General features: G+C 36.9%; 8 protein-coding genes and 3 pseudogenes across 22 annotated transcripts in view; 6 read left to right on the forward strand and 5 right to left on the reverse strand.

Moving 5' to 3' along the window:
- The window catches only part of LOC113362373 (cyclin-dependent kinase F-4-like), a 1,290-nt gene extending 53 nt beyond the window's left edge, over positions 1-1,237 (forward strand). The window contains exon 1 of the mRNA XM_026605201.1: positions 1-1,237. This exon is cut by the window's left edge and continues 53 nt beyond it. Coding sequence (XP_026460986.1) covers positions 1-1,237 — 1,237 coding nt within the window.
- Positions 1,238-9,176: 7,939 nt separating this feature from the next.
- LOC113362389 (cyclin-dependent kinase F-4-like) lies at positions 9,177-10,463 on the forward strand. Its single transcript, XM_026605202.1, has one exon. The coding sequence runs from the start codon at positions 9,177-9,179 to the stop codon at positions 10,461-10,463; it is 1,287 nt and encodes a 428-aa protein (XP_026460987.1).
- A 7,861-nt stretch (positions 10,464-18,324) lies between these two features.
- LOC113362405 lies at positions 18,325-19,609 on the forward strand (annotated as a pseudogene).
- Positions 19,610-27,484: 7,875 nt separating this feature from the next.
- Positions 27,485-28,770, forward strand: LOC113362421 (annotated as a pseudogene).
- A 7,884-nt stretch (positions 28,771-36,654) lies between these two features.
- Positions 36,655-104,868, forward strand: LOC113362437 (annotated as a pseudogene).
- Positions 42,660-46,128, reverse strand: LOC113317722 (pentatricopeptide repeat-containing protein At1g62590-like). Of its 2 annotated transcripts, XM_026565868.1 has the most exons (3): positions 44,332-46,128; positions 44,072-44,184; positions 42,660-42,820 (listed from the first exon to the last, which is right to left on the reverse strand). In XM_026565868.1, the coding sequence occupies exons 1-2, from the start codon at positions 45,587-45,589 to the stop codon at positions 44,105-44,107; spliced, it is 1,338 nt and encodes a 445-aa protein (XP_026421653.1). In that variant the 5' UTR covers positions 45,590-46,128; the 3' UTR covers positions 42,660-42,820; positions 44,072-44,104. The 2 variants fall into 2 exon arrangements, with proteins under 2 accessions (XP_026421653.1, XP_026421650.1); XM_026565865.1 differs by lacking the exon at positions 42,660-42,820 and having other exon boundaries at positions 43,882-44,184.
- Positions 46,368-51,165, reverse strand: LOC113317737 (putative RNA-binding protein Luc7-like 2). Of its 6 annotated transcripts, none has more exons than XM_026565881.1 (13): positions 50,827-51,165; positions 50,528-50,580; positions 49,819-49,987; positions 49,665-49,728; positions 49,353-49,432; positions 49,056-49,212; positions 48,779-48,840; positions 48,546-48,608; positions 48,333-48,391; positions 47,880-47,961; positions 47,189-47,241; positions 46,845-47,090; positions 46,368-46,717 (listed from the first exon to the last, which is right to left on the reverse strand). In XM_026565881.1, exons 1-13 carry the CDS (start codon positions 50,971-50,973, stop codon positions 46,696-46,698), a joined length of 1,257 nt encoding a protein of 418 aa, XP_026421666.1. In that variant the 5' UTR covers positions 50,974-51,165; the 3' UTR covers positions 46,368-46,695. The 6 variants fall into 6 exon arrangements, 4 of the variants coding, with proteins under 4 accessions (XP_026421666.1, XP_026421665.1, XP_026421674.1 ...); XM_026565880.1 differs by having other exon boundaries at positions 46,411-46,720; XR_003343973.1 differs by lacking the exons at positions 46,368-46,717; positions 46,845-47,090 and adding an exon at positions 48,117-48,162.
- LOC113317755 (RHOMBOID-like protein 13) lies at positions 77,977-79,522 on the forward strand. The gene has a single exon (XM_026565896.1). It carries the CDS (start codon positions 78,318-78,320, stop codon positions 79,131-79,133), a length of 816 nt encoding a protein of 271 aa, XP_026421681.1. The 5' UTR covers positions 77,977-78,317; the 3' UTR covers positions 79,134-79,522.
- On the reverse strand, positions 83,503-90,082 carry LOC113317685 (protein ENHANCED DISEASE RESISTANCE 2-like). Of its 7 annotated transcripts, XR_003343848.1 has the most exons (7): positions 89,930-90,082; positions 88,004-88,991; positions 87,747-87,896; positions 87,078-87,593; positions 86,858-86,977; positions 86,574-86,706; positions 85,248-85,273 (listed from the first exon to the last, which is right to left on the reverse strand). XR_003343848.1 is itself a non-coding variant. In XM_026565826.1 (4 exons), the coding sequence occupies exons 2-4, from the start codon at positions 88,976-88,978 to the stop codon at positions 87,294-87,296; spliced, it is 1,425 nt and encodes a 474-aa protein (XP_026421611.1). In that variant the 5' UTR covers positions 88,979-88,991; positions 89,930-90,082; the 3' UTR covers positions 86,740-87,293. The 7 variants fall into 7 exon arrangements, 3 of the variants coding, with proteins under 3 accessions (XP_026421631.1, XP_026421626.1, XP_026421611.1); XR_003343847.1 differs by lacking the exon at positions 86,858-86,977; XR_003343841.1 differs by having other exon boundaries at positions 86,858-87,593.
- Positions 104,869-114,239: 9,371 nt separating the features above from the next.
- On the reverse strand, positions 114,240-117,321 carry LOC113317705 (F-box/LRR-repeat protein At3g59190-like). Of its 3 annotated transcripts, none has more exons than XM_026565858.1 (5): positions 117,186-117,314; positions 116,659-116,708; positions 115,218-116,187; positions 114,973-115,122; positions 114,240-114,879 (listed from the first exon to the last, which is right to left on the reverse strand). In XM_026565858.1, exons 3-5 carry the CDS (start codon positions 116,172-116,174, stop codon positions 114,598-114,600), a joined length of 1,389 nt encoding a protein of 462 aa, XP_026421643.1. In that variant the 5' UTR covers positions 116,175-116,187; positions 116,659-116,708; positions 117,186-117,314; the 3' UTR covers positions 114,240-114,597. The 3 variants fall into 3 exon arrangements, with proteins under 3 accessions (XP_026421643.1, XP_026421641.1, XP_026421639.1); XM_026565856.1 differs by having other exon boundaries at positions 116,638-116,708; positions 117,186-117,313; XM_026565854.1 differs by lacking the exon at positions 116,659-116,708 and having other exon boundaries at positions 117,186-117,321.
- Positions 117,322-136,919: 19,598 nt separating this feature from the next.
- Positions 136,920-137,735, reverse strand: LOC113362468. The gene has a single exon (XM_026605203.1). It carries the CDS (start codon positions 137,733-137,735, stop codon positions 136,920-136,922), a length of 816 nt encoding a protein of 271 aa, XP_026460988.1.
- Between the last annotated feature and the right edge of the window lie 6,444 nt (positions 137,736-144,179).

Raw genomic sequence — 144,179 nt, forward strand, 5'->3', positions numbered from 1 at the left:
ATACGTATGGAAAGCTATAGATAATCTAAGTGCTGATGGTTCTGAAATTGTAGCAATAAAGGAGATGAAGAAATTATATTCGTCCTTGGAAGAATGCCTTGAACTTCCAGAAGTCAAGGCATTGGTTAAACTCTATGGGGATCCGAATATCGTCGGACTCAGAAAACTCATCTTTGACAATCAGGTGTTATATTTGGTCTTTGATTACGAAGAATCTACTCTGTATCGCCTTATGCATGATAAGATCAATCTTTGTACGGATGCTGAGTTACTAAACGGGTTATTGGAGAACAGGATAGGCCTTTTTTCGGAGTCTCAGATACGACGCTGGTCTCGTCAAATCTTGCTAGCTCTTGCACAGATGCATCGTCCTGGTGGATATATGCATCGAGATCTAAAACCAGATAACTTGCTGGTCGCTAGAGATGGAGATTCAATAAAGATCGCGGATTTTGGTCAAGCTAGGGAAATTGATTCTAAATCACCGTGTTCAGATTATGTTACTACACGGATGTACCGCGCACCTGAAGTGCTGTTAAACTCGGTTTCGTATACCTCTGCTGTTGATATGTGGGCAGTTGGGGCTATAATGGCCGAACTGTATTCGTTTCGTCCTCTTTTTCCTGGTAAGAATCGAGCAGATCAGCTGTATAAGATTTGCAGTGTAATCAGAAGTCCAACTTATGAGTCGTGGGCAGAAGGAATACAACTTGCCAATTGGTGTGGTTACAAGTTTCCTCAAGTACATCCATATGGTATTTCTACAATGATACCATCTGCTAGTCATGAGGCTATAGATCTGATTAAATCCCTTTGTTCTTGGGATCCAAAAAACAGACCAACAGCTATGGAGGATCTGAAGCATCCTTACTTTGCGCCCGATATGCGTGAATTGCCAGAAGCGACAACAAATGCAAAATTGGAGCAGAGAATATATCCTAGTCAGACTTGCTTTGGTGAAAAACTTCTTGTCCCTTTCTCCCCTGTTAGAGATATTACAATTGAAGATATGTTAAAGAGGGTTTGGGCAGAGGATACAAGTGCAAAGTTCGCGCAGAGAATATATCCTAATCAGACTTGCTTTGGTGTAGAACTTTTTGGCCCTTTCTCCCCTGTAGGAAACATGACAAGCCAAGATCTGTTTGAGAGTGTTTGGGGTTGCAGTTTAGATGCCTCTTTCAGAGAGATAACTCATCAGGAGAAGCAGACAGCAGCAGCAGCAGCGCATGCTTTCTAAAGTTGGGGATCGGCAAAGATGATGCAACAAAAGTTTATGAAGATTCTTTGATTTGTTTAATAATTAACTTCCCCTTATTTTCTTCGGAAAGTGGGTCATTTGTCCAAATATATTTAAAACATGGTTTAAATGGACGAGTAAAAATTTGTATGGGTGAAATGGACACCAAAAAAATAGTAAGGATGAATCCAGTTTCATCCTGACTTAAACTTAAAAAATAGCAAGGATGAAACTGGATGCGTCCTAATGTAAATTAAAAATAAGAAAAAGTATTTGAAAATGGATAGGATGAAACTGTTTATATCCTGACTATTTTTAAATTTTTGTCCATTTAAACAATATTAAAATCTAAATGTCCTTTTCACCCAAGAATTGTTGATTTTGGTCTTTTTAACCAATTTTGTGTATATTTTTGTCTTCGTTTTTCTTTTAAAGCTTTCATGCATGGCTTATGTTCATGCTTTTTTAACTTAGAGTGAGCAAGAATTTGAAAAAAAGTGTACGAAACTTAATGCTGATATTTTGATACTCTTTCTTCGACTCTCGATTGTGCTTTTAAGTAAAACTAAAAGATACTGAAATAAAATAAAATAATAACAATAAAAAAAACTAAGTTTCTAACAAGAAAGATTGTTCCCTGGTTCCACACTAAGTTGAGTACAATAGGTATGAGTCGTATGACCCTAGATTGAACCACTTCCGAGTTTCCACCATTGCACTCCATACAGTGATTGCACGGATAGTTGGACTAAACCCTTGGTTAGAAGCGATAAGCGGGTGAGTATTATGGGTGAGTATTATTCATACAAAACCAAATTGTTGTCTTAACTGAGATTACAAGCATCATTAATTACTGTGTCTGGATCATTTATACCATCATGATATTAGTTACTGTTTCCATGACCATAGTATCCCTTGCCAGAAGCTCGTGGAAATTGTTTCTTTCCCTAGTCACAGTGGTCATGATTTCATTTATTTGAGAGAAAAAGTGAGTGTTCCGGCAATGTGTAAGGCCCAGTGCTAAGCTTCAATATGAACGATGGAGTCATGGGAGTTGGGATTTCCAACAGCATTTTAAATTTGAGTGGTCGTTTATGTAGTTGATTCGCTAATTGATTGAAAGAAAAGGAAGATAGAATTTTATCCTGGAAAACGAAAAGTAAAAACTCAGTTTCTAACACAAAAAAAAAAAATTGTTCCCTGATTCCGCACTAAGTTGAGTACAGTAGATATGACCTGAAAATTGAAAATATAAAGAATTCTGACAAAAGAGGGCCTGGAAACATAAAGGAGGTAACAACTAGAGATTCTCCTTAGCCCAACGTTTAATATTTTCACTCTGAAGATGGCTCCTTTTTGATTTTGACGCAACAACACATGAATATATCTTCTCAAGTGAACAAATAAAACCTCGATACCTACAAAATACATACAATCTTTATTATTATTAGGCATGATTTTCAGCTCGTCATTTCCCATTGATGTGCCTCTTCTTAACTTTTGCCATTTATTTCCAACAAAAAGAAGGAGGAAAACCAACTCATGCAAAATAAATAAATGAATTCAGTTCTGATAACTTCACATTGATCTGCATATAACCCAAATAAAGCTTTCACCTAATATGATCAGCCAAACCGCGGTCATTAAAAAAATAGATGCAACATCAAATTAGCAGCTCGTCAAAGAAAATGCATATTTGTTTAGAAGAATATGTTGGAAAGTGGGTACTCAGAGGATGAAATTCAGAGAACAGAAAAGAATGTTGTGTCACTAAGCTTCAAAGCCTTTTGATTCTTTTTAGAAAATATTTCGACCATTCCCAAATAATTGGCGAGTGCAATTAGTCAATGAATAATGCTTTTAGGATATGATGAAGCCCTAACAACGTTGTTGGATTCAAGAGTTGTACTCCCTTGATCCAATCAAAAACACACGGTATTTAGAGTCTGATGATGCTTATATAGAGAACATAGATTTTTGATGTGTTGAAATGGGAGAAGGCCTTCGCTATTTAAAGAGGAATTCATGTCTTTCGGAGATGTCTTTCTATCTTCAATAGACGCTTTCAACAGGTATCCATTAATGGTATCTCTTGAAACAAACCCTATGGGAAGCTACACATCGATAAAACGTTTTGGTAACCGATACAGGTCGAATACATCCGGGAGTTACCACCCCCTACCCCCGGATAGCGGCAAACATTTATGAAAATATTCAACAGAATAGAGCATTTCGAATGTAGATACGACCTATTAGTTTTTAACATCGACAAGATCTACAAGCAAGAAACTGCAAATGTTATTGACAGATCTATAGAGGTTATTGTTCTATATAAAGAAACAACAAGAGTAAAAATAACAAATACCCCTAACCTAGAAGTTGTAAAACAAAGAAAGTAAATAAAGATAAAGACGAGTTACAAATAGCACATTTTTTACACGGAATAAATAAGAAAACAGACTTATACTGCTAACACTCCCCCTCAATCTGATGGAGGGTGAAAACAATGCATCATTTGACAAGACAAGTTGTAAAAGGTAGTAGAAGCAAGTCCTTCGGTGGAGAGGTCAGCTAGCTGTCGAGAAGAAGGTATGACTGAACTACAACAATTCCATCATCTATCAAATCCGAAAAAAAAGTGATAATCAACTTCAATGTCTTTTTTCATAGTTTGAGAGTATCTTTTCCTAGACATAAACGCTCACCGTACACCATCTTCCCTAACTTCATACATACTAGCCACCACGACTTCCTTGGTCCTTGAAGCTTCATAATCCAAAGGAAACATATCACATAACCATCCTGCACCAAGCCAAGAGTCATCCCAAAATCTAGTTTTCTTACCCGCTCCAATCTTGAATCTAATACTTTTATTGAAATCTTCAAGATATGATCTTCCTCCATAAAGCATCTTTCTCCACGCCAAAGCGCCACCACCATTTTTTTAGCAAAGCCGAGTTCACTTGCTTAGCTCTTCTTATACCACCACCTTTTTCTTTTGGTTTTGAAGACAATTCCCAACCAATATTGTGAATTCTTTTCTTATTGTCATAATCCATAAGAAATTTCTCACAATTCTATCAATTTTCTTAGTTATGGATCAAGGAGCAAGAAAAATAGAGAGATAATAAATGGGTAGACTAGCTAAAACACTTTTGATGAGAGTGAACTTACCTCCTGTTTCTATTGGTTTTCCATTCCAAGAAGTAACTCTTTTCCCACAAATTTCAAGTGTTTTTCCCCATTTTTGAGTGCCTCCTACCTTGTCTCCCTAAGGTAAGCCAAGATATATGCTAGGAAAACTCGCATATTTGCATCCTAGCATGTTAGCATAATTTTCAACATCCTCCTCGACCGCGACTCCAAATAAGCTACTTTGAAAGAAATTTATCTTCAAACCAGAAGTTAACTCGAAACAAAGAAGAAGGTAGCGAAGGTTATCAACTTGTTCTCTCTTAGCATCAAGAAAAATGATAGTGTCATCGGCAAATTTCAAGTGATTTATTTTTGTTCCCCCCTCCTTGACGGAAAAACCCGAGATTTGATCATGTTCTTGTGCTTTACTCAACATACAACTTAAGACTACACAAACAATATTAAAAAGAAAAGGAGAAAGAGGGTCTCCTTGACGAAGTCCCTTTTCACTACCGAATAACCGAAAGACGATCCATTAACAAGAACAGAGAACTTTGAGAATGTTAAACAATTTCTAATCCAACCCTCCAAACACCACCAAACCCCATTTTGCACAAAAATTCATTTAAAAAATTCCAATTCACTTTATCAAACGCCTTTTCAAAATCAAGCTTGCAAACCAACCCCGATAATTTTTGACGAAGTCTAGAATCCACACATTCATTTGCTATCAAAATTCCATCAAGAATTTGTCTTCCTTTAATAAAACTAGATTGAGTTGTTGAGATTAGAGTAGGAAGGTATACCTTTAAATGCTCACTTTTGAAATGATTTTGTACACATTCCCAATAAGACTAATAGGCCGAAAATCTTTTACTTCTTCTACACCCGTCTTCTTAGGGATAAGCGCAATAAAATTATTTTTCAATGACGAATGAAGAATTATTTGGTCGTGAAATTCTTCGAAAACCTTCATCAAATCTTCTTTTAGAAAATCCCAACAAACAAGAAAGAACTTCATAGGAAATCCATCCGGACCCGGAGCACGAACAATTCATAAATCTTTAATTTCATTCTTAATTTCTTCTTCACAAAAAGTCTCTCCAACCATATGCTTGCATTCTCATCAATACTCTTTAGACACATATTTTTGATTCTTGGACGCTTGTTTGAAATTTCTTTAAATGCTAACTCAAAATGATTTGCGATACCCAACTCGATTTCTTCTTTGTTTTCGGTCTATCGACCATTGATATGAAGGTTATTGATGTTGTTAAAAGCTCTATGACCCCTAACTACTAGATAAAAATGTTTGGTGTTTCTATCTCCATCTCGAAAGTATCTAATTCTTGACTTTGCCGCATCATTATGCTTTGACGACGATGAGCCACATCAAACTCCATTTTAGTCGTCACAAGCATGTCTTCTTCACCTTCGGTAAGACCCCTTTCATCATGTTGTTCATCTAACTCTCTCATCTTGGTAAGTTCCAAGTCTTTGTTTCCAGTCTATCGACCATTAATACGAAGGTTATTGATGTTGTTAAAAGCTTTATGACCCCTCACTACTCGATGAAAATGTTTGGTGTTTCTATCTCCATCTCGAAAATATCTAATTATTGACTTTTTCCGCATCATTATGCTTTGACGACGATGAGCCACATCAAACTCCATTTTAGCCGTCAAAATCATGTCTTCTTCACCTTCGGTAAGACCCCTTTCATCATCTAGTTCATCTAACTCTCTCATCTTGGTAAGTGCCAAGTCAATTGCCCTATCAATGTTCCTAAAGACGTCTCGATTCCACACCTTCAATTTCTCCTTCAAAGCATGTAACTTCTTTGAAAAACATTCACCCGCCGTGCCTACAACAGAAAAAGATTCCCACCATTCTTTCATTAAAGAAATCATGTTAGTTCCTTCTAGCCAAGATAATTGAAATCGAAAAGGGAAAGCACCCCAATCCGAGTCCTTTGAGCATAACTCAATGGGAAAATGATCCGAAAAAGATTTTGCAAGTCGCTTGAAGTTGATATTTGAAAAATGATCTTCCCAATCCGACGAGAAAAGAAAACGGTCAATTTTTCTCTTCTTATTACGTGGCCTACTCCAATTATACTTCCACCATGTATCTTATATCGTTGAAGTCTCCACCGAAAAACAAAGGCATTCCATTCCAATAACCATGCAAGGTAGCTAGCTCCATACGAAATATTTTTTTTTTCGTTCACATTGCAAGGACCATAAACACCAATTAAGACCCAACGGAAGTTATCCTCCAAATTCGACAAGAGATATTTATAGTAAAAGTTCCTTCAAGAAAGTCATCAACCTCAATCAAATCTGAATTCCATATCAACAAAATTCCGCCCGATCTTCCATCAGAATTTAAAGCAATCCACTTGCACGGAGTCGCACCCCAATATTGACGCACAATCTTATCGTTACAAGCACTAAGCTTGGTCTCTTGAATCATAAGAATTGTAGGCTTCCACCGTTGCACAAGCTTTTTTTAACTTCTATCGTTTATTAGGGTCGTTAAAACCATTGACATTCCAAAAAATTATGTTAAACATTTAAATTTATTGCAACCCCGTACAAACCAAACCTTAAAACAAGATCAATCAAGATCCTTCCTTTTCTCCGGCCGCGAGCTCATCTTTAAAAGCATTAGCATGATCCAAAATTGTGTTTGTAACAAAATCTTTTTCTTGTTCGGTGAATACGATACCCGAAGGGTGACCGGAGTTTTTAAGTTTGCCATAGAGGGTATTAAATTTATCCGACATACCTTTAGCCACCTTTGAATAATCACCGGATGCATTAAGATTACTTCTCGCACTACCACTTGTACGTGATGCCGCATCATCAGTATCTTCATTTGAAGAGTTAATTTGCTTGCCAAACTCACTTCTTGACAAGGAGTTTGCAGCCTCCAAAGAAACTTCATTGTCAGAAACATTTTGGCTGTTATTGTTATTTTTCTTCGTAGATTGCACAATTTCATGAGCAACAATGATATTGTTCGAGATTTGTCATGAAGACAAAAAGGCAGATTACACAGGTGAAATGAACTTTTCTAACATTTTCATGAATCTGTTAGCCAAAAGTTTAGTATTACATAAACTTATCGGTCTACACTCAATCGGAGATTTATGTGTTTCCGTTTTAGGAATTAGGAATAGGAAAATTTTGTTTCCTTATCCAAGATTTATTTTGGAAAGAAAATTTTAAACTACTGCCGCCACTTGATCAACACAGTGTAGTTAAACTCATTTTGCTCAAAGCCCCTGACCACCATCGACTCAAACAGTTTAATGTTTATCTTGTCCATCAATTGAAATAGCTCCAAGCATCTTCCGCCATCCTATCTTTACAATGTGAATCTATTAAGATAGTAAAAGTTATCACATTGGGTGAAATCCCTCAATCTTTCATTTCATCAAAATGTCTTCTTGCTTCACCATGTAGGCAGTGTCCATGAATCATACAATACAATAATATGTCTTTGCATTTCCTCTAGTAACTATCTCGTCAAAGAGTATCTTTGCCTCATTCAACCGGCCTGAATTTCGAAGTCCACTTATGAATAAAAGAAGTATAAACAACTACATCCGGTACAACATTCAAATCTCTATATATCTCATTGAACAGAACCTGAGCTCCATCAATTAATTAAACCTCCTCTTGGGAGTGTATTTATGATCGCCGTTGGGGGCTCAAACATGGCCGAGAGGTAAATGGTCGCCTGTAAGGGCAAACCCTCATAGTTGACTATTCGACCATCCAAAGATGTGCAAATATAGGATTTGTGCACTCCATTAACTTTTGTTTTTACCAAGAGCAATCTTAGCTTTTATAAATACAAAGATAAGGATTTACAACGGCAGAGAAGTACGAATATGCGGTTTTAGCTATCGGACAGTGATGATAGAGTTTGTGAACCATTTTGGACCAGAACACTAGCCTCTATATGAAACATGCCATAATTAACAAGGGTTCATACACACACAAAGAAAAAAAGAAAAAGAAGAAAGTAAACTAGAGATCATTTAACTCACTTAGGGAGAGAGAGTGTTTAATAACAAAAAAAATAACGGAGTCACATAGTGAAAGATGCCATCATGATCAACGAGTAGACGCATCTGAATATCATGTTGACCATGTAGGCAGTGGCCATGAATGATACAACTATATGTGGTTACATTTCCTTTACTAATTAACCATCTCGTCCAGGAGTCTCTTTGCCGCATTCAAGCAGCCTGAATTGCAAAATATAAGTGTAAACAACTACATCCGAATCATACAACATTCAAATATCTATGTATTTCATTGACGAGAACCAGAGCTTCATCAATTAACAGAACAGCACAACCTACTCTGACCTTGGAACTAGGTTTACAGTTTACTTGAGTTTTGGGTTCGAAAAAAGTCAAAACTAGGAACCGACTATTAATTCTGGTCAAATTTCCGTATTTGTGTTTCCGTATTCTCTCCAAAATATCAAAATTTGGAATTACGCTATGTACCGCCTGGAAACATTACCCAGATAGACTCGAACACTGTTTCCTAGTAGCTCTATAAGTTTTTTTTTCCCTTATATATACATGGGCGCATGCATATAGCTCTTGTATCCCAGTTTTCATTGTTTCTTGATCCGCTTCTTGAAATAAAGAGTTTCATCAGTTTTTTCCTTTTCTTTCATGTTTCATCAGATAAGTAAATTCATTGAAGCCGTTTCAGGTAAAGAGAAGAAGAAAAATTGAAGTTCGTATTAAGTTTTTCTTCGACGATTTGGTATAAGCATGGAGTATTGTAGTTATACTCTGATTGATAAAGTTGGCGAAGGAACCTTCGGATACGTATGGAAAGCTATAGATAATCTAAGTGCTGATGGTTCTGAAATTGTAGCAATAAAGGAGATGAAGAAATTATATTCGTCCTTGGAAGAATGCCTTGAACTTCCAGAAGTCAGGGCATTGGTTAAACTCTATGGGGATCCGAATATCGTCGGACTCAGAAAACTCATCTTTGACAATCAGGTGTTATATTTGGTCTTTGATTACGAAGAATCTACTCTGTATCGCCTTATGCATGATAAGATCAATCTTTGTACGGATGCTGAGTTACTAAACGGGTTATTGGAGAACAGGATAGGCCTTTTTTCGGAGTCTCGGATACGACGCTGGTCTCGTCAAATCTTGCTAGCTCTTGCACAGATGCATCGTCCTGGTGGATATATGCATCGAGATCTAAAACCAGATAACTTGCTGGTCGCTAGAGAAGGAGATTCAATAAAGATCGCGGATTTTGGTCAAGCTAGGGAAATTGATTCTAAATCACCGTGTTCAGATTATGTTACTACACGGATGTACCGCGCACCTGAAGTGTTGTTAAACTCGGTTTCGTATACCTCTGCTGTTGATATGTGGGCAGTTGGGGCTATAATGGCCGAACTGTATTCGTTTCGTCCTCTTTTTCCTGGTAAGAATCGAGCAGATCAGCTGTATATGATTTGCAGTGTAATCGGAAGTCCAACTTATGAGTCGTGGGCAGAAGGAATACAACTTGCCAATTGGTGTGGTTACAAGTTTCCTCAAGTACATCCATATGGTATTTCTACAATGATACCATCTGCTAGTCATGAGGCTATAGATCTGATTAAATCCCTTTGTTCCTGGGATCCAAAAAACAGACCAACAGCTATGGAGGCTCTGAAGCATCCTTACTTTGCGCCCGATATGCGTGAATTGCCAGAAGCGACAACAAGTGCAAAATTGGAGCAGAGAATATATCCTAATCAGACTTGCTTTGGTGAAAAACTTCTTGGCCCTTTCTCCCCTGTTAGAGATATTACATTTGAAGATATGTTAAAGAGGGTTTGGGCAGAGGATACAAGTGCAAAGTTCGCGCAGAGAATATATCCTAATCAGACTTGCTTTGGTGTAGAACTTTTTGGCCCTTTCTCCCCTGTAGGAAACATGACAAGCCAAGATCTGTTTGAGAGTGTTTGGGGTTGCAGTTTAGATGCCTCTTTCAGAGAGATAACTCATCAGGAGAAGCAGACAGCAGCAGCAGCGCATGCTTTCTAAAGTTGGGGATCGGCAAAGATGATGCAACAAAAGTTTATGAAGATTCTTTGATTTGTTTAATAATTAACTTCCCCTTATTTTCTTCGGAAAATGGGTCATTTGTCCAAATATATTTAAAACATGGTTTAAATGGACGAGTAAAAATTTGTATGGGTGAAATGGACACCAAAAAAATAGTAAGGATGAATCCAGTTTCATCCTGACTTAAACTTAAAAAATAACAAGGATGAAACTGGATGCGTCCTAATGTAAATTAAAAATAAGAAAAAGTATTTGAAAATGGATAGGATGAAACTGTTTACATCCTGACTATTTTTAAATTTTTGTCCATTTAAACAGTATTAAAATCTAAATGTCCTTTTTACCCAAGAATTGTTGATTTTGGTCTTTTTAACCAATTTTGTGTATATTTTTGTCTTCGTTTTTCTTTTAAAGCTTTCATGCATGGCTTATGTTCATGCTTTTTTAACTTAGAGTGAGCAAGAATTTGAAAAAAAGTGTACGAAACTTAATGCTGATATTTTGATACTCTTTCTTCGACTCTCGATTGCGCTTTTAAGTAAAACTAAAAGATACTGAAATAAAATAAAATAATAATAATAAAGAAAACTAAGTTTTTAACAAGAAAGATTGTTCCCTGGTTCCACACTAAGTTGAGTACAATAGGTAGGAGTCGTATGACCCTAGATTGAACCACTTCCGAGTTTCCACCATTGCACTCCATACAGTGATTGCACGGATAGTTGGACTAAACCCTTGGTTAGAAGCGATAAGCGGGTGAGTATTATGGGTGAGTATTATTCATACAAAACCAAATTGTTGTCTTAACTGAGATTACAAGCATCATTAATTACTGTGTCTGGATCATTTATACCATCATGATATTAGTTACTGTTTCCATGACCATAGTATCCCTTGCCAGAAGCTCGTGGAAATTGTTTCTTTCCCTAGTCACAGTGGTCATTATTTCATTTATTTGAGAGAAAAAGTGAGTGTTCCGGCAATGTGTAAGGCCCAGTGCTAAGCTTCAATATGAACGATGGAGTCATGGGAGTTGGGATTTCCAACAGCATTTTAAATTTGAGTGGTCGTTTATGTAGTTGATTCGCTAATAGATTGAAAGAAAAGGAAGATAGAATTTTATCCTCGAAAACGAAAAGTAAAAACTCAGTTTCTAACACAAAAAAAAAGATTGTTCCCTGATTCCGCACTAAGTTGAGTACAGTAGATATGACCTGAAAATTGAAAATATAAAGAATTCTGACAAAAGAGGGCCTGGAAACATAAAGGAGGTAACAACTAGAGATTCTCCTTAGCCCAACGTTTAATATTTTCACTCTGAAGATGGCTCCTTTTTGATTTTGACGCAACAACACATGAATATATCTGCTCAAGTGAACAAATAAAACCTCGATACCTACAAAATACATACAATTTTTATTATTATTAGGCATGATATTCAGCTCGTCATTTCCCATTGATGTGCCTCTTCTTAACTTTTGCCATTTATTTCCAACAAAAAAAAGGAGGAAAACCAACTCATGCAAAATAAATAAATGAATCTCAGTTCTGATAACTTCACATTGATCTGCATATAACCCAAATAAAGCTTTCACCTAATATGATCAGCCAAACCGCGGTCATTAAAAAAAATAGATGCAACATCAAATCAGCAGCTCGTCAAAGAAAATGCATAATTGTTTAGAAGAATATGTTGGAAAGTGGGTACTCAGAGGATGAAATTCAGAGAACAGAAAAGAATGTTGTGTCACTAAGCTTCAAAGCCTTTTGATTCTTTTTAGAAAATATTTCGATCATTCCCAAATAATTGGCGAGTGCAATTAGTCAATGAATAATGCTTTTAGGATATGATGAAGCCCTAACAACGTTGTTGGATTCAAGAGTTGTACTCCCTTGATCCAATCAAAAACACACGGTATTTAGAGTCTGATGATGCTTATATAGAGAACATAGATTTTTGATGTGTTGAAATGGGAGAAGGCCTTCGCTATTTAAAGAGGAATTCATGTCTTTCGGAGATGTCTTTCTATCTTCAATAGACGCTTTCAACAGGTATCCATTAATGGTATCTCTTGAAACAAACCCTATGGGAAGCTACACATCGATAAAACGTTTTGGTAACCGATACAGGTCGAATACATCCGGGAGTTACCACCCCCTACCCCCGGATAGCGGCAAACATTTATGAAAATATTCAACAGAATAGAGCATTTCGAATGTAGATACGACCTATTAGTTTTTAACATCGACAAGATCTACAAGCAAGAAACTGCAAATGTTATTGACAGATCTATAGAGGTTATTGTTCTATATAAAGAAACAACAAGAGTAAAAATAACAAATACCCCTAACCTAGAAGTTGTAAAACAAAGAAAGTAAATAAAGATAAAGACGAGTTACAAATAGCACATTTTTTACACGGAATAAATAAGAAAACAGACTTATACTGCTAACACTCCCCCTCAATCTGATGGAGGGTGAAAACAATGCATCATTTGACAAGACAAGTTGTAAAAGGTAGTAGAAGCAAGTCCTTCGGTGGAGAGGTCAGCTAGCTGTCGAGAAGAAGGTATGACTGAACTACAACAATTCCATCATCCATCAAATCCGAAAAAAAGTGATAATCAAGTTCAATGTCTTTTTTCATAGTTTGAGAGTATCTTTTCCTAGACATAAACGCTCACCGTACACCATCTTCCCTAACTTCATACATACTAGCCACCACGACCTCCTTGGTCCTTGAAGCTTCATAATCCAAAGGAAACATATCACATAACCATCCTGCACCAAGCCAAGAGTCATCCCAAAATCTAGTTTTCTTACCCGCTCCAATCTTGAATCTAATACTTTTATTGAAATCTTCAAGCTATGATCTTCCTCCATAAAGCATCTTTCTCCACGCCAAAGCGCCACCACCATTTTTTTAGCAAAGCCGAGTTCACTTGCTTAGCTCTTCTTATACCACCACCTTTTTCTTTTGGTTTTGAAGACAATTCCCAACCAATATTATGAATCTTTTCTTATTGTCATAATCCATAAGAAACTTCTCACAATTCTATCAATTTTCTTAGTTATGGATCAAGGAGCAAGAAAAATAGAGAGATAAAAATGGGTAGACTAGCTAAAACTTTTGATGAGAGTAACTTACCTCCTGTTGCTATTGGTTTTCCATTCCAAGAAGTAACTATTTGCCACAAATTTCAAGTGTTTTTCCCCATTTTTGAGTGCCTCCTACCTTGTCTCCCTAAGGTAAGCCAAGATATATGCTAGGAAAACTCGCATATTTGCATCCTAGCATGTTAGCATAATTTTCAACATCCTCCTCGACCGCGACTCCAAATAAGCTACTTTGAAAGAAATTTATCTTCAAACCAGAAGTTAACTCGAAACAAAGAAGAAGGTAGCGAAGGTTATCAACTTGTTCTCTCTTAGCATCAAGAAAAATGATAGTGTCATCGGCAAATTTCAAGTGATTTATTTTTGTTCCCCCCTCCTTGACGGAGAAACCCGAGATTTGATCATGTTCTTGTGCTTTACTCAACATACAACTTAAGACTTCACAAACAATATTAAAAGAAAAGGAGAAAGAGGGTCTCCTTGACGAAGTCCCTTTTCACTACCGAAATAACCGAAAGACGATCCATTAACAAGAACCGAGAACTTTGAGAATGTTAAACAATTTCTAATCCAACCCTCCAAACACCACCAAACCCCATTTTGCAAAAATTCATTTAAAAAATTCCAATTCACTTTATCAAACGCCTTTTCAAAATCAAGCTTGCAAACCAACCCCGATAATTTTTGACGAAGTCTAGAATCCACACATTCATTTGCTATCAAAATTCCATCAAGAATTTGTCTTCCTTTAATAAAACTAGATTGAGTTGTTGAGATTAGAGTAGGAAGGTATACCTTTAAATGCTCACTTTTGAAATGATTTTGTACACATTCCCAATAAGACTAATAGGCCGAAAATCTTTTACTTCTTCTACACCCGTCTTCTTAGGGATAAGCGCAATAAAATTATTTTTCAATGACGAATGAAGAATTATTTGGTCGTGAAATTCTTCGAAAACCTTCATCAAATCTTCTTTTAGAAAATCCCAACAAACAAGAAAGAACTTCATAGGAAATCCATCCGGACCCGGAGCACGAACAATTCATAAATCTTTAATTTCATTCTTAATTTCTTCTTCACAAAAAGTCTCTCCAACCATATGCTTGCATTCTCATCAATACTCTTTAGACACATATTTTTGATTCTTGGACGCTTGTTTGAAATTTCTTTAAATGCTAACTCAAAATGATTTGCGATACCCAACTCGATTTCTTCTTTGTTTTCGGTCTATCGACCATTGATATGAAGGTTATTGATGTTGTTAAAAGCTCTATGACCCCTAACTACTAGATAAAAATGTTTGGTGTTTCTATCTCCATCTCGAAAGTATCTAATTCTTGACTTTGCCGCATCATTATGCTTTGACGACGATGAGCCACATCAAACTCCATTTTAGTCGTCACAAGCATGTCTTTTCACCTTCGGTAAGACCCCTTTCATCATGTTGTTCATCTAACTCTCTCATCTTGGTAAGTTCCAAGTCTTTGTTTCCAGTCTATCGACCATTAATACGAAGGTTATTGATGTTGTTAAAGCTTTATGACCCCTCACTACTCGATGAAAATGTTTGGTGTTTCTATCTCCATCTCGAAAATATCTAATTATTGATTTTTCCGCATCATTATGCTTTGACGACGATGAGCCACATCAAACTCCATTTTAGCCGTCAAAATCATGTCTTCTTCACCTTCGGTAAGACCCCTTTCATCATCTAGTTCATCTAACTCTCTCATCTTGGTAAGTGCCAAGTCAATTGCCCTATCAATGTTCCTAAAGACGTCTCGATTCCACACCTTCAATTTCTCCTTCAAAGCATGTAACTTCTTTGAAAAACATTCACCCGCCGTGCCTACAACAGAAAAAGATTCCCACCATTCTTTCATTAAAGAAATCATGTTAGTTCCTTCTAGCCAAGATAATTGAAATCGAAAAGGGAAAGCACCCCAATCCGAGTCCTTTGAGCATAACTCAATGGGAAAATGATCCGAAAAAGATTTTGCAAGTCGCTTGAAGTTGATATTTGAAAAATGATCTTCCCAATCCGACGAGAAAGAAAACGGTCAATTTTTCTCTTCTTATTACGTGGCCTACTCCAATTATACTTCCACCATGTATCTTATATCGTTGAAGTCTCCACCGAAAAACAAAGGCATTCCATTCCAATAACCATGCAAGGTAGCTAGCTCCATACGAAATATTTTTTTTTTCGTTCACATTGCAAGGACCAAAACAATTAAGACCCAACGGAAGTTATCCTCCAAATTCGACAAGAGATATTATAGTAAAAGTTCCTTCAAGAAAGTCATCAACCTCAATCAAATCTGAATTCCATATCAACAAAATTCCGCCCGATCTTCCATCAGAATTTAAAGCAATCCACTTGCACGGAGTCGCACCCCAATATTGACGCACAATCTTATCGTTACAAGCACTAAGCTTGGTCTCTTGAATCATAAGAATTGTAGGCTTCCACCGTTGCACAAGCTTTTTTTAACTTCTATCGTTTATTAGGGTCGTTAAAACCATTGACATTCCAAAAAATTATGTTAAACATTTAAATTTATTGCAACCCCGTACAAACCAAACCTTAAAACAAGATCAATCAAGATCCTTCCTTTTCTCCGGCCGCGAGCTCATCTTTAAAAGCATTAGCATGATCCAAAATTGTGTTTGTAACAAAATCTTTTTCTTGTTCGGTGAATACGATACCCGAAGGGTGACCGGAGTTTTAAGTTTGCCATAGAGGGTATTAATTTATCCGACATACCTTTAGCCACCTTTGAATAATCACCGGATGCATTAAGATTACTTCTCGCACTACCACTTGTACGTGATGCCGCATCATCAGTATCTTCATTTGAAGAGTTATTTGCTTGCCAAACTCACTTCTTGACAAGGAGTTTGCAGCCTCCAAAGAAACTTCATTGTCAGAAACATTTTGGCTGTTATTGTTATTTTTCTTCGTAGATTGCACAATTTCATGAGCAACAATGATATTGTTCGAGATTTGTCATGAAGACAAAAAGGCAGATTACACAGGTGAAATGAACTTTTCTAACATTTTCATGAATCTGTTAGCCAAAAGTTTAGTATTACATAAACTTATCGGTCTACACTCAATCGGAGATTTATGTGTTTCCGTTTAGGAATAGGAATAGGAAAATTTTGTTTCCTTATCCAAGATTTATTTTGGAAAGAAAATTTTAAACTACTGCCGCCACTTGATCAACACAGTGTAGTTAAACTCATTTTGCTCAAAGCCCCTGACCACCATCGACTCAAACAGTTTAATGTTTATCTTGTCCATCAATTGAAATAGCTCCAAGCATCTTCCGCCATCCTATCTTTACAATGTGAATCTATTAAGATAGTAAAAGTTATCACATTGGGTGAAATCCCTCAATCTTTCATTTCATCAAAATGTCTTCTTGCTTCACCATGTAGGCAGTGTCCATGAATCATACAATACAATAATATGTCTTTGCATTTCCTCTAGTAACTATCTCGTCAAAGAGTATCTTTGCCTCATTCAACCGGCCTGAATTTCGAAGTCCACTTATGAATAAAAGAAGTATAAACAACTACATCCGGTACAACATTCAAATCTCTATATATCTCATTGAACAGAACCTGAGCTCCATCAATTAATTAAACCTCCTCTTCGGAGTGTATTTATGATCGCCGTTGGGGGCTCAAACATGGCCGAGAGGTAAATGGTCGCCTGTAAGGGCAAACCCTCATAGTTGACTATTCGACCATCCAAAGATGTGCAAATATAGGATTTGTGCACTCCATTAACTTTTGTTTTTACCAAGAGCAATCTTAGCTTTTATAAATACAAAGATAAGGATTTACAACGGCAGAGAAGTACGAATATGCGGTTTTAGCTATCGGACAGTGATGATAGAGTTTGTGAACCATTTTGGACCAGAACACTAGCCTCTATATGAAACATGCCATAATTAACAAGGGTTCATACACACACAAAGAAAAAAAGAAAAAGAAGAAAGTAAACTAGAGATCATTTAACTCACTTAGGGAGAGAGAGTGTTTAATAACAAAAAAATAACGGAGTCACATAGTGAAAGATGCCATCATGATCAACGAGTAGACGCATCTGAATATCATGTTGACCATGTAGGCAGTGGCCATGAATGATACAACTATATGTGGTTACATTTCCTTTACTAATTAACCATCTCGTCCAGGAGTCTCTTTGCCGCATTCAAGCAGCCTGAATTGCAAAATATAAGTGTAAACAACTACATCCGAATCATACAACATTCAAATATCTATGTATTTCATTGACGAGAACCAGAGCTTCATCAATTAACAGAACAGCACAACCTACTCTGACCTTGGAACTAGGTTTACAGTTTACTTGAGTTTAGGGTTCGAAAAAAGTCAAAACTAGGAACCGACTATTAATTCTGGTCAAAACTAGGAACCGCCTGGAAACATTACCCAGATAGACTCGAACACTGTTTCCTAGTAGCTCTATAAGTTTTTTTTTCCCTTATATATACATGGGCGCATGCATATAGCTCTTGTATCCCAGTTTTCATTGTTTCTTGATCCGCTTCTTGAAATAAAGAGTTCATCAGTTTTTTCCTTTCTTTCATGTTTCATCAGATAAGTAAATTCATTGAAGCCGTTTCAGGTAAAGAGAAGAAGAAAAATTGAAGTTCGTATTAAGTTTTTCTTCGACGATTTGGTATAAGCATGGAGTATTGTAGTTATACTCTGATTGATAAAGTTGGCGAAGGAACCTTCGGATACGTATGGAAAGCTATAGATAATCTAAGTGCTGATGGTTCTGAAATTGTAGCAATAAAGGAGATGAAGAAATTATATTCGTCCTTGGAAGAATGCCTTGAACTTCCAGAAGTCAGGCATTGGTTAAACTCTATGGGGATCCGAATATCGTCGGACTCAGAAAACTCATCTTTGACAATCAGGTGTTATATTTGGTCTTTGATTACGAAGAATCTACTCTGTATCGCCTTATGCATGATAAGATCAATCTTTGTACGGATGCTGAGTTACTAAACGGGTTATTGGAGAACAGGATAGGCCTTTTTTCGGAGTCTCGGATACGACGCTGGTCTCGTCAAATCTTGCTAGCTCTTGCACAGATGCATCGTCCTGGTGGATATATGCATCGAGATCTAAAACCAGATAACTTGCTGGTCGCTAGAGAAGGAGATTCAATAAAGATCGCGGATTTTGGTCAAGCTAGGGAAATTGATTCTAAATCACCGTGTTCAGATTATGTTACTACACGGATGTACCGCGCACCTGAAGTGTTTTAAACTCGGTTTCGTATACCTCTGCTGTTGATATGTGGGCAGTTGGGGCTATAATGGCCGAACTGTATTCGTTTCGTCCTCTTTTTCCTGGTAAGAATCGAGCAGATCAGCTGTATAAGATTTGCAGTGTAATCGGAAGTCCAACTTATGAGTCGTGGGCAGAAGGAATACAACTTGCCAATTGGTGTGGTTACAAGTTTCCTCAAGTACATCCATATGGTATTTCTACAATGATACCATCTGCTAGTCATGAGGCTATAGATCTGATTAAATCCCTTTGTTCCTGGGATCCAAAAAACAGACCAACAGCTATGGAGGCTCTGAAGCATCCTTACTTTGCGCCCGATATGCGTGAATTGCCAGAAGCGACAACAAGTGCAAAATTGGAGCAGAGAATATATCCTAATCAGACTTGCTTTGGTGAAAAACTTCTTGGCCCTTTCTCCCCTGTTAGAGATATTACATTTGAAGATATGTTAAAGAGGGTTTGGGCAGAGGATACAAGTGCAAAGTTCGCGCAGAGAATATATCCTAATCAGACTTGCTTTGGTGTAGAACTTTTTGGCCCTTTCTCCCCTGTAGGAAACATGACAAGCCAAGATCTGTTTGAGAGTGTTTGGGGTTGCAGTTTAGATGCCTCTTTCAGAGAGATAACTCATCAGGAGAAGCAGACAGCAGCAGCAGCGCATGCTTTCTAAAGTTGGGGATCGGCAAAGATGATGCAACAAAAGTTTATGAAGATTCTTTGATTTGTTTAATAATTAACTTCCCCTTATTTTCTTCGGAAATGGGTCATTTGTCCAAATATATTTAAAACATGGTTTAAATGGACGAGTAAAAATTTGTATGGGTGAAATGGACACCAAAAAAATAGTAAGGATGAATCCAGTTTCATCCTGACTTAAACTTAAAAAATAACAAGGATGAAACTGGATGCGTCCTAATGTAAATTAAAAATAAGAAAAAGTATTTGAAAATGGATAGGATGAAACTGTTTACATCCTGACTATTTTTAAATTTTTGTCCATTTAAACAGTATTAAAATCTAAATGTCCTTTTTACCCAAGAATTGTTGATTTTGGTCTTTTTAACCAATTTTGTGTATATTTTTGTCTTCGTTTTTCTTTTAAAGCTTTCATGCATGGCTTATGTTCATGCTTTTTTAACTTAGAGTGAGCAAGAATTTGAAAAAAAGTGTACGAAACTTAATGCTGATATTTTGATACTCTTTCTTCGACTCTCGATTGCGCTTTTAAGTAAAACTAAAAGATACTGAAATAAAATAAAATAATATAATAAAGAAAACTAAGTTTTAACAAGAAAGATTGTTCCCTGGTTCCACACTAAGTTGAGTACAATAGGTACGAGTCGTATGACCCTAGATTGAACCACTTCCGAGTTTCCACCATTGCACTCCATACAGTGATTGCACGGATAGTTGGACTAAACCCTTGGTTAGAAGCGATAAGCGGGTGAGTATTATGGGTGAGTATTATTCATACAAAACCAAATTGTTGTCTTAACTGAGATTACAAGCATCATTAATTACTGTGTCTGGATCATTTATACCATCATGATATTAGTTACTGTTTCCATGACCATAGTATCCCTTGCCAGAAGCTCGTGGAAATTGTTTCTTTCCCTAGTCACAGTGGTCATTATTTCATTTATTTGAGAGAAAAAGTGAGTGTTCCGGCAATGTGTAAGGCCCAGTGCTAAGCTTCAATATGAACGATGGAGTCATGGGAGTTGGGATTTCCAACAGCATTTTAAATTTGAGTGGTCGTTTATGTAGTTGATTCGCTAATAGATTGAAAGAAAAGGAAGATAGAATTTTATCCTCGAAAACGAAAAGTAAAAACTCAGTTTCTAACACAAAAAAAAGATTGTTCCCTGATTCCGCACTAAGTTGAGTACAGTAGATATGACCTGAAAATTGAAAATATAAAGAATTCTGACAAAAGAGGGCCTGGAAACATAAAGGAGGTAACAACTAGAGATTCTCCTTAGCCCAACGTTTAATATTTTCACTCTGAAGATGGCTCCTTTTTGATTTTGACGCAACAACACATGAATATATCTGCTCAAGTGAACAAATAAAACCTCGATACCTACAAAATACATACAATTTTTATTATTATTAGGCATGATTTTCAGCTCGTCATTTCCCATTGATGTGCCTCTTCTTAACTTTTGCCATTTATTTCCAACAAAAAAAGGAGGAAAACCAACTCATGCAAAATAAATAAATGAATCTCAGTTCTGATAACTTCACATTGATCTGCATATAACCCAAATAAAGCTTTCACCTAATATGATCAGCCAAACCGCGGTCATTAAAAAAATAGATGCAACATCAAATCAGCAGCTCGTCAAAGAAAATGCATAATTGTTTAGAAGAATATGTTGGAAAGTGGGTACTCAGAGGATGAAATTCAGAGAACAGAAAAGAATGTTGTGTCACTAAGCTTCAAAGCCTTTTGATTCTTTTTAGAAAATATTTCGATCATTCCCAAATAATTGGCGAGTGCAATTAGTCAATGAATAATGCTTTTAGGATATGATGAAGCCCTAACAACGTTGTTGGATTCAAGAGTTGTACTCCCTTGATCCAATCAAAAACACACGGTATTTAGAGTCTGATGATGCTTATATAGAGAACATAGATTTTTGATGTGTTGAAATGGGAGAAGGCCTTCGCTATTTAAAGAGGAATTCATGTCTTTCGGAGATGTCTTTCTATCTTCAATAGACGCTTTCAACAGGTATCCATTAATGGTATCTCTTGAAACAAACCCTATGGGAAGCTACACATCGATAAAACGTTTTGGTAACCGATACAGGTCGAATACATCCGGGAGTTACCACCCCCTACCCCCGGATAGCGGCAAACATTTATGAAAATATTCAACAGAATAGAGCATTTCGAATGTAGATACGACCTATTAGTTTTTAACATCGACAAGATCTACAAGCAAGAAACTGCAAATGTTATTGACAGATCTATAGAGGTTATTGTTCTATATAAAGAAACAACAAGAGTAAAAATAACAAATACCCCTAACCTAGAAGTTGTAAAACAAAGAAAGTAAATAAAGATAAAGACGAGTTACAAATAGCACATTTTTTACACGGAATAAATAAGAAAACAGACTTATACTGCTAACACTCCCCCTCAATCTGATGGAGGGTGAAAACAATGCATCATTTGACAAGACAAGTTGTAAAAGGTAGTAGAAGCAAGTCCTTCGGTGGAGAGGTCAGCTAGCTGTCGAGAAGAAGGTATGACTGAACTACAACAATTCCATCATCCATCAAATCCGAAAAAAAGTGATAATCAAGTTCAATGTCTTTTTTCATAGTTTGAGAGTATCTTTTCCTAGACATAAACGCTCACCGTACACCATCTTCCCTAACTTCATACATACTAGCCACCACGACCTCCTTGGTCCTTGAAGCTTCATAATCCAAAGGAAACATATCACATAACCATCCTGCACCAAGCCAAGAGTCATCCCAAAATCTAGTTTTCTTACCCGCTCCAATCTTGAATCTAATACTTTTATTGAAATCTTCAAGCTATGATCTTCCTCCATAAAGCATCTTTCTCCACGCCAAAGCGCCACCACCATTTTTTTAGCAAAGCCGAGTTCACTTGCTTAGCTCTTCTTATACCACCACCTTTTTCTTTTGGTTTTGAAGACAATTCCCAACCAATATTATGAATTCTTTTCTTATTGTCATAATCCATAAGAAACTTCTCACAATTCTATCAATTTTCTTAGTTATGGATCAAGGAGCAAGAAAAATAGAGAGATAATAAATGGGTAGACTAGCTAAAACACTTTTGATGAGAGTTAACTTACCTCCTGTTGCTATTGGTTTTCCATTCCAAGAAGTAACTATTTTGCCACAAATTTCAAGTGTTTTTCCCCATTTTTGAGTGCCTCCTACCTTGTCTCCCTAAGGTAAGCCAAGATATATGCTAGGAAAACTCGCATATTTGCATCCTAGCATGTTAGCATAATTTTCAACATCCTCCTCGACCGCGACTCCAAATAAGCTACTTTGAAAGAAATTTATCTTCAAACCAGAAGTTAACTCGAAACAAAGAAGAAGGTAGCGAAGGTTATCAACTTGTTCTCTCTTAGCATCAAGAAAAATGATAGTGTCATCGGCAAATTTCAAGTGATTTATTTTTGTTCCCCCCTCCTTGACGGAGAAACCCGAGATTTGATCATGTTCTTGTGCTTTACTCAACATACAACTTAAGACTTCACAAACAATATTAAAAAGAAAGGAGAAAGAGGGTCTCCTTGACGAAGTCCCTTTTCACTACCGAAATAACCGAAAGACGATCCATTAACAAGAACCGAGAACTTTGAGAATGTTAAACAATTTCTAATCCAACCCTCCAAACACCACCAAACCCCATTTTGCACAAAAATTCATTTAAAAAATTCCAATTCACTTTATCAAACGCCTTTTCAAAATCAAGCTTGCAAACCAACCCCGATAATTTTTGACGAAGTCTAGAATCCACATTCATTTGCTATCAAAATTCCATCAAGAATTTGTCTTCCTTTAATAAAACTAGATTGAGTTGTTGAGATTAGAGTAGGAAGGTATACCTTTAAATGCTCACTTTTGAAATGATTTTGTACACATTCCCAATAAGACTAATAGGCCGAAAATCTTTTACTTCTTCTACACCCGTCTTCTTAGGGATAAGCGCAATAAAATTATTTTTCAATGACGAATGAAGAATTATTTGGTCGTGAAATTCTTCGAAAACCTTCATCAAATCTTCTTTTAGAAAATCCCAACAAACAAGAAAGAACTTCATAGGAAATCCATCCGGACCCGGAGCACGAACAATTCATAAATCTTTAATTTCATTCTTAATTTCTTCTTCACAAAAAGTCTCTCCAACCATATGCTTGCATTCTCATCAATACTCTTTAGACACATATTTTTGATTCTTGGACGCTTGTTTGAAATTTCTTTAAATGCTAACTCAAAATGATTTGCGATACCCAACTCGATTTCTTCTTTGTTTTCGGTCTATCGACCATTGATATGAAGGTTATTGATGTTGTTAAAAGCTCTATGACCCCTAACTACTAGATAAAATGTTTGGTGTTTCTATCTCCATCTCGAAAGTATCTAATTCTTGACTTTGCCGCATCATTATGCTTTGACGACGATGAGCCACATCAAACTCCATTTTAGTCGTCACAAGCATGTCTTCTTCACCTTCGGTAAGACCCCTTTCATCATGTTGTTCATCTAACTCTCTCATCTTGGTAAGTTCCAAGTCTTTGTTTCCAGTCTATCGACCATTAATACGAAGGTTATTGATGTTGTTAAAAGCTTTATGACCCCTCACTACTCGATGAAAATGTTTGGTGTTTCTATCTCCATCTCGAAAATATCTAATTATTGACTTTTTCCGCATCATTATGCTTTGACGACGATGAGCCACATCAAACTCCATTTTAGCCGTCAAAATCATGTCTTCTTCACCTTCGGTAAGACCCCTTTCATCATCTAGTTCATCTAACTCTCTCATCTTGGTAAGTGCCAAGTCAATTGCCCTATCAATGTTCCTAAAGACGTCTCGATTCCACACCTTCAATTTCTCCTTCAAAGCATGTAACTTCTTTGAAAAACATTCACCCGCCGTGCCTACAACAGAAAAAGATTCCCACCATTCTTTCATTAAAGAAATCATGTTAGTTCCTTCTAGCCAAGATAATTGAAATCGAAAAGGGAAAGCACCCCAATCCGAGTCCTTTGAGCATAACTCAATGGGAAAATGATCCGAAAAAGATTTTGCAAGTCGCTTGAAGTTGATATTTGAAAAATGATCTTCCCAATCCGACGAGAAAAGAAAACGGTCAATTTTTCTCTTCTTATTACGTGGCCTACTCCAATTATACTTCCACCATGTATCTTATATCGTTGAAGTCTCCACCGAAAAACAAAGGCATTCCATTCCAATAACCATGCAAGGTAGCTAGCTCCATACGAAATATTTTTTTTTCGTTCACATTGCAAGGACCATAAACACCAATTAAGACCCAACGGAAGTTATCCTCCAAATTCGACAAGAGATATTTATAGTAAAAGTTCCTTCAAGAAAGTCATCAACCTCAATCAAATCTGAATTCCATATCAACAAAATTCCGCCCGATCTTCCATCAGAATTTAAAGCAATCCACTTGCACGGAGTCGCACCCCAATATTGACGCACAATCTTATCGTTACAAGCACTAAGCTTGGTCTCTTGAATCATAAGAATTGTAGGCTTCCACCGTTGCACAAGCTTTTTTTAACTTCTATCGTTTATTAGGGTCGTTAAAACCATTGACATTCCAAAAAATTATGTTAAACATTTAAATTTATTGCAACCCCGTACAAACCAAACCTTAAAACAAGATCAATCAAGATCCTTCCTTTTCTCCGGCCGCGAGCTCATCTTTAAAAGCATTAGCATGATCCAAAATTGTGTTTGTAACAAAATCTTTTTCTTGTTCGGTGAATACGATACCCGAAGGGTGACCGGAGTTTTTAAGTTTGCCATAGAGGGTATTAAATTTATCCGACATACCTTTAGCCACCTTTGAATAATCACCGGATGCATTAAGATTACTTCTCGCACTACCACTTGTACGTGATGCCGCATCATCAGTATCTTCATTTGAAGAGTTAATTTGCTTGCCAAACTCACTTCTTGACAAGGAGTTTGCAGCCTCCAAAGAAACTTCATTGTCAGAAACATTTTGGCTGTTATTGTTATTTTTCTTCGTAGATTGCACAATTTCATGAGCAACAATGATATTGTTCGAGATTTGTCATGAAGACAAAAAGGCAGATTACACAGGTGAAATGAACTTTTCTAACATTTTCATGAATCTGTTAGCCAAAAGTTTAGTATTACATAAACTTATCGGTCTACACTCAATCGGAGATTTATGTGTTTCCGTTTTAGGAATTAGGAATAGGAAAATTTTGTTTCCTTATCCAAGATTTATTTTGGAAAGAAAATTTTAAACTACTGCCGCCACTTGATCAACACAGTGTAGTTAAACTCATTTTGCTCAAAGCCCCTGACCACCATCGACTCAAACAGTTTAATGTTTATCTTGTCCATCAATTGAAATAGCTCCAAGCATCTTCCGCCATCCTATCTTTACAATGTGAATCTATTAAGATAGTAAAAGTTATCACATTGGGTGAAATCCCTCAATCTTTCATTTCATCAAAATGTCTTCTTGCTTCACCATGTAGGCAGTGTCCATGAATCATACAATACAATAATATGTCTTTGCATTTCCTCTAGTAACTATCTCGTCAAAGAGTATCTTTGCCTCATTCAACCGGCCTGAATTTCGAAGTCCACTTATGAATAAAAGAAGTATAAACAACTACATCCGGTACAACATTCAAATCTCTATATATCTCATTGAACAGAACCTGAGCTCCATCAATTAATTAAACCTCCTCTTCGGAGTGTATTTATGATCGCCGTTGGGGGCTCAAACATGGCCGAGAGGTAAATGGTCGCCTGTAAGGGCAAACCCTCATAGTTGACTATTCGACCATCCAAAGATGTGCAAATATAGGATTTGTGCACTCCATTAACTTTTGTTTTTACCAAGAGCAATCTTAGCTTTTATAAATACAAAGATAAGGATTTACAACGGCAGAGAAGTACGAATATGCGGTTTTAGCTATCGGACAGTGATGATAGAGTTTGTGAACCATTTTGGACCAGAACACTAGCCTCTATATGAAACATGCCATAATTAACAAGGGTTCATACACACACAAAGAAAAAAAGAAAAAGAAGAAAGTAAACTAGAGATCATTTAACTCACTTAGGGAGAGAGAGTGTTTAATAACAAAAAAAATAACGGAGTCACATAGTGAAAGATGCCATCATGATCAACGAGTAGACGCATCTGAATATCATGTTGACCATGTAGGCAGTGGCCATGAATGATACAACTATATGTGGTTACATTTCCTTTACTAATTAACCATCTCGTCCAGGAGTCTCTTTGCCGCATTCAAGCAGCCTGAATTGCAAAATATAAGTGTAAACAACTACATCCGAATCATACAACATTCAAATATCTATGTATTTCATTGACGAGAACCAGAGCTTCATCAATTAACAGAACAGCACAACCTACTCTGACCTTGGAACTAGGTTTACAGTTTACTTGAGTTTAGGGTTCGAAAAAAGTCAAAACTAGGAACCGACTATTAATTCTGGTCAAAACTAGGAACCGCCTGGAAACATTACCCAGATAGACTCGAACACTGTTTCCTAGTAGCTCTATAAGTTTTTTTTCCCTTATATATACATGGGCGCATGCATATAGCTCTTGTATCCCAGTTTTCATTGTTTCTTGATCCGCTTCTTGAAATAAAGAGTTTCATCAGTTTTTTCCTTTTCTTTCATGTTTCATCAGATAAGTAAATTCATTGAAGCCGTTTCAGGTAAAGAGAAGAAGAAAAATTGAAGTTCGTATTAAGTTTTTCTTCGACGATTTGGTATAAGCATGGAGTATTGTAGTTATACTCTGATTGATAAAGTTGGCGAAGGAACCTTCGGATACGTATGGAAAGCTATAGATAATCTAAGTGCTGATGGTTCTGAAATTGTAGCAATAAAGGAGATGAAGAAATTATATTCGTCCTTGGAAGAATGCCTTGAACTTCCAGAAGTCAGGGCATTGGTTAAACTCTATGGGGATCCGAATATCGTCGGACTCAGAAAACTCATCTTTGACAATCAGGTGTATATTTGGTCTTTGATTACGAAGAATCTACTCTGTATCGCCTTATGCATGATAAGATCAATCTTTGTACGGATGCTGAGTTACTAAACGGGTTATTGGAGAACAGGATAGGCCTTTTTTCGGAGTCTCGGATACGACGCTGGTCTCGTCAAATCTTGCTAGCTCTTGCACAGATGCATCGTCCTGGTGGATATATGCATCGAGATCTAAAACCAGATAACTTGCTGGTCGCTAGAGAAGGAGATTCAATAAAGATCGCGGATTTTGGTCAAGCTAGGGAAATTGATTCTAAATCACCGTGTTCAGATTATGTTACTACACGGATGTACCGCGCACCTGAAGTGTTGTTAAACTCGGTTTCGTATACCTCTGCTGTTGATATGTGGGCAGTTGGGGCTATAATGGCCGAACTGTATTCGTTTCGTCCTCTTTTTCCTGGTAAGAATCGAGCAGATCAGCTGTATAAGATTTGCAGTGTAATCGGAAGTCCAACTTATGAGTCGTGGGCAGAAGGAATACAACTTGCCAATTGGTGTGGTTACAAGTTTCCTCAAGTACATCCATATGGTATTTCTACAATGATACCATCTGCTAGTCATGAGGCTATAGATCTGATTAAATCCCTTTGTTCCTGGGATCCAAAAAACAGACCAACAGCTATGGAGGCTCTGAAGCATCCTTACTTTGCGCCCGATATGCGTGAATTGCCAGAAGCGACAACAAGTGCAAAATTGGAGCAGAGAATATATCCTAATCAGACTTGCTTTGGTGAAAAACTTCTTGGCCCTTTCTCCCCTGTTAGAGATATTACATTTGAAGATATGTTAAAGAGGGTTTGGGCAGAGGATACAAGTGCAAAGTTCGCGCAGAGAATATATCCTAATCAGACTTGCTTTGGTGTAGAACTTTTTGGCCCTTTCTCCCCTGTAGGAAACATGACAAGCCAAGATCTGTTTGAGAGTGTTTGGGGTTGCAGTTTAGATGCCTCTTTCAGAGAGATAACTCATCAGGAGAAGCAGACAGCAGCAGCAGCGCATGCTTTCTAAAGTTGGGGATCGGCAAAGATGATGCAACAAAAGTTTATGAAGATTCTTTGATTTGTTTAATAATTAACTTCCCCTTATTTTCTTCGGAAAATGGGTCATTTGTCCAAATATATTTAAAACATGGTTTAAATGGACGAGTAAAAATTTGTATGGGTGAAATGGACACCAAAAAAATAGTAAGGATGAATCCAGTTTCATCCTGACTTAAACTTAAAAAATAACAAGGATGAAACTGGATGCGTCCTAATGTAAATTAAAAATAAGAAAAAGTATTTGAAAATGGATAGGATGAAACTGTTTACATCCTGACTATTTTTAAATTTTTGTCCATTTAAACAGTATTAAAATCTAAATGTCCTTTTACCCAAGAATTGTTGATTTTGGTCTTTTTAACCAATTTTGTGTATATTTTTGTCTTCGTTTTTCTTTTAAAGCTTTCATGCATGGCTTATGTTCATGCTTTTTTAACTTAGAGTGAGCAAGAATTTGAAAAAAAGTGTACGAAACTTAATGCTGATATTTTGATACTCTTTCTTCGACTCTCGATTGCGCTTTTAAGTAAAACTAAAAGATACTGAAATAAAATAAAATAATAATAATAAAGAAAACTAAGTTTTAACAAGAAAGATTGTTCCCTGGTTCCACACTAAGTTGAGTACAATAGGTACGAGTCGTATGACCCTAGATTGAACCACTTCCGAGTTTCCACCATTGCACTCCATACAGTGATTGCACGGATAGTTGGACTAAACCCTTGGTTAGAAGCGATAAGCGGGTGAGTATTATGGGTGAGTATTATTCATACAAAACCAAATTGTTGTCTTAACTGAGATTACAAGCATCATTAATTACTGTGTCTGGATCATTTATACCATCATGATATTAGTTACTGTTTCCATGACCATAGTATCCCTTGCCAGAAGCTCGTGGAAATTGTTTCTTTCCCTAGTCACAGTGGTCATTATTTCATTTATTTGAGAGAAAAAGTGAGTGTTCCGGCAATGTGTAAGGCCCAGTGCTAAGCTTCAATATGAACGATGGAGTCATGGGAGTTGGGATTTCCAACAGCATTTTAAATTTGAGTGGTCGTTTATGTAGTTGATTCGCTAATAGATTGAAAGAAAAGGAAGATAGAATTTTATCCTCGAAAACGAAAAGTAAAAACTCAGTTTCTAACACAAAAAAAAGATTGTTCCCTGATTCCGCACTAAGTTGAGTACAGTAGATATGACCTGAAAATTGAAAATATAAAGAATTCTGACAAAAGAGGGCCTGGAAACATAAAGGAGGTAACAACTAGAGATTCTCCTTAGCCCAACGTTTAATATTTTCACTCTGAAGATGGCTCCTTTTTGATTTTGACGCAACAACACATGAATATATGCTCAAGTGAACAAATAAAACCTCGATACCTACAAAATACATACAATTTTTATTATTATTAGGCATGATTTTCAGCTCGTCATTTCCCATTGATGTGCCTCTTCTTAACTTTTGCCATTTATTTCCAACAAAAAAAGGAGGAAAACCAACTCATGCAAAATAAATAAATGAATCTCAGTTCTGATAACTTCACATTGATCTGCATATAACCCAAATAAAGCTTTCACCTAATATGATCAGCCAAACCGCGGTCATTAAAAAAATAGATGCAACATCAAATCAGCAGCTCGTCAAAGAAAATGCATAATTGTTTAGAAGAATATGTTGGAAAGTGGGTACTCAGAGGATGAAATTCAGAGAACAGAAAAGAATGTTGTGTCACTAAGCTTCAAAGCCTTTTGATTCTTTTTAGAAAATATTTCGATCATTCCCAAATAATTGGCGAGTGCATTAGTCAATGAATAATGCTTTTAGGATATGATGAAGCCCTAACAACGTTGTTGGATTCAAGAGTTGTACTCCCTTGATCCAATCAAAAACACACGGTATTTAGAGTCTGATGATGCTTATATAGAGAACATAGATTTTTGATGTGTTGAAATGGGAGAAGGCCTTCGCTATTTAAAGAGGAATTCATGTCTTTCGGAGATGTCTTTCTATCTTCAATAGACGCTTTCAACAGGTATCCATTAATGGTATCTCTTGAAACAAACCCTATGGGAAGCTACACATCGATAAAACGTTTTGGTAACCGATACAGGTCGAATACATCCGGGAGTTACCACCCCCTACCCCCGGATAGCGGCAAACATTTATGAAAATATTCAACAGAATAGAGCATTTCGAATGTAGATACGACCTATTAGTTTTTAACATCGACAAGATCTACAAGCAAGAAACTGCAAATGTTATTGACAGATCTATAGAGGTTATTGTTCTATATAAAGAAACAACAAGAGTAAAAAACAATAACAAATACCCTAACCTAGAAGTTGTAAAACAAAGAAAGTAAATAAAGATAAAGACGAGTTACAAATAGCACATTTTTTACACGGAATAAATAAGAAAACAGACTTATACTGCTAACACTCCCCCTCAATCTGATGGAGGGTGAAAACAATGCATCATTTGACAAGACAAGTTGTAAAAGGTAGTAGAAGCAAGTCCTTCGGTGGAGAGGTCAGCTAGCTGTCGAGAAGAAGGTATGACTGAACTACAACAATTCCATCATCCATCAAATCCGAAAAAAAGTGATAATCAAGTTCAATGTCTTTTTTCATAGTTTGAGAGTATCTTTTCCTAGACATAAACGCTCACCGTACACCATCTTCCCTAACTTCATACATACTAGCCACCACGACCTCCTTGGTCCTTGAAGCTTCATAATCCAAAGGAACATATCACATAACCATCCTGCACCAAGCCAAGAGTCATCCCAAAATCTAGTTTTCTTACCCGCTCCAATCTTGAATCTAATACTTTTATTGAAATCTTCAAGCTATGATCTTCCTCCATAAAGCATCTTTCTCCACGCCAAAGCGCCACCACCATTTTTTTAGCAAAGCCGAGTTCACTTGCTTAGCTCTTCTTATACCACCACCTTTTTCTTTTGGTTTTGAAGACAATTCCCAACCAATATTATGAATTCTTTTCTTATTGTCATAATCCATAAGAAACTTCTCACAATTCTATCAATTTTCTTAGTTATGGATCAAGGAGCAAGAAAAATAGAGAGATAATAAATGGGTAGACTAGCTAAAACACTTTTGATGAGAGTTAACTTACCTCCTGTTGCTATTGGTTTTCCATTCCAAGAAGTAACTATTTTGCCACAAATTTCAAGTGTTTTTCCCCATTTTTGAGTGCCTCCTACCTTGTCTCCCTAAGGTAAGCCAAGATATATGCTAGGAAAACTCGCATATTTGCATCCTAGCATGTTAGCATAATTTTCAACATCCTCCTCGACCGCGACTCCAAATAAGCTACTTTGAAAGAAATTTATCTTCAAACCAGAAGTTAACTCGAAACAAAGAAGAAGGTAGCGAAGGTTATCAACTTGTTCTCTCTTAGCATCAAGAAAAATGATAGTGTCATCGGCAAATTTCAAGTGATTTATTTTTGTTCCCCCCTCCTTGACGGAGAAACCCGAGATTTGATCATGTTCTTGTGCTTTACTCAACATACAACTTAAGACTTCACAAACAATATTAAAAAGAAAAGGAGAAAGAGGGTCTCCTTGACGAAGTCCCTTTCACTACACTACCGAATAACCGAAAGACGATCCATTAACAAGAACCGAGAACTTTGAGAATGTTAAACAATTTCTAATCCAACCCTCCAAACACCACCAAACCCCATTTTGCACAAAAATTCATTTAAAAAATTCCAATTCACTTTATCAAACGCCTTTTCAAAATCAAGCTTGCAAACCAACCCCGATAATTTTTGACGAAGTCTAGAATCCACACATTCATTTGCTATCAAAATTCCATCAAGAATTTGTCTTCCTTTAATAAAACTAGATTGAGTTGTTGAGATTAGAGTAGGAAGGTATACCTTTAAATGCTCACTTTTGAAATGATTTTGTACACATTCCCAATAAGACTAATAGGCCGAAAATCTTTTACTTCTTCTACACCCGTCTTCTTAGGGATAAGCGCAATAAAATTATTTTTCAATGACGAATGAAGAATTATTTGGTCGTGAAATTCTTCGAAAACCTTCATCAAATCTTCTTTTAGAAAATCCCAACAAACAAGAAAGAACTTCATAGGAAATCCATCCGGACCCGGAGCACGAACAATTCATAAATCTTTAATTTCATTCTTAATTTCTTCTTCACAAAAAGTCTCTCCAACCATATGCTTGCATTCTCATCAATACTCTTTAGACACATATTTTTGATTCTTGGACGCTTGTTTGAAATTTCTTTAAATGCTAACTCAAAATGATTTGCGATACCCAACTCGATTTCTTCTTTGTTTTCGGTCTATCGACCATTGATATGAAGGTTATTGATGTTGTTAAAAGCTCTATGACCCCTAACTACTAGATAAAAATGTTTGGTGTTTCTATCTCCATCTCGAAAGTATCTAATTCTTGACTTTGCCGCATCATTATGCTTTGACGACGATGAGCCACATCAAACTCCATTTTAGTCGTCACAAGCATGTCTTCTCTTCACCTTCGGTAAGACCCCTTTCATCATGTTGTTCATCTCTCTCTCATCTTGGTAAGTTCCAAGTCTTTGTTTCCAGTCTATCGACCATTAATACGAAGGTTATTGATGTTGTTAAAAGCTTTATGACCCCTCACTACTCGATGAAAATGTTTGGTGTTTCTATCTCCATCTCGAAAATATCTAATTATTGACTTTTTCCGCATCATTATGCTTTGACGACGATGAGCCACATCAAACTCCATTTTAGCCGTCAAAATCATGTCTTCTTCACCTTCGGTAAGACCCCTTTCATCATCTAGTTCATCTAACTCTCTCATCTTGGTAAGTGCCAAGTCAATTGCCCTATCAATGTTCCTAAAGACGTCTCGATTCCACACCTTCAATTTCTCCTTCAAAGCATGTAACTTCTTTGAAAAACATTCACCCGCCGTGCCTACAACAGAAAAAGATTCCCACCATTCTTTCATTAAAGAAATCATGTTAGTTCCTTCTAGCCAAGATAATTGAAATCGAAAAGGGAAAGCACCCCAATCCGAGTCCTTTGAGCATAACTCAATGGGAAAATGATCCGAAAAAGATTTTGCAAGTCGCTTGAAGTTGATATTTGAAAAATGATCTTCCCAATCCGACGAGAAAAGAAAACGGTCAATTTTTCTCTTCTTATTACGTGGCCTACTCCAATTATACTTCCACCATGTATCTTATATCGTTGAAGTCTCCACCGAAAAACAAAGGCATTCCATTCCAATAACCATGCAAGGTAGCTAGCTCCATACGAAATATTTTTTTTTTCGTTCACATTGCAAGGACCATAAACACCAATTAAGACCCAACGGAAGTTATCCTCCAAATTCGACAAGAGATATTTATAGTAAAAGTTCCTTCAAGAAAGTCATCAACCTCAATCAAATCTGAATTCCATATCAACAAAATTCCGCCCGATCTTCCATCAGAATTTAAAGCAATCCACTTGCACGGAGTCGCACCCCAATATTGACGCACAATCTTATCGTTACAAGCACTAAGCTTGGTCTCTTGAATCATAAGAATTGTAGGCTTCCACCGTTGCACAAGCTTTTTTTAACTTCTATCGTTTATTAGGGTCGTTAAAACCATTGACATTCCAAAAAATTATGTTAAACATTTAAATTTATTGCAACCCCGTACAAACCAAACCTTAAAACAAGATCAATCAAGATCCTTCCTTTTCTCCGGCCGCGAGCTCATCTTTAAAAGCATTAGCATGATCCAAAATTGTGTTTGTAACAAAATCTTTTTCTTGTTCGGTGAATACGATACCCGAAGGGTGACCGGAGTTTTTAAGTTTGCCATAGAGGGTATTAAATTTATCCGACATACCTTTAGCCACCTTTGAATAATCACCGGATGCATTAAGATTACTTCTCGCACTACCACTTGTACGTGATGCCGCATCATCAGTATCTTCATTTGAAGAGTTAATTTGCTTGCCAAACTCACTTCTTGACAAGGAGTTTGCAGCCTCCAAAGAAACTTCATTGTCAGAAACATTTTGGCTGTTATTGTTATTTTTCTTCGTAGATTGCACAATTTCATGAGCAACAATGATATTGTTCGAGATTTGTCATGAAGACAAAAAGGCAGATTACACAGGTGAAATGAACTTTTCTAACATTTTCATGAATCTGTTAGCCAAAAGTTTAGTATTACATAAACTTATCGGTCTACACTCAATCGGAGATTTATGTGTTTCCGTTTTAGGAATTAGGAATAGGAAAATTTTGTTTCCTTATCCAAGATTTATTTTGGAAAGAAAATTTTAAACTACTGCCGCCACTTGATCAACACAGTGTAGTTAAACTCATTTTGCTCAAAGCCCCTGACCACCATCGACTCAAACAGTTTAATGTTTATCTTGTCCATCAATTGAAATAGCTCCAAGCATCTTCCGCCATCCTATCTTTACAATGTGAATCTATTAAGATAGTAAAAGTTATCACATTGGGTGAAATCCCTCAATCTTTCATTTCATCAAAATGTCTTCTTGCTTCACCATGTAGGCAGTGTCCATGAATCATACAATACAATAATATGTCTTTGCATTTCCTCTAGTAACTATCTCGTCAAAGAGTATCTTTGCCTCATTCAACCGGCCTGAATTTCGAAGTCCACTTATGAATAAAAGAAGTATAAACAACTACATCCGGTACAACATTCAAATCTCTATATATCTCATTGAACAGAACCTGAGCTCCATCAATTAATTAAACCTCCTCTTCGGAGTGTATTTATGATCGCCGTTGGGGGCTCAAACATGGCCGAGAGGTAAATGGTCGCCTGTAAGGGCAAACCCTCATAGTTGACTATTCGACCATCCAAAGATGTGCAAATATAGGATTTGTGCACTCCATTAACTTTTGTTTTTACCAAGAGCAATCTTAGCTTTTATAAATACAAAGATAAGGATTTACAACGGCAGAGAAGTACGAATATGCGGTTTTAGCTATCGGACAGTGATGATAGAGTTTGTGAACCATTTTGGACCAGAACACTAGCCTCTATATGAAACATGCCATAATTAACAAGGGTTCATACACACACAAAGAAAAAAAGAAAAAGAAGAAAGTAAACTAGAGATCATTTAACTCACTTAGGGAGAGAGAGTGTTTAATAACAAAAAAAATAACGGAGTCACATAGTGAAAGATGCCATCATGATCAACGAGTAGACGCATCTGAATATCATGTTGACCATGTAGGCAGTGGCCATGAATGATACAACTATATGTGGTTACATTTCCTTTACTAATTAACCATCTCGTCCAGGAGTCTCTTTGCCGCATTCAAGCAGCCTGAATTGCAAAATATAAGTGTAAACAACTACATCCGAATCATACAACATTCAAATATCTATGTATTTCATTGACGAGAACCAGAGCTTCATCAATTAACAGAACAGCACAACCTACTCTGACCTTGGAACTAGGTTTACAGTTTACTTGAGTTTAGGGTTCGAAAAAAGTCAAAACTAGGAACCGACTATTAATTCTGGTCAAAACTAGGAACCGCCTGGAAACATTACCCAGATAGACTCGAACACTGTTTCCTAGTAGCTCTATAAGTTTTTTTTTCCCTTATATATACATGGGCGCATGCATATAGCTCTTGTATCCCAGTTTTCATTGTTTCTTGATCCGCTTCTTGAAATAAAGAGTTTCATCAGTTTTTTCCTTTTCTTTCATGTTTCATCAGATAAGTAAATTCATTGAAGCCGTTTCAGGTAAAGAGAAGAAGAAAAATTGAAGTTCGTATTAAGTTTTTCTTCGACGATTTGGTATAAGCATGGAGTATTGTAGTTATACTCTGATTGATAAAGTTGGCGAAGGAACCTTCGGATACGTATGGAAAGCTATAGATAATCTAAGTGCTGATGGTTCTGAAATTGTAGCAATAAAGGAGATGAAGAAATTATATTCGTCCTTGGAAGAATGCCTTGAACTTCCAGAAGTCAGGCATTGGTTAAACTCTATGGGGATCCGAATATCGTCGGACTCAGAAAACTCATCTTTGACAATCAGGTGTTATATTTGGTCTTTGATTACGAAGAATCTACTCTGTATCGCCTTATGCATGATAAGATCAATCTTTGTACGGATGCTGAGTTACTAAACGGGTTATTGGAGAACAGGATAGGCCTTTTTCGGAGTCTCGGATACGACGCTGGTCTCGTCAAATCTTGCTAGCTCTTGCACAGATGCATCGTCCTGGTGGATATATGCATCGAGATCTAAAACCAGATAACTTGCTGGTCGCTAGAGAAGGAGATTCAATAAAGATCGCGGATTTTGGTCAAGCTAGGGAAATTGATTCTAAATCACCGTGTTCAGATTATGTTACTACACGGATGTACCGCGCACCTGAAGTGTTTTAAACTCGGTTTCGTATACCTCTGCTGTTGATATGTGGGCAGTTGGGGCTATAATGGCCGAACTGTATTCGTTTCGTCCTCTTTTTCCTGGTAAGAATCGAGCAGATCAGCTGTATAAGATTTGCAGTGTAATCGGAAGTCCAACTTATGAGTCGTGGGCAGAAGGAATACAACTTGCCAATTGGTGTGGTTACAAGTTTCCTCAAGTACATCCATATGGTATTTCTACAATGATACCATCTGCTAGTCATGAGGCTATAGATCTGATTAAATCCCTTTGTTCTGGGATCCAAAAAACAGACCAACAGCTATGGAGGCTCTGAAGCATCCTTACTTTGCGCCCGATATGCGTGAATTGCCAGAAGCGACAACAAGTGCAAAATTGGAGCAGAGAATATATCCTAATCAGACTTGCTTTGGTGAAAAACTTCTTGGCCCTTTCTCCCCTGTTAGAGATATTACATTGAAGATATGTTAAAGAGGGTTTGGGCAGAGGATACAAGTGCAAAGTTCGCGCAGAGAATATATCCTAATCAGACTTGCTTTGGTGTAGAACTTTTTGGCCCTTTCTCCCCTGTAGGAAACATGACAAGCCAAGATCTGTTTGAGAGTGTTTGGGGTTGCAGTTTAGATGCCTCTTTCAGAGAGATAACTCATCAGGAGAAGCAGACAGCAGCAGCAGCGCATGCTTTCTAAAGTTGGGGATCGGCAAAGATGATGCAACAAAAGTTTATGAAGATTCTTTGATTTGTTTAATAATTAACTTCCCCTTATTTTCTTCGGAAAATGGGTCATTTGTCCAAATATATTTAAAACATGGTTTAAATGGACGAGTAAAAATTTGTATGGGTGAAATGGACACCAAAAAAATAGTAAGGATGAATCCAGTTTCATCCTGACTTAAACTTAAAAAATAGCAAGGATGAAACTGGATGCGTCCTAATGTAAATTAAAAATAAGAAAAAGTATTTGAAAATGGATAGGATGAAACTGTTTATCCTGACTATTTTTAAATTTTTGTCCATTTAAACAGTATTAAAATCTAAATGTCCTTTTTACCCAAGAATTGTTGATTTTGGTCTTTTTAACCAATTTTGTGTATATTTTTGTCTTCGTTTTTCTTTTAAAGCTTTCATGCATGGCTTATGTTCATGCTTTTTTAACTTAGAGTGAGCAAGAATTTGAAAAAAAGTGTACGAAACTTAATGCTGATATTTTGATACTCTTTCTTCGACTCTCGATTGCGCTTTTAAGTAAAACTAAAAGATACTGAAATAAAATAAAATAATAATAATAAAAAAACTAAGTTTTAACAAGAAAGATTGTTCCCTGGTTCCACACTAAGTTGAGTACAATAGGTATGAGTCGTATGACCCTAGATTGAACCACTTCCGAGTTTCCACCATTGCACTCCATACAGTGATTGCACGGATAGTTGGACTAAACCCTTGGTTAGAAGCGATAAGCGGGTGAGTATTATGGGTGAGTATTATTCATACAAAACCAAATTGTTGTCTTAACTGAGATTACAAGCATCATTAATTACTGTGTCTGGATCATTTATACCATCATGATATTAGTTACTGTTTCCATGACCATAGTATCCCTTGCCAGAAGCTCGTGGAAATTGTTTCTTTCCCTAGTCACAGTGGTCATTATTTCATTTATTTGAGAGAAAAAGTGAGTGTTCCGGCAATGTGTAAGGCCCAGTGCTAAGCTTCAATATGAACGATGGAGTCATGGGAGTTGGGATTTCCAACAGCATTTTAAATTTGAGTGGTCGTTTATGTAGTTGATTCGCTAATAGATTGAAAGAAAAGGAAGATAGAATTTTATCCTCGAAAACGAAAAGTAAAAACTCAGTTTCTAACACAAAAAAAAAGATTGTTCCCTGATTCCGCACTAAGTTGAGTACAGTAGATATGACCTGAAAATTGAAAATATAAAGAATTCTGACAAAAGAGGGCCTGGAAACATAAAGGAGGTAACAACTAGAGATTCTCCTTAGCCCAACGTTTAATATTTTCACTCTGAAGATGGCTCCTTTTTGATTTTGACGCAACAACACATGAATATATCTGCTCAAGTGAACAAATAAAACCTCGATACCTACAAAATACATACAATTTTTATTATTATTAGGCATGATATTCAGCTCGTCATTTCCCATTGATGTGCCTCTTCTTAACTTTTGCCATTTATTTCCAACAAAAAAAAGGAGGAAAACCAACTCATGCAAAATAAATAAATGAATCTCAGTTCTGATAACTTCACATTGATCTGCATATAACCCAAATAAAGCTTTCACCTAATATGATCAGCCAAACCGCGGTCATTAAAAAAAATAGATGCAACATCAAATCAGCAGCTCGTCAAAGAAAATGCATAATTGTTTAGAAGAATATGTTGGAAAGTGGGTACTCAGAGGATGAAATTCAGAGAACAGAAAAGAATGTTGTGTCACTAAGCTTCAAAGCCTTTTGATTCTTTTTAGAAAATATTTCGATCATTCCCAAATAATTGGCGAGTGCAATTAGTCAATGAATAATGCTTTTAGGATATGATGAAGCCCTAACAACGTTGTTGGATTCAAGAGTTGTACTCCCTTGATCCAATCAAAAACACACGGTATTTAGAGTCTGATGATGCTTATATAGAGAACATAGATTTTTGATGTGTTGAAATGGGAGAAGGCCTTCGCTATTTAAAGAGGAATTCATGTCTTTCGGAGATGTCTTTCTATCTTCAATAGACGCTTTCAACAGGTATCCATTAATGGTATCTCTTGAAACAAACCCTATGGGAAGCTACACATCGATAAAACGTTTTGGTAACCGATACAGGTCGAATACATCCGGGAGTTACCACCCCCTACCCCCGGATAGCGGCAAACATTTATGAAAATATTCAACAGAATAGAGCATTTCGAATGTAGATACGACCTATTAGTTTTTAACATCGACAAGATCTACAAGCAAGAAACTGCAAATGTTATTGACAGATCTATAGAGGTTATTGTTCTATATAAAGAAACAACAAGAGTAAAAATAACAAATACCCCTAACCTAGAAGTTGTAAAACAAAGAAAGTAAATAAAGATAAAGACGAGTTACAAATAGCACATTTTTTACACGGAATAAATAAGAAAACAGACTTATACTGCTAACACTCCCCCTCAATCTGATGGAGGGTGAAAACAATGCATCATTTGACAAGACAAGTTGTAAAAGGTAGTAGAAGCAAGTCCTTCGGTGGAGAGGTCAGCTAGCTGTCGAGAAGAAGGTATGACTGAACTACAACAATTCCATCATCCATCAAATCCGAAAAAAAGTGATAATCAAGTTCAATGTCTTTTTTCATAGTTTGAGAGTATCTTTTCCTAGACATAAACGCTCACCGTACACCATCTTCCCTAACTTCATACATACTAGCCACCACGACCTCCTTGGTCCTTGAAGCTTCATAATCCAAAGGAAACATATCACATAACCATCCTGCACCAAGCCAAGAGTCATCCCAAAATCTAGTTTTCTTACCCGCTCCAATCTTGAATCTAATACTTTTATTGAAATCTTCAAGCTATGATCTTCCTCCATAAAGCATCTTTCTCCACGCCAAAGCGCCACCACCATTTTTTTAGCAAAGCCGAGTTCACTTGCTTAGCTCTTCTTATACCACCACCTTTTTCTTTTGGTTTTGAAGACAATTCCCAACCAATATTATGAATTCTTTTCTTATTGTCATAATCCATAAGAAACTTCTCACAATTCTATCAATTTTCTTAGTTATGGATCAAGGAGCAAGAAAAATAGAGAGATAATAAATGGGTAGACTAGCTAAAACACTTTTGATGAGAGTTAACTTACCTCCTGTTGCTATTGGTTTTCCATTCCAAGAAGTAACTATTTTGCCACAAATTTCAAGTGTTTTTCCCCATTTTTGAGTGCCTCCTACCTTGTCTCCCTAAGGTAAGCCAAGATATATGCTAGGAAAACTCGCATATTTGCATCCTAGCATGTTAGCATAATTTTCAACATCCTCCTCGACCGCGACTCCAAATAAGCTACTTTGAAAGAAATTTATCTTCAAACCAGAAGTTAACTCGAAACAAAGAAGAAGGTAGCGAAGGTTATCAACTTGTTCTCTCTTAGCATCAAGAAAAATGATAGTGTCATCGGCAAATTTCAAGTGATTTATTTTTGTTCCCCCCTCCTTGACGGAGAAACCCGAGATTTGATCATGTTCTTGTGCTTTACTCAACATACAACTTAAGACTTCACAAACAATATTAAAAAGAAAAGGAGAAAGAGGGTCTCCTTGACGAAGTCCCTTTTCACTACCGAAATAACCGAAAGACGATCCATTAACAAGAACCGAGAACTTTGAGAATGTTAAACAATTTCTAATCCAACCCTCCAAACACCACCAAACCCCATTTTGCACAAAAATTCATTTAAAAAATTCCAATTCACTTTATCAAACGCCTTTTCAAAATCAAGCTTGCAAACCAACCCCGATAATTTTTGACGAAGTCTAGAATCCACACATTCATCTGCTATCAAAATTCCATCAAGAATTTGTCTTCCTTTAATAAAACTAGATTGAGTTGTTGAGATTAGAGTAGGAAGGTATACCTTTAAACGCTCACTTTTGAAATGATTTTGTACACATTCCCAATAAGACTAATAGGCCGAAAATCTTTTACTTCTGAGTCGTGGGCAGAAGGAATACAACTTGCCAATTGGTGTGGTTACAAGTTTCCTCAAGTACATCCATATGGTATTTCTACAATGATACCATCTGCTAGTCACGAGGCTATAGATCTGATTAAATCCCTTTGTTCTTGGGATCCAAAAAACAGACCAACAGCTATGGAGGCTCTGAAGCATCCTTACTTTGCGCCCGATATGCGTGAATTGCCAGAAGCGACAACAAGTGCAAAATTGGAGCAGAGAATATATCCTAATCAGACTTGCTTTGGCGAAAAACTTTTTGGCCCCTTCTCCCCTGTTAGAGCTATTACAATTGAAGATCATTTAGAGAGGGTTTGGGTAGAGGATACAGGTGCAAAGTTCGAGCAGAGAATATATCCTAATCAGACTTGCTTTGATGCATAACTTTTTGGCCCTTTCTCCCTAGGCAATATTTTTTTATTTTTTTTTATAAGCAAAGGCCTTCAAAAAGGCTAATGGTCCTCGTACTGTTGGAAGGATCCAAACAGGGGTTTAGACCAGTACATGGAAGATTTGTTTTGTTTTTCCCATTGAGCAAGCTCATGAGCTACAGAGTTACAACTTCTAGGTTGAAAACTAAAGATACAAGCAGATAATTTAGAAGAAAAAAATAGAATGTCTTTAAAGATAGCATCCGTCCTAGAGTCTCCATCGAAATCCCCAGCTAAAAATTGATCGATGGGAGCTTTAGCATCACGTTCTACAATGATGTGAGAGAGATGTTGTTCCACAGCTTTCTTCAGAACTGCCCAGATGGCCCTTGCTTCAGCTTCTTCAGCAGAGTGAACATCAAAGACTAGAGAGGCACAAAAGGTTGCTTTTCTTGAAAAATCACGCATCACATATCCTGCACTATTAGCTCCAGAGATATCATCAAAGGCACCATTAGTATTACATTTAATCCAACCAAAAGAAGGAGGCATCCATTTATCACTTATACTGATATAAATGGTGGAGGGAGTAGTCAAACTAGAATTTTTAGAAATCCTAGTGAGAAGCATAGCTCTAGTTCTAGCTAAGACAGCATTGTAGTTTTCTCTAATGCCTTGGAAAATGAAGTTGTTTCTACTAGTCCAGAGGGACCATAAAATAGCCACAAAGAGACATTGATTATCCTCAGACAATTTAGACTGATGGTCAGTTAACCAGAAAATAAGCCAATCTAGAAAGGATTTATTCTGAAAAAAATGAGTATTAGTGTTGAAATCAGAAATGAACCCAACTATACTAGCAAAGGGGCAAGTGACCAAAGCATGCATTATAGTTTCATGAGGATCGGAACACCTAGGACAATCCACACTATGCATAGGCATTCTGGTATGGAGAATGGTTCTGGAGGGTAAGACATTTTTAGCTGCTCTCCATAAAAGAACCTGAATTCTGTAAGGCACTTTAACTTTCCAAATGCACTTCAAAGGTTTTTATAAGGGGAAGGCCTAAAGCCTCTGAGCCCCAAGTAGGAAATATTACAAGTGAAGAGATTTGCTATAGTGCAAAACTTTTTGGCCCTTTCTCCCCTGTAGGAAATATTACAAGTGAAGATCTGTTGAAGAGGTATGAGTTTGGGGGTGCACTTGGACGACTCTTTCGAAGAGATAGCTCCTTCAAAGAAGCAGACAGCAGCAGCGCCATGACAAAACAATGTGTATGTGCTTTCTAGTGTTGGCGATCGGCAAAGATGATGCAATTCATGAAGATTCTTTGATAGTTTGATTTGTTTAATTGCCTTCCTTTGTGTTCTTGGCTTCGTTTTTGTTTTAAAGTTTTCATGGCTCATGTTAATGATTTTTAATTTAGAGTGGGCAAGATATGAAAAAACATAACAAAGTGAACAAAAATTTTAAACTAGTGTACCAACATAATGCTAAGATTTTGATACCCATCATTATTCAAATCTCAATTGTGCGTCCAAGTAAAATAACCACATTAAGGAGTAAATTACATACCAGAGACTCGGATGTTATTACAGCAAAGTGAGCAAACAGAATTATCAGACGGTTAACAATCAACAGTTCAAATTCGAATACCTTTCCATATTCCCTAGAAAAACTAAACAACAAATACGTAACATTGATTCAAAGGGCAATAGTTGACGTACCAAGGTCCTCTGCCTACTTCAGCTTCTCATTAATCATTTCTTGAGTGCGATGTTCTGGCGGAGCAAGCACAGACAATGGGGCCAAAGATGGAGGAGCTGGAAGCGCGCGGCTGCTGTAAAGAAGCTCTATCCTTATTGAAGGCGTCGAGAAGAAGCATTGACTAGCATTCAAAATATCAACACCGAAAAAAGAAAAAACTAGAGATCTTTTTACTCGTCTATGGAGAGAGTGTTTACTAATAAAAAGTTAATGGAGTCACCTGGTGAAAGATATCCTTCACGCATCTTGCGAAGAAATTGCAATGCCTTGGCAGGCTCCTTTGCTCTAAGAAAACCATTGATGAAGGTATCATATGTTCTAGCATTTGGCGAACAACCCTTCTCTTCCATTTCGATGAATAATGTGTAAGCCTCCAGTAACATCTTGTCACGGAAGAGGCCTTTGATCATTGTATTATATGTTACTACATTAGGTGTCAATCCTTTGTTTGGGATCTCAATAAACAGCTTTCTTGCATCTTCCAACTGACCAGCCTGACATAAACCATAAGTAAGAATACTGTACATTTCAATATTAGCTATGATACCAATACCCTCCATGGATTCAAACAATTCTACTGCCTTATCCAATTTCCTATTCTTGCAGAGACCATTCATCATCGTAGCGTATGTAACTTCATTTGGAGATGGACCAAAAGATTGCATCTCGCTAACTAATCTTTCTGCTTCCCTAACTCTTCCAACACGGTATAATCCCCCTAACAGTGCAGTGTAAGTAACAGTGTCAGGTTGCAGTCCACTCCGTTTCATTTTCTTGAATAGCTGCGTAGCTTCATCCAACTTACGATTCTTGCAATACCCAATGATTAACACACTGTATCTGAACTCATCTGGCTCGAGGCCTCTATCCACCATCAAGTCAAACAGTTTAGCCGCTTCTTGCAGTCGACCTGTCAAACAGAGATCGGGTTTTATGTGCATCTGGTGCATTAAATTTAAATAACCCCAAGCATCTTCCATCATCCCATCTTTAGAACATGAATCTATTAATATATTAAAGGTTACTGTATTTGGTAATATCCCTTGATCCATCATTGCATCAAAAAACCTTTTTGCTTCTTCCCATCGACCATGTAAGCAATGACAATGAATCATACAACTATAAGTTGTTACACTTGCAAAGATCCCTCTACTAGCCATCTCTTTAAGGAGTCTCTTTGCCTCATTCAACCGGCCTGAATTGCAAATTCCATTGATCAAAGAATTGTAAACAACTACATCGGGTAAAACATTCAAATCCCTATGCATATCGGAGAAGAGAATTAAAGCTTCATCAACTAATCCTCCTCTGCAAAGTGTATCTATGATCGCAGAATATGAAACAACACTAGGTCTGCAATTCCATTTCATCATATTGTTTTTCAGCTGAAGAGCACAACCCACTTGACCAGTTTTACAAAGCCCATGTATAAGAGTGCTACATGTAAAGGCATCAGGTTGAATACCTGTTTCAGTCATTTTACCGAACACTTTGAATGCAGGTTCGATCTTTTCTTGAAGACACAACCCTTTAATCAGTGTAGTAAAAGTGACAGTATCAGGATGATAACCTCTCTTTATAATCTCTCCAAGCAAACAAAACCCATGATCAACCTTTCCTAATTGACAACAGCAATTAATCAAAATGGTGAACGTATACAGATCAGGTTCTACTCCAACCAAATTCCATCTTCTTATACAACATAATCACATCTGAGTAACACTTGATTTTGGATAAAGAACTCAACACATGACAGAATGTACTATTAGATGGTAATGGCCTTTCCAAAATCAACTTATCAAAGTATTGCAAACCATCTTCAAGCTTCTTAATCTTACCAGATTTACAGTCATCCCTCACATTTTGCTCAAGTTGTGTTACTCTTTTATAACCTCCTGAACCAGAAGAATAATTGGAGATTGCTGTTGTGTGCAGTAATATCTTGCCCAATTTCATTTTCTCAGAGTCAGAGAGAAAGAGAGAAAATTGGTAGCAAAACTTAGTATAGAGTCTGAGGAAAAAGAAAATGAGAAAAAAAAAAAGAGTTACACAGCCCTCTGAAAGGTCTTTACATTATTTTTGTAGTTGAGAGAAGTTCAAACTGGCGGATTTAGCCATCCGACAGTAATGAAATGACAGCTTTCATGAAACATTTTGGATCAAAACAGAAGAAGCCTCTACAGCATAACAATAAGGAATAAATAGAACATCTTGTTTTATGAAATTTTTCGTCAAGTCTAGAAACTGAGCCTGTAAACGAAATAGCACCGGAAGCGCAATCTATAGGGATGATATAACATTTCAAGATTGGCAAAACTTTGGTGCACACAAATTAGGGAAAACTGCTTGACAAGTTACAATAGCTGAATCCTCAACCAAAGCAAATAATTCATAAGCTAAAAAATGTTCTCATGTAAACAGAAAATAAAGATTGACATTTTCATGCCAACCGGGCGGATTACCATAATCTACATCAAGATCTAAATATCATTAAAACAGAACATGATTCTTGGTACGGTAAAGATTTAACATCTAAAGCTTCCCTTCAGCTTTATCCTCATGCTTCTTGTTACTTGGATACCAATCAGTAGCGATCGTACCGCCTGCTGCTGCATCAACATATGCAAGGTGAAATCAGAAATGATACGATGTGAATTTTAGAACTAGGTGTCGCGCAATTGAAAGATATCTTATACAAAAGGAGAAGTGAGTAAACAAGAACAGTTTTGATACCTGTGGCGGCCATGATCCCTTGAAGAACGATCCCTCGACCGGGATCGGGATCTTCTGCGACTCCTAGAATCATGATTGCGGGAACGCTCGGACTCTCTCTCTCGTTCCCTGTTACGATCCCGGTCATGGTCTCTGTTCCTACGGTCATAATCTCTTCCTCGATCGCGGGTATCACCTCTATCATCCCTACTAACCCTACGATCCCTACTTGATGCTCTGTCACGGTCCACGCTTCGATCTTTCGATCTGCATCCAAGGAAACAATCTTGAGAGAATCAACAAAACAACAGATATATGTAACACCAACGACTTAATCAGTACTGATGAACATCAACAAAAGTTACCTTCTATCATCTTCAGATCGATCCACTACCTTCCGAATCTTATTTCTGTCTTCCTGCAGAAATTTGATCCCCATTGAATTATCATCAAATATTGCAACTTAGAATGCAGTAAAAGCAACAATTATTTAGACTCAGACCTATGAAATTCCGCAAGAAAGGAGACGCAGAAATACTCTTGAACCCTAACAGTTATTAACCCCTCGTACGAATCAAGGAAAACTTACAAACATAGTGCACCTGCAATTTTTCGGTGTTTGAAGAATACTGTACCCTTCTTTAACACCTTCCCCCAACAAACCACCACAAACATACAAACACTATTTGACGGAAGAATGTTAAGAAAAGTTGGAACGACCCAAAAAACTGAAATTATAAAGAATTCTTACAAAAAAAAGAGCCAGAAGACGTAAGAGGTAACAACATACAGATTCGCCTTAGCCCAACGTTTAATAATTTTACTCTGAAGATGGCCCCTTGTTGATTTTGTCGCAACAAGACATGAAGATATCAGCTCAAGTGAACAAAGAGAACCTCGATACGAGCGAAATACATACAATTTTTAGTAGGCATGATTTCAGCTGTTCATTTCCCATTGATAAGCCCCTTCTTAACTTTTGCCATTTATTCCAACAAAAAAAGGAGGGAAAGCAACTCATGCAAAAAAAAAAAAAAAAAAAGATATGAATCTCACCTGAAGCTCTGCTAACTTCTCACGGATCTGCATATAACCCAAATGAAGCTTCCCACCAAAATGATCAGCCAAACGGCGGTCACTAGAAAAATACATGCAACATCAAAGCAGCTACTCATCACAGAAAATGCATAATTATATATTTTTAAAAACAGAGCATATTGACTGCAGGAATAGCCTACTAATAGTTTTTAACAGCTATGAAATCTACAAGCAAGAAAATGGAAAAACACGCACATTCTTTGGCTGCAAAAGTTATCCTCGTAAAAGTGGGGCCAAAAGCCTGGTGACGAAGTAGGTATAACATGCCTGGTCAAAAGCTGAAGTACTTGAAATACTATATACTATATACTAGTCTTCATTTTTCTTTCCATTTATCTTTCTCCCTCAAGATGTTAAGCTGCTAGGGAACTTCAAATGTGATTGTTTGTACTAGGTTGGATTGAAACATACCTGTCGTACACGCTCAAAAATGCTCCACAAATATCACATACACGTAGCTTCTGATCAGTCTGCAAAAGATATCATATTCAAAAATGAGAGAATTGTTCCGGATTAAAAACAGGTCCGGACCTTTTCTTAGATATCGAAAGTAGTAACTAGTCTTAACATATTATGCAATGTTATTCCATGATGTAAGTTCAAAATGAACAGAAATAAACTCACAATGCGAACATCAGCAGCAGTATATTTTGAGGAGTCCGGTAGCGGCTCCAGCCTTGCACCTAACTGGGGTGGAAAACATGAGATTGAAAAGCTTTAGAAAAATGAGCTGAAAATGAATTTTATCAGAGGCATATTTAGCTGCCAAAAGCTTGGAGAAAAAAACAATTGCTGCGCAAGTCTAACAGTGAAACAAGGAAAGAATCCAGGATTGAAAGTTGAGAAATTAAAAAAACCTTCTTCAGAGCTTCAGCCTCCTCTAGTGCTTTTTGTGCCTCATCCACCATGCCAAGCTCACCTACATGAAGAAAAATTAGTAAATCGTATACGAATATTGAGACACATATAACTCATGCAAACACACTTGGAGTAAATCACATAAAACATATCAGATGTTAATACAAGTATCAGAAGGTTAACAAGTAACAGGTCAAAAACCTTTTGAAATCTTCACTAAAATAATTAAAACAGTGAAAGTTCAACCAACAGTTCAATGGGTAATAGCTGACATACCAAGATCTTCTGCCTTCTTCAACTTCTCATTGATCATCTCTTGGGTTCGATGATCTGGAGGAGCAAGCACAGGCAATGGAGCCAAAGGTGGAGGAGGTGGAAGCGGCTGCTGTAAAGAAGCTCTGTCCTTATTGAAGGCGTCAAGAAGAAGCATTGCCTGTTTTCAAAATATCAATACGAAACACAAATGTGAGAGTAAGCTCCAGAAACTTCACTTATATACAAGGTAAAAATTACACAATAACCAAAAGTAACATGACAAGACAAATTATATTATCCTTAAGAAGTCAAGATCACCTGTTTGTCTGCCCTCTTTGTTCTAAGTTCTTCCACCAACTCCATAGCACGAATCTTACTATCAGCCAAACCTTCAAGATCTGGAGATTCAATTCAAGCACAACATTAATGACAGGACACTTTTCCAGCCAGTGTAAATCGTGGGCCTCAAAATGCACACTTATGACAAGGCTAAACAGGAAAGGTGAACTAATTTTAACTGCGTCTAATTAGACTGAATGTTAAAATAAAGTATGCGCCAAAACTAAAGACAATAAACAGTGTTGAGGGAACTTTCATGTTTGTACTGTTTGAGTATAAATGAGCAATTACCAAGTTTATCAACTTCTTTTAACTTCTCCGCAATTTGTTTTGATAACTCAAGCACCTCAGGTGACTGTATTTTTGGAAGGAAACAAAAAATTGTATCAGATAATTAGTGAGAAGATGAAGAAACATATGTACTCGGTGATGCAGAGGCGTTTACCTGGGTAACCTCAGACACAGAGATGGCAATAGCAGCTTTAGCATCATCTTCCTCCAAGCGCTTAAGAGCTCTTGTAATTTTCCGATCACACTCAACAATAAGCCTATCTATGACATCCTCCAATTCTCTTTCATAACTATGACTACCACTAGCTTTGGCTTCTTCATATCTTTGAAGGACTCAAGGAAATCCGTGGTAACAAACCAAAACTCTAAGCTCTAATATCACTCTAGTATCAATCATGATAACTAAGAAGTTGATAGCAAAAGCAAAGGCAGTAAGCACATAGTAAAATATCAATATTTGAAGACTTGAAGGCAAATAAACACGAGAACCATGTGTTATGTAGAACTTATAGAGTATAAACATCTTTCCTCGGACCAATGCCTAATGTAGAACTAACAGAGTAAAGGTCTTTCATTGCGAGTTGGGACCAACAAAGCACATGCACATCAATACTTGAAGACCTCTGGGCAAAACAACACATGAAAGATGTGCCTAATAACATATAGCTAAGTCTGTACATGTACCGCAGTAGAATTACAAGCTAGCGACCAGTCAAACTAAACATTTAGACGCTAGATTTGCACCAAAAATCAAACGCCGTGGTAACAACATTGCCTACTAAAACCTCATCTTAATCTATTTGGCCACTGCAAATTCAAAGAAAGAAAAAATTACACAACACAAAGGCATGATAAAAGGATACTCTTTCCTCAACTGTAGTGAATGCACCTTAGAACACGCACCCATATCCATTTTCTGAAACAAAGAGATACAAAATCAACATGAGCATCAAACAGCGTAGATTATCAGTAACAAAACTGAATATAGTGCTTAGAGTTCTGTAGAGGCAGGGCAAAATTGGCACACCACCCCGCCTAATTTAATCAAATCCCTAGTTAGCTTTGAGTATTACAAAAACTAGGTTATGAATAGTACAATTTGTTTCAATCGAAGAACAATAATGATTGAATCGGAGAATACAAGTATGGAATTAGAGAGTACCGTCAATTGGAAGAGTTCATGAGGGCATAAACCGACTAAGAAGAGACGACAGACATCTCTATCGTAATACTTTCGATTGACTTCGGTCACATCTCCGTTACGATTTGCTCCCATCAACACATCTAACTGTTTCCTTAGAGCATCCATATTTCTACACAATCTTGATTCGCGAGGCTTTGATTCAGAAGACGCGGGAGAAGAATTAGGGTTTTTAGAGAGAGATGAGAAAGAGATTGAATTAAGAAATTTTAGGGCGAAGAAGAATTTAGAATAGAGAGAGTCTCTCTCTCACGCGTCTTTGGGGAAGGAACAAACAGAAAGGGGTTTTGGCCCTTTTAGGAAAGTAAATTGTTAAATGGAACCCCTCGAGGGTGTTCAGTTTAGATACTAGCCAATATTTGGGGTATGCCTGGATTAATTGGGGTATCCAGATTTTGTTCCCACGATAATAGCGGGTTAAGGGGTGTCTGCCCTTTCCTCAGTAATAACTAAAATTGCTCTCCTTTTGGTTTTGGATCCAAACCTTATTCTTTTACTTCTCATTCATCATCAATCTAATGATTAATTCCTTTCTTCTTCTCTAAATGAAAAAAGAAATCGTCGATTAGAATTTCTTATTGTTAATTAATGCTTTCGAACTCTATCTGATACTTTGCTTTGTTGTTTGAATTGCATATTAGGTTGGAAAAATTATAATTGTTGAATTGCAGTTACAAGATCGTCATGGTATCTCTTCGTCGAGCATGCCGACTTTTGATAATTTTAATCTTACCAAAACAAGATTTCATAACTTTCAATTCAACTAATTAATCTAGTTTGATTAATTAAACTAAACATGTTGATTAGTGCTAATTAAACAAGGGAATTTTAGATATGGCTAAGGGGGTTTGGATTTTACATCATGTCGATGGCGATTACTATTTGTCGATGGCGACGCATGTTATTTTCTTTCTTCTTATTTTATCCTCCAATTAAAAAGGTTAGAATCAACATCATAATGCCAAAGCACAAAAATTTGCAACGAAATACACGCGCGTATATCTCAAAACCGGGGTGCACGTTTTGGATATATCTAGTGGTTCATATTATGGTTTTCATTTACAATTTTCTCATTTGATAAGACCTACTCGTTCAAAATCACTACTTGTTCCAAAACAAAAGACTAACCTTTTCTTTTTGTTTTTTGGTTGGGGACCATTTTCAATACCAATAAAATCGAATAAAATGTTTATTTTCAAATGTACCGGAGAATTCAAGAAACAAAAAATTTGAGGTACCCAAACGAGGCGGTGAAATATAATATTTTACTCCTACTCGAGCGACAATGAAATATAACATTTTCCAGCCTTTGGTGACGGTGAAATATAACATATGCAACAACGAGGTGCTCATGACAAACTCTAATTTCACATATTTTAACCAAACTAGTAATAATTAAATTGATTGAAGAGTGTATCGTTAATGGCTTAATGCCCTTTCTCAATTCATTTCGCCTAATTTTGTTATGATTTCTTACTGGTAGTTATGGAGGTTGTCTTGTTGTAACCGAAGAACACTAAATATATATTTATCATGTCTTTCTAAATTCCTTCCTAAACTTTTGTCCATATGGACAAAAAAGCAGAGCTGCAATTACGGTAAGTCGTATCAAACTTTTTTTTTGCGTATTTTCTCAAACGTATTATTTAAAGGTAAACTGATGTCGATGACGATTACTATCTGTCGATGTTCTTTTTTTTTAGAAAATTGTTATTACTATTTGTCGATGTTTCATTTTTTTTATTTTCAGAAAACTGTTATTTTATTAGGCTGACCGACCGGGGGTCCGTAGAGCGGGAGACCAATTTCAATTTCATAAAAAGATTTTTATTTCCGTCCGGTTTCTTTTCGTCTCTTGACGAAAATACCCCTCCTTCCTCATCTCTTTTGTTTCTCAGTTTCTTCACCGTCGCCTCGACCACCATCACCTCGAACACATTAACCTCCGTCAACACTTCCAGCACCACCAATAGCACCTCCACGATCACCAAAAACTCCGCCGCCACCTCTAGCGACAGAAATTCAACAAGCCACCACCAGATCCATTCTCAAAACCATACCACCCCCAAAGACAGCAAACCCCAAAATTAAGCCCCAGCAAACCCTAACACACATCGCCACCGCCGCCATCACCACCACCGCTTGTTACAATAACCAGCGCCGCCTCCGACACAACCATCCCTAACTAGCATCACCAATAACCTTGAGCACCACCACTACACCTTCAGTACCATCGCCACCACTAACAACACCTTCGCCAGCTACCAAGTACTATTAGCACCACCAGAATCATCCCTACTCTCTTAAACTGTCACCGCCACAACCAACACCAGAATCCCCACCAAACTAATACCTCCAGTGCCACCACCACCAACGAATCTGAAATAGAATGAAACTTATTTTTCAACATCACCACCCTCCACCACTTCAAGTGTCACCAACGCCACCATCCACCACTACTACGACCAATAAATCGTTCCATCATTTAGTGAATCTGCAATTGAATTTAAAATTTAAGTTTGATAATCTTAATTAATCAGATCAAATTTTTGGTAACCAACATCTAGATTGAAAAATTAATTTTTCTTAGTAACAACTGAATTACTCGCATATGATTACAATTTTTCTTATACATTTATAAAAATAGATCAAACATTTTTGGTCTTCTTTAGTTGCAGAGAAAGAAGGAAGAGGGAGGATATAGAGAGTTGTTACGATATCACCAAGAAATTAAGAATCTTTGTATTGGACAGATACACGTGTTGGCATAGTCTGATTTTGATAAGTCAAAATTTCTGGAAGGACTGATGCCTTTGGGCTTTATTGCCTACTTGAACATACTTTGCGTACACATTATAAAAAGAATGTACATATGCTAGATGCAAGTGGTATGCTGAATGAGACCTTATTGCAGGTGAACCTCATTTTGAGGTCACTAGAATATTAGAATACCAGGTAAAATGTATGTTTTACTAGGTGTTTTATTTGTTTTTCATAATAAGTAAAAATTAGTTTATTCTGATCATTTATGAACTATACAAAATTATAAACTGTTAAAAATATTTTTTCTTCGAACATTTTTGCAGGAAAAAATAAATAAAATGATTGCAGATTGCATCCGTGTTCAGGGATTACAAATTTTCTTCTTCAGTAACGTTACAGCTGTGTTTTTTTTTTCGGTCGGCCCTCCCCACCGTGGCAGCGATGTTCTAGTAGTAGCATCAGTGTTAGATTTGATAATTTTGATTGATGACTTGGTTGTTGATGTTAATAGGTTTTTCAATTCATATGGAGATTGTAGTTCAGTAAATATCATATCTAAAAATACTAATTTCATGTCTTTGTTTCAAAATAAATAAATTTAAATGTTAGATCCAACATCCAATTTGTTGATTTCATGTTTATATGTAAATTAGTCACATTAGAAAAGGAGGGAGGTGGTGGTGGTGATGATAGTCTAAGATGACATTGATGGAGGATGGTTATGATGACGGTGGAAAAGAAGAGAAGAGGAAGGAACGATGATTTAAAACTCAACTGTGAAGTTGGTGGCGGCGGCGCTTAAGGAGAAATGATGGTGTTATTGGTGGTAGTAACGATTGTGGTTATGGTGTTGGTCGTGGTTCTGATGGTGTGGTAGTGGTGGCGGCGCTACTGCTGCTATTGCTGGTGTAGGTGAAGAAATGAGGAGGTGGTTCTGGAGGTAACAGAGGTGGTAGTGACGGCATATGGTGGTGGTGATTTGGTGTTGCTAGTGGTTTGATTTTTTTTTTGGGTAAACAAAGTACTTCGATTTTGTGGTGGCGGTTTGAAATTGAACTACCAATTTTAGATTTAATTTTAGATTCTGATCGTAAATTGTGGTGGTGACGGTAGTTATCTAGTGGTTGTGGTGAAGGTAGTGATGTGGCGGCGATTGTACAGGTGGTTTTATTTAAGTTAGCGATGGTGGCGGAGGTGGTGGAACCGGTAATAGTGGCGCGACGAGGTGGAGGTGGTGTTGTGGTTGCGGTGATGGTGGTGTCGTTGTGTGATGGTAGTGGTGGTGTCGGTGATGGTAAATGGTGATAGTAAATAATGGCGGTGAGTAATGGTGTATGATGGTGGCGGTGGTTTTGCTGGTGGAACTCGTTATGGTGGTGATGATTCTGATAATGAACGATATACGATCCGAATCTGATATTGAACGACTGATAATAAAGGATATAGTGGTCTTGTCATTTGCACATTGAGAGGTACTTCCGTCCAATGAAAAAGTAACCAAAAATTTCCGGACGGAATTTTATCAATTTTTTTTATGAAATTGTTCAATTTCGTTAGGTTTCATTTAGCAAAAAAGTGTCCATAAAAGGGACTCCGTCCCTACGGGGCCGTTAGATCCTCCGGTCGGTCGGCCCAATTATAGATGCATAATATATATAAATTTAATGGGTATATCCATAAACAATGAAACTATAGTTAAAAATATATATACAATGTATATAAGTTTTAATGATTATATCCATAAATAAAAAAACTTTATAATTAAAGTTATATCTAGTTTTTCCTATAAATATATATTTTCCTAGTCACCTACACCTATAGTACTACACCACTGTCATATTCTCAACTCTAGAGTTTTCTCCAAATAAAAATTAGATGGATTCGACCATGACTAAAAACGTTGGTGCAATCGGAGTCACCGAAATCGTCGAAATCACGACTTCTCAAGTAACTTGGCTAAAAGCGCAATAGGACGTCAACTGTAAGAACCGGAAGTTCAAATATTCGGACACATATAAAAAGGCTTTATGATGATGTATATGGAGTCAAAAAGTTTAATGATACTTGTGTTTGTGAATATTGTGGGAAGAAGTTTAATTGTCCTTGGGAGAACGGTACTAGCACTTTGTGGGCACATCTTAGAAAAAGATGGACTAAGTATCCCTTCAGCGAAAGGGATAAAAATCAAAATATGATATCCTTGTCAGGAAGAAAAATTACAAAGTGGACATTCGATCTAGTATTATGTCGTAGATCTCTTTCTAAAATGTTCATCCTTTGCGAGATACCTTTTAATCTTATTGAAAACGAAGCTTTTAGGAGTTTTATTCAAGATCTCAATCCAACATGATGATATCCTTAACATGATTTTAAGAAATACGTTGAGTAGTCAATAAGATTAATGTTAAACTTTGGGTTGAGATCTTGAATAAAACTCCTAAAATCTTCATTCTTAATATGATTAAAAGGTAGTTCCCAAAGGATGAACATTTTAGCAAGAGATCTATGACACAATACTTGAGCAAATTTCCAATTTGTAATTTTGCTTCCCGATAAGGATATCATCTTTTGATTTTTATCTCTTTCGCCGAATGGATACTTAGTGCATATTTTTCTAAGATGTGTTCGCAAAGTGTTAGTACCATTCTCCGAAAAACTTCTTCCCACAATACTCACAAACACAAGTATCATTAAACTTTTCGAATCCATCTACATTATTATAAAGCCTTTTCATATGTGTCCAGGCATCTGAACTTCCGGTTCTTACAGTTGATGTCTTATTCCGCTTTGGGCCAGTTATTCGAGAAGTCGTGATTTCAGCGTTTTCGGTGACTCCGGTTGCACCAACAATTTCATTCATGGTCCCTTCTTAAGCCGGGTTTAGTTTAAACATTTTCATTTACAGACGATAGAAAACGATAGCCATCCAAGTTAAGCCTGGGTAGAATTACCGTGAAGCCAGGGTAGAAATTTTTTTAGGTTATGAGGAAAAGTAAAACAGAGATTTGAAGTTTATGAGTGAGGGAAGAAAGAAAATGATTAAAGAAGGAACTCTTTACTAGAACTCTATCAATTTCTTTTAAATTAATTTATCTATTTAGGGTTTTAAACCATTTCCATTGCATGTGTAATTTTAAACCTTGGAAATGGTTAATTTGAATTCCAAGTGTTTCCAAGGTTTGTTTAACAACTGATGTCGGGGTTTAAATGAAACTATCTATGGAAAATCTATCAACGATTCCAAGTATATAGGGAGAAAGTACTCTTTTACGGCTTGAAGTTGAACCTAATGGTTTGAACATGAAAATTTTAAGTAAGAGTTGAGTTAGAGTTATGGTAGTATAAGAATAAAAGGTGTGTTGTTAAACTCGAATTTTCAAGTGATTAAGTTATGAGAGGAGGTCAATATACCAGATAAGACACGACGCCATTTAAACTGCGCATCTGTGTTTGATAAAAACCCTGAAAGGAGAGAAAAGAGGGTAATAGTTCTTGTTTCCTTGTTTATGTATTTGAACAACAGTATGGGTGAAATGACTTGATGTTAAGTTGTACATCTAAGTTATTATATGGTCTTGATTTAGTTTTTGTTTGGTTATACGCTATTAGTTATTTTATGTCGTTTTGTTTTTGTGACGATCCATAATTTTTTTCACTTACGTTTGACCGTGGAGTGTAGTCAATCGGTAAGTTCTAAAACTCTCGAACTGCCGTGTGGGGTGAAAATAGTTGAAACAAGAGTATGATATATGTTTTTACTAAACAAGACAAAAGAAAAGATATTTATTTACATTGATTAGTTAATAAGAAAATGAACTATGGAAATTGTACTTACATATCCTAACATTCACACACTCCTCTAATTTGAAACAAGAGTAATACTAGATTGTTATAAATTTATTACACAATACCAAGAAAGTAGTTCATTTATAATAGCTCCACAACCCCAAAAATGGTGAAAAAAAGGATTACATATATTTTCTACAGTAAACCAACAAGTTTCTAAAACACCCTATGAAAGTACAACACATCTTACTTCTGAACATAACAACAAGAAATGATGGTACCGTTTTTCAAAACCAAACCAGATTATTACACATGAGTATATATACGAAAACAAAGTGAGCGTTCTTTATAACCCAAAATCTTTATGCACCAAGCCTTCACAAGCTTACTGCCTCAAGCCGCTCTAATACTCTATGGAAAACAAAACAAAAATAAGCAAGGCCCAGGTAAGGATTAAAATGACTTATTGAATGGATTAAAGCATAAACATTTCACAAAGTTGTTGAGCACGCATTTAACAAAGTCTCGAAGGCTTTATAAAGCAATACACAATTGAATTCATCTAATGCATAAACATTTCAAAATGTTCTACTGAGAGGGTTCAATTAGTTGTCGAGGTTTATCAGAAAGTGTTAGAGCACTGTTCGGTCGAACTAGCATGCGTTGCTATCTCAAGCATGTTTGTCAATGTTAGTGATCAAAACTATAAGTCTTGATTTCTAGTCTACTTATAGCTAAGTCTCGGACTGGGATAGAAAGTGTAGTTGAGCTCAAGACTCCATGACGATCATCTTACAAAGACGAAGAACTACTCAAGGAACTTGTGGAACTTCATCGATTAAAAGGTATGTGGAGACTTGAACTTATCTATCACTCAAAAGTTTATCTACTCTATCTCCTATCTTGAGACAAAAGTCGTATTGCTATATAGACTTTGATTATACACATTTGTTATTTCGAGCCGAGTTTATCTTGCTTATCTATTTCTCGAAATATGTGTTGGTAATCTTTCTCTTTGGCCAAGTTCATCTTTACTAATGAAGAAAGTCATATTAATTTTCAATTACTTGAAAATTGCTTTGACGAAAAATGGTTTGTTAATAACAACTATATAACGTCCTCTAAGAATGTTTCAATGATTGAAATGAGAGGTTAGAATATATAACCTTGGAAGGATATAAACATTATGTGGTAACACATATGTGTGTAAGTCCTTATTCCTTGAACCAAAGTACGCGTAATTTGCTGCTCAGGAAAACCGAAACTAAAGTCCGCGTACGAGTACGCGTACTGTCGGAAGTTCACATCCCATGAATTTATGTTGGAGTTTGTGAACTGAAAGCAAACTTATTCCGGGTACTTCTGTACGCGTACCAGTATGCGTACTTAAGTGGGTTTAGTTTCTAAAAATGGTTATTCGTGAACTTAAACTTATATAAACTAAGGAATGCATACTAGCAAAAGTGGCTATAAAGTTCATGAATTGATTCGAGTGAATCAAATCGTTCTTCGATTATGTCTTGTATACTTATATAAGATCTAAGCAATTGAACAACTCTAACTAGTTCATTTGAGTCATTTGAACTAATTATGGTAAAGAAGAATATGGTTGATATGGAAGTGCTCATATGGGTAACCATTTGGTTAACTACTGTTGAACCAACTAAGTGTACATGTTTGGGTACGGTTACACAAAACTAAATAAACGTGCATTTCATTTGTGTGTAGCAAGCTAAGTTTCGATCTAACTGTTAAAAGACATTATCTTGAATCTAATCAGGTTTTCATCTAACGGTGAATATTGAATGATTTGTTACCAAGGTAAACTGGAAACCTAATCCCCACACCTCCTGTGGGATACTAGTTTTATTATCTAGAGTATATTCTCCTTTAACCTTAGATTTCTTCTTGACACCCTGTAGGTTAACGACTTGAAGACTTCATTGGAATTGTGAAGCCAGACCCAACTATTTTCTTTGTAGTTGCGTGATCTGATCTTGCTGTTTCTATCGTATTTGAGTACAATCATAAGATTGTCTTGAGATTGATTTCTCCGATAGGCAAGATATAAAAAAAGTCACAAACACCTTCGTCTCATCGTTTGTGATTCCGCAATATCTTCTTTCGCTAGTCGATTAAGATTATTGTGAGGTGATTGGTAATTCTAGGCTGTTCTTCGGGAATATAAGTGCGGGTTATCAATTGGTTCCTGATCACCTTGATTTATCAAAAGACGGAACAAAAACTCGTAGGTATTTCTGTGAGAGGCAGGTTTATCTATTACCGTAGACTTTTCTGAGTGATACATATTTGTTTATTAAAGTCTTCGAATTTGGGTCGTAGCAACTCTTAGTTGTGGGTGAGATCAGCTAAGGGAATCAAGTGTGTGGTATCCTGCTGGGATCAGAGACGTAAGGAGCGCAATTGTACCTTGGATCAGAGTGAGGTTGATTGGGGTTCAACTACAGTCCAGACCGAAGTAAATTTGTAGTAGGCTAGTGTCTGTAGCGGCTTAATACAGTGTGTGTTCAATCTGGACTAGATCTCGGGGTTTTTCTGCATTTGCGGTTTCCTCGTTAACAAAACTTCTGGTGTCTGTGTTATTTCTTTTCCGCATTATATTTTGTTATATAATTGAAATACCACAGGTTGTGCGTTGAATCGATCAATTGGGAAATCCAACCTTTGGTTGTTGATTGAAATTGATTGATCCTTGAACATTGGTCTTTGGTACCATTCAAGTAGTTTCTTTTGTATTCAATTAGACTCGCAGATTTCTATTTGATTTAGTAAGTATTGAATCGATAAAGTGAGATATAACTCCTTGATATAATTTTCATTAAGATTGAGTCTGACTGTCTAGTTGATTCTCTTAAAAGTATATTGGAGTTTGTCCATACAGATTGTTAAGCGAAATATTGGGCGTGGTTGTTAGACCCCCGCTTTTTTAATTGGTATCAGAGCAGGAAAATACGTTTAAAGACCTTACAAGTATATGTTTGTAGCGATCTGACTCTATGGACCGAAGTGCTATCTCAATAAATGCACCACCAGATCCAGGGATTCCAGAAGTTGCTTCCATGTCTGATTTAATTCAACCCGTAGAAGAAATTCTGGCTAAACCTCTACCAGGTTTTAAATCCCTCGATTTTTTTCAGGACTTGAAAAAAAACTTGAAAGCTTTTCTTCTGATGTCGATTCATTTCTCCAGAAAGAACAAGAGTCTCTTGACAGGCTAAATCAAGTTATGATAAAAAAATATTCATGTAGAGGTCGACATCGATGTATTAATCAATAAGACCTTTGTTCCTCCTCTGTGTAAACCAATGAGTTATAACTAACTAAATGTTTTACAAGAAGAGTTTAAATCTCAGGCGTCTGAGTACATCACCTCAAAGGACGATTTGAGTTATTTGTCAATCCTTGATACTTCATATCAAGATATTAGTGTTATCTTCTTTCATGGAGAATCTAGGACGTCTCTTTTTATTAAAAGAGTTTTCCTTCACAATAATATAAACTATCTGCAGAAAATGTCTTTTATAAGTTGGAAAACAAGAAATCACAAACTCATTCTTTTTGGTGATCTCTTGTTGTTCTGTGATAGCCTTATAAAGACAGTTCCTTAGGTGTCTCTCGCTACTAGAAAATGTGAAAGCTGTTGGAAGGAAACAATCTCTTGGTGTCATGGTGTGCAAAGTGATGTTCTTGTGAACTACGGGAAAATGTGTTGTTGATCCTTGCTCCAAACATCCTTGTTCATAGTTCTGCAATAACCCACAAAACAAACGAGCCCTTGCTGTGCAGTTCACGAACTATGAACTCATATGAATGAATATTGTTCTAGTCGAACATATCCGGTTCGAGTTCCACCGTTTGTCACATTAAAAGATAAAACTTTTCTCTTCGTTCTCTTCACCTTCTCTTTTCAAAGTCCGAGTACGATTGAGAAACCCATCTGTTCATGTACCATTTTTTCATCATTCTCTTTTCATAACCAATTTTGATTGGTTTGTACCTTTATAACTAGAAGAATCTTTTGCATGTTGGGTCAAGAACGATTCTTACTTTGCTCACCGGTTTTGAACTCCACCATCAACAATAGTTCACGAACTAAGTAAGTTGTTCATCCTCTCTGTTGTGTTTTTGTGCAAAAATGGATTCTAGGAAAAGATTAAGCCGTGGTGAAAGTTCAAGTTCTCAACCCAATCGAAACTTAGATAGTGATAATGTGTTTGAAGATGATGAAATTGGTTTAGACGTTTTACAACCTTTTTATGACCCTGACCTTCAAATTAGCTTTACTAGTCTTGCTAGGAATAAAAATGTCAAGTTTCTTAAAGGGAAGTTTGTTATAGAAAGGGCTTATGATCGTAATGTTAGCGAAACTGAGTTTCACCAGTTTATGAACCAACAGGAGTGGGGCTATATTCATGATGGTCTTGGGTCCTCCTATCCTGAGATGACTTTCCAGTTTTATGCTAACCTGCATGCTGCCAACAAAGTCAGTTGTTGCTTCAAGACAATGGTTGGAGGGATAACATTTGAGGTAAACCGTGAAGTGATTGCATATTTGTTGAACTTATATCTTGATCTCTCATTTGCAATTCCTCAACCTGAGAATCACAGACCAACTCAGGGCCAGCTATCCGAATTGCTTCTAAATAGAAGTGAATCGTGGTCTGGGGGAAAGTTATCTGTTGACAACATTAGCTTTCATTTGAAGGTCTTCGGTAAATTGGATGTTGCAAATCTGACTCCAAGTACACTTGATAAGAATCTATGGAGCAGAACCCTTGCTGAGATGGTTTGTTATCTTATCTCTGGTGAAGAGATTGATTTCTGTGGTCTGATTATTCGTCAGATGATTCATATGGTTTCGCAGAAAAAGAATCTTGGGTTCCCATGTCTTATCAGTAGAATCTGCAGTCAATTCAAGGTTAAACCGATTGGCACCTGCACTGGTTATGCTTCTCCTCTATCCCAGACAGACATCAACAAGATAAAAAAGCCAGTCACTTCTGAAGACAATCTTCTTAATGAAAGAATCGAGTGCCTTCAGGAACAACTGAGCTACGTGTTGGGAATTCATCATGAATTAACTGAACATGTGTGTAAGATTGCTGAGAAATATAATCGTAATCAAGCTTAGTTCCTTCGTTTTCTGTTGTTAAACTTCTTTTGTTAAGTGATACTCTAAGGGTTGTAATAACTTTTTATTTAACTTTGAATGTTTTTTCTTCATGCTAGAAGTATTACATCCATGATAAGTTTTAATACTTGTCAAAAGTTAAGTCGTTCATATGTCGATATGCATGTTTTGATAAAAGAATGAATGAACTTTTGACATTACAAAAGTTAAAGCCTTTTATGTCATATTTTGATGGAAAAAGGATAAAACTTTTGTTTACGAGGATTATGTCTATTGTATGTCACTGTGCAAATAGTGATGGAAAATAGGATGAATCCTTGTCTGTTCCGCAGTATTGATCTTCCCCGATCCATATTTTTATGTATATATTGTGCGTCTCTGTAAGTTCTCTTATGTTGAGCATTTTCGATTAAATTAATTATGGGTTTTCTTGTGGTTAATTTAATTGAGTATTTTGGATTCAAATTCATATTCGTATGTGATTTCCTATGTCCAAAAAAAATCCTTCTTTTCTTGTGAAAATAAGGTCGCTCTTGTTGTTCTTTCGGGAATGACATTTTATGGGGGAGAGTTCTTAATTGAACTTGTGCTTAATTGCCAAATCTTTGTGGGGGAGTGCGACTGTGGAATATTATAGGGGTTATCTTGTATCTTTATAAACTCCTTGATGAAAGCATCTAACTTCGGCTATATGATTGCATCTAAAAAGTTTATATGTGCTTTCTTTTGGTCATGAAATGTCTCTATGGATATTTCATTAGGATCCCATTAGTTTTCGTACCTTTGTCAATTTTATTGACAAAAAGGGGTAGAATTAATGTGTAGTTCACACTACAAATACATATGGTTTTCGGATCATTATGTAAGGGGGAGTGGTTTCCATGTGAAATGGAGTATTGACAAAGGGGGAGTGATACATATCACCATAGTATTGTTGTCGAAGTTGTGATAGAATTGAACTTTGATGCTGTGTAATAATACTATGACACTGTATAACAATGATTGAGAATTCTTGTTTTCTCATTGTTATAGCTACGGATTTTCAACAACGATGATACTAAACTTACAACCTTTGGAATCATTGGAGTACTTGGAATGACGAAGATTTCGAGTAATGTTGAAGAACCAAGGAGATCAGACATGTGGAAGTGAAGCTACAAAAGTTTATTTATTTATTATGTATTCCATATGTATTGATAGTTTTGTCACTAAAATTGACAAAGGGGGAGATTGTTAGAGCACTGCTCGGTCGAACTCGCATGCGTTGCTATCTCAAGCATGTTTGTCAATGTTAGTATCAAAACTATAAATCTTGATTTCTAGTCTACTTATAGCTAAGTCTCGGGCTAGGATAGAAAGTGTAGTTGAGCTTGAGACTCCATGGATATCATCATACAAAGAGGAAGAACTACTCAAGGAACTTGTGGAACTTCATCAACTAAAAGGTATGTGGAGACTTGAACTTATCTATCACTCAAAAGTCTATCTACTCTATCTCATATCTTGAGATAAAAGTCATAGTGCTATATAGACTTTGATTATACACATTTGCTATTTCGAGCCGAGTTTATCTCGCTTATCTATTTCTCGAAATATGTGTTGGTAAGCTTTCGCTTTGGCCAAGTTCATCTTTACTAATGACGAAAGTCATATTAAGTTTCAATTATTTGAAAATTGCTTTGACGAAAAATGGTTTGTGAATAACAACTATATAACGTCCTCTAAGAATGTTCCAACGATGAAATGAGAGTTTAGAATATATAACCTTGGAAGGATATAAGCATCGTGCGGTAACACATACGTGTGTAAGTCCTTATTCCTTGAACCAAAGTATGCGTACTTTGTTGCTCAGGAAAACCGGAACTAAAGTCCGCGTACCAGTACGCGTACTGTCGGAAGTTCACATCCCGTGAATTTCTGCTAGAGTTTGTGAACTGAAAAAAAACTTATTACGGGTACTTACCAGTATGCGTACTTGAGTGGGTTAGTTTCTAAAAATGGTTATTCGTGAACTTAAACTTATATAAACTAAGGAATGCATGCTTGCAAACCGTGGCTATAAAGTTCATGAATTGATTCGAGTGAATCAAATCGTTTTTGCTTCGATTGTGTCTTGTATAATTCTATAAGATCTAAGCAATTGAACAACTCTGTAACTAGTTCATTTGAGTCATTTGAACTAGTTGTGGTAAAGAAGATTATGGTTGATATGGAAGTGCTCATATGGATAACCATTTGTTTAACTACTGTTGAACCAACTAAGTGTACATGTTTGGGTACGGTTACACAAACCTAAATAAACATGCATTTCATTTATGTGTAACAAACTAAGTTTCGATCTAACGTTTGAAAGATATTAGCTTGAATCTAATAAGGTTTTCATCTAACGGTGAATATTGAATGCTTTGTTACCAAGGTAACTTAGATTGCAAACCCTGATTTGAAAGTCTATATGAAGGAGAACTCTAACAACTGGGAAACCTAATCCCCATACCTCCTGTGTGATACTAGTTGTACTATCTAGAGTCGATTCTCCTTTAACCTTAGGTTTCTTCTCGAAACCTTGTAGGTTAACGACTCGAAGACTTCATTGGAATTGTGAAGCCAGACCCAACTATTTTCTTTGTACTTGCGTGCTCTGATCTTGTTGTTTCTATCGTATTTGAGCAAAATCATAAGATTGTCTTGAGATTGATTTCTCCGATAGGCAAGATATAAAAGAAGTCACAAACACCTTCGGCTCTTCGTTTGTGATTTCGCAATATCTTCTTTCTCTAGTCGATTAAGATTATTGTGAGGTGATTGATAATTCTAGGATGTTCTTCGGGAGTATAAGTCCGGGTTATCAATTGGTTCCTGTTCACCTTGATTTATCAAAAGACGGAACAAAAACTCGTAGGTATTTCTGTGGGAGACAGATTTATCTATTACCGTAGACTTTTCTGTGTGATACTGATTTGTTTATTAAAGTCTTCGACTTTGGGTCATAGCAACTCTTAGTTGTGGGTGAGATCAGCTAAGGGAATCAAGTGTGTGGTATCCTGCTGGGATCTGAGACGTAATGAGCGCAATTGTACCTTGAATCAGTATGAGATTGATTGGGGTTCAACTACAGTCCAGACCGAAGTTAGTTTGTAGTAGGCTAGTGTCTGTAACGGCTTAATACAGTGTGTGTTCAATCTGGACTAGGTCCCGGGGTTTTTCTGCATTTGCGGTTTCCTCGTTAACAAAACTTCTGGTGTCTGTGTTATTTTTTTTCCGCATTATATTTTGTTATATAATTTAAATATCACAGGTTGTGCATTGAACCGGTCAATTGATAAATCCAACCTTTGGTTGTTGATTGAAATTGATTGATCCTTAAATATTGGTCTTTGGTACCGTTCAAGTGATTTCTCTATTCAATCAAGCGATTGTTGTTGTCACAGGTTATATAACAAAACATATGCACGAGCATGACCGATGTGGCTAAGATCATCATAAGCTGTAAGACCACCGACATATATCCCAACTTTCCCCGGCTCTACAACTGAAACTCTGGTATCGCCATTGACAACAACAATCGCTTCATATTGGAAATCGTCCGATGATGAAACCCCGAAATTGTGATATTTTTCTTCAGCTTTTGAAACCCTGGAACATCGGAGAGAGGGATTTACAAAAGACACAGAATATAAAGGGGGGATTTCTACGTAACTACAATTCACGGACTATATCCCTATATGGGGAACACAGACCAAAAAAAGGAAACCCACTTTTTCCTTACACAAAGAAAAGCTAGAGCAGATCTTTCCTAATTAACAACAGACAGATCAATAGATATTTGATTTCCAGTGTCATTGTTTCTGTTAATATATAGCAGCGGCGGGTATTATTATTGCTGTTAATAGCAGCCGTGGGTAATATTTAGGGACCATTTGGGTAATTGACCGCCTTTATTAGAGTTTTTCTCCATGCTCAAGGCGTCAATACGTAACAATAGGAGCGGCAGGTTAGGCCACCAGAAATTGAAGTGGCATGAAAGATGCAACATGGCATAGCTGTACAATAATCAAAGCATACTAGAGTTGAGTGGAATATAAGTGCAACCCGCTATTCATATACTGATATTACAATAAACGAAGATGAAATACGATTGAATCCTGAATCAATCTTAACATTTTATTTGAAATTAACAATTCCAAAATAATTACAAGAACATATGCAGTATACTGATCATCACGATAATTTGATATCACTGTATCGAGAAAGATTGTTAGTTTTCAAACACTAACCTTGATCCATGCAACTTTTCTTCCATGAGACGGTCAAGTCGGTCAACCATAAGAGGTGTCAGGTAATTCTTCCAGTCACCAACTTCACCTTTCCTGAAATAGATTTTGCTTTCGATAAGATTTTGCCAATACCCATTCTTATTGACGTCCAAATTCTTCAAGTGTTCAAAACTACATAGACTTATTATATCTTCGATCACTCCACTTCTCTCTTCTTCTATAGAGAAACTATAACCCATGAATTCCGCAAGTTTCTTTATTTGGATTTTTGGTTCTTTCTTCAAATCTTCATACTTTAGAAACAACACTTTATGAGGGTTCTCTACACTTTCTTTCCAGTAGCCAAGTACATGGTCCCAAAACGGACCGAATTGAGAGACCCCCTCGTAGAAAAACTCAAACGCTTCATCGATCGATAGAGAACTATTGTTATTGTTCATTACTGGCCTCACTTTATTCATAAAAACCCACATAGAGATAAAGGTGTCTTGAGGGTTCCTACATAAGTAAACAATCTTGCAATTTATAGCTGGGTTCTTAATGGATTCAGCTAAAGAAGGGTAAGGGACATGAGTAGCAATAAGTCTGCACGGAGAATCATGGTCATGAGGAGTAGGACTAGTCTTGGTGAAATCAAGAAGGCTATGATCTGGATGAAGATGTTTAAAGTCGATGAACGGAACAAGGTCATGGGGTGAAACAGTAAGCAATGGGTGTTGGTGGTAATTATTTGAATTAGGGTAATTGATTCGGTTGACGATGCCAAAGGCTAGTGCTTTCAACCAAATGCTGCCTGATTTGGGTAGTGTTGCTAGCATTAAATCAGCATCCAAAGCTTTGAAATTCTGTTGAAAGTCCTTGACGCTTTGTATTTCGTCAGCGGAACACCAAAAACCTTGATACTGATAAAGAATATTACTCCCTAAACCATGGCGACCAGCACCCTCTTTAGAAAGATCAAGAGAAGTTTCAGTACCATTATCACGGTTGTTGTTAGTATCAGCCATGGGTGATTGGGACTTGGTATATGGCTAGAAATTGCCTGTCTTTTCAAATCAGAAACAAGGGTTTATAAGTTGAAAAAGATGCTTGCTGATCAAGGTGGCGATTCCTTGCTTAGCTTATCTATAGGAAGAAGTGGCAGAAGCCCAACCACCATAAATTGAAGTGACATGAAAGATACAACAGGACATAGTTGCAGTTGCACTACAATCAGAATATAATAAACCAAAAAGTTGAGTGCAATGTGGAGTTGAGTTTGAACACTAATTTTGGGTAATTTCACTATAACGTTCATGGCTGAAAATGGGTACCAAAACCCATAAAAAAACCTCCTCACTGTATCACATAGTCACGTGCTTGGAATCTGATTTACTTTTAGGTTGATCGGTGTGCGGTAAAGTCTTGAAATAATGAACCAAAAATATCTGAGTTCGAAACTCGTAAGCCTCGAATTCTTTAAATATAATTGATAAATCCTTCAGATTCCACTAGGCATGTTTTGTTTTCTTTTGGATAATCAATTTAGACACGTAGATAGAAACATAATTTCTTACAATAGTATATGTTATTTGGCACACCCAATTAAAAGCCATATTTGGTGTTCGACCTTAAGGTTTATTCATCTTTAATTTGGTTATGTTATCTTTCTATAGGGACCATTTGGTAATATACTCATTTGTTTAAGTTTTCCTCAATGCCTATGACGTCAGGCGTCTACTTTACAGAAGTACTAGCAGCCACGAAAGATACAAGATAGGAGACATAGTTGCACAATAATCAGAGCATACTAGAGTAGTCACAACTAAGGCGTCTAAGAACGTACACAGTGGGCGACTAAACCCAAATATTTGATCTTTTGAACAGACGTAGTGGAACGTATTATCGATCAAAATTTGATCGACGATTAACACCCAGAGTATATTTGGTCTGGGACCAAGACTAAACCCAAATATAGTCGAGCGTTGGTATAGTCCACGCCCCACCACCAGGCGGTTATATAATCTACGTCCCACACCAGGCGTACGTAAAGTCCCCGCACCACACCAGGCGTACGTAAAGTCTACGCTCCACATGGGGCGTACGCAAAGTCTACGCCCCATTTTTTTTTTGTTAATTTTGTATGGGGCGGGCATTATACCCCGCCCCATTCTTTGTTTTCCAAAACAATTTTAGTGGGGAGGGCTTTATACCTCCGCCCCACTTCTTTTTTTTTTTTTCTTCAGAATCTCCCCAATCAGGCGGACGTATAGCCCACGCCCCACACCAGGCGAATATATAGTGTACGCTCGATCAAATTTAGTCTTCCACCCGTAACGTCACACACTAGACTAAACTCAAATTTGGTCATTTTTTTTGGTCTTTGATCTTTGATTATACTCGCACCATTGCAGTTGCTCTAAGGGGATGATAAAGCCCATCTTAATCTTGGTTGACATTGATACAATGACCAAGGCGTCAACCGTAGGAGTGGCAGGATCACTTCTGTACAGCTACGATCGCTGTTGTTGGCATGTTGGCTAGACATACGGATTTGTATATGGCTACTTGAAACAACTTGTCAAAAACAAATACACTCTACAAGTGTACTTATTAAGATTCGGCATCTTCAATTCAATTCTAGTCCTCATTCACCAAAAAAGAGGGTACTTGTGAATTTGTCCATATAATCAAACTCTTAGGCTAACCTCTATGGGCTAGATTGAGCTGTTAGATTGGCCAAAAAGTGTTGCAAATCAAAAAGTAAGTGTGGGAAAAAAAATTAACACCTGTACATGCTACTTCTCTCTCTTAGCATTTGCTCGTAGTTCAACTAGCAGCTAGTTTCAAAAGCTGAATCGTTCAGCGCTCAAAAGATAACCAAAACGCTGAACCATTCAGCGTTCTGGGAGAAAATTTTCTGATCTAACTGCTGAGATTTAAAGCGCTGAACCGTTCAGCGCTAGATGGTGGTCCCGCTAACATGGTCTTCTAATCTAGCTGCTAGATTAGCCATCCCATAGAACTTAGGAGGTTGCCCTAGCTGACGTGGATGGCCAATCTAGCTGCTAGATTAGAAGACCATAGGGGTTAGCCTTAATGGATTCAGCTAAAGAAGCGTACGGGACATGAGTTGCTACAAGTCGAGGATCATGGTCATGAGGAGTAGTACTAGTTTTAGCGAAGTCAAAGAAGGCTATGATTTGGAAGAATATGTTTAAATTCGAGGAACGGAACAAGGTCATGGGGTGAAACAGTAAGCAATGGGTGTTGGTGGTTTTTGTTTGAGCAAGGGTAATTGATTCGATTGACGACGGCGAAAGCTAATGCTTTAAGCCAAGTGCTTCCTGATTTGGGCAGTGTTGCTATTATCAAATCAGTATGTAAGGCTTTGAAATTCTGTTGAAAGTACTTGAGGCTTTCTATTCCGACATCGGAACGCCAAAAACCTTGATACTGATAGAGAATACCCTTCCCTAAACCGTGGCGACCTGCACCCCCGTTAGAAATTTCATCACCGTCATCATGATTGTTCTTGTTAGTGGCAGCCATAGGGTGATCTTTAGCTTTAAAGGTTTGAAGGTTTATTATCTAATGAGATGGCTAGAAATTGTATCTCTTCTCTAATCATAAACAAAGGGTATTTTCAATTGCTTTGCTCGTCCATACATTTTCTTTCCCGAAACTTGTGCTTCTTAATTTTTATTTAATAATGATTAATTTAAAACATGTTGACTGGTTAGTGACATAGTTGTTAGTTATCCAACACTAATTAATTAATTTCTAAAATTAGCCGTGGTTATTTAGGGAAGGAGCTTTCTAAATCGATTAGAATTCTTAGTGGCCAAGTTTGTAACCTATATAAATAGGTAGTTAGGCCTTATAGAATTTGTACATTGTGTAGAAAACGATTAAGAGATCGGTGAAAAATTTCTTGTATAGCTTTTAGGTCTAAAGGTAGGGTTTCGTTGTGAGAGCATATTGGTGAGGAATAAGAGACAAAGTTATCGTCTCGGATAATTGTTGCGGTGTAACCAAGAGTTTGCTGGGATTCACACGACGCTGTAATTGTTTTTCCTTTATAGTGGATTTGAGTTGGTGCGGCTCAAAGTGGACGTGGACAATATATACAAGTTGTATGTATTGGTCGAACCAATATAAATCTTGTGTCTTGTGATTTGATTTATCTTTCTCGTATTTTCATAGTTGCTTGTGCTTGGTTTACTTATTATTCATCATAATATCTCAAGATCCGTTATTTCGCGGTTGTCAGTGATTATTCCCTTAGAAATTCCTGACAATAGTGAGTCCTGACATCTAATGATTTTCCATCTGAAAATGATCAAAATGTTTAGATTGACTTCGTCCCTTACACTGAGGCAGATCTGGCGGGTTCCATTTCTGTCCGCACATATCTCGATGCTAAGCAAACTGTGTATAATCCGTTCGATTCCCTCTGGAGAGAAATCGAAGTGGAATTCTCAGTGCGTCTAGACAAGTTAAAAATGAGTTACTCACCGAAGAATTTGCAGCGTGAATGCACCAAGGTAGAGGATGTGATAGGATGGATGGGACTAACTTCTGCCCCACCTATATTTCAATGCACCAAATGCTGCCCTGAGTCCGTACAATCTCCCTCGGTGCATTCACGGTGCAAATTTTTCATGGATCTAACAAAACTGTTTCCCGTTTACACTAGTATAAACTAATTAATGGTCTTGGTCGCTCTTTAGTTCTATTTTCTTGACTGATGAATACTCTTAAGTTGCGATTTGACCTCGATATGAAATGTGGAGTGGCCGTTGTTTGATGTGATGTTAGATTGAGTATTTATGGAGGTCCACACCACAGACCATCGTGCATTTTTCTTTTATTTTTACAGTTTTTTTAGGGACCGAGAAAACAAGTAAAAACCGTCTTTCACATATATTTATTTTTTTAATTTATGGATCACCCATCCGAAGACGTGGAGGGGTGGATTTGTGCGTGGAGTTTCATCTGGTTTTTTCAGCTCTAGACTTTTTGTTTTCACTATTTATGATTCTTTACGTTAATTTTTAGGCGCTTCGAAACACACTTTTCCTTTTTCTTTTTCTTGATTTTTTTCCAACTTAATAGTTTAGCGCTTTTGCCCTCACTCATTCACAGCTATCATAAGAGTGCTTTAACAAGAATACGTAGAGCAAGTTGTGAACCTTGTCACAAGTCTCCTCTAGTTTAAAATCTCATGTGTCAGTGAAGGAAATGCCAGCCATTCTTATGATAAACAATTTTATCGAGTTAAATAATGGTTCTTGTTCTTGATTGTGCATGCTGCCAAATGAATTATACCACCTCAAATTATGCCACTCATGGATTCCAAAACCGTCCTCTCATGTAACTTGTTTTTACAGTGGGTTTACATTCATGTAGGACTCACCGGTTCATCCAATAAGGGTTTTCGGATTCAATTTCACGCAGATATGGAAACCATCTTAATATGGAAAGTGGAAACGGACCAAAAACAGGAAGTATAAGTTCAAGTTCTTATTACTATATATATACATCGACTCCAAAATCGCCCTCCCATATGATTAACTTGTTTTTGTAGCGGGTGTAGCGTGTAGGACCCAAACTGGTGGTTTAGTCTTTCTATATATGGTCGATTTTTTAGGGTTTACTTTTTATTGTCAGGAGGAGTTATTTCCGTGAAGGTCTATCCAGAATCACTAATCTCACCTATAACGTTGCAAAGATTTTCTCGCGTCCATCTCCTGAAAGAAATGGAAAACCCGGATACCAGAATCCAAAATAACAATGATCAACTGCAGCTAAGTGATGGAGCTTCTGAATTTTATTCAAAAGATGTAGAGGCAGAAGCTAATTCATACTTTCACAAGTTATTCTCTGGGAAATTGACCACCATTGAACTTGTTCATGTTCTTTTTCGTTTCAAGGAATCTCCTGAGGTAAAGAACCACTCTATCTATTCGTGTATGATAGGTAATCTGTTTGAGGAGTACAAGTTTCTTCCTAAATATCCTTACAAGGAGCTTTCAGTTGTTGCTGTTCTCCTCGGTAAGCATTGTAATTATGCACACACTGTACTCGTAAGTGGTAACATGTTTGTTATTCCTTTTGGACTGCGCTATTCTACTTGTATAATGTGAATGAACTTAATCGCAGGATCACTAATAAAGCACCACCTTTTATCCCATCTTCTCCTTGGCGTCGCTCTTCGCGGTGTTCTGGATGCATTGCATAACCTTGCAGATACAAAGATGTATCTATTTGGGACAAAAGCATTAGAGCAGTATGTGGATCGGTTGGTAGAGTGGCCTAATTATAGCCGTCATATCATGCAAGTTCCTCATCTACGTGCAACCCATCCAAAGCTTGTTGTGCTCGTCGAATGTGCTCTTGCCAGGAGCTCATCCACTAGCCACTCAGAAGCAAGCATAGATGACGTTGCTCCTACAGATCATCATCATGGAACAAGTCAGGTTGGTAATGTAGGTGTGGTAAATAATGGGATTTAGTTGAAGCATGAGACACTAAATTACTATTTGAGACTTGAGAGCTGCCATGTCTTTACAAAATCTGATCAGAGTATAGTTCGGTTATCCCAGCAGCATTTGTTAGACAAAATTGATGCTGCCGCAAAGCAAACACTTATTGAAAGGATATTCTTCTGCCATATAGCGAATTCTATTATGTCCATTCTTATGCATGCAAGTTGATAGTATATCAAATTAATTAGGGGTCGAGATAGCACTTTCCATGACTGATTTGTTCCGTTTTGGGATTGTTGTTTAATTGCATAATTGAAGTTGACAATCAAGATACTTTTTTGTACTTCTATTGTGAGATTCCAATCATTTAGAGAATTCGGTTCTCAACCATATATAATAAGGTTGAACTAGTTTTCGAATTAGTAATTTTACTATAATATGTAGATATCAATTTTATTCGTATATATAAGTAATAAGTTAATCTAGTAATGCATATACAACCACAATACCATGTACGTACTTCAGTAAAACATCACAGTCACGAACCTGAAACCCTGCTAAGATCTGATTTTCCTTACTTTGATCGATGTGTGAGACTCCGAAGAAGGCGGACAGGTGACACATGAGACGACTTCAATCGGAGAATCTTAGTTCTCAGTCGCCTCGAAGACATGTTGCGTCTAAGTTCCACCAAAACAGACACAGCAACTTTGTTGATCTCCTTCACAGCTTTCTTAACCTTCTCTTTAAATCCTTCTTCTTCAGCAGGAGCAGAAAACTGATAGCTATTCAGAAAAGTTTGTCTGACATGAAAATCATGTCGAGTACTTCCATTCCGATGATAAATCTCAATCGTGTCTATCAATAACGGCTCTTGATTGTGCCCGCCATACGAGTTATTCAACCGCGAACCACGCCACTCATCAACTACTATCATCGGACGGATTCTGTTGTTTGGCATCCCCTTACTGAAACTTAACTAACACAACATAGTGGTTTGGTATGTCTCTCAAAATGTTTTATTTATATGCTCATTAAAGGGGAGTTGGTATTGAATTTTGTTTGACAAAGTGATTAATTAGTGGTTGAACAAATTACAAGAAATGTGTTTAATGGTTGGTGTCTTCTGTTACAACTTACAACCAAAAACGGCATTTGTCCACATTAGGTGGTAATTAATAATTTTTATAGTCTATGGCTGATCAATCTACTTAGACTTATAGAGTAAAAATATACATGCCATCATCTATCTAATTAGATTTAAAGAGTAATTATACATGCCATCATCTCTAACTATGTCCGATGTTACCATGGAACTTAGCACCACAAGATATGCCACATGCAATATCTTCTTCTTCTTTTTTTATGCTTTTATTTAAGCTTGACCGGTAGTTATAACTTGACTTCCTTAAAAAAGTTGGTGCCTAATACAATATGGTGGCCTAGTATAAGGTTCCTTTGTTGCCATTCTGTTGCAAGCTAACTTAGCAACGATAGCCTGAAAATCAAACTGGTGAAAAGTTTTACCTTTGGTTTTTTTGTTTCTTTTTTTTTACACGGAAAACATGGAATCGAACTTCTAACCTATAACTTGAGAGTTCGACCCCTGACCAACTAGGTTATTTCCTGTTAGTTCGTGAAGAGTTTGTCGTGCCTCTAACAACTGGTGATGTAACTGCCACACTATACCTCTTGTGTAACTCCTTCTACATCCTGAGCATCAAGCCTGAAAGAGATTTTTGAGAAGCAATTGCTTAACCCAGATTTTATACCACAATATCTCCTTAAGTCATAAACAGGGGCGGAACTGCATATAGATTTGGGCTGTCCAAGGTCCAAAAAAACTCACCATTTCACCATGGTTTTGAGTTGGGAAACTTAGGCACAGACCCAAAAGAAATAATATTTTCATTGTCAGGCCCACAATTAATTTTAGGTACCGTGACACCCAAAATTATCCAAAATTATTAAGAATCAATACATAACTCGTTATGCATACTAATTTTTCAGGAATAACTCGTTATGCAACTAGTTTTTCAGGGGTATAATTATAAAACAAACTTGGATATAACATATCTAAAAATCCGCGCCTTGGAATTTAACAAATTTTATATCGTTGGAAATCTTTTTAAGAAAGCTACGCGACGAATACAAACAACAATATCAAATTTTTGTTTTTCACGAAAAAGTCGGAGGTGATCATCATTTTAGGCAAAATTTTCGAAAACTGTCTACATAACCATTATGCAACCACCAAAAAAGATGCATAACACATTCTGCAGACGCATAACGAATAATGCAGCCATTTTCTCGATTGCATAACAAAGTTATGCATCTATAACAAGTTATGTAACCATTGTTTTGGTTGATTTTAGTGCGTACATAAAAAATGGATGCATAATGCAGTATGCATCCATATTTACGGATGCATATCAGGTTATGCATCTATTTTCTCGATGCATAAAAGATTGTGCAACAATTTTCTCGAAGCATAATGCATTATGCAGTCATATTTTCGGATACATAACAGGTTATGCATCTATTTTCACGACTGCATAACATGTTATGTAGATATTATTGTAGGTGCATGACAAGTTATGCAACCTTATTTTTTGTTGGTTTCAATACTAAGGAAAACCTAGCTGCATAACGTATTATGCAACCATTTTCTAGACTGCATAACAAGTTATGCAAACAAAAAAAAACTGCATAACGTGTTATGCAACCAATTTCGAGAATGCATAACAAGTTATGCAACAAATTTTGGTCATGCATCACCTATTCACACCTCTATTTTCTTCTAAATGCACGTCACACGCACACAAAACCCATCTACACTTCCATCTCCTTTTCCAAATTTTATTTCTTCAACTAGTTTCGACGCATAGCAACACACTCTTTCATGCGCTAGATGATTGGTGTCACCTTGATAGGATATAGTATTTTATCCATTACATTTTGAACTTTAGTTTAGTAGGGTCCTATGCATCAAAATTGAGTTGATTTACATACGCGGCGCGTAGTTTAAAGCTTATTACATTCTTAGTTGTGTTAGCTGATTTCATTAGCCAAAGGCTTATAAAACTGAGCTCGTCATGATTTCACTTCTTCTCTTGTAAAGTTTATCATCAAGTTCACCTACAAAGGGAATCTCAAAAATCAACATCTTAAAATGAAACCAAATAGTGTCAGTCGGTAAATTAAACAAACATTATCCTCTCTCAGTCTTCATGTGGAATCTAATTCGATACTAACGATACCAAAATAAATAACTACTCTCTCAATCTTCTTCTTCATCCATTTCCACATTTTCTCTGAATAAAAAATGTTTATAAATCTATGATAATCATCTTCCCCATCACTATCTCTTCTCAAATCAAGAAAATGTAGCAGACTCATCAAATTCCAACCAAATCACCTCAAATTTCAAAAGATTAGAAGATCATTCCCTCAAATTTGTGTTGCTGCTTCCACCGGGAGTTCTTCATCCTCTATTCAAACAGGTTTATCTTCATCTCTCTTTTTGTTCTTTCTGTCTTTACTGATAGAGATCGGTGATCTATCTACTCGTCAAATTTTGGATGATATGAATAATTGCAGGTTCAAACAGTATTGAACTAGATGCGGTATCGGGTTTCAGTGAGATCGTTCCCGATACTGTCATTTTTGATGATTTCCAAAAGTATATTCATTCATTTCAATTTTCTTAATAATGGGTTTGCTAATAATTTTTCACGAAAATATGAGTGCGCCCCTGAACTTTTGGGACGGTGGGTTTGACAGTGGAGGAAATCTAAAAAATGGGTGTGACTGTAGTTTTCACTTTTGAGTTTGGCAAAAAAACAATCAAGCCTAAACATAGGCTTAAGCCACCCCAACCAAATCCAATTAGTTTTCAAGCCATCCCACCCTTATTTTCCAGTTCCGCCACTGGTCATAAACCGTGAAGCATTTTTCATTTGGATCTCTTCGACCCATTAAACTTAACTACCTTTCAAGGTGACGTAGACTTTGAGGCCTGTCAATGGAAAAATATCCGTCGGATATTTAGAAATCCGATATCCGACATGTTAAGCACTACCGGATATTCGATATTCGATAATATCCTATAGGATATCAAAATCAGATATCGATTCCGATAGGCTAAGATTTCGGATATCCGATAAATATCCGATAGTATCCGGTTATAACAAAAAAGTTTAAAAACCCTTGTAAAACATTTTCATAATTGACACTTATGGGATATTTATCCGACAATATCCGATACTAGACTCGAAATTAGGATAAATTACAAATAAGTTCCTATACTATCGGATATCGGATATTAACATTTCGGATTGGGTCTAATCCGTTTCCGATATGTTAAGGAAGAAATATCCGATAAAACGGATAAAATTCTATAGGATCTCGAATACTCGGAAACGAATACCGGATATCGGACAAATATTGACAGGCCTAAGTAGAAGGTTGAACCGCAACCACTAGACCAACCTAAGAATTTATGGCACCTCTAAGATGTGTGCTCTCATCCAAAGAGAGAGTGCCTTAAGTAAAGGGACAAATAGGTAATTCTAAGAAATTGCGAGGGTAATTTTAGTAAATTTCACCGACGAGAACTAGAACATTCTTTCTTACACGTATCCGACAGTCCAAAGGAGAAGAAGAAAACAGTTCTAGAACCGACTGGAAAGCGATCTCTTCGTAAAACCCTAGTTGATCTTCAATTTCAGATCCCATCAGGTAAGATTCGGCTTTCAAATATCGAAATTCCTGCAAATTTTTTCACATTTATGTCTGTTGATGATTTGAATGGTGTAATTTGAGCTTCATATGTGTGAAATTTCATATACTGTGATTCAAGAAACTTCTTAGGGCATCTGATTTAGTTCATATATCTTGAAATAGGGAAGAAACTTTAGAATAAAGGGTTAATTGTGATTGAAACAGTTGGATTTGCAATTTGTAGAATTTGGATTGAGGTTAAAACCCTAGATTTTTAGGGTGAAAATGGGGAAGCCATTGTTCTATGAGATTTGGGAAAAGCCAGCAACAAGTTGTATTATAGGGATATGTAGTGCAATTTGGTTTTATATACAGAAGAAAAACATTGGGTATTCACATGTTGGTTTGAATTATGATTCGGCATTAGAAGGGCATCATTGGAGGATTATAACATCGGCATTTTCGCATATTAGTGTTATTCATTTGGTTTTCAATATGAGTGCACTTTGGAGTCTTGGGGTGGTGGAGAGTTTGGATGTTATGGGGCTGGGTGTTGAGTTTTATCTTCATTATACGCTTGTTCTGGTTGTGTTGTCCGGGGGTTTGGTTTTAGGGACTTATCATGTTTTGATTCAAAAGTTTAAGTTGGAATATTTTCGGAGAGTTACGGCTGTTGGGTATTCTTGTGTTGTGTTTGGGTGGATGACGATACTAGCTGTTAAACAACCATCATCGAAGCTTAATTTGTTTGGGGTTCTGTCACTTCCTATCAGTTTTGCGCCTTTTGAATCACTGATATTTACTTCGATCATGGTGCCACAAGCAAGCTTTCTTGGTCATTTGTCGGGGATTATTGTCGGGTACTCTATTGGATGGGGTTTGATACACGGGATGAATAATTACTGGGCTATTACAATGCTAGGATGGATTGTATTTATTTTTGTGTTCAGTTTGAAGAAATCTGGCACTTTCAATTTTGAGTTTATTGAAATTGAATCTGTTGCGGATTCTTCGTTTCCTTCTGTGGGTTTTGTTGCAGCTGGAAATGGTAGAACTCTGCAGATGGGTGCAGTACCACTGGCTGGTTCCGAACTTGTCTGATTTGTTATGAAATATGCAACTTTCTTTGCATAAGAAATCAATATAACTGTAAATCACTTGCATATTGGGAATTTTATAGCAAAAACAGTAAGGTTTCTATTATTTTCCTTGTGAGGTATGAAATTTCGGACTTGCTCCAAATTCTAATGCTCTGTGCAGGTTTTTTTAGTACCAGTTATTTCATTCCACTGGAAAACCCTATAGGGTAACGAAGGCGGTGTCTTAGCTTACACATTTGAACTTATGAGATGCATCAGTTTTGTACTTGACATGTTTGAATAAGTTCATTTTAGACTTATAGTAGATGTAGTGAAAATAACTTGTGCAGTTGTGCTTCTGTTATACGATATGAAATGTACCAGCTTCAGAAAAAATCCGCAGTATGAGCTTGGCTTCCAAGTTAGATTATAGCAGCAATGGTGGTTTGAGCTGAGTATTTTTTTTATTTTTATTTTTATTTTTATTTTTCGGGAATGAATGATTGTTCTTTAGAGGATAATAACTTGATGTTTGTTGCAGCACAGCTTTGATCAAGCTATCTTGGTTGTTTGCATGATAACACCTGCAAAACTGTCCCTTATCTTACAACCTTAGGTAGTAATAACCCAAGCCCAAAAACATTCAGTCCCAAAGGTGCTTGCTTTTAGAAGCTTCACCTGCAAAGGAAATTGATCTAGCTTTGCGGGCATAGAGAAAATGAGTGATGATAGAATAAGCGAATCTTTAAGGGCGTTAGAGTCATGTGAAAGTAACATCACCAAATTCTTGCATATTCTAGAGCAGGACGAGGCAGCATACAAACCTGAAATTTTAGCAATCGGGCCTTATAATCAAATAGATAAAAATAGACCTCACTCCATGGAACGTTACAAGATTCATTATGTTAAAGCTTTCCTCCATCGTCAGCCATCATTGTCATCATATCCAGACTTGATTAAAGCTGTCAAAGAGGTAAGAACCCAAGCTATTGAATGTTACCATGGTCTCCGTAGGTATCAAGTTTCTGGAGATTTTGTTAAAAGGATGATACTTGACGGTTGCTTCGTACTGGAATTAATAATGAGAAATGCTGATGAAGTTGCTAGAGCTGATAAAAACGATCCAATATTTTCCAGTGCTTGGATGCTTTCTAGTTTACAACATGATCTAATTTTACTTGAGAATCAGATTCCTTATGTTGTTCTTCTCAAACTTTATAGTTTAACCCTTGGAATATCTAGAAAAGCTCGAGCTAGTGATAAGCTTAACAAGCTTATTATTCGTTTCTTTAAATGTATGTTACCACATGTAAGGGAAACTAGGTCAGGACAAGCAGTGTCAACTGCATCTCAAGGCAGTCAAACAGATTCTAGAGCACAACCTAGGCATATATTAGATCTTTTACGCATAAGTCTACTGCCCGAGACGACACGAAGAGAGAAAGCAAGGAACTCTCCAAGATGGGAGTTAACTTCTTGTATCACCGATCTTAAAGAAGGTGGAGTCAATTTAAAGAGAAGAGAAGTTTCTGATGGTTTACTAGATATTCAGTTCAACAATGGGAGTCTTGAGATACCATCTTTTTATATCGATGAGAATACATATGTTCTTTTGAGGAATATTATAGCGTTCGAGCAATGTGATGGGAAGTCGACACATGAGATGACATCTTATGTTTTAATATTAGATAACTTGATGAACTCGGAAAAAGATGTGAAAATTCTCTGTAATGAAGGGATTATCAATAATGTTCTTGGCAGCAACAAAGAATTGGCACGGAAGATTAGCGGCATGTGTAAGGGAGTTAGCGTCAGTAATTTCTGCTATGACGGTTTGTGCAGTGAGTGCAACCTATATGTCAGGAAATTTTGGCCTAGAAAGAAGGCAATTTTGGCAGGGATTGTTGCTGGCATTGCTGCTTGGTTTTACTATTAACCCTTATCAGTGATTGAGTTTAGCGATGGACTTTGAGTTTTATGGCATTCTTATTTTAATGGGTCAGAGTTGTATTTTTTTTATTTAATTTAATTTAGTTTCTTTTTTAACTTTAGAGTTTAGACGTTTTTACTTGAATGGATAAGCTTATTTCAAAGTTGTCGTAAGAAGTTATTAAATTCCACACGAGGTTACCAATCTAGTGAAATTGCTAACAGAAGTATTACAAAATTACGAACAATGTGTTAAGCAGCCATATATAATAAGAAGAAACAGAAATTGGTTCAGTAGTTTACGAGAGATCTCTAATTTGCAGGACATCAGATTCAAGGTGCACATGGGTGTCTTGCTTGAAACCATTAGTAAAAACTAAATTGTATGGACATTATTGCTGTACCATATTATTAGCTATTTAAGGCATCCATTGTATACTTCTTTTAAAGGTAGGAGCAGATTCTCTCCTTCAGATTTTAAAACTATGGACAGAGATGGTCATTGCAAAAGAACTTTGGTTTGAGAAGACAATCTTTGCAGTTACATGGCATATGGGGGCTTTAACTCCGGTTTTCTGCTTCTTTAAACTGGCACTAACCTTAGATAGTAATAACCCAAGCCCCAAAATTGTTCGCTTTTAGACCTTATCAATGGCAAGAGCTCTAAAGTCTAAACCAACTTACACCTGTTTGTTTACAGCTGACTCGTTTAGATATGACTTGTCTGGATCTGACAAAAAATCACATGATTGAGTCAAATTTCACTTGATATGCTTGTTTTGAGTCACATACTCAACTGATTCAAAAATATGTGAGTCAGTGGCTTTGTCCAATGAGTCAAGGGAATTTTGTTGCCCGACTTAAACTGCGAATCGGGAGTTAGGTCTGAGTCAGGTCTGACTTCAAAATTAAAAATATACGGTCCGGCAGCTGGTATGACTGCGACGAGTCAGAGGTTGACTCAGATCTAGATCGCCCGTCAAACACGGTGCGAACCTATTTTTGGAAGCTTCACCTAAACAAATCTTTCGAAGCTTTTCCCTTTTTAGTTTGGTTTCGATCTTCAGAAGTTTTTCCTTTTAAACAGACACACACCCCTATAAATATAACACTGAAGACACACCGATAATCAGAACTCCTTTAAGGTGCCGAACTAGAGAAAAAAAATATAGCTAGTTTTTTTATGGCTGAAAGTAGAAAATCTATTGCAGAGGAGTTGGATGCACAGGTACTTCGAATGAAACAATTACCATCACCAAATTCTTGCATCTTCAAAGTTCCACAGGTACTTCGATTGCATGACGAGGCAGCATACAAACCTGAGATTATAGCAATAGGGCCGTATAATAATCGGACGGATAAAAACCTTCATTCCATGGAAGATCATAAGATTCGTTTTTTTAAAGCTCTCCTCAGTCGTCGGCCAGCTCTCAGATTCCTTATATAGTTCTTCTCAAACTTTATAGTTTAACCATTGCAAGATATATTACACAAGCTCAAGCTAGTGATCAGCTCAACAAACTTGTTGTTTTTTTCTTCCGAAGTATGTTACCTTGTCTAGGAGAAACAGGTTCTAGAACACAACAACAACCTAGGCATATATTAGATCTTTTACGCATAAATCTATTGCCCAAAACGACACGAACAGTGGAAGCAGTGGACTCTCCAAGTTACGAGTTACCTCATTGTATCAGTGATCTTATAGAAGCTGGAGTCTATTTGAAGAGAAGAGAAGTATCTGATGGTGTACTAGATATTCAGTTCAACAATGGGTGTCTGGAGATACCATCTTTTTATATCGATGAGAATACATATGTTCTTTTAAAGAATATGATAGCGTTCGAGCAATGTGATGGGAAGTCGACACATGAGATCACGTCATATGGAATACTATTACGTAAATTAATGAGCTCGGAATCAGATGTGAAAATTCTCAGTAATGAAGGGATTGTCAATATTCTTGGCAACAACAAAGATTTGGCATTTAAGATTAACAAGTTGTGCAAGGGAACTAACATCGGTAGCTTCTGTTACGACGATTTATGCAGAGAGTGCAACCTCTATATCAGGAAAAGGAAATCTTGGCCGAGAAAGAGGACAATTTTGGCTGGGGCTTGTTGCTTGTTTTTACTATTTACTATTTTGCAAACCTTATATGCAGTTCTGACTAATCAGTGATCGAGTTGCTTGAGTTTGCTGATGGACAAGTGATTTTAAGTTTTATGGTCAGAGTTGTAATATTTTTTTTTTTTTTTTTTTTGAATTTGACATTTTTATTTTAATGGGAAGGTGTAAGTTATTAAATTCCAAAGGAGGTTTACCAATCTAGTAAAATTGCTAACAGAAGTATTACAAAATTACATTGGATTCCAAAGGAGGTTCAGTAGATTATGAGTTCTCCAATATGCAGGACATCAGATTTCAAGTTGCACATGGGTGCCTTGCTTGAAACCATTATATCATTGAATCCATGAAACACACGCTGACATTATAAAAACTAAAATGTAACATTATAGGAGTCGATGTTTAAGATTGATTACACAAACTTTGAACCTCCTATTGTTTTATCTATTATCAGTCGCTATGACGGGTATTTCAGTGTATGAACAAGAGTTAGAACGGAACCACTAAAGTTTGCGATCAAATAAATCCATTAAAAACCCCTTTTGGTATAAACTTGCCCTAAAGGGATCGGCAACTAATAGAAGAAACTGCGTGGTGTGATTATAGTACAACGGCCAAGGTGACCTGATTTGCCTTTGAGAGATGTTTAAAGAGTGAACCATATCTTCCTACTGAAAAGACGATGATGCCTCGCTTGATCTGCAGAGATTACAATAGTTTGTCAGATATATATATATTCATCGATACACGGAAAACTCTAATGTACAACACATGTTGAACAATGTTCACTGACACCCAAATGTTCAGATGAATGTAAGTTTACATATGTAATCGTTCTAGTGTATCAACTGTGTCCGACAAGCAATCTAACAGAGTGCAGAATCAACCATGTCATGATTTAACACCTTTCCTCCTTAAGATGGGGATGCCACCACTAACTGGCTGCAGATTTCTGCACGAAGTAAGCAACTTTCCTGGCTCAAAATGCAAAATGATGGATTCTAGGTACTCACGCAGATCACTGGTAACTAAATAGGAAGGACACACAGATTGCAGGTATTGAAGGCTTAACTGCTGGCCTTCTAATCTATGTTTCGAATAGTAAAAAAAAAGAAAAAGAGAGTTTTTATGACTACTTACCATGAGTTCTTGGTTTCTTCAATCTTGTCTTCGTCATGTATTCTTCCATTAACTTGTGGTGAGACAGCAGCGGAGGAACTTTCCTGAGCACCTTGATGACTTCTTAGGTTGTTAAGGCCTTGTCCAATTGATTGCCACCATCGTATACTAACATTTGACTGCACACTGGTAGGGCTTCTTTCTGATGGAGGTTCAATTGGCCGAGCTGAATTAGGGTTCAGCTCTGAGAAGCGTACTGCACCAAGGATTCGTTCTGGAAGCTCAGGCTCGATCTGGCTTTCAATGAGAAATGCTAGATCAACAGTCAAAGTTGTAATGTAACCAAATGCTAAGTGGACAATTGCATTGGCAACCATTGAAGCTCCAATGTCCACATCAACTTCTATGTAATTCTCCCCGACAGAGTACTTGCACGAAACAGCTCGCCCAAGTATACAAATTGCTTGCTCCCCAACTGCTTTTCTCACTATCCAAGGACCCTTGACAATATTTGCTATAAGTTTTAATCTTGAATTACGATATGCATCATCTCCCTTCACAAATTTGTCCATCAATGACCCTTCTGGAATAGGCTGCAGTGCACCAAAATACGCAACAGCACTGTAGTTATCTTTACTCGGTACTTGCAGATTAAATGCCCAAACAAAAGGCTTTTCAGCTGATGGAAATTCGTCGTCTAGGGCTTTCCTAATACGGCTATTAGGATTGTTTAGGACCTCTCCAATCTTTGTAGCGCCTTTGATCCAATCAAATCCTAGAGGCTTTAAAAGATACTCTCCACCAGGTATCTTAACCCGTGTTGAAAAATATTCTGGGCCTCTAACCATGAACTTGTCTGCCGGTGGGGTTGCCCAACCATTAGGGCAATTCTCTGGCTCAAGACGTGGAACGGCTCCTTCGGCTCTCAATCTTTGGATCCAGTCAGCCTCATCATTACCACCACATTCAGCCATATGTAAATGAGAAAATCTGACGAAAGAATTATATCAGATATCCTTGAAACAATGAATTAAAAGAAACATTGGAAACATAATGACGATAAACATGCATATCTTAACAAATTAACAAGCACGGAATTGGCCGAGAGATTAATGATAATTTGAAAAATGAAGGAGTATAACGAACCATATATTTCGTCTACTATGAGATAATGAAAAATTAAACCTATTTATCAACGCACAATTAATGAATCTTCCAAAAATGAGCACTACTTTAATAAGATGTAAGCAGTATTATTAATGAGTTGAATATTACTGTAGAGGATGCATAATCCCACAGTTTCAAAGGAGAATCATACCCCGAAATTATCTACACAATTGTTCGTGATAACAGGGAAGGTAACAATAGCAGTGTGTGACACAGAATCAAGGAACTCGCAATACAAATGTGACAAAATATAACAAGTAAATACCAAAACATTGATCTGCTAGCTGACTCAGGACGTTACTACGTTAAAATCATTCTGATAACATATCACAATAGTTCTATAGGGATCATGCCCATTAAACTAGTTACAGGGAAAAGAAGAGAACCCTTTTGTTTGCACCCTAAACAGTTAGTGAGCCAACTCAAAATGTTTTCATGTGACTGCATTCCCAAATACACGAACATTAAAGTGTGTTTCTGTTACCCTAGTTTTAGTTTACACAAGACAATGCCCCTTATGACGGAAGCTTCCAAAAGGGAACTCCCACTAATGGCAAGACTATAAAAGTACAAATTCACTCACTGAATAGAAAATCAAGCATCCAAATTCTAGCAAGAAAACAACTAAAAATGAAAAGGATATACAAACTCAATTAGTCAATCTCATTCAATAAGTAACTTAATGAACTTCTGTGTATATCTGTTACCCTACTTGTATCTGTAAGAGAAATTGGAAGTTTGCCCATCTCCACACTACTATTGGGGTTTCTCCAGGGAAAAATTGTATTGAAAAAGTCAATCTTGGGACTAACCTAAGACCTCCTCCCTCAATGGGAATAAATCCTCAAACTCTTTTCACTCAAAATTCACCATAAAAATCCCTACTTTACCAGTCCACAGTACCATGGATAACCAAAAAAAGTCCACAGCTTCAATTAAAATTCTAGTTAGAATTAGGGTTTTACATAACAAAACAAACAAACCCATACACCAGAATTACAAATCAATCACTGAAAATCACACATAGAGAAATCCCAACTCTCCTAAGTTCTGTAGGGTTTTTACAAATTAAATGAAAATCAAAACAGAAAGAAAAAGAAAAATTAATAATCAAAACCCATACCTTATCTTAGCCCAAAATCAAGAATTTGAGAATCTCTGACCGGAAAGCTAATTATTATTAGATGAAAATCTTAATCCAGGATTCCAGTCTGTATTATTGTCTCCTCTGCTTTTGAGATCTTTTCCTATTTTCACTTTAATAAAACCGAAACAAGTTAATACAGTGAAACAATGTATTATCCACCGTTGATTTATACACGTAAATACCACCGTTAGATAGATTTTTAATCAATTATTTCCTTAAGCTTACTAAAATAAAAGTAAAGATGAAGTAATTTCTATCACCACTCTTTTTTGGAATGTTGAGGCCTGAGGGTAGTCGCGAGTTTGACCCACAAAGGAAGCCTACTTTGAACTTAGGTTGGAGTGTTCATAACTTGGGAGAGTTTCGAATTAGGCAAGACTCTGGAAGGATTTGCCATAAATCTCCTTAGTTCTTAATCTTCCAGGGTGTAGTACACTGGTAAATTCATAAATAACATGACAGATATGAACAAGAGGTTACCAAACTGCATTAGTACTTCAGCTACAAAGATGTTCGAGTGCCGAAGACACAATATCAGAAGTTATGAACATGATGTCTCTGACTATTTACTTGATGCGTTCCCCAGATTATGATGGTTGAATTTTGAGAATATATCAAAAGTTCCACACGATCTCAGACACCGAGAACAACACACATTAATTTCTAACTCAAAGGAACAAGCATCCCTATGACGTCTCAGGGGAAGTTAAACACGCAACTAGCTGAGGCTCTTGGAAGACTTGCTAAATTCTCCATAATAAATTTCGCGTCTACCTCTGGAGAAATGAAAGTCATTATTTCCAATGCTGTTGCTTGTTTCAAAACTAATTCCGCCAACCTTACCACGCTAAGGTCACCCCCAAAGTACTTAAAGGAAACCGACTTCAGGTGTGGAAACAAACACTTAGTACTGATCAAATCAAGTTCCCAGCCAACACCATAGTGGTAAGGTGGGTTGTCATCATCAGATTCTTTTTCGTAGGACCGAGCACCTATCTGAATTTGAATTGAAAAATTAAAGACAAAGAAACGTCAAAAGAATAGCTAGCGCAATGACGTAATTGCCTTAAAAAATTGAAAGCCTAGACTTGTTATGCTATTTTATCCAATGGATGATATGCAGAAAAATGAAAGGTTTTATGCACTTGCCTGGGAAAATGAAAGGGACTCCAGATTAGGTGCTAATTGCAACAAAGCAATTAATGCTTTATAGTTGGATGCGGTATGAATCATATGCAACTTCACCAAATTGTCAAATGCAGGAAATAATTTCATGAGATCGTGTGTGAACGAGAGAACCTATTCATCACAAGGAAATTGGAAATTAAGACTGTATCAGCTTCAAGGGAGTTCGGAGAACAACATAACAGAACTACCATAAAAGTAGCACCAATAACGAAACATACCTCTAGGATCCCATTAGAAATTGTTAGACACTTTACATGTGAAAGTGCTCGAAGAAACTTACTTATGTTGGCACCCTGGTCGAACCATCCATTTGTCGATATATCATAATCTTCGAAGCCAAAGTCAACATCTACTTCAGCTAGCGTTGAAGAGTTAGACATGACAAATTCCTTAGCAACATCACCCCAGTAGGTGAGAGACACTAGAGGTGCATGAATTTCGAAAGCACAATTTTCTAAACCATATTTCTCGCCAAAATCATCCAAATGACTAATTTTCAAAACTTTTAATGAAGGAGTTGACAAACAAAACTTCCTTATGTCAAACCATTCACATTTTTCCAGTGTCAAATTCTCAAGGACAGGACAATTGGAGAAGAATTGCTCACTGTTGTACTTACTGCTAAATATGGCTCGAGAGAGTTTAAAGTGCTTGAGTTTAGGAAAAGACACATAGTTAGGTAGACAAAGGTTAGGGAAGATATCTAGCTCCAGGGTAACCAATGATTCACAAGTACAAAGAGACAAAGGGGAATAAAGGGTTGAATTTAGGACTAAGCTGAGATGAAGCTCTTCAACATTGCGCCTTATTACTTCGAAGATCCATAAAATAACCCGAGATGCACTCAAGTGGTAATTCCAACAAAGAAACAACTTCTGTATACTTGACGTATCATGAAGACGCAATATTTTATCCACTATATCCATGAATTTACTACTCTCCTGATAAGTTTCAATGCTAGTTCTCTCCTCATGATCAAAAGGATCACTCAAACTTCGAAAATCAAGGGTGGGGATAGAGATCCAAATGTTGTACCATCTTTTAGATAACATGCTAGTACGAACAACCTCCTTGATATCTAATAAAGATAAGACATGATGAAGAAGTGAGTCGGGTAAATCGGTGATCCTATCTGTTGCCTGCTCACTCATGCTGTTTTCCCCCTTTAGTTGCTTTTGATTAGTCAATTCCATGATTACAATGTTTCTGTTCAAAATAAAAATAGACAAAAGGGGTTGACAATTAAAAGTTAGGATATATTTCCAACAGTGATAATCACTTCAAAAGAGTGACCTTTATTGCGCTAATCGAATATGTCATGAGGTGGAACACAAACCATAGGCTATTGGATTCATATACGACAACTGTAAAAGTTGCAATAAACCCACAGTTTTGAATGAGAATCATACCTCAGAATTATTTAGACAACTATTTGTTGATAACAGGGAAGGTAATAGTCCCACTCCATGGCACAGAATCATGGCACTCGCAATATCAAGGTGACAAAATACAACAAGTAAATACCAAACATTGTTCTATGAGCTGATCCAGAACATTACTAGTAGTTATGTGGGGTTCGTTTCTATTATTACACTAGTAGCAAAGATAAGAAGAAATCCTTCTATTCATTGCACCGTACACTGATTGTAAGCAAACTCATATAATTTTCATATGACTACATTCTCTAATCGGCAAAAGAGTGTTTTCAAAAGCGTAGAAAGTCTTGTTTTGACTGTATTTCTGTTACTCTATATTCTATTCTGTTACTCTATATTCTGTACAAGACAAGGTCCCTTAAGACCAGACACTCCCAAGGAAGAACACTCCTACCAATTGCAAGACAACAAAAGTATCACAACAAATCAGAATCAATAATCTGTATATCTAAAAACTGTCTTTTCTTGAAGTACTACTTTTCCTTGGGGTTTTTCTATGACAAATTTGAGATTTAACACTACTCAAAATAGAATCTCAGGGCCTAAATCCTCAAAATTTCTCATAGATAACCTACGTTATCAATCAGTGCATAGAACCATGGATAAACAAGAAAATTATACAGATTCATTCATTTTCAAGTATACAAAACAAATCAATCACCTAACCAAAATCAAACCATAAAATAGAGTAACAATCGGAACCCGTACCTTTAGTTGGCCCAAAATCAAGAATTAGAGAATCTCTGAACAAATCTGTTGCTAATTAATGATGTTAAAACGCGATCCTTGAAGTTTCAGGTTAGTTGAAATGAAAATCCACTCCCAAATCCCAATTATCTCTTCTGCTTTGTTTTAACATCTTTTTCTACCACTTAGTAAGTGGAACATGTAATGTCCACCGTCGTCTAGGTATGTAATTTCCGCCGTTAGATTAAATTTACAGATTTTTTAATCAATTATTTTTAGAATTTCAAAAAATAATCCATGGATTTTTTAATCAATTATTTACAAAATTTTAATTTTAATCCATTTTGTGGCAGTGTAATCAAGTTAAGCATGCCTATCAAAAAAAATCAAGTTAAGCATGCACAAGATTATTTATTAGCGATACTTATTAGTGGGCTTAATCAATGCCTCGGGCCGAGACAGTTCAAAGCTGCCCTTTGCTATCGCCTGGGTATCCCAATGTTTGTTGAGAATGGTTTATGCTCCAGCTGTAACAAATCCATGGACATCTATGGAGACCACGCGTTTCATTGTGATAATGATGTTGGGATTAAGTTTCGACATGACTTTGTACGTGATATAGTCGTTGACATTTGCTACAAAGCCAGTGTGCCTGCACGCAAGGAAGTTTCTCTTGGGCTTCAGTCGGATGATGACAAGGATCTACGCCATGCGGATATCCTTGTTCTTAACTGGGAAAATGGTAAGGATGTTTGCATGGATGTCACAGGGGTCTCTCCCTTCACAGGTGATAGCATTCGCTCTTTCATTCCTGGCAAAGCTATCTCTAATGATGTTGCGCGGAAACGCACTAAATATTTTGATAAGTGTACATCACTTGGGTATGGTCTCGGCGTATTAGCTTTCTCTACCTTAGGGGAACCGGGAGATGATACTTTATGTTTTTTCAAGCGTTTGAAGAATTGTTTAGTTGGTCATGATGCTAGTAGTGGAGTTGGTCCATAGATTAGGTATTGCTATTCAGAAAGGAGTTGATGCGCAGCTTGTTGCTAGGTTACCAACCAAAAGTGTGTAATTTATTTATTCATTTAAAATATAAGGGTATTTTAAAATGTAAAGTATTGGATTAATGGAGCAATTAAAAAAAAATTAAACACATAAATAATATTACCTCGGTTTCTGAAAATGTGGTCGTTGAGTCCTTTTTTGAGTCCTTTTTTACGCCTCGGTTTCTGTAAATGTGATAGTTGAGTCATTTTTTAGCCTGGCTAAATTGAGACATATGCCACTTAATTGAGGCCTATAGATTACTTCATCTACCTTATACACAGTGATAAGGGGTGTCTAAATTTTAAGCAAACTACCAAAATTACCCTCTAAAAATATTAATATTACTAAATTACCCCCATTAACTCTTAATAATAAACTTAAAACTAAAATCAGTGTTCTTTCAATCTCATAAACTGATTCTTCATCTCTTTTACTCCCTCTTTTTTCATTTTTTTAAACCAAAAATCGACGATTATCGACGATCCAAAAACGATTAATCGTTTTCTTTCTTCTATAAAATGTCGAAACCATCAAGATACAAACAAGCCACTGGAATCACTTATCCTAGTGAGTGTAATCCCGGAACTGTTAAAGCAATTGGAAACAAACCAAAGAAGAAAACGGTTGCTCGAGAAGAACCATCTTTAATCGAAAAACAACATGAGTAAATGGGTCGAATCAGGTACTTTTCTGTCAACCCAATCTTCTAAACTAGGTTTTAGTAACATGCAACCGTTTAGAAATCAAAATTTTCTGGGTTTTACAAAATCGGATTATGTTGGTGTTCTTGTTAACCGATTGTGGTTAGAAACGGTTGATGTTCATGGTCACATGAACCGGTTATGCTGCATGTGAATTGGAATTGGAGAATGTTAGTGTATAAATAGCCTGATTCTGATGACCATTGTTTCTGTAAGTTTTTTTTCGTTAGAATAGGATTACATATGTGTTCACAAAAACCGATTGTGTAGCCTTTGAATTCTTATATGCTTAGTCAATAATCAAACTTTATATGTATATCGAGAAGACCGATTGCTAGAATCGGTTTACATTAGCACTTAAAAAAACCGATTGTCAGTTTTATTATGTTAGGAATTGGACTTTATATATGTATCGTGTAAACCGATTGTATACCTTGACTTAGAAAAATTGCATTCGATTTCATTGTTGTTTGTCGTTTAACTCTGTATTCTACAGGCCAAACAAGGACAACCAACAAAAGAAAGCCGAAAAGAAATATAAGAGGAAACATGACCTTCCTTCTCCCAAGGCTTTGGGAACTCGTCGAATAGACGGTTAATATTTGAATGCTTCCCAACGAAGGGCCAAGGGGAGTAAAGCCAAAGGGATCAGCATCAATGACCCACCACCTCCAGCGGAGCAACCAACACATGAAGAATCTGATTCTGATACACCTACTGAACAAGAAGGTGGTGAGGAGGAGATGAATGTATAAGAAACTGGTGGCAAGGAAGGTGATGAAGAATAAATTCGTGGCAAGAAAGGTGTTGAAGAAGAAAGTCGTGGCAAGAAAGGTGTTGAAGAAGAAAGTGATGAGAGTGAAAGTGATGAAGAAGGAGGTGAGGATGAAAGTGATGAAGAAGAAGGTGAGGAAGAAAGTGATGAAGAAGAAAGTGAGAAGAAAGTTGATGAAGAGATATGAGAAGTTCAAGAACAAGTGCAATAACAAGTCCAAGGAGGAGACGCTCAAGAACAAGGTAAGAAGAAAGATGGTCCAAAGAAGAAGAAAGGTGACCACATGCCCGACCCGCCGAAGATGTTTCCTCGCGGCCCTAAGGATCGCGTTTACGGGTTACCAGGTGATGGAGGACAGATGTTATGGGGTACAAAGACAGTTGGGCCGCCGTCATTTGCCATACCATAGTAAGTACGTAAACCTTATGCTATGTAACATAAAAATTATTATCCGTGTAGTGTGTTGATTGTTGTCCATCGGGTTTGCTTTGTTTTATAGGATCACAAGGATGTCGTTCGTCTTATGAAGCCAGGAACGTCAGTGAGTACGATGAAGAAATGGCCACTGCAAGCAATAGAATCAAGCGCTGGAGAAGTTCAGGAAGTAATCGATCTAGTCAATTCTACGGGGTTGATACCTGCGGTTGAGAATTTGGACCTTGGTTACGACAAACCTCTTTGTTCCTCCTTTGCGGAGAGATATTACGGGGAAACGGATACTTTGCATCTTCTGTTTGGCGAAATGACGATAACTCCAAATGATGCGAAGTTCATTACCGGACTAAGCATAGAAGGTAAAGCCATGAAGCACGCTAGTTACGTGCAAGATCTTAAGTGGGACAAATCATACGCGTTCACCAAGGTTTGTTCCAATGGGATGAGGAGAGGACCAAGTCAGAGATGCTAGTAGGCAAGAACAAGCAGAGGATATTCCATCTCTCGAAGCTGAGGGAAAACTTTATGGGAACAAAGAAGCTTTGTGACGAGGGAAATGTGTTGACCAGGGAACGTATCTTCTCCACCGCCAATGCGTATGTCCTCTACGTCCTGGGATGTGTTATCTTCCCCGACGTTTCCGGTGCCCGTGTGAGCGCCAATTTTATCCAGCTGTTGCAACCATTTGACAAGATTCATGAATACTCTTGGGGCACTGCCATCCTTGCACACTCGTTGAACGAGTTGAGAAAGGCTTTTATGGCTCGAAGGAACCAAATCGGAGGGAATATGGCTTTTCTGCAGGCGTGGATATATGTACACTTCCCAATATTTGCTGAAAGGGCTTTTGAGCACAAGGAATGGGACCACCAATATTATGGAGACAAGTACATCTACAGAAGTAATCTGAAGAACCAAAAGAAGGGTTATCTGAAGTTGAGACGCCAGTTGGACAACTTGACAACGACAAATGTTGCCTTTGATCCTTACAAGGAGGAATTGGCTAAAGGAAAAGGAAAAGGAAAGAAGGTTGGGTGCAGAGAGCAAAGTGATTATTTTGGGCCTTTGTTTCACCCAAGAGGGTATGTAATGTACAACCCGATGAGAGTCGCAAGACAATGCAGTTACGTACAAAAAATCCTAAAGGAGCACAAGATGTTCAAAATCAATGAGAAAAAAAAATCATATGATAATGATATTGACATTGTTCACAATCCTTTCCCATCATGTGATTATTGGGAAGATAGAGCGTTTCACAGATATCCTTTGGATGGTCCATCTCGAACAGATGATGATGCAATTCCGTGTTACATGTCGTGGTACCTCAATGTTTCGCATACTCGAGTGATACGACTAGATGAGAGGCCCATGATAGAGGACAAAGATAAGGCTCTCGAATGCCTGGTGCGTATTGTTATTCAATTACGGTTTTGTTTATATTATTAGCGCTTTTTTTGAATGTTTGTTATTTAAAATGGAAACAGAGAAGCCGAGTCGGGTACTTGATAACCCAAGAAAATCTATAAATCAAGGAAGGGAAAAATGTTAAGGCCAATGAAAAGTTGATTGATGAATTGAACAGTCTCGAAGATGTATAAGCTGGTGCAAAGTTTGGGGAGATGGAGGATGAGGAAGAGGAGGAGGATGAGGATGAGCCAAAGAAGAAGAGGAAGAGAACCCCCCAAAAAAAGATGTTTGAAGGTGCATCGAGCAGCGCCCAACCTGGTAAACGAGGACGCGGTGGACGTGGTAGTGGTGGTGGACGTGGTCGTGGTCGTGGTGGGGATGTTCATGAATGAATGGTAATATTTATGTTTATGTCTTTAACTATGGATAATTATGGAGTCATAACTTATTTCTTGTCTTAAACTTATTGTTGAATTATGTTTGGTTATATTCCTAGTTTATTAACTTAATCTGGTTTCTTTTTAAAATTGTTGGTGTTTGTCCAAGACGCGATAAAATAGCCAACTAAAATTGTTGGTGTTTGCAAAAAATGCAGGATTCTGGCATTTTTTAGTCGGAGTCGGATTACATGTAACTATATGTAAACCGATTCTCACAGTTTCCCAGAGGTTCAGTTTCAGAATCGGTTTACATGTACCTTTATAAAATCCGATTTTCATGAATAAAAATCCTGTAACTTTTGAAGCCAAGAATCGGTTAACATGTACATACATGTAATCCGATTTCTGTGAAGAAAACTCCTGTAACTTTTGAAGCCAAAAATCGGTTTACATGTACATACATGTAATCCGATTTCTGTGAAGAAAACTCCTGTAACTTTTGAATCCAAGAATCGGTTTACATGTAATACATGTAATCCGATTTATGTGAAGAAAAGTTCTCTAACTTTTGAAGCCAACAATCGGTTTACATGTGCATTACAAAAGCCCGAATGATGAGAGGCATATTTTATATGATTTTGTAAGGACACAATCGGACTATGTGGGCATACCTAAACTCTGATTGTCTGATTTGAATTTGAAAAAAAATAGCCGTTGAGTCCTTATCTATATAAGGACAACCTCTTTCAGCTACTCCCATATCACACACTTAGCCTAGAAAATGGAATGGGAACCGTATGAAGATGTGTGTCTCGTTCAATCGTTTGCTAATACGTTCTGTGAACGTCCGAATGAAATCTATTCAATGTTTTGGAAGAGAGTTAAAGAGTTCTTTTACAGGCTTACCGGGAATCCCGGTAACCGCAAATGGAGAGACTTGGCATTTCGATTCCAATACATTAAAGGTGCAATGCGAGAGTACGTAAAATTTAGAAATATGGTGTACGACTATCATCCACGAGCTCCTCTTAGGGAAAAAGTGGGTAATGCGATCATTTTTATACCTATGTCAAAAGTTCACATACTAACATTTAAGAATTCATTGAATTTCAGCTGGAACGTTTCAACGGGCTATGGAGAATCCGTAATGGGGAAACTAAGTTCATTCACCACAAAGAATATATGACGTTGTACCGACGTGCTCGGAGGTTCATTGACGAGCATTTGATGTGTCAAATTCTAGAATTCCCATACTGAATCCTATATATATAGTGCGCTAATTTCCTAAACTATGTAATCAATATTTTGTTTCTGAAAGTAAGGCATAATCGGATTATAAGGACTTATGTAAACACTGATTCCCAAAACGGTTTATGTGTGTATTAATTAAACTACGATTCTGGGTTTACATCGTTATTCTGCATAAACTCAACCCAGAATCGGTTTACAAATGCACTAACATCAACCGATTCTGGGTAGAGTCTTTTGAAAAAAAATTAAAATTTTTACAAGTGTTGATTACGCATTAATGAAAGTTAATTTCAGGATAAACTTGATCAAACATGATTTAATTATCCGAATTAGCACGTAATTAACAAGGGCATATTAGATATTAATATAAATAGTGGATAAGGGATTTCTAGAATTTTTTTTGTTAATGATCCTATTTTGTCATGTAGCTATAGGCCCCAATTAAGTGGCATAGGCCCCAATTTAGCAAGATTTTTTTAGGCCAAATGAAAAAGGTAAAAATATCATTTTTCTGAAATAGAGGTAGCAATTTTTTTATCACCACTCTTTTGGGTGGTGGTTCCGAGTACAACCTACGAAAGAAAACCTATTTGGGCTTAGGTTGGGGTGTCTTGTTTTTCAGTTTCTTTGTTAGGAGAGGTGAGCTTAAACATGTATGTCTCCCTTTTTGCAGTTCTGAGTTGGCCTTCAAATGGAGAGAGTTATGGTAAGGATTTGCCATAAATCTTCGAGTTCTCAATCTTCCAGGGTGCGGTTCCCTGGTAAATAACATGACACATGAACATGATATTGCCGAACAACATTAGTACTTGAGTAGTTAAATTACAGAGATTCCGAGTGCACAAGACACAATAAGATAAGTTTTGAACATGACAAGTACATTTTTGTAGATCTATTGTTTTATAAGCTGATCAGTTCCTCAGTTTCATATTCTGCACCTGCAATGTTGAGGCTTCTCTTGTGTGACTATTTACTTGATGCATTTTAACTTTAAGGCTCCTCCACAGATTATGATGGTTGAATTCCAAAAGCAAGTGTCCCAGTAAAGTCTTAGGGGAAATGAAACACACAACTTGCTGAGGCTCTTGGATGGCTTGTTAATTCCTCAATGACAAACTCAGTCTCCTTACCTGGGTCGGGAGAAATGAAAGTCACTGTTTCCAATGCTGCTGCTTGTTCCAAAATTTGTTCCAACCACGTTGCCTCGCTAGGGTGACCCGTAAAGTCCTCAATGTAAACTGACTTCAGGTGTAGAAACGGACACCTAGTGCTAGTCAAATGAACTCCCCAACAATCTTCGTCTTCTCCTTCCCCGCCCGAAACACTTAACTGAATTTGAAATTGAAAAATAAAGACAAAGAAACGTTATAAGAACAGTTGAAACAACAACATAACTGCCAAAAAGAAATGCAAAGCAATAAGTGCACTTGCCCCGCAAAGTAAAAGAGACTCCAGATTAGGTGCTGATTCCAACAAAGCAATCAGTGCTTTATAATCGGTTGCAGTATGAGAGTCACATTCAGCTTTGTTAAATTGTTAAATGTAGGCAAATTATTCTTGAGATCGTGTGTGAACGAGAGAACCTATCATCACAAGGCAATTGGAAAGACTTTTAGATCAGCTACAGAACAACATCACAGAAATACCATTAAAAATAGCACCAATAACCAAACATACCTGTAGGGTTCGATCAGAAATTGTTAGATGCTTTACATGTGAAAGTGCTCGAAGAAACTTACTTAAGTTGGCACCCTGGTCAATCCTTTCCTTCGTCCATGTATTTTCAAAGCCAAAATCAACATCTACTTCAACTAGTGTTAAAATGTTAGACATGACAAATTCCTTTGCAACATCACCCAAGTAAGTGAGAGACACTAGAGGTGCATGAATTTCGAAAGCAGAATTTTCTAAATCATAATTCTCGCCGTAATAATTCAAATGACTAATTTCCAAAACTTTTAATGAAGGAGTCGACAAACAGAATTTCTTCATATCAAACCATTCACATTTTACCAGAGTCAAATTCTCAAGGATAGGACAACTAGAAAAGAGTTGTTCATTGTTGTACTTACCGCTAAATTTGACTCGAGAGAGTTTAAAGTGCTTGAGTTTTGGAAAAGACATATATTTAGGTAGATAAAGATTAGGGAATATATCTAGCTCCAAGGTAACCAACGATTCACAGGTACAAAGAGACAAAAGAGTAAAAAAGGTTGAATTGAGGAGTAAAGTGAGACTAAGCTCTTCAACATTGCGCCTTATAGCGGCGGAATCCATAAATTAACCCGAGATCCATTCAAGGGGTAATTCCAACGAAGAGACAACTTCTGTATACTTGACATATCATGAAGATGCAATATTCTAAGGATCACTCAAGCTTTGAAAATCAAGATGCAATATTCTATCCAAATGTAATACCATCTTTTAGATAACACGCTAGTACGAGTAACCTCCTTGATATCTAAGAAAGATAGGACATAATGAAGAAGTGAGCCAGGTAAGTTGGTGATCCTATCTTCTGCCTGCTCACTCATGCTGCTCTGTCCCTTTAGTCGCTTTGATTAATCAATTCCATGATTCAATTTTTCTGTTTTAAAAGGAAAAGGGACAAAAGGGTTTGACAATTAAAAGCTTGGATATATTTTCATGTTCAACATGGAAAAAAGAAACACGCATGTAAACCCTGAGTTATTCACCCTAAATAGCAGCACTTTGACGACAATCTTATGTGGCAGTGAGACCTAACCCTAGAATATTCACATTCACCCCAAAAGGTTCACCGTTCCCCTAGATGTAGGTTTAGATGATAATAAGTAACCTAGCAAAGGTGAATCTATAATGAAGGCTTAACAAACAGCAACAACAATAGATCTGTCTTTGTCTTTCTATTTATCAAGAATAACAAAACTAAATACTATTTGAATCCCTTACTAGGTTTTTCTTGTTGAACATTTTGAATCAAGTTCTAGTACAATAAAGAAATACAGATCGAAGAAGAGAGCAGCAGAAAACCTCAAATCATCAAGATTCTAACAGTCAATATGATTTCAATTTTCAAAAGAGTGCACTTTATTGTGATGATAGTGCAGTTATTCACCTTGATAGCAATCTAATGTGACCGAGTCTTGTTTTTACAAGAAAGGTCCCTTAAGACCAGAAACTCAGAAGGGGGACTCCAACCAATTTCAAGACTACAAAAGTAAAAATTCACTCACCGAATCCAAAATGAAGCATCCAATTCTATCAGAAAAACAACAAAGAATGAAAAGGACATAGGAACTCAACCAATCAATCACATTCAAATTAGAATCAATAATTTGTACATCTAAGAACTATCTTTTCTTACTTCTCCTAAAACAAAAACAAAAAGAAAGCGGAAGTTTGCCCTTATCTTCCTTTAGGTTTTTCAATGACAAATTTGAGATTTAACAGTACTGAGCGGGCCTAATCCACAAAATTTCTCATAGACAAACCTACTTTATCAGTTCATAGATTCATTCATTTTCTAGTATATTAGAAAAAATCCACACACAAGAATTACAAATCTAGAAACCGAAATCAAAGCAAAAAAGAGAGTAACAATGAAAACCCGTACCTTTAGATGGCCCAAAATCAAGAATTTGGGAATCTCTGATCAAAGCTGCTGCTGCTTAATGAAGTTAAAATGCGATCCTTTGGAGTTCTGATGAGAAATGAAAATCCAGTCTCTATTTCCAGCATTGAAATTAACGCATTTGAGATAAGACATTGGAAACTGGAACTCTTTTTTTTTTTATAGGAAAAACCTATGCCTAGAAAGGCACTAAGTGAAGTACACAGAGTTGTTGTTGGCAATGGCTGTGAGGCACCACTGAGCCTTCCAACTTTGTTCTTATATAAAATAGCTAAATTGAAAGTTTTCATGTTTTGAGAGCGATTAATAAGCAGTTTCAGCTTCATTTTAGAGGAACTTGAATCTATCTAAGATGTCTATTGGTTCAGTTGATATGACTATGTTAGTTTGCTGCATCTCTTTGGCCCACTGGAAAGCTAGATCTGCTCCTCCTGTGACTCCCCTTTCTCCATAGTATCCTGTATATGCTGTTTCCTACAAAATCTGTCATAGTTAGTGCAGTGTGATAAATAGAGTTTTCAGAGTCATATATTGTGCATATACATATATGCTTTCCAAATCCTGTTTCAACATTCCAATTGTAATTAGAATTGCCAGCTTGTAGTTCAATAGCAGCTTCCTCTGGTAATAGAGGGAAGTTGTTCAGAATGTGATCAGGAATAACATGTATTCTGTTGTGGGTGCACAGATGCTGCTTAATTCTGAGAACAATAGCTCCCACATTAAGCTGAGTTTGTTTAAAGATAAAGTCGCATCTGGCTTTCCAGATATACCAACAAGTAGTGGCATAAATGCTGCAATCAATATTTCCCAGTTGGAACCAGGAATTCAGCCAATCTATAAAGATAGTGGTGTTATCAAATAGAGTGTGAGAATTGCCAAGAATTTCCTGCCACACTAGAGTAGCAGTGGTGCAATTAAGGAACATGGTTTCTTCTTCCCCACTATTGCAGACAGTGCATATTGGATTAATGTAGTGAAGTATGCTGGTTGTTTTGGCATTTGTGGGGAGAATACCATGGGCACATTTCCAGATGAAGATTTTGATAGCTGGATCTACATCCATGTTCCAGAGTGCATCCCAATTGCCAGTTGGAGGATCATTTCTGTAGAGATGGTCAGTTTTTTCCTTGTACAGCTCATTGACAGAAAAACTCTTGTGTCATTGAAATTCCAGCTAATTGTATCCTCTTCATTTAGATGAGTCTTTAGAGTCACTAGTGGAGAATGGATTTTTAACTACTTCCTGGGTTTTAGAAAAACTACTTACACAGGCTGATGTAACTATATGAGCTGTGAGACACAGTTGTTTTCTAAGGAAAAAGAAAACTTGTCTCTGACACAGTCGTTTCAATAAGGGATATTTCTGTAAAAAACTAAAGCTTCACTATGGATTTTAGAAACGACTGTGAGACCAAGATATTTCCATAGTCCCAGTTTTCAAGGAAAAGACGTGGTGTTCTTACCTCGAACCCAGCTGCGTCTCTTTATTATCCTTTTTTCTGAAAAACTAAAAAATGACCGAAACCAATCGTTCTCCTTCTAATCGTTTCTCCCGGAACCCATGATTCAATCTCAAGCTTCCAACAATTTCTTCAATCCGTAACCAATTTCTTCGATTTGTAAACATTTTCTTTTTTCAATCTCAATTGTGAACCATTTTTTTCTCCTTCGTAAGTGGTAATGATAATCTGAAAAACCCCTAAATCGAATATTGAATCTTGTTTTCCTGCAGGTACTAATGATAATCTCAAAAACTCGTGATTGTAGTTAGTTTTTTGACTCTGCTTTTAGTGTTTGAAAACTCGGATCTATAGTTTTGAGTTTTGGGTATTTGAAGCTTTGAGTGGTGAAGATCGAACATATCTTATAGATACTCTTAAGGTAGTACTTGATCTGTAATTTTAAGTTCCATTGTTTTTTTTAATTTCATTTTTGAATGCAGGGTTTTGATTTTATTTGGAGTTTTTGTTGTTGCTACTGCAAGGTGAGCTAATGCCATTGTCACAAGGAACACAATATGAATTTCTTGATTCCCTTTCAACAAATGTTAATAAACGTGTTTAAGCTCTGCAAGAGATTCAGGTTTGTTTTAATTTTTAATTTGGATTTCTATTTGTAACAATCATAGTTTCATTCTGTGTCATTTCTGAATATTTTTGTTTTATGTTTCAGTTAGGGATTTGGTTTCAATTGAAAGTCCCCAACTTGCTGAAGCTTCAGTCACCATGATACAATTCCGCAGTTGGTGCGTATGATTGTGTTGTACTGATCCTATTTGATTATAATTTAATAGATCAAGTATTCCTTCTCCTGATATGTGGGCTATGGGTGGTATCATGGCTGAATTGCTTTCACTCAGCCCTCTTTTTCCTGGTTCCAGGTGTGCATTCACATGAACTGATCAAAGTTTAATTCTTTTTTCTTAAAGATTTGTGAACATGCGTATGGTAATTATTGAAATTCGTTGATAGGTATTATCTTCTACAACTGCAGGTTATGACTTGTGTGAATGGAACAGATATCTATTGTTGTTCTAAATTTAAACTAGGTTACAAAATGTGAATGTCACCATCTGTTGCTTTTCTTTTGTGATGCAGTGAAACGATGAGATATACAAAATATGTAGTGTGATTGGCAGTCCAACTCAGAAATCATGGGCTGAGGGTGTTCAACTTGCAAAATCAATCAACTATCAATTTTCTCAGGTAAGAGTCCTTGTGCATGTCTATAATGTGAAGCTTGCTTGTGTTTTGTCTACCTATTCACTCAGTTGGTTAACCGTTGTTTTACTCTTCTTTTTACTTCATATGTATCTTTTTTTGTTTATAATTAACCAATAACTTTAAATGTTGCAGTTACCAGGTGCCCACCTTTCTGTGCTTATTCCATATGCTAGTGACGATGCTTCAAATCTCATTCGTGTAAGTTTTCATTTTGGTACAAGTTGTCATTGTAAATTGTGTAGAACGAAAAAAACTGTGAACACTTTTTCCTTTCTTCAAATATGTGCAGTCCCTATGTTCTTGGGACCCAAACAAGTGGTTGACAACTTCTGAGGCACTAAAACATCCGTTCGTTCAGGTAATTTTCTAGTTATGTTTTTTTTTATTGACAACGTCAATGTAAGCAACAGATTATTCTTTTTTCATATATTTAATGAACGTGACCACACACACGTGTCTCCTTCGATGTTACAGTGCTGCTATTATGTTCATTCATCTCTACAGGCAAGAACTGCAATTACTAGAACTCCTCCATCTGGTTTGTTCTTTTATCTTTGGGGGATGGTAAAATCTCAAATTATGTGGTGAAGATACTGTGTTATTATGAATTCTAATTAAGGTAGGCGAATTTGTGCAGTTGGAACTAAGGAAACATTGGATCAGAGGAGCAGTAGGAGATACTCTGGAACTTTTTCTGATACAAAACCTTTGCGCAACTTCTCGTCTGTAAAGGCAAACACTACATTGAGTCCAGGTGAACATCTGTTTTGGGTCAACTTGTAGATAAAAGTTTTTTTTTTTGTCAATATTCTAATTTGGTGGGATGTATGATAATGGTATTAGGTTCACTCCATGCGTGATTGTTTTAGCTGTATAGACTTTGCTGTACTAAACATACCATGTTTTCAGAAAAGCATCTCCAGAATCTTTAATGCTGCACGTTGATCATCTCACTACGAATGTGAATGATGGACATCTGAAAGAGATTTTCGGTAAGTCATTTCCTTTGTGATCTGGATTCTAATAAATCTGGTTATAACCACACCAAGTTCTTTGTACCTGGCAACAAATATTGCATGTATTCTTTTGCTTGGCTCAGCATTCCTTTCAAGCCAAGTTTTAATTCTTTTAAGTCTTATAGATCTAGTAGATTAGTGTTTTCTACTGTTTTTTCATCGGTTCACTGGTCCCTTTGGAAAGTTAACACTTGCATTTCTCGAATTTGATATTTATGCCATGTGTGTTTTCATCCAATGTATATGTAGTAAAAATGCTGTCAATATATCACCTAGTAGTGAGGTTATGTGTTATGACACCTACTCAGTTTAAGAAATGTATCCATCAACATTTCTAACATTTGCTTGCTGAGTATTTTTTTTTCCCATCAACATTTTCCTTGATTACTTTTTCTTTTTTCTCAGCAGTACATAAAATTGACCGACTTGGTGAAAAACTGCAAGTTGGATGAATTATTGGAAGGGTTGGACTTCAATCAAGTAGTTATTTTTGTCAAAAGTGTGAGTAAAGCAGATGAACTTAACAAGTTACTTGTGGGGTGCAACTTCCCATCAATTTACTGGAATGTCTCGGTCAGATAGGTATACATTCTCTCCTTTCTTAGGTTTCATTTAATTACTTTCATTGTTGTTACATTGAAGGTGCAAGTGCCTGGTAAATCTCCTAGTGATTTGGCCAATGTGTAAGTATACTACTGTAATTTGTTCTAACAAGTTAACAAGTTACTTGTGGGGTGCAACTTCCCATCAATTTACTGGAATGTCTAGGGAAGAAAGGTATACATTCTCTCCTTTCTTAGATTTCATTTATTTACTTTCGTTGTTGTTACATTGAAGGTGCAAGTGCCTGGTAAATCTCCTAGTGATTTGGCCGATGTGTAAGTATACTACTGTAATTTATTTTAAAATAATGGTTTAAATTTTGTGGTTGATTTTTAACAACAGAGTATGATCTTCCTCTACTGCTGAAAATTTTGTTTCTATGAGATTGTAGTACTGCATGAGTTCAGTTAAACTTAGTAGTATCTCTTTCTTTTTGCAGGTTTTTCGAAGCAGGTCGATTTGGTACAGAAGGGCTTGCAATTTAATTTGTCACTTCATGTGGTTTTAGAGAGTTTTGAGGTTCAGAAGAGGTTAGAAGTAAGAAGAATTATGTTGATATTAAAGAACATGTAGTTTATAAATTCTATAAATATTTAACTTTCTCCATGTCTTCTTTATCGTGTTCGTTAACCAAAAAAGGGGGGAATCTAGGGATTTTTTCTTGTATCAGAACGCAGGTTGACAACTTTTCATCGAAACTAAGCCACCCAATTAAAACCTTTCAACAAGGCAGCTGGTTTTCGTAATGCCTTTTTAGTTTAAATGTGTAATTATTGGCAAATGGTTTACAAGATTTGCATTTTCAATCTGAAGTAGTTCCTAGTCGGCGTACCATTGGAATTGTTGTGTTATTTGATCTTCTTAAAAGATATCATATCTTATCCTTTAAACTTCCTGTTGTTTCAGTGTTGGAGTTGAACAATATCTGAACTTAGAATGGAAAGTAGTTGCAGTGAGGAAAAAGGATGTTGCAGAGTCGTCATTATTTTTGAACAACCACTAATTCAAAGATAAGTTTTTGTTTCCCTTTGTTCAACCCTTTACATAATATTTATATGAAAACCTATGCATTTGAGCTCGACAAGAACTGATGGCACTATAATGCAAAACATGATAGAGAGCTATAACCGTTGTTGAATATTAACCACAACTACAGTAGTCAAAGGTTGCTGCAAGACAAGCTAAAAATGTCACGTTGAATGGCTGCAAAGCTTTAAACTGGGTTTGAGCATCTTGCCTGCCGGAAGAAGATTTTCAATGACGAACTGATGGTAGAACATTGCTGCTGAGTTGAGCCAATTTGTTATCTTAAGCTCGTAATTATATGAATATAGGTTAAGGTTTTCCACATACTGTTAGAATTTTTTGAGACTTAGAACTTGCAGTATTTTAGATAGTTGAAATTATGAATTGAATACACTTTTCAATATAAATTGAGTTCAAGGTTATTATCAATATAATTTTGCTAAATTCAGTTTTGAAGTCATTATTAATTTAATTATGATTTAGCTTTTAGTTTTTGATTCAGTTGAATCAGCTTTGGATTCAGCTGAATCAATATCATTTTTTTTATAAAATATCATCAATAAAACGACTGTGTCTATCAGCCCTTCACGCTTGGCTGTTGAAGCCAGTGGTTTTTTTAATGAATTCAACCTTTGCCAGGCACAATCATTTTGGAAAAAACCACTTCTAGATTACTGCTTATGGACACAGTCGTTTTTAACGATATTACTTCTTGTCCTGACAGTGGTTTAACTTCCATTTTCCACTAGTGAGTGATAATCATAGCTGCTTCCTCAATATTAAATAGATTTGATACTTGAGTTTCATCCCAGTTTCCATCTGGTAGAAGTAATGAGTCTAGCTCGTTGATGTGATGTGAGCAGTGTTGAGGTTTTTGAAGTCTAGTATTGGTGTTTGGTATCCAAATGTCTTCCCAGATCTGAATTCTTCTGCCATTACCAATTTTCTAGGAGCAGTGTTGTTGGATATTGCTTATTCCTTCTAGTATTCCTTTCCATATCCAAGAATCTCCATATTTTGATTTTGTATCCATACTAAGAACATTTCTGCCTAGAAGGTCTCTAGCATCCATAAGCTTGTACCATAGAGAGTCTTTATCTTGCTCAAATCTCCAACCTATCTTGGTGATCATAGAGCTGTTAAATAATTCCATATTCATAAATCCTAGGCCTCCTTGATCTTTTGGCTTGCAAACTGTTGTCCGGGCCTTAAGATAATACCCAGAGGGGTTTTCTATATTTCTTCCCCAGAAGAAATCTCTTTGTAAGTTGTTGATATCCTTGAAAGTTATCTTTGGAACCTTCAAATAGTTCATTTGGTAGATACAAGCAGATGAGGTGACAGACTTGATGATTACCTCTCTGCCTGCAGGATTTAGGGGGGTGTGTTTCCATCCAGTGAGTCTTAGCTTCAATTTGTCAACTCCAGGTTTGAAGGAGTTGATTTTGCTTCTATGGGTAAACAGAGGTGAACCCAAGTATTTATCATCTAGTTGAAGAACTTGAACTCCCATATTATTACTGATTTGAGGAATGAGTTCAGGATTAGTATTTTTGCTGAAGAAAACTCCAGACTTGTGGAAATTGATTAGTTTCCCAGAAGTACTGCCAAAGATCTGAAAGAGTTGCATAATATTGTGAGCTTCTGTTGGATTAGCTTTGCAGAATATCATACAGTCATCAGCAAACAGTAGGTGACTGATAGGAGGAGCAGCTTTGCAGATTTTTATTCCATTGATGATGCTCATTTCCTCAGCATGTAGAAGAGTACTTGAGAGAGATTCCATGCAGAATAAAAACAAATAAGGTGAAAGGGGGTCACCTTGCCTAAGACCTCTTGAAGGTTTGAAGAATTTACCAGGGGATCCATTAATTAGGACAGCTGATGTAGGTGTTGATATGCATTGGTTGATCTTGTGGCATCATTGGTCATCAAATCCAATTTTCTTCATAATTGTCATTAGAAATCCCTAGTCCACTCTGTCAAAAGATTTTGCCATATCAATTTTTATGCCCATAGTGCCTGAGTTTCCTTTTTTTCCCTTTTTAGACCTCATAGTGTGGATGATTTCATGTGCTATAACAATATTGTCAGATATTTTCCTTCCAGGAATAAAGGTATATTGGTATGGAGATATGATTTTGTTTAGTAGAGGTTTCATTCTTTGAGCTAGGAGCTTGGAGATGATTTTGTAGATTGTGTTACAAAGGCTGATAGGTCTGAAATGGCTTGGGGAAGTAGGGTTATCAATTTTGGGTATGAGTGTTATGAATGTGGCATTCATCTCTTTTAATAGAGGACCAGATAATAAGAAATGTTGGACCATGGTGACAATGTCCTTTCCAATTATACCAGTCGAGTTTGAAAAAAATTGGTGGGAACCCATCTGGTCCTGGTGCTTTGTCATTTGCCATACTGCATAAGATGGCTTTGATTTCAGAAGGCTCAGGTTTTCTGTTGAGGTTGAGAATGTCTTCACTAGTTATGGTTTGGGGTATGACATTGATGATTTAAGTAGAGGGTTGTGTTGTTTGAGCTGTAGCCATATGAGAGAAATGGTTGGTGAAGCAGTCTTTAATCTCTTGTTGTTCAGTAATCCAACTTCCTTCTTTAGTTTGAATAGTTTCCATCTTGTTTCTTCTTGTTCTGCTCTTTGTGGCTCTATGGAAATAACTTGTATTTTGATCTCCCAGCTTAATGAGTTGATCCCTTCTCTTAGTTTTCCAAAATTTCTCTTCTATGTCATGCCATTTTTTAAGCTGTTTTCTTGCATCAGAAAGAGCTTGTCCTCTATAAGTTCTGAAATAATGAGTGTGTAACCAAGTTAAATGTTGCTTGCACTCATCAATGTTGGTTTTGGTGTTTCTGTACACCTCCTTGTTCCAGACTCTGATTTGCAACTTGATATCTTTGAGCTTTCTGGCAATTGAGAATGCACTTGAACCTGGGATAGACTTGTTCCAACATTCAGCTATGATTTTCCTGTAGTCAGCATAATCTAACCAAGGACCAAATTTTTTGAAGGGGATCTTACCATTCTTCCAGTGGGGATTAGAATTTAATAGAATAGGGTGGTGATCAGAACCAATGGCTAGCATATTTGTGATAGTGGTGTTTGGGTAGATGTCCAGCCAACTGTCATTAGCTAGACCCCTATCCAGTCTTTTCTCAGTAAGGGAATGACCTTTTCTCTTGTTTGACCAAGTGAAAGGGAAACCAGTGAAACCAAGATCAATGAGGTCTAAAGATTGTATCTTTACATTGAATAAAGCAGCTTCATTAGTATCAATGGGAACTGAACTGAACTTTTCAGAGTCATGCAGGATGAAGTTCAAGTCCCCAATGAGAAGCTTATGAGAAGTAGAAGTATTCTCAATAGAGGTCCAAGAATTTAACCTGGCTTTAGTTTCATAGGGATTGCCATAATAGCCTGTGAATAGCCAAGTAGGATTATTGGCACTGCTGATAGCAACATTAATATGGTTTTTGGACCAATCTAATATTTTCAGTTTTAGATTGCTTTTCCATATCAATGCTAGCCCACCAACTGTGCCACTTTCCCCTCCTGGATTAACATACCAGAAATTATTGACTCCTAAATCATGCATAGTTTTCTTAAGTTTATCATACTTTTGTCTAGTTTCAGACAGAAATATGATGTCAGGATTTATCTTATTAAGCATGTCATTAAGGTATCTCTTAGCATCCCTTGTGCCTAATCCTTGACAATTCCAAGCCATGAAGGTGAAGAATTTCCAAAAGTAGGAAATTGCAGGGTATTTTGAAGTGAGTCTTCTAGTTATACTACCATAGTGTAATTGGATCAACAATTGTACAAAGTTATGAAGAGTGATATGTAACAAACTACAGTATGTCAATAGTGTGAGGATTCTTACCTGTGTTCCAGCAGAGCAATCCAAGGTACCATTAGCCATAGAGTTGAGAAACTGGTTTGCAGCAGTCTGATCCTTGAATCTTTTAGCACCAGCCAAATCAAAGCTGTTGGGGGAAGCAGTTGCAGTGTTGGGGGTAGGCTTCTTTCTCTTGGAATCAGAAAAAGTGCTAGAAGTGGAGCTGAGAGGATTATCAATGTGGTTCTCAAATGTATGATCCTTTTTCTTAGCTTTCCAAGCAGCTTTTTTCTTCCTAGAAGATTATGCTTCCATATTTGCTTTTATCTGATCTAAGGTAGGAAGGGAATGAGTGGGGAAGAATTTTGGAGTTTTAATGACCGGGAATATTTGCTCAGCTGCAGCTAGATCAGCAGCAATTGTATCTTTATCATTGTTTCTCAAGGAGTTGTTGCTAATGGGAGCAGTTCTGGCAGCAACTTTCCATTTTGGAAGTTTTTTCTTGTAAGCTCCAACTATATTTTTAGACAAATCTAGTCTTTTGTGTTTGATTTGACAAGCTAAGACATCTGGGTGTGGTGAAATTTGTTTTTTAGAAGTGGGAAGTTGAGCTTCAGCATGATGAGGTTGAGCACCAAATATGATGTTTCTGTTGTATGTAGAAGCCATGTTTGCTATACATTTTCAAGCTCCAATCTTTTTGCAGCTTTCCTTTTTGCTTCAAACACAGCAGCAACATGAGCATCAGAGTAATGCCTATGAATAAAATCTTTTCCAGCTTGAACTTATTTTTGTCTAGGAGTTATGGGTCTAGGTGTTGGCTGAGGAATTGGTAAATTAGTGTAATCAGGGTTGTTTTGGTTTGGAGGTGCAAGGAAAGGAGGGCTTGGGTGGTCTAGAATTCTACAAACCTTGCATAATTTAATTCCATTGAGAGCATAAGCACATTCCAACCAGTGAGATAGGATGGGGGTTTCAAAGGCTTCTACCCCAAACTTGAGAGCTCTAGTAACATTGATAGTAACATTGACTTCCACATTCTTCTCAAAATTGTCCCTTCCATATGGTTTTTTTGATCTTTGAAAAACCCCAATTGGTTGAATGATATTTGGGATGTCTTGAATGATGTGGGAGGGAACTCTCTTGATTAGAAGCCATATTATAACCTTTGAGAATAATTTTTCATCAATGAGATCAGGACCCATTGCTGGTACCCCTACTAAGACCGTCAGCTTATCAAAAACTCCTCTGGTTCCTCCATCTATCAAAGTAAAGTAATCTTCTTCATTTATGGTTTTGATGATGTAAAAGTTTCTTCTTCTATTCCATACTTCAATTTCAATTCTACCAATCATCTCCCAATGAGCATTGATGAAATTGCATACCCTTGAAGTCTGAAAACAGATATTGCTACAAAGTTTTCCAATAAAACAACCTTTCCAGTCTTGAGCTTGTTTAGTTCTAACGTTTCAGAGTTAATAAAGACTTTGGGGAATAAATCCTCAGGAATTGAAAGGGAAGTGTTCATTTTATTAACAAGGTTATCAATGGAATGAGGGTTTTAAGTTGAAGAAGAGGCCATTAAGGTATGCTTGAAGCAGAGGGAGATATAGAAGTGAGGGTATTGGATGTTTTGGTTGAGGGGATTGTGAAAGAGGTCGGGATATATGAGAGTGATGGAACTAGCTTTAATTTGAAAATTATTCACGGGTTGATATATAACCTTGTCGTAATTGAACAAGATGAGTTTAGCAGTAGATAATCTTATACATTGGTGCTTGTTCTTGATGTTGACACCTATGGACTTGTTGACTTGGTCGACCATGGCTAATGGTACTGTGGACTGTGACCTGTCCAAATTCAAAAAACTATTTTCTGATACGTTAGTGATAACAGAATTCGAGATAAGTGGATGAATTTTTACCTTTCTTCGTGCTGCACATTTACCTTGTTACTGATTATGATTTGAGGGTTGCCTGGAGTAAGAGAAATTGGCATCCACTAGACCATAGTTATCCCCTTCGAATGTGACTCAGCTTGCATCGGATTGGACATAAGTAAAGGATACTTCCGATTCAGATTGTCTAATTGGTCCAACCCAGTACGAGAATGTGCTTTAATCGGGTCGGACTTCATGGATATGTCCCATGGATTTTTATTCAGAGGCTGGCCCGCTAGTGTGGTCAAAATATTCTTGCCAAATGTTTGTTGCCGCTTCGCATGTACCAATGGGAGATATTTTGCTTGTACTAGGCCAAAGTATGTATCATATAGGCTTAATGATGCACATCAAGTTGCAAGACCAATCTCTAGAATTGGGAATCTGGATGCCACCTTGGGTAATTGAAGGTTGAGATTGAAACACTGTTGCTCTTCCCAGCCCAAATAAAACCACAAAGAGAGTAAGTCCTTTCAGTTTCTCATTCAGTTTTCCTAGAGAAGAATTAGTTAACACTGCAAATTCCTCTTGTCTAAGAGATATCCCATAAAAATACACTCCTTGAATATCCAAGTAATGAAAGGTGATCATATATCCCAAGATGTTAATCAGAGAGATCCAAAAAGAGCCCGAGTCAATCAGCCTTCGCATCAGGTTTGTTTTTCTGAGATTCAATCTAGTTTTGATTATGATTTGTGTTCTAAGGCTTATGAGGCTAGAATGGGTGGAGAATTTGAGTACAATTTGTATTTTGGTGTGAAATTTTTGTAGGATGGTACTGCAAGGGTGTGTGAAGCTTTTACTGGTATAAATGAGAATCACATGCACAACAATTCTATTGCGAATCTTGGCAGTGCAGGAACTGGAGGTGAGAGAGTTGGGCATGCAGATGCAGGGGATGGTGATCAACAACAGGATGTCGAGCGAGGCGTATCGAAAAAGGGCAGCTTGTTGGCATCAAGGATGGCTGGGTTCTGTTTGCTCTTCATCCCACACGAGGCCGACGTGTGGTGAAAGAAGGGATTGTGCTGGTGGGTGATGAGAGGATTGTGTGTGGGGGTTCTCGTCAGGGATTTTTTGCATCCCCAGTAACTGACGACGTCAAAGCTCAAATTCACATGAATGATTCTCTTCCTCCTACTAATAACAAGGTAATCTTCCCTAACCTGTTCATGCTTGGTCCAGCAATTAGGCAGATGGCTGCAGATGTGGCAGAAGTATCCCAAGAAGGAATTGGCGAAGTAACTCATCCGCACGAAGTACCAGGAGACAATATTTTTCCACCAGGGGTTGATGCAAGGATTGTGGCGCAAGTATATAGATCTGCTAAAGCCAGTGCAAGGCGTGGAGAGATATCTCAACCTCCTAAAGTTCCAGCTGACGAATCTTTGCCACCAGGAGCTGATGCAAGGGTTGTGGCACAGGTGTATAGAGATGCAGTGGCTAGAGCTGTAAAGGATGTGGACAGTGCATCTGGAGATGCAAGAAATTTCTAGCCAGGTAGTCTTCAAAGAACTGCTCAGAGTGATGTGAGGAGTAATAGACAGACAAATAGTTTTATTTTTTGGTTGGTGCCATGCTACAGAGATACAGAACAAAGTGGTGTTGGATTTTAAATTTGGTTTTTTTGTGGTTAAATCAATGAACATGTTATAAGTTTTAGTGCGTGAAACAATTATGCAATGCATCCCAACAATTACTAGATAGGTGTTATAGAAAAACCAGTAAGCATACAAGGGGGAGGTCTCTTGAGTAGTGCATTGGTTCAATTTATAGAAGGGACTAGAGATAGGGATATTTCTATCATGATTTGAGAGAGATATGCTTATATAATGTTTTAGTAAATGTAGAACACTGTAAAGAGAAGAGAGAGTCAAAATCATACCCACAGGAGGTTTAGCCAAACTTGTAGACAAATACATACCAGGGTGAGGATTTGCAAAAATCCAGTAGTTGACCCATGAATTATGACAGACTAGGAGCCTCAGTGTTAGAGAGTGAAATTGTTGTAGAGTGTAACCAAGCAATTCCTTAAAATAAAACATTGAGTCTGTATCAATAACATAGAAGTACCATTTGTAGCAGCCACTATGGGGAATCTTCAGGAAGACAGTTCTGGTATGAGGGTTGTTTAGTCTAAGAATAAGAAAGTAACTTCCAGTCTGAGCTAGAGAAGAATGCCTTGCGGAAGAGGTACTATAGCTGAAAGGAGCTATAATTGAATTGAAAATTATCTTCAAATCCTTGAAATTAAGAAATGTAGGTATCATGGTTTCCATGAAGATGAGATAAGTTCTAGTTCTATTAGCAAATGGGATTACATCTGCGAGTTGAGTATTGTTGATGATTAGGTGATTTTGGTGATTTTTCTTGGAAGGGGAATTTCCAGTTTCCAGCCTGAAGTAACTGGTGATTTGGGTATTGTTGAAGTGATGTGTGTAATTGGTGTTGTATGTGATTTCTGTTAAGCTTGCGATGGTTGTGATGTTCTTCATCTGTGCTGATTCAATGATTGATTTCTGAGAGATTGAACCGGTTTCAGAGAGGTAAAACATCCATAGAAATCAGAGGAGGGGGAGAAGATTAAACCATTAGGGAGTTACTGTAACAAATGGATGCAGATCAGCAGACAAATTCGAGAGATTTTGAATTTCCGATGAGAGCTCCGATGGAATTTGACCGTTAGAACTAGCCGTTGAGGGAAGACGACACTAGCTAACGGCTAGAAAGGTGGCGGACGGGAGAAAAATTCAGGGAGAGGAAAGAGGAGAGAGGGGAGAGCATTTTTCAGAGAACTGGAGTAAGAGAGAAAATAAAAAATAATGGAACTCGCTGGGGTTTGTTTGGGAAGGGCAGTGGTTATTAGAGGGGTTTGGCCGTTTGGGGTTCAAACCAGATGGAGCGCAGAATATGATGATTTTAAAAGTTTGCATCAATGGGTTTAACATGTTTGTTTACATTGACTCGCGATCTGGATCTGAGTGGACTCTTGACTCGACGTGAGCTAGATGTTACATACTTTGTTTTTTAATTTCTATTCTATCACCACTCTTTTGTGAATGTTAAGGGGGTCAAAGCATGCTTAGCTTGGAGTGGAGAGAAGAATACGTTGATTTTAAAATTTTACATCTATGAGACCTACAACATGTTTGTTTCCATTTTACTCATGATATGGATCTGAGTCGATTCTTAACTCGACACTATGATATCAGACCGTTTATTTTTTTAATTTGATTTGGTATTAGGAGGAATAAAACATCTTATGATAGGAAGCTTTTCTTGGATCAACTGATATGGACCATTGGATGAACTGTCTTTTCCTCCCATAACATAAGATATTTGTTGTGGGAGGTCGAAGTATTTGAGCTTAGGCTTTTTTTGGTTTTGTTTTTCTAGTTTCTTAGTTAGGAGAGCTTAACATTGTCATTCGTACTTTTTGCGATTCTGAATTGGCCTTAAATGGAGAAGAGGCTTTCCAATACGGCAAGACTCTGGAAGGATTTGCATCTTCAAATTGGGTAAATAACATGACAGATATAAGATGATATGAACAGGGAATTGCCGAACAACATTAGTACTTTAAGCTGCAGAGATGTTCAAATGCCAAAGACACAAATAAGATAAGTTTTGAACAGGATACCTATGAAGATCTTACACACTCTGAAACAGATGACAGATTGTTTCTGTTTCCCATCTATGGTTTTACAAGTTCAGTTCCTTGTTTTAAATTCTGCAGCTGCAATGTTGAGACTTCTTACCATTGTGACTACTCACTTGATGCGTTTTAATGTTCCTCCACAGATTATGATTATGACTGAATATTCAGAATATACCAAAAGTTAGACATCAGATTGCAGAATCTGAGAAAAGCACACATCAATTTCTAACTCCAAGAAACAAGCATCCCTATCACATCTTAGGGGAAGTTAAACACACAACTGGCCGAGGCTCTTGGAAGGCTTGTTAACTTCTCCATGAGTTCTTTCTCGTCAGTCTCTGAATCAGGAAAAAGGAAAGTAATTGTTTCCAGAGCTGCAGCTTGTTTCAAAATTAGTTCCACCCACCTAAATTCGCTAGGGTGACCGGAAAATTCCTCAAAGCGAGCTGATTTCAGGTGTAGAAACAAACACCTGGTACTAATCAAATGAAGTCCCCAGCCATCATCATCACTGGCATTATGGTCTTCACCAGGAGCTAACTGAATTGAAATTGAAAAAATTTAATGACAAATAAATATGCAGAGCCTACTAGTCAAATGGATGATATGCAGAAAATGAAACCATGCACTTGCCGCGGTAAATGCAACAGACTCCAGATTAGGTGCTGATTCCAGCAAAGCAATCAGTGCTTTATAATCGGTTGCAGAAAGAGTCACATTCAGCTTTGTTAAATTGTGAAACGTAGGCAAATTGTTCTTGAGATCGTGTGTGAACGAGAGAACCTATTCATCACAAGGCAATTGGAAAGACTATTAGATCAGCTACAGAACAACATAACAGAACTACCGTAAAAAATAACACCAATAACCAAACATACCTGTATGGCTCGATCAGAAATTGTTACACACTTAACATGCGAAAGTGCTCGAAGAAACTTACTTAAGTTGGCACCCTGGTCAATCTTTTTCCCCGTCCATTTATCTTCGAAGCCAAAGCGAACATCTACTTCAGCTAGTGTTAAAAAGTTAGACATGACAAATTCCTTTGGAACATCACCCCAGTAGGTGAGAGACACTAGAGGTGCATGAATCTCGAAAGAACAGTTTCCTAAACCATAGTTCCTGCCGAAATAATCCAAATTCCAAATTTCCAAAACTTTTAATGAAGGAGTTGACAAACAGAATTTCTTTATATATAACCATTCACATGTCTCCAGTGTCAAATTCTCAAGGACTGGACAACTGGAAAAGAGTTTCCCATTGATGTACTCATCGCTAAACATGACTCGAGAGAGTTTTAAGTGCTTGAGTTTTGGAAAAGACATATATTTGGGTAGATAAAGAAAAGGGTAGATATCTAGCTTTAAGGTAACCAATGATTCACAGTTACAAAGAGATAAAGGAGCAGAAAAGCTTGCATTTTGGATTAAGGTGAGACTAAGCTTTTCAACATTGCGCCTTATTGCGGCGGAGATCCATAAATAAACCCGAGATTCATTCAAGGGGTAATTCCAACGAAGAGACAACTTCTGTATACTTGACATATCATGAAGATGCAATATTCTATCCACCATATCCATGAATTTAATACTCTCCCGGTCACTCAATTCTCTGCTCGGCGTAGAAGGGAAAGGATCACTCAAGCTTCGAAAATCAAGAGTAGGGACAGAGATCCATATGCAGTACCATCTTTTAGATAACACGCTAGTACGAGCAACCTCCTTGATATCTAATAAAGATAAGACATAATGAAGAAGTGATTCGGGTAAATTAGTGATCCTATCTTCTGCCTGCTCACTCATGCTGTTTTGCCCCTTTAGTTGCTTCAATTCCATGATTACAATGTTTCTGTTTAAAATAAAAATAGACAAAAGGGGTTGACAATTAAAAGTTTGGATATGTTTCCATGTTCAACATGGCAAAGAAAACAGACACGCATGTAAACCCTGAGTTATTCACCCTAAATAGCAGCACTTCAACAGCAATCTAAACAGCGCGGCTTACTGTGTTATTCACTCTAGGATATTCACATTTACCCCAAAAGGTTTCAGCAATCTCCTAGATGTGGGTTAGATAATACTAGCTGTGACCCTAGCAAAATTGAATAAGGTTGAACAAACAGCAGCAACAATAGATCAATCCACAGTTTCACTCTTTATCAACAATAACAAAACTAAAAAGGTTGGTGCCAATTTTGCACGCTACACCACTAGTGAGCGAACACAAATAATTTTCATGTGACTGCATTCTTTAATACGCAAACAGGTATTTTCAAAAGTCAATAAAAGAAAATTATACGTTACTTAAAGCGTCACCAACCGAGTCTTGTTTTTGCAAACATTAAACCGTATAAAATTAACATCCAAATCCTGTTTAGAAAAAGAACATAGAATGAAAAAGAAGAATAATCTCAACTAATCAGTAACATTCAAATTAACAATGAATTCACTCCCAGAATCGAAAATTAAGCATCCAAATTCTATCAAGAAAGCAACAAAGAATGGAATCTCAACTAACCAAACACATTCAAATCAGAATCAATAATTTGTACACCTAAAAACAAACCAAAAATAAAAATGGAGGAAGGAAGTTTGTCCCTCTTAAGAGTACTACTTTTCCTTAGGGTTTTTCTAAGACAAATTTGAGATTTAACACTACTCAAAATAGAATCTCGGGCCTAGTGAGACCTAAATCCACAAAATTTCTCATAGATAAACCTACTTTATCAGTTCACAGATTCGTTCATTTTCTAGTATTACAAAACAAATCCATACACCAGATTTACAAATCAATCATAGAGAAACCAGAATCAAAGCAAAAAAGAGAGTAACAGTCGAAACCCGTACCTTTAGTTAGATCAGAATCAAGAAGTTGAGAATCTATCATCAAAGTTGCTGCTGTTTAAAGAAGTTAAAACGCGATCCTTTGAAGTTCTGATGAAATGAAAACCCAGTCTCCATTTCCAGCATTGGATTTGACGCACTTGAGATAAGAAGACATTGGAAACTGGAACTCTCTTGGGTTTGGGCCTTCAAACCAGATGGAGAGAAGGGGTCCAGATCGTCTGTGCCACTGCTTGGGTGTGCCCTATGTGCCACACCAATAGAAACACGGTATTTTCTTTTGGATTTGTAATATCTTCTTTAACTAATTAATTATCTTTCCTAATCGATTAGTGTTGTATAAATAGAAAATCTATTTAGTTAGTCATGGTTAATGAGAGGAATGATGTGGCGTGTTTCTATTGGTGTGGCACATAGGGCACACCCAAGCAGTGGCACAGACGATCTCGACCCGGAGAGAAGAATATATTTGTTTGCATTTGACTGGCAATCTGTATCTGAGTCGACTCAACACGAGTTAGATGCATCTGGCTTGCGACCGGGGTCTGACTCAACTCTTCACGATTCTTTATTCAACACGAGTTAGATGTCTGACCATGACCATTAGGAGAGGTGACCTAAAACATGTTTATTTGCATCTAATTCGTGATCTGGATCTGAGGCGACCCTTGATGAGAGCCAGAGGTCGGATCCTTTCATTTTTAATTTATATCCTCTTCTCGGAATGTTGGAGTGATTGTTTATTTTTTTTTGTATTTCTCTAGTATATTTGTCTGGAGACGTGAGCTTAAACATGTATGTCTCCCTTTTTGCGATTCTGAATTATCCTTAAATGGATAGAGACTTTCGAATTTGGCAAGCTTCAGGAAGGATTTGCTATAAATCTCCGAATTGGGTGTAGAGACTGGGTAGTACCCTGGTAAATAACATGACAGATAATGAGATATGAACAGGAAATTGCCAAAACAACATTGCTACTTTAAGCTACAGAGATGTTCAAGTGCCAAAGACACAAAAAGTTTTGAACAGGATATCTACGAAGATCCTACAAACTCTGAAACAGAATTTTCTCTGTTTCCCATCTATGGTTTTACAAGTTCAGTTCCTTGTTTTAAATTCTGCAGCTGCAATGTTGAGACTTCTTACCTTCATGGTTATTTACTTGATTCATTTTACGGTTCCTGCCTAAAATATGATGGTTGAATTCTGAGAATGTATCAAAAGTTCCACACCATATCTCATAACCCGAGAACAAAACACACCAATTTCCAACTCCAAGAAACAAGCATCCCTATAACATCTTAGGGGAAGTTAAACACACAACTTGTTGAGGCTCTTGGAAGGCTTGTTAACTTCTCCATAAGTTCTTCTTTATCGTCAGTGTCTGATTCAGGAAAAAAGAAAGTAATTGTTTCCAAAGCTGTTGCTTGTTTCAAAATTAGCTCCACCCATACCTCGCTAGGGTGACTCCAGTCTCTATTTCCAGCACTGGATTTGACGCATCTGAGATAAGAAGACGTTGGAAACTGTAACTCTCTTGGGTTTGGGTAGGACAGTAGTTATTAGAGGTTTGGGCCCTTCAAAACCAGATGAAGAGAAGAATTTGGTTGTATCTCACTCGCGATGTAGGTCTGAGTCGACTCTTGACTCTATCTGAGTCGCCATCTAGATCTGAGTCGACTCTTGACTTGATGCGAAGTATGCTTGTTTTTGAAGTATGCTTGTTTTTAGACTCTGAGTCGTATTATATATCAGATCGTTTCTTGACTCGACGCAAATTGGATGTCAGACTGTCTTTTTTTGATGTCAGACTGTGTTTTTAATCCGATTTGCAATCTGGATCTTTCTCAACTCGTTTTGGATGTCAAACCGTTTGTTTTTTGAATTTCCATCACCACTCTTTTGGGAATGTTGAGGTGGTGGTCAAAGTATGCATATGATGGAGTTATTTTGTTTTTTTTTTTAGTTTCTTTGCCAGGGGTGGTAAGCTTAAACATGTACGTAATCCTTTTTGCGATTCTGAATTAGCCTTGAATGGAGAGAGATTTTCGAATTGGGAAAGATTCTGGAAAAATTTGGGGTACATTATTTATATGTCCTACTTTTGACATCCAATAAATATATCCTTATATAACAATAAATATGTCCCTATTTTTTAATAACCCTATTTATTTAAAATTAGATTACCTTAATTCCCTCACCTATATAATATTTTTCTTTACTTCAAAATGGAACAAATTTCTTCATCTACCACTTCACCGCCACCACTATCACCACCACCACCAACATTCAACTACCATTCCACCACCACCGTTCAACGACCACCACCTACCAACCACCACGACCACTAATATTCCACCACCACTCCTTCACCACCACCATTACACCACCAACAGTCCTCCACCACCACTAGTCCGTCGTCGCCGCCGCCACCACTGGTTCAAATATGTTTGAATCAACAACAGTAGTTGATCCAAATAAAAATAGAACCAATAGTAGAAGTTGATCCAATTTAGGAGATCAACAACGGTAATTGATCCAAGAAAAAAAGGATCAACAATAGAAGTTGATCCACTAAATTGGATCAACAATGAAAGTTGAACCATGTAAATGGAGTGAATTTGGCGTGAGTCGAACACGCATCATCTGACATGGAGTCAGTCATGCTACCATTGCACCACAAGTTCAACATTGGAAGAAAATTACATGATTTAAACTACAAGCATGATTGTACTTATCCAAAAAAAATATTGTCAACAATAGGAGTTGAAAGGATCAACAACAGTATTTGATCCCATAAAAAATTGGGTCAACAACAAGAATTATCCAATAAATCGGATCAACAACAGTAGTTGATCCCACGAAAAATTGGGTCAACAACAATAGTTGATCCCATAAATGGATCAACAGCCGTAGTTGATCCATAAAAATTGGGTCAACACTCAACAACAACAATTAATCATCACTTGTAGCTTCATAAACAATGTCAACAATTATTTTGTACAATGAATTGAAGGGAGAGTAGAGGGAATCTGATACTCTTATTTTAACGTCAACAACATCTCTGTCTCATAACCATTAGTAACAGGAGGTTCGGTGGTACTCGTTAGTACTCTCCAACAAAGATCTCCAATAGCGGCACAAAAGGTGGCTGCTTTACAACTAGTACTCGACGCTCTTATAACAGAACTTGGTGGAATGAATGTACTAAGATTAACCTTTCTCCATAATTTAGTACCTAATGTGAAAACCATACATTTTAATTCCTTTTTATCGCCATCATCTAGCGAGTGACACATATAAACAATCCTGTATTCATTCGTCAAGGAATCAAACCCGAAACCGTGAAAAATGTAACTACAGTAGTGTTTAAACTTGGGAGGGTATATGCTTAGTAGTTGTTTCCTGCAAGGGTTATAAACCCCAAATGCACCACGATGATCAGCAGCCATTGGGAAATTACATAGCAAACCGTTAGTGTAGGAGTGGGATATCGCACATATCAATAATTATGCGAAATAAGGATTATCTGATATAAGCGAGGACTATCGCACATGGCAAATGTGAAGTGACGTATTGGATGATGTCAGCTAAGTCACGAGTAAAGTGTGATGTTCTATGCGAAGTATAAGATGTGCGAGAATGAGCGAATGTGTCGCACAATGATTCCGAAAATAGTGGATCTCTTAGTTGTCATCCACTATGAGGAATCACTATATAAAGGAAAGAGGTCATCACGTAGGAAGGAGATCTTTTAGTGAGTGTTAAACAAGAAACTTGGAGAGAGAAAGTTATTTGGAGAGCAAATAAAGTCATTGTAAAGTCATTGTTATCCATTGTATCCAATTATAATCCTTGAAAATTAATAAAGAATTCATTATGATTACTTGAGTGATTGTTTTAGATACATTGGGGTGTGGTTGTAGGTTTTCCTGCAACTATATTTTTGGCGCCAGAAACAACTTTGGGTGATAAATCTTGTTAATAAGTTACCAAATTTTCAAAAGATAGATCTGAAACTTTTGGGGAAAGTACAAAATAATAATAAAGAATCTATGGAGAAAGCAAGAATCGTAAAAATACAAGGAAGAGGCAGAGATATACAATATAACTAAAACGTCAATCTCTGATGCAGATTTTCAAGAAAGAATAACAGGTAGAATTCACAAGCGAAATTATGAAGGAAGGAAGGTGGAAACGTTGGGAAAAGAATCTTCATTAAAAGAATGGGAAAAAGTGGAGATTACATTTGCAGCAGAAGAAATTCCAGCAGAAAATTTAAAGAGGACAGATCCGTTGATAATTACAGTCACAGCTGAGCAAGGAGAAAACATTATAATGAAGAAGAAATCAGAAAAATGGGCGGTTGATAGAACACTGATAGATACAGAAAGTTGAGTTGATGTCTTATTTTATCGCACATTCAAAGCAATGGGATATGAAGATACAGAGATGACACATCCAACTTACAATGTTCATGGATTCAGTAAAGCAATCACAAAACCAAAAGGAGAAATCATGATGCGAATATTACTGGGAGAAGTGGTAACAAAGATAACACTGTGTGTGATTGATATAGAATCACCATACAACATGTTATTGGGAAAACCATGGGTACACGCGATAAAAGCTGTAGCATCAACACTACATCAGTGTATCAGGTTTCCAATCCCAAGTGGTATAGGTGAAATCAAAGGAGATGTAACGAGTACGAAGATTTGCAATCAGGTAGATGTAAGAAATTATGAAGGGAAAGCAAAGAAGCGAAAGGATCGCTGGAGAAAAGAAAAAGAACTAAAAAAGGAGGAAGAGTTTCAGATATACATGATCAGAGCGAAAGAGGGAAAAGGAATACCAAGTGAAGGACCAGCGAAGGAAGGTGAACAGATTAAGACGATTAAGGAACCAACACCAATGGGAGAACCGAAGCAAATTTTACCGCAGTGGAACCAACGAAAGAAATAAACGTTGGATCCAAAGAAGAACCAAAAATATTAAAAATAGGAACCAAAATGGATAAAGAAGAAGAAGAAGAAAAAACGGTAAATATCTTGCGAGAATATAATGATATCTTCGCGTGGAGTATGGAGGAAATTCCATGGATAGATCCGTCTGTCGCATGTCATAAATTGAACATTAAAAAGAATGTAAAGCCATTTAAGCAAAGAATAAGGAAGATCGCAATTGATTATCATCCACAAATAGAAACGGAGTTGCAAAAGATGCTGGATGCAGGGATTATAAGGGAAATGAAATATCCAGAATTGATAGCAAATATGGTGGTAGTACAAAAAAAGAATAACGGGATAGAGATCTGCATAGATTCACTGATTTAAATAAAGCGTGTACGAAAGATAGTTTTCCTTTACCAGATATACGTCAAATGGTAGAATCGGTGTATGGAAATGGAAGAGTCTCAATGTTGGACGGATATAAAGGTTATAATCAAGTTCTTTTGGATAAAGAAGATCAAGAACATACTGCTTTCTTCGCACTAAGAGGTTTATACTGCTATACGAAAATGTCATTTGGATTGAAGAATGCGGGTGCGACATATCAGAGAATGGTGGAAAAAGTATTTGAAAAGTGGATACATAAAACATTAGAAATCTATGTCGATGACATGTTAATTAAGAGTAAAGAGGCGTAGGATCACGTTGATGATTTGCGAGAAATCTTTGAGCAGATGCGGAAAATTCAATATTAAGGTGAATCTATAAAAATGGGTCTTCGGTGTATCATCAGGTAAATTATTGGGTTACATAATATTCAAGAAGGGAATAGAAGTTGATCCAGAAATAGCACAATCAATTAGAGATATGTCGCCCCCTGCAACAGTGAAAGACGTTCAAAAGCTAAATGGATTGATAGCTTCGTTGGGAAGGTTTATCTCACGTTCTTCGGATAAGTGTAAACACTTTTTTAACATATTAAAGAAGGGGACCAAATTTGAGTGGACGGAAGAATGTGATAAAGCATTGTAGAGCATAAAAAATTATTTGGTGAATTTATCCATTATGCCAAAGGCCAAGCCGGGAGAAGAATTGCTACTCTATTTAGCATCAACATCGCATGCGTTAAGTGCAGTATTATTACGCTCGGATGACGGGATAGAAAAACCAATATATTACATAAGTAAAACATACAACTCAGCAGAGAAAAATTATTCAAACATTGAAAAGCTAATTCTCGCATTGGTGTATGCATCATTCAAGCTTCGCATTTACTTTCAAGCTCATAAGATTAAGGTATTAACGAAGGTACCAATTGAACCAACAATGAAGAATTCAAAAAGATCAGGGAGAGTTGAAAGGTGGAATGCACAATTAGGAAATTATGAAATTGGTTATGAGATTTTATCTTCACCAAAGTCTCAAGTTATCGCAGAGTTCCTCGCAGAGTTTCCATTAGAAGAAGATGAATATGTAGAAGAAATGATGGATGTGGATGAAGACCACGGGAATCCTAAATACTTATTAACTGATCGGAATTCAAATAGATGGGAAATATTAGTGGATGGATCATCCAATGGAGAAGGGAATGGTATTGGTATTATATTCATTTCACCAACAGGAGCGTGAATGGCTTATTCATTCAGACTGGATTTCGCATCCACAAATAATGAGACTGAGTATGAGGCAGTTGTACATGCACTAAAGCTAGAAATTGAAATGAAGATAGAAGATGCACAAATAACTAGTGCTTCACATCTAGTAACTCGCCAAGTAGAAGGTACATATAGTACAAATGAACCATCTTTGCAGAAATACAAGCAGTTGGTTATGGATTTAGCAGCGCGAATTCCAAAAATAAGTTGGAGACACATAGGCAGAAAGGACAATAGACTCGCAGATGCATTGGCCTTCATACATTCCATGTTAATAGATCCAGTTGCAAGGGACATGAAAATACAAACACTCTTTTTACCATCTATAGAGAAAGGAGAAGCAACTCAAACAGATGTGATGATAATGGAAAATATGGAAGAAGAAAGTGTGAGTGAAGATAAAGATTGGATAACTGAAATCCTTTTATACCTAGAGAAGGGAGAAGTACCAAGAAAAAGGTTGGAGGCAAAAAAATTAAAAAGCCGTGCGACGAATTATGAATTGAGGGAGGGCATTCTTTATAGAAGATCATTCCTGGGACCTTCGCTCAGATGTCTTACGCGAAAAGAAGGGATAGAAATTTTAAAGGCATTACATTATGGAGATGCCGATAATCATAGCGGAGGAAGGTCACTCGCATATAGAGCAAAGATATAAGGCTACTATTGGCCATACATGCATGAGGATGCGAAACAAGTCTCAAGAATATGTGAAGAATGTCAACGTCATGGTAAAAAGATACATGCATCCGGAGCGATGCTAAATTCATCAACAAATGCGCGGCCCTTTGGAAAATGGGGGATCGACATTGTTGGACCATTTATACTAGGAACGGGGCAAAAGAGATATTTAATTGTCGCAAAAGACTATTTTACAAAATGGGCAGAAGTAAAAGCAGTTCAGCACATTCGTGATAAGGACATATTCACATTCATATTTGAAAATATTATATGCAGATTTGGTATTCCTGCACAGTTAGTATCTGATAATGGAAAGCAGTTCGAGGGTGAGAATATAGAAATGTTATTGAATGCGTTCAAAATTCAAAGAGGAAAATCTACTCCTTTATATCCATAAAGTAATGGACAAGTAGAAGCAACAAAGAAAACGATCGCAGATAACTTGAAGAAGAAGTTAGAAGGGCACAACAAAGGATGGTGCGAACAAGTACATAATGTCGTATGGGCTTAAAGGACAACAAGAAGAGAAGCAACATGGATGTCACCTTTCTGTTTAACATATGGGGTAGAGGTCGTGTTACCAACTGAGGTTATCATTCCAATAACAAAGAAATAAGCTTGGGAGAAGAATATAAGTGCAGATCTAATTCTAGCAAAACTTGATGACTTAGAAGAAGCAAGAGAGGTTTCTTTGCAACATATGGAAAATTATCAACAAAGACTAGATCGAGAATACAATAAACGTGTTAAGATAAGAGAATTTCAACCAGGGGAATTGGTGTTGCGAGAAATCCCAATTTATCAGAGAGGGGGAGATAGGAAATTGGAAAAGAAATGGGATGGACCCTATATAATAAAAAGGATAGTTGGAAATGGAGCTTATGAGTTAATGGATCCCTAAGGGGGAGATATGGGTTGAATATTAGATCGTCCTTGGAATAGACAATATTTGAAGAAATATTATCCATAGGAGTTTGCGAATTTCATCGCACAAGTTAATGAATTCTTTATTAATTTTCAAGGATTATAATTGGATACAATGGATAAAAATGACTTTACAATGACTTTACTTGCTCTCCAAATAAACTTTCTCTCTCCTAATTTCTTGTCTAACACACACTAAAAGATCTCTCCTCTACGTGATGACCTCTTTCCTTTATATAGTGATTCATCATAGTGGATGACAGCTAAGAGATCCACTATTTACGGAATCATTGTACGATACATTCGCTCATTTACACTCACTCATTCTCGCACAACTTATACTTCACATAGAACATCACACTTTACTCGTGAATTTGCTGACATCATCCAATACGTCACTTCACCTTTACCATGTGCGATAGTCATCGCTTACATCAAATAATCCTTACTCATATACTTATTATTTGTGCGATATTCCACTCCTACATTTTGCCTCTTCTCATTTCGCTTACATTTTGGAGTGAGCGATATGAGAAATTTTCATCCTATAATATCGCATTTATGTATATTTTCGTATTCTATCTTGCCGACATTCCTCCGGAATTCCAGTTTTCCTTAATTACGCGTGTATTTTTAACCACTTATTATCTGACACGTTCTTTTAACCGCCTGTTTTTATCCATTCATTCCTTGCATTAATGAAATCTTGAAAAATAAGACTAATCTTTCCTTATATATCTTCTTTCGTCTTCTTCTTTCTTCTTTCTACTTTCTTGTTTCATCTTCTCTACTACTGCTTTCTCTAATCAAAACTAAACTTATTTCATCAAATAACTTACTTCTTTTACTCATCTTCATTCCCATTCTAAAAATGGCTCCTGCTGGTAAGAAGATGTAGACAGAATTCAACAGGTTGAAGAACGAATTCCATTCCAGAGGTTACTCACTTTCTCTTCCCTCATCATCTGACTATTCATCCAAACTTAATCTTGATTTGATCAATTCCGATCAATGGAACAATCAAAAAATTATTGTTTCATTGGGACAACTTTCTATTCTTCCAATTCCCTTGTTCAACCCAGAAATACCCCTATTTCATGAAATTCTTGCTGATGATCGATTCGAACGGGGAATATTCCAACTAAGTGGTGATGCGATCATAATAGCATTGGAATATTCTCGTCGTGCAGCTGGGCTAGAGTACTCTTATCCTTATGAGGTGCGAAAAAAATCGCATCGTGATAAGGTCATTTATTTTACCGAATAAACTCTTGATAACTTCTTCAAAAATTACTATGCTGCAATTATGAAAAGCAATTTAACTAAATGGGTCGTTCACTTAAGAAGAAAATATGGTATCGCTGAAGATGATAGGATCATGCGAGATGTTGATTGGAATGACAAATCTAACAATTCTGCTCGCAGATATAATGACTCGAGCTGGCTTAATTGCCCTGTCATTCTAGAGGGTCCTTATATTTCTGGTAAAGCTCAGGATGGTTCTGATATTCCTCTTCCCGAAAAGTTTTCTTCTTACCAACCTTGGAAGTTTGTACTTTCCGAAGCTGAGACAAAGAAAGTGATATGGGGGATTCGCATAAATGTTCTCAATCTCGCATAATTTCTTCCAATATCTTATAGTCGTATAAATGTTCTCAATTTCGCATAATAATCCCACTTTTTGCAGGCTGTTAAGAGGGCCAAGACTTCACACAATGCATCAGCTTCGCAGAATAATAAAGTAAGAAACATTCTTTTTGATTTTAACAATATTGTTGCCTCTGTTTCTTATCTTGATTATTCGCCTAGGTGAAATCTTTGGGTGATAAGACTTCAAGTAAAGGTAAGAATATTCCTAAAAGGCCTAGTCTAAATCTTCATCAAAAACGACATCTACAATGGATGATCTCTCTAGGAAGCGTAAAAGATACGATTCTTCTTCAAGTTCGGAGTCTAGTGAGGATGACATCCTTGCTTCTGAGGATTCATCACTTCCCTCTTCTTTGAGAGAGTTGTCCAATCTTTTTGCTGGAGATCTTTTGACTATTATTGATAATGAAGAATTAAATCGTTCCTTTGGAATGGTCTCTAAAATATGTGATGCTCCTACTTTAGATGATCCATATCTTCGTGGAGCTTCCTCTGCGATAAATCCGAACCTCCAATTCACAATCGGCTCTTTGGTAATATTTGTAACTTTACCTTTTGTCTTTTCTTTAGTCTTGATTTATTCCTAGTCGTAATACTTCCTTTCATTCTCGCAGAGAGCCCGTTTATCTTATGTAATCTCCTTAGACTACCAAAGGAGACTTACTAAACTTGAGAAAGAAAACGCCAAGCTTAAAGCTGAGAATTCAACCAATTCTGATTTGATTCGCAGAGCCCGAGAAAGAAATGATGAACTCATTGGTATGTAGCCTTTATTTTCCTTGTTCTTCTATTTTTAGGCGATAATTCACATTTCTTATTTTGTTATATTCGCAGACCTGTATAACCTTTCGGATGAGGCTGCCAATCTTCCTGATGGTGAAACCCTTTTAGAACACCTTAATTCTTCTTTAAATAACTATCCCAACCAAGGATTTGAAAATATGAATTTGGAACAGTTAAGATTGAAATATGCTGCTCTTAGAAAAAGCCATAGATCTTTATTGACTACATTTAATAACTTCAAACATCGTCTTCATGAGAGCCAAGAACAAATTCAAGTTTTGGAAACAAAGAAGAATAAAATTATTGATGAGAAAGATGAGATTGCTCTTAAGGGTGCGAAAGCACTAGAAAAATTCCAAGAATCCATTGTTGAGGTTCAAAAAGAACGTGATTTAGCTTTGAGCGAAAAGAACATACTTGTCGAAGAAAGAAATTTAATTCGCTCTCAGCTTCTCATAGAAAGCGAAGCTGAATTTAGTTGGGTTTCTAGGGTTCTGAATGATGCTAGAGAGGGTTTAGCTATAAACGTGAGTCTTCAAGCTGAACATTCCACATTGGTTAAAGACATTGTTTCCAATTATGAAGGTCAAATATTGCTCTTTTAATACTTGTGTTTTCTTTGGGAATAACACTTCTTTTATATATCCTAACTTGTTTATTCATATTTCGCAGATAAGGAGAAGAATTATCTTCAGAAGATTGAAGAATTATAAACTCTCTTAGCTTCTGAAGAAGAGAAGAATTATCTTCAGAAGATTGAAGAATTATAAACTCGCTTAGCTTCTGAAGAAAAAGATTTATCTTCTCGCAACTCTAAGTATCAGCACTTGAAGAAGAACTTCATCTGTAGTTGCAGGAAATTCTACAACACACCCCTTGTATTATCATGACTATGATTTCTAGATCTAAACTTATTTGATATGAAAATAAAGATAATGAAAATAGAAAATAGAAAATAAGACACAAGATTTACGTGGTTCGATCAATTTGATCTACATCCACGGGGTTAGGTTTTACTATGATTATTTGTAATTACATCTTGATTACATGGAGACTACATTAATGAGTATTTGGAGCTCTAGGTTGGTAGAGGAAGAAGAACGAAACAATAATAATACAAATTCTAAACTTGTCCTCTCTCTCTCTGACTTTCCCTTTATATAGGTGTTTAGATAGTGGATGACAGCTCATATGTAGTGGAGTACAGCTCATGTTATCTCTCACCCAAACTACATTCTCGCAAGTTTCACTACCTTCTCGCAAACTCTCTCTATAACTTCGCAGGATCTATCTATAATATCGCAAACTCCTACCGTTGTGCGATATTTGGATCCTACATCTTGCCTCTTTTTCCTTGAATATTGCTTGAAGAGCGATCTTTAAGGAAAAATCCACTTTGTTGTAGTCGTTGGAGAGAGATACGTGTTGTTGGAGTAGTCTTTGATCTTTGTTGATGAAGGAACGAGCGAAAGAATACTGGATTTGAAAAGTACGTACTTGCCTCTATTCTTTTGTGAAGTTCCGGAATGTTGCGAAGTAAATAAGAAGTATCATCTTTTGAAGTATGCGAAGTATGAAGTACCCTTGAAGCAGTATAAGAAGCATGAAGTATCCTTGATGAAGTATAAGAAATATTCAATTCTCGAAATGTAAGAAGTATCTGTCCTTGAATGAGAATAATAAGTATTTCCTCTATTCATGCGAAATTATTACTCCATTTTTGGTGATTCTTGCCGAGAAGATAAAGAACATAAAATGTTTTCTTGGTAATCCATAGTTGCCTCTGTTCTTTATCTATGAGGGTAGAATCTTTGAGAAAATGTTGAATGTGCGAATTGTTTCTTCATTCTCATCTTTCCTCTGTCTTATGTTTTGTGCTCATGCGATAGTATAATCTCTCTTCAAGTTGCTTATAATTGTGCGAAATAATTGAGCGAAATGATCATATTGTTCAGAATAATCACATTCTGCGAAATAATCACATTCTGCAAAATTCTGACACATTCTGCGAAATTCTGACACATTCTGAATAATCCTACGAAACTCTGAATAATCCTACGAAATTCTGATACATTCTGCGAAATTCTGAATAATCCTGCGAAATTCTGACACATTCTGCGAAATTATGAATAATCCGGCAACATTCTGGAAAATTCTGCGAAATTCTGAATAATCCTACGAAATTCTGAATATTACTGCGAAATTCTGAATAATCCTGCGAAATTCTGAATAATCCTGCGAAATTATGAATAATTCTGCGAAATTCTGAATAATTCTGCGAATCTGAAAAATTCTGCGAAATTCTGAATAATCCTGCGAAATTCTGAAAAATCCTGCGAAATTCTGAATAGTTCTGCGAAATTCTGAATAATTCCGCGAAATTCTGAATAATTCCGCGAAATTCTGAATAATTCTGTGAAATTCTGCGATATTATTGCGAAGTTCTGCAATATTATTCCGTACAGTTTTGTAAAGTACTTGTGCGAATATAATGCTTATGTGATGATTATGTTATGAAATGTGTATGTGATGTTTATGCTATGAAATGCTTATGCAATGCTTTTATGATGCAAGTATGATGTTTGTATGATGAGAATGCTTATTTATTACAATGTATAGCTAATGTTTGCGTTACTTAGCTCATTTTGCACGCTAAAATTGATGTAGCTTTAAATTGCCTAGATTCTCCATTTCTCTGGATTTTTCTTTAGTGTATGCATTCCTTTTCGTGTAGTTATTGTTCTCACAAGTTCTTACATGCGTTTCATCTTTCCTTTTTCCTGCACTATTAGTATCTCATAACAGTATGATCATAATATCAAGTCTGCGGCATTTTCACTGCCTCAGTTTCATTTCCATGTACATATTCACAAGCTTGTTTGCTTACATATAATCATTCTCGCAAGCTTACTTGCTTACTCATTTTCTTATGTGGTCTTATTTTGCCTTCCTAGTTAAAGGTCTTATTTTGCCACCTCTTGTCATTGCGACAAAATCGCAGGACGTCTTTGCACTTTCATGCAAAAACCCATTGATCTTTCCTTAACTTTTTCTTTTGTATTATTGCCTCTTCAGGATTGTTGCGACAATATGACAGGCCTAAATATTCTTGCGAAAATAAAGCCCCATGACATTGCTGTCTTCCGACGAAATCGCAGGACGTCTTCACACTTTCATGTAATGACCCATTGATCTCGTCTTATCTTTTTCTCTAGTATTATTGCCTCTTCAGGATTGTTGCACAAATATGACAAGCCTTAATACCCTTGCGAGTAAAAAGCCTCATGACATTTTCGTCTTAAGACACTTATCAGCTCCCTAATGGAGGGTGCCGCCCTTATCTCCCCCCTGGTTGCCCCTTCAAGGAGGCGTACTTCTACCATACAAGGTTAGCTCCTCCCATCCGGTCTTAACAACAAACAGTTGTTTTTGCAGCCTCTTATACCTTTTACATATAGGGCTTATGGTTACAAGACTGCACCCTAAGTGGGGTTTTCTTCGGGACGAGTGCAGTATAAGCCGACTTGTCAAGAATGGCAAGGACGCTTCAAATGCCCCTGGCACTCTTGACTCAACCGTGTACCTCGGCGCCTTGATCAGATTCTTCACTCCTTGGGAGAGTCCTTATTACCTTAGTATCCCAACCTAAGTCATATGCGTAGGCTGAGAATCCAAGGTGCCTCTCCCGGATGGGCTTTATTGACCCCAAATCTCCATGACTCAGGTCCAGGGGCGGTGTAACCTTTTCCATGAGTCATGCTATAGGTACCCCCTTCTATGACGTACTTTAGGTCTTACATTTTCCTCTTGCGAAATTTTATTCGCGAACTAAGTTGTACGCCATAAAGGTTCGCCCCATTCTAATCTTAGATTTTTATGGATCTTAGATTGTCTCTTGCGAAATTTTCGCGTTTCTTTGTTCTTTTATTCTTTCATTCATTATTTCATTTCTGTCATCTCTTTTATTCATTCTTTCATTCTCATAATATCATATCATTTGAATTAAAATAAATATTCAAGAGAAATTCTAATACATGGTAACTTTGAAATCTTTGTAGTTGTGAAATCTTTGTAATTCTGCGATTCTATCGCGTTTTGTAAATCAAATCAAAAATCTTTTTGTTCTCTGCAAAAGAAATATTCTAGAGAAATATATAAATTGAATTTTCTCAGTTTTCTGTAATTTTGAAATCTCGCAATCTTTGTAATTTTGAAGTCTTTGTAATCTTGAAATCTTAGTAATCTTTATAATTTTTGAGATCTTTAAATCTTTGTAATCGTGCGATTGAATCGCTTTTTATAAATCAAATCAAAAATCTTTTTATTCGTTCTTAGTATAAAGTAAAATGTTCAAGGAAGTGGTACTTATCTTTCATGTGAGTCGTTATTGTTGTCAAAGAAGTGAATAAATGCTTTGAAATGTATGAATTTCGAGCAGCAAAAAGAAGTGTGAGAAGTGAGACTTGAACCTTTGATATGCTTCTTGGATTTTCTCGCACCATACCAACTGTGCTAAGCCTCTTTTGCAAAATAATAAAAGTTCTTGCGAAGTAATCAAATTCCAACTGTGTAAGAGGCAATTCTGTATAAATTTCGCATAATAAAAATAAACATGCGAGAAGCAAGAATTGATCCCGCGACCTGCTGCTTGTATTCATGCCTCCTGACCAACTGTGCTAACCCTCTCTTGCGAAATAATCAAAGACTGTGCGAATTAATTAAATATCAACTCTATGAAATGAATATTTGCGAAGCAAAAATTATTTGGTCGCAGGGAGAATCGAACCCATGTCCTGCGTACTCCTTCTCTGACCATCTGCGCTACTTGTTGCTTGCGAAAGAAACACACAATGCTGTATTTTATTCCATTTCTTCTCCTTTAGGATTTCAAAAATGTGCGAAAAATTAAGCTTGATGAGGGATTCGAACTCGAGTCTTACAACTCACTCTAGCAAAGCTTGACCAACTGTGCTACCTCTTGTTTGCGAAGTTATTCATTTTTTCGCTATCTGTAAAAAGAAGAAAACTATGCTCGCAGGGAAGTTCGAACTTGCGACCACAAACGTACATATTGTTCTCTTGACCAACTGTTCAAGAATCTCTTTGCGAAATAAACGCACAATGTTTTTCTCTGATTCTTTTATTCTCCCATACAAATGAGAAGAAAATGAAAAATATGTGTCTCTGTGAAATTCGAACCCGTGACCTATCGCTTACACGCTCCAGCTCAAACCATCTGTGCGAATTTCTGTTTGTGATAGAAATTGCAGCATCTGCCTCTTATCTATTCTACGTCCTTCCTTAATTTCTTTCACATTTGCCTTCTTCTCCTGATCATGAAAATCTTCCACTGAAACTTCCATTTTCTCCTTAAATTTCACCACAACAACTAATTTTTTCTCTCACTCTTTTCATGTCTTTGAATTGTTGATGATGTTTACTCCATGAATGTGTGATTTCTTCCATAAAATTTCCATTTTTGAACCTAAATTTTGTAGATCTAGAAAAATATGAACAATAGCTAATCTTCATGAAAATTTCTTAAATCAACAAGTTACAGGAAGGATAAATCCTTTACTCGTTCCCTGTTTCTAGCGCCATTATGTAGTTGCAGGAAATCCTACAACACACCCCTTGTATTATCATGAATATGATTTCTAGATCTAAACTTATTTGATATGAAAATAAAGATAAAGATAATAAAAATATAAAATAAGACACAAGATTTACGTGGTTCGATAAATTTGATCTACATCCACGGGGTTAGGTTTTACTATGATTATTTGTAATTACATCTTGATTACATGGAGACTCCATTAACGAGTATTTGGAGCTTTAGGTTGGTAGAGGAAGAAGAACGAAACAATAATAATACAAATTCTAAACTTTTCTTCTCTCTCTCTGACTTTCCCTTTATATAGGTGTTTACATAGTGGATGACAACTTATATGTAGTGGAGTACAGCTCATATTATCTCGCACCCAAACTACATTCTCGCAAGCTTCGCTACCTTCTCGCAAACTCTCTCTATAACTTCACAGGCTCTATCTATAATATCACAAACTCTTACCGTTGTGCGATATTTGGATCCTACATCATCATCATGGTTTCAAACAATAGCAATGATGCTAATCGTGATCGCGAAGCTGCTGTTAAGAAAGTCTGCGCTGAGAATAACATCCCTCTTACAAATTATAAATTTCCAGAAATCCCTGATAATGAACATATTTCTGATATTTCAGACAGTGAGGGAGAAGATGAAGAATCTGAAGAAGAAATTAGTGGCTCTGAGGCTGAGCGAGATGAAGATTAATCATTTTCACTCGTTGTAAATTCTTTGTAAATTCTTTGCCTTAAAAACATGCACTTTTTGAGCATTAATTTTCACTCCTTTAATATAAATTCCCTTTGTTCGCATTCACGTCCAAAATATCATTCTCTCGCATGTATATGAGTCTATCAAATAGGGAAAATAACATTCCCTTTGCATTCCCATTCTTGCCTTTGTTAATTGACACATCTTGATAGACTTGGTATGATTAATTCTATTTTATAGTTCTTCATGCATTTGGTGTGAATGCATTCACAGTATTCCTTTTTCCCTGTAAATTCCTGCAAAACAAAATTAGTATAAAATTTTATGTTTCTCACAAAGTCTTATTTTGCCTTCCTATGTAAAGGTCTTATCGTGCCTCAATTCTGTGTGATGAGATCGCAGGCGGTCTTTACACTGTAGTGTATCGATCCATTGACCTCATCTTATATTTTTCTTGTATTATTTCCTCTTCAGGTTTTATCGCATAAATATGATAAGTCTTAATACTCCCTTGAGTAAAAAGTTTTATGACATTTACATCTTTTGACACAAATCAGCTCCCTAATGGAGGGTGTCGTCCTTATCTTCCCCCTGATTGCCCCTTCAAGGAAGCTTACCTCTACCGGGTTAAGGTTATGGCTCTTCCCATCTGGTTAATTCAGCAACCAGTTGATTTCGCAGTCTCACAAACCAACACCGATGAGGTTTATGGTTGCGAGACCATACCCTAAGTGGGGTATCTTCGGACCGAGTGCATCATAGTCAGGACTTATCAAGAGTGGCAAGGTACGCTCCAGACCCCCCGGGCACTATTGACTCAACCGTGTACCTCGGCGCCCTGATCGAGTTTCTGCACTCCTTAGGGGAGACTTTCTAACCTTAGTCTCTCAATCTAAGATTATTATCTTAGACTGAAAATTTAAGGTACCTCTCCCGGATGGGCATTTTCATTTATTCTCACCCCAAATCTCCATAACTCAAGTTCCAGGGTCGGTATAGCTTTCCCTTGAGTCATGCTTTCTAGGTTTCTCCTACTATGACGTGCGATAAGTCTTACTTTTTGTCTCTTGCATGTATGCGAACTAGGTTGCACGGCATATCCGGATTCCTAGTCTATCTTGATAAAAATTATCATTTCTGGTGCCTTTTATTAAGGTCTTATTATAAAGATTCTAATTTTTCTCTTCTTGACACAGTATCACTTCATGAAATTAGAATTTGTCATTCCATTTTCAATTTTTGAGTTTATACAACTCTGGTACATAGATTTCTTATTAACTTGTTTCTCATAAAGAAAGATATGTCCATTCCTCATATTACTCACTTATCCCCTTCATTTTTTGTATCTCCTTAAGCTCGCAGATGCTTTTCAGAATATTATTTCGCATAACCATTTCAATCTCCTATGCGCGATAACCATCGCACACTTCTTTTTTGTCTTGAAAACACAACTTCTGCCTCTGCATTCTTTCGGCTTCTATAGAAGTAATATTTCTGGTTCGCTTAGTATCATCTCTCGCAGAAAACCCTGCTTCAGTATTTTGCTTGTCTATTTGTCCAACATTATATACCGCGTCCACCATTAACCTCTCAGCTCTTTGACTATCTACAACATGTTTTTTACAATTTCTTCGCTTACTCTCTCTTTCTTCTCACTTGTCAATGTCAATTTCTTGAAAATTTCTACTTTCAATTGTATCTCCTCTTATAATACCAACACCCTGGGGTAAAGGAAATTTTATGCACTGATGAAATGTTGAGGCCAAACCCAAGATATTATGCAGCCATGGTCTTCCAATTAGAGCGTTATAGGGCGATTCGACATCCACAACACAGAATACAATTTCTGTTGGCATATTATGAAGAAGAATCCTCATAGTCACCTCACCTTTTGGCTTGTTCGCAGTTCTAGTGAAGCCATAAATTTTATACGTTGAAGGAATCAATTTGTTGTCCATTCAACCCATGGTTTTGTATGTAGGATAAAACAGAATGTCGACAGAACTTCTAGGATCTATAAGTATTCTATTTATTCCCCAAGTGTTTGCTTCATCTTCCTCATCATCTTCTACCTTTGGTTTCGGATTAATTCCTAATCTCACTACTAATGGACATTCATGCGATTCCCCACCTCCTGGTGTTTCTTCTGCACTAAATGAGATAGTTTGTTTTTGCCAATCCTTCAATGGTGATACTTTCGCAAGATTGAGGATTTCTCTTCCATCAACATCTCTCGCATACACCCTACTTAAGACATTTTCATGGAAGTCTTCTATATTTCTGAATAAATGTACAATTGAATTACAATATAGGTTCTCCGCTTTCGCGCCTACTTCAATTACAAATGTATTCTTTCCCTTCTCCTTTGCATATACATTTCCTCCCGATGGTGGTGGTGGTAAATTCTTTGGTTGTTGTGCTAAGAAATGATCCAATTTTCCTTTCTCAATCATTCGCAATATGATTTTCCTCACATTTATGCAATTACTTGTTGTGTGACCATGAAAGCGATGATATACACAAAATTCTCTGCTCCTTCTCCCTGGTGGTAGTTCATCCCCTACATTATGTGGTTCTGGGATTTCTTCCATTAGGATGACAGCTTCCCATACTTTATCTACTGTAGTGTTCATCTTCGGCAAGTTTATTTGTTCCCATATTATCCTTCCAGTTCCTTGTCTTTTATTATAATATGGTTGTTGACCATCTGAACTTTTCGGTGGATTATCCATTCTTTGAATCTTATTACTACCTCCATGATTTTGAAATTGTCTGTCTATATACTCTTTGTCAAATTCTGCTTGATCTGCACTACCATGGCTATTAGTTTTTGTTCCATTTCTGTAATGTTCCTTCCTTGATTTCCCTGCGACGTACTCGCAACAGCATTTGCCAGTATTGGGAGTAAACTTGCATTTCCACCTTTCGCATCAGGTATTGCAACTGGGTACGACTTCATATCTCTTTGTTTCTCCTCAAGTGCTATGTACTCCTCTTGAAATTCGCGCAGCTCTGACATCGTTATTGTATCCTTTATCCTAAAGATTTGTGTATATAATAAATCTGTAGCGAAGAGAGCATTGATAAATGCAAGAATAAGGTGTCGCTCATCCAAGCGTCTTCCCATTTCGCTACACATGGTTCTCCAACGTGTTGTTAGATGACGTAAACTCCCATTTGTTCTTCTGCGAAGTCTGAATGCCGTCTCAATTCCTGGTCTTGACATATTATTGTTAATATATTGTCCTAAAAAGATGTCCTGTAAATGGTGGAATGATCCAATGGATTCTATTGGTAGTCCTTCAAACCATTTCAGAGATTCCCCTGCCAGGCTCGTAGCGAAATATTTAGACATTACTGCGTCATTGTTTTCCCACTGTAACAGAGATCGTGTGTAAGCTTTCACATGTTGTATTGCACAGGCGCTTCCATCAAATATGCTAGTGAATGTTGGTAAACTGCACTTAGACGGTATCACTGCCCTTTGAATCTGCTTTGTAAAGGGAGTTTTCCCAGCTTCCTCCACTGCTTCATCTAGTTGTCTCCTTCCATCATTTATTTTTGCAGTCATCATTTCTCTTAATTCCGCCATTTCTTTAAGAATTTCTTCACTGAGGTTTTGATATATATCTTCGCGCATAGTCTTTTTAATCTTGCTTGCCTCAGTCTATTCTCATGATTATTCTGACGTACTGCCTCTTGTATCTCATATTCTTCAGCTTCTTCTCTTCTTCTCCTACGCCTGTCAATGTTCGTTTCGATCTGTGCTCTATCATGTCGTTCCTCTTCACTTGTGCGATCATGTATATGTATTGAAATTTTTCTTTCTTGTGGTGCAATCCAACATTGCTCTATATCATCCATGCGATGACGTTCGCGATGTCTTACTCGATTATCATGATTATTTTGACGTAATTCTTCTTGCAATTCTCTCTCTTCAAATTTTCCCTTCTTCTTTGTATGTCTCTTTCATTCCTCACACGAGTAGATTCCTTTTCGCGCTCGTTCTCTGCTCTTAACATTTCTCTTCCAGGAAATATCATCTGTCCTTGCCTCAGATCCTCTTCTTTTGTTTCAAAATTATTATGTGGGCGATGTAAAAGTTCACGCGGATGCTCATATCGATTAGTTCCCAAATCTTGAGCTACATCCCTTCTCCTTTGTTGGTCATGTGGATTATCATCTACTTGCATGTTTTCTTCGATAGCTTCCATGTGTTGTCTTCGCCTAGTATCTTCTTGATTAGATCGAATTTGCTTTGATGAACTCCTGCTTCATCTCGACCTGGATCGTGTAGCACTTATTGATCTCTGTTCTTGCAATCTAAGATTCTCTTCTCTTAATTCATCATTCTGACGTATCAAATTCACACGCTCTTCACCTTCTCTTTGTCGTTCTGCAATCAATCTTTGTCTAAGCTCTGCAATTGTCATATTCTCATCATTCCCCTCAGTTCTTCCTGTATCCCCAGTTCTTTGTGTTTCCACTTCAGTTGAACTTGTTTGCGAAGTATGAACGCTCACTCTATCATAATCAACATCATTATTCCGCTCTTGTTCACGCTGAGGTCCAATTGGATTTTCGTTTCCTTGATTTTCTCTTACTCTTTCTTCTTGTTGATCAAGATTTGTAATTCTTCTTCTTTCAGCAATTCTATTGCTCCTTCTGGCTGTTGTTCCCTGTTCAATAGTAGATCCAAGTCTCGCCATCTTCAATTTCCATATCTTACTTTTTCCAAGATTCTATGAATTCACTACCAGGATTTATCACCCATCCCTGTTTCTAGCGCCAAAAATGTAGTTGCAGGAAAACCTACAACCACACCCCAATGTATCTAAAACAATCACTTAAGTAATCATAATGAATTCTTTATTAATTTTCAAGGATTATAATTGGATACAATGGATAACAATGACTTTACAATGACTTTACTTGCTCTCCAAATAAACTTTATCTCTCCTAGTTTCTTGTCTAACACACACTAAAAGATCTCTCCCCTACGTGATGACCTATTTCCTTTATATAGTGATTCCTCATAGTGCATGACAGCTAAGAGATCCACTATTTTCGGAATCATTGTGCGATACATTCGCTCATTTACACTCACTCATTCTCGCACAACTTATACTTCGCATATAACATCACACTTTACTCGTGACTTTGCTGACATCATCCAATACGTCACTTCACCTTTGCCATGTGGGATAGTCCTCGCTTACATCAGATAATCCTTACTTCACATACTTAATATTTGTGCGATATTCCACTCCATATGGCGTGCAACCTAGTTCGCATACATGCAAGAGGAAAAAACGTAAGACCTATCGCACGTCATAGTCGAAAAATCTAGAAAGCATGACTCAAGGGAAAGCTATACCGACCCTGGAACTTGAGTCATGGAGATTTGGGGTGAGAACAAACGAAAATGCCCATCCGGGAGAGGTACCTTAAATTTTCAGTCTAAGATAATAATCTTAGATTGAGAGACTAAGGTGAGAAAGTCTCTCCTAAGGAGTGAAGAAACTCGATCAGGGCGCCGAGGTACACGGTTGAGTCAAGAGTGACCGGGGCGTTTGGAGCGTACCTTGCCACTCTTGACAAGTCTTGACTATGATGCACTGGGTACGAAGATACCCTACTTAGGGTGCGGTCTCGCAACCATAAACCTCATCGGTAGTGGGATGTGAGACTGCGAAATCAACTGGTTGTTGAATTAACTGGATGGTAAGAGCCATAACCTTAACCTGGTAGAGGTAAGCTTCCTTGAAGGGGAAATCAGGGGAAAGATAAGGACGATACCCTCCATTAGGGAGCTTAATTGTGTCAAAAGACGTAAATGTCATAAGACTTTTTACTCAAGGGAGTATTAAGACTTATCATATTTATGCGCTAAAACATGAAGAGGAAATAATACAAGAAAAAGATAAGATGAGGTCAATGGGTCGATACACTACAGTGTAAAGACTGCATGCGATCTCATCGCACAGAAATAAGGCAAGATAAGACCTTTACATAGGAAGGCAAGATAATACCTTATGAGAAAGAATATATACAAACTAATGACTATTTTGTAGGAAATTCAAAATTCATTAGATCGCAGACTTGTTTTATACAAGAAATATAATAATAGGCATGTATGGGAAATGAAATAATAAAATATTATCTTCCTTGTAACAAACAAGTTCAAAATGTATCAAAACAAAGAAGGGAAATACTGGATGAAAAGAAAATTAAACATGTTCAACAGCTACATCTTGTTCGACCAAAGACTTTTCAGCATCAGTATTGGGCCCATGATTCTCAATTTGAGCATTAGTCTTATCAACAGACTTGTCCTTCTCAATTTGATCTTCTTCACCCTCTTGATCCTTCACATCGTCGCTCACAAATTCATAATCACTATCTGGTTCAGGGTACTCTTCATCTTCGCTTACATTAAGAGGAGGAATCTTTACTACAGGAAGAGAGTTGCTTAGAAGAATTCCATTAACTACAGATTGAGCACTAGCATGAGCCTTGCGAATAGCTCCCCTTTCAAGGTTTCTAGCATTGATCTCTAAAAAATATTGTTGATGTGCGAGTCTTCTTTGCACTCTGTCTCGAGAAGCAAAAAGAGAAAGTTCAAGGTTCGCATGAGATAATTCCAGGTTCAAACGCTCTTTGCAAACTTTGGATAAATCAGATCTCAACTGAGCAATAGTAGATTGATGTGACTTTTCAGAATCTGCGAAGAATAATAAACTATCAAAATTGGAAATAAAGCTCGCATTAATGGAATTCAAAGAAATGGTTAAACAATAACAAGGAAGTCAACTCTAGCTGACTACCTTCGCAGAATTTAGAAAGGAGAAGGGTGTTATTCTTCATACTTTCCATAGCTTTATCAAAATCATCACCAACTGAACCATTAAGACGGGAGCGAATCTTCTTTTCATCAGCAGAGAGAGACTTATTCTTTTTCTTAAGAGCATCATGAGATTGCTTTAATTGATTATATTGTTCTTGAAGCTGATTCTTCTTCAGAGTCAAATTTATTTTACTTTGAATGATTTTTTCATTCTGGGTCTTTAATTCCTTAAGTGATGTCTCATGCTGTACTTCAAGTGAACGAAGAGCTCGCGCTTGATCTTCATTTATTTTCTGAAGAATTGAATATTGGTGCGAAAAAATTGCTTCTTTGCTTAAGAAAGAATGCTTCTCCCTAGAAAGGGTATGATTTTCTTCTGACAATGTTTCATGACATTAGATCGGCATTACGTGACAATTTAGAAAAATGGGATATCTGACTATTTAATACTTCAATTTCTTGAATGAGATGGTTATTTTCATGGGTTATATTATTAATCTGATCAAGTTAATATGAATGTTGATTGTTTAGTTGGTTTAACTGAGTCTACAACTTCTCGTTATTCGCTTGAGTATCTTCAGCAAGATATTGAAAAGTATATCTCTCCAAAACTCGCCTCTGATTTAAATCTTAATAAATGCATGGAGAAATTTAAGGAATTTTGGTAAGCGGAGAAATATATCATAAGGTACAATAAGCAAAGGATAAAAAGTCACCTCTAAGTTATTGGTTTCGGTTGCGAAGGTTTTCAGCCTCAAGATTTGCAACTTGAAGTTCTCCCCTCAATTTCTGGACCTCTTGAAGTTTCACTTTCAACCTAATTGACTTCATTCTCCAAGGAAGCATTTTGTTGCGAAAGTTCCAATTGAGAGCAACTAGATTCAAAACGCCCTTCGGCAAGAATCATTCGACGATGAGAATCCTAAACAAGAAAGAACATAAGGATAAGAGGTTAAGATATTAAAGTTGAGCCAAAACATGAAAAAGGGGACTTACCAAGACATCTAGAGCAGTATGGAAGCTTGGATCAATTTGAGAATGGATCTCATCTCTTGTAACTCTATCAGAGGGAAATTCGCACAGAAGTTTACTTAAAGCAGAGCAAATACGAAGTTTACAAGGGTCATTAGTAGAGGATTGAGTAGAGTTGATGATGCCGGACAGAGTTTGGGAAGCAAAATTCACACTCTCCAAAGCTTTTTGGATAAGAGAAAATGAATTTAATAACAGAGAAGAAGATGAAGAAGAAGGGATGGATATAGGAGGAGAAGGAATAGTAAAATCTGTAGGGAAGGATATATTAGCAGAATTTGGTTGAAGATCAGTATGGATGAATGAAGAAGAAGTCTGATTCGCACCCGATGAATTCGCAGAGGCAGTAATAGGGGTATCTTTCATCCCTTGATCAACACCAGTTTCCTTTTCACCAGGAAAAATTTCTTCAAAGGTGACAGAAATATTTGCACCAGAAGTTTGAATTGGGGTGATAGAAGCATTAGTATCAGAAGTTCGAATTGTTGCTAAAGGGGTGACGTCTGCAACGTAAAAGTAAAGAACAGAAAGATTTGACTTCATTACTGTGGGCTTTCCAGCTTTCTTAGCCTTTGGTTTCTTGATCCCACCCATCTCACAATCAGAAACCTGCGAAAACAAAGTAGATAACAAATAGAGGCAACAATATTGTTTAGTAAAAATTGGATATTTGTTACTTCTTTGTTGTGCGAAGTTTTCCTCTTATGAGATTCTTTATTTGTATCATCCGAAGAATAATTAGGGTTTGGAACGGTTATCCTCAGGGCGCTTAAAGAAGAATTTTTCCTGGAATAGTGTGGGAAATGGGTTAATTAAAAAGATAACAGTTACAATCAAGAATCATGATTATCAGAAGAATAAAAGGATAAATCTTGAAAGAGGAAAACAAACTTTGCATTTTTATCCATGGCAACAGTAGCAGAAGAACAACAACAATAGAAGCAGAAGAACAACATCAGTAGAAGCAGAAGAACAGTAGCAGCAGGAATGAAGCAAACAACGGAAGAAAGAGAAATTTTAGTGAAGAAGAAAAGAAAAGTTTATTCTTCTTAAAAGAAGTCAATAAATAGGTGGAAGAGACGACCGGTTATAAACGGTTTGAGCCGGTAAAAACGAGAAGGATCGACACGTGTGAATAAATAAACTGGAATTCCGGAGGAATGTCGGTAAGGTAGAATACGAAAAGATATACTTATGTGATATTATAGGATGGAAATTCCTCACATCGCTCACTTCACAATGTAAGCGAAATGAGAAGAGGCAAAATGTAGGAGTGGGATATCGCACATATCAATAATTATGCGAAATAAGGATTATCTGATATAAGCGAGGGCTATCGCACATGGCAAAGGTGAAGTGACATATTGGATGATGTCAGCTAAGTCACGAGTAAAGTGTGATGTTATATGCGAAGTATAAGCTGTGCGAGAATGAGCGAGTGTAAATGAGCGAATGTATCGCACAATGATTCCGGAAATAGTGGATCTCTCAGCTGTCATTCACTATGAGGAATCACTATATAAAGGAAAGAGGTCATAACGTAGGAAGGAGATCTTTTAGTGAGTGTTAGACAAGAAACTTGGAGAGAGAAAGTTTATTTGGAGAGCAAGTAAGTCATTGTTATCCATTGTATCCAATTATAATCCTTGAAAATTAATAAAGAATTCATTATGATTATTACTTGAGTGATTGTTTTAGATACATTGGGATGTGGTTGTAGGTTTTCCTGCAACTACAGTTACAATTACCAGCTATTACCCCTATATTTATGAGAAAAATAGAAGACACTCTAAAATCAATACTTTGATTCTTACTAAATAAACAGAAAAAGTAATGGTTGAATCGATGATGCAGCTTATCAATTGGTTCATCTAATACATTGAGTAAATTGAAGATAAAGTTGTGAATTTTGTGTGAGTGAATGAAGTGAGAAGAAGGAAATTTATCGTTTTTAAGGATAGACTAATACCACAGATCTCGAACTGAAAGTCTTGGGATAATATGCTCTGAAATTAGCTCACAAAGAAGATAGGGAATCTTTGGTTCATTCTTCTCCTTCTCCATCCCGCCGGTGATTTCAAGTACCACCTCCGGTTTCCAAATTTCTTTCCAAATTCAATCTTAACTTCATATTCCGTTAATTTGATCAAAAATCTT

The sequence above is a fragment of the Papaver somniferum genome, chromosome 1, assembly GCF_003573695.1.
Source record: "Papaver somniferum cultivar HN1 chromosome 1, ASM357369v1, whole genome shotgun sequence".
NCBI lineage: Eukaryota > Viridiplantae > Streptophyta > Magnoliopsida > Ranunculales > Papaveraceae > Papaver > Papaver somniferum.

Bases quoted from the DNA above. Each gene is read 5' to 3' on its own strand.
- LOC113317737 (XM_026565880.1), bottom strand. From the start codon at position 50,973: ATGGATGCTCTAAGGAAACAGTTAGATGTGTTGATGGGAGCAAATCGT. The intron at 49,729-49,818 runs GTAAACGCCTCT...CCAAAAATACAG, and splicing joins CTGTGTCTGAGGTTACCCAG to TCACCTGAGGTGCTTGAGTT. The intron at 49,213-49,352 runs GTGATCTTGACT...TTTTGAAAACAG, and splicing joins CAAAGAGGGCAGACAAACAG to GCAATGCTTCTTCTTGACGC.
- LOC113317685 (XM_026565826.1), bottom strand. From the start codon at position 88,978: ATGGAATTGACTAATCAAAAGCAACTAAAGGGGGAAAACAGCATGAGT. The intron at 87,897-88,003 runs GTATGTTTCGTT...TGTGATGAATAG, and splicing joins TTTCTAATGGGATCCTAGAG to GTTCTCTCGTTCACACACGA. The intron at 87,594-87,746 runs GCAAGTGCATAA...ATTCAAATTCAG, and splicing joins AGTCCCTTTCATTTTCCCAG to ATAGGTGCTCGGTCCTACGA.
- LOC113362389 (XM_026605202.1), top strand. From the start codon at position 9,177: ATGGAGTATTGTAGTTATACTCTGATTGATAAAGTTGGCGAAGGAACC.
- LOC113317722 (XM_026565868.1), bottom strand. From the start codon at position 45,589: ATGACTGAAACAGGTATTCAACCTGATGCCTTTACATGTAGCACTCTT. The intron at 44,185-44,331 runs GTGACTCCATTA...GCTTCTTTACAG, and splicing joins TGAAGGATATCTTTCACCAG to CAGCCGCGCGCTTCCAGCTC.
- LOC113317705 (XM_026565854.1), bottom strand. From the start codon at position 116,174: ATGGAATTGAAGCAACTAAAGGGGCAAAACAGCATGAGTGAGCAGGCA. The intron at 115,123-115,217 runs GTATGTTTGGTT...TGTGATGAATAG, and splicing joins TTTCTGATCGAGCCATACAG to GTTCTCTCGTTCACACACGA. The intron at 114,880-114,972 runs GCAAGTGCATGG...ATTTCAATTCAG, and splicing joins AGTCTGTTGCATTTACCGCG to TTAGCTCCTGGTGAAGACCA.
- LOC113317755 (XM_026565896.1), top strand. From the start codon at position 78,318: ATGGGGAAGCCATTGTTCTATGAGATTTGGGAAAAGCCAGCAACAAGT.
- LOC113362468 (XM_026605203.1), bottom strand. From the start codon at position 137,735: ATGGCGGAATTAAGAGAAATGATGACTGCAAAAATAAATGATGGAAGG.